At 42.4% G+C, this 144,179-nt stretch overlaps 1 protein-coding gene across 2 annotated transcripts; it reads right to left on the bottom strand.

Annotated features, from left to right (window-relative positions):
• Positions 1-41,491: 41,491 nt before the first annotated feature.
• Epsti1 (epithelial stromal interaction 1) lies at positions 41,492-140,156 on the bottom strand. 2 transcript variants are annotated; one of them, NM_001044257.1, is made up of 12 exons: positions 139,197-139,467; positions 118,213-118,271; positions 116,575-116,658; positions 112,425-112,498; positions 110,813-110,896; positions 102,586-102,659; positions 79,686-79,779; positions 70,289-70,321; positions 68,195-68,275; positions 56,137-56,210; positions 49,243-49,342; positions 41,492-42,014 (listed from the first exon to the last, which is right to left on the bottom strand). In NM_001044257.1, exons 1-12 carry the CDS (start codon positions 139,373-139,375, stop codon positions 42,006-42,008), a joined length of 945 nt encoding a protein of 314 aa, NP_001037722.1. In that variant the 5' UTR covers positions 139,376-139,467; the 3' UTR covers positions 41,492-42,005. The 2 variants fall into 2 exon arrangements, with proteins under 2 accessions (NP_001037722.1, XP_038949522.1); XM_039093594.2 differs by lacking the exons at positions 41,492-42,014; positions 49,243-49,342; positions 56,137-56,210; ... (1 more) ...; positions 70,289-70,321; positions 79,686-79,779 and adding an exon at positions 84,703-85,040 and having other exon boundaries at positions 139,197-140,156.
• Between the last annotated feature and the right edge of the window lie 4,023 nt (positions 140,157-144,179).

Raw genomic sequence — 144,179 nt, 5'->3', positions numbered from 1 at the left:
AATTGCAAAGCTTCTGTAAGGCAAAGGACACTATCATTAGGACATAACTGCAACCAACAGATTGGAAAAAGATCTTTACCAATCCTACAACCCATAGAGGGCTAATATTCAATATATACAAAGAACTCAAGAAGTTAGACTCCAGAGAGTCAAATAACTCTATTTAAAAATGGGGTACAGAGCAAAACAAAGAATTCTCAACTGATAGATATTGAATAGCCGAGAAGCACCTAAAGAAATGTTCAACATCCTTAGTCATCAGGGAAGTGCAAATCAAAACAACCCTGGGATACCACCTCAACCAGTCAGAATGGCTAAGATCAAAAACTCAGGTAACAGCAGATGCTGGTGAGGATGTGGAGAAAGAGGAACACTCCTCCATTGTTAGCGGGATTGCAAGCTGGTACAACTACTCTGGAAGTCAGTCTGGCGGTTCCTCAGAAAATTGGACATTCCACTACCTGAGGACCCAGCTATACCACTCCTGTGCATATACCCAAAAGATGCTCCAACATACAACAGAGACACATGTTCCACTATGTTCATAGCAGCCTTATTTATAATAGCCAGAAGCTGGAAAGAACCCAGATGCCCTTCAACAGAGGAATGGATACAGAAAAGGTCGTATATCTATACAATGAAGTACTACTCAGCTATCAAAAACAATCACTTCATGAAATTCTTAGGCAAATGGATGGAACTAGATAATATCCTGACTGAGGTAACACTCAGGTTAAAAGAACACACATGGTATGCACTCACTGATAAGTGGATATTAGCCCAAAAGCTCGTAATACCCAAGATACAATTCATAGACCACATGAGGCTCAAGAGGAAGGAAGACCAAGGTGTGGATGCTCAAGTCCTTCTTAGAAGGGGGAACAAAATACTCAAGGGAGGAAATATGGAGACAAAGTGTGGAGCAGAGACTGCCCCACCTGGGATGTATCCCATATACAGACACCAAACCCAGGCACTATTATGGATGCCAAGAAGTGCATGCTGACAGGATCCTGATACAGCTGTCTCCTAAGAGGCTCTGCCAGAACCTGACAAATACAGAGAAGGACTCCCAGTCAACCATTGGACTGAGCATAGGCTCCCCAGTGGAGGAATTAGGGAAAAAACTGAAGGAGCTGAAGGGGATTGCAGCCCATAGGAAGAACAACAATATCAAGCAAACCAGAGCCCCCAGATCTCCCAGGTACTAAACCACCACCCAAAGAGTACACATGGAGGGATCCATGGCTCCAGCTGCATATGTAGCAGAGGATGACTTTGTCAGACATCAGTGGGAGGAGACGCCCTTGGTCCTGGGAATGCTCAATGCCCCAGTGTAAGGGAATGCTATAGCACAGAAGCAGGAGTGGGTGGGGGTGGGATAGGGGTTTCTGGAGAGGAAAATGGGAAGGGTGATAACGTTTGAAATGTAAGTAAATAAAATGTCCAATAAAAATATTATTTTATGCTTATCTGTATCATGTATATTCATAGATATGTATGTATGTGTGCGTGTGAGAGCAGTCATGGAGGCCAGTGAAGGTGTCAGAGCTCCTGGAGATGAGTACCTGTTGTGTTGTGAGCTGGCTAAGGCGGGTGCAAGCAACTAACTCAGGCTCTCCAAAGACCAGAGAGTGCTCTCAACTGCCGAGCCAACAGCCCACTGAAAGGAAAGAAAGTAAGAAAGTTACTCTTCGGTAAAATGAGTCAGACAGGGAAAGACAAATGTCACACTGTCTCTCATAAGTAATCTACCTTCTTAAAAATAAAGCATAAAAGTAGAGAAGAGGCCATTGGGAAAGAGAAAGGGAAGCAATGGAAAAGGATTGGAGGACAAGAAATTATAAATGAGAAAGAGAGAGAGAGAGAGAGAGAGAGAGAGAGAGAGAGAGAGACATTACAGCAAAGTCCACACACATATGAAAATATCACTATGAAATCTAATCTTTTATATAATTAATATACACTAATAGAAATGAGTGGGAAGGGTTCGCTCTATTAGACTCTCTTTATTGCTATGCAAAACACCGTGACTTCTTGTGGCTTATGGAGAAATAGTTTAACTTGGCTGGAGGTTCAGGGGGAGAGTGTGGAATGTGGTAGCTGGCATCTAGGGAGAGGAGAGATCACATCTTCAGTTAGAACCACAAAGCAGAGGGAAACCTGGAAGTCAGGGGAGACTGTAAGGCTCCCTTGGTCCCTGAACTTCCTGGAGCAAGGAAGGGTCTTCCTCCTCAAGGCTCTACAACCTCTTTAAACAGTACTAACAACTGGGGCCAAGCGTTCAAGCATGTGAGCCTACGGGGACAACTCTTCATTCAAACTGTGGAGACAGTCACTTACAAGACGAATTGTAAATTAAAAAAATCTATGGATTATTTTAATATATTTATTACAAATTAATGGAAGGCATATACGAAGGAGAATTGTATGGACTTAGACAAATATTTACCCTCTCTGGTGCTTTTTCTTCTCACTTATAATGAGGATAACCTAAATCACAAGAGTTAATTATGTTCAAGCTTCTTGTATTTTCCTCAGTAAGAAGTGAATTAAATTCAATTGAATTAGGCAATGGTTAGTTCCTGCATACAGGGGACTGTGTACTCATCCTAACCACCATGGATGAGGCTCTGTAGCTACAGAGTCATCAGGCGAGGCTTCTTGGGCTTACAGAAGTGCCTGCTGCACACGCACCTCCTCCGGATGGATTCCTTCCACATCAGGCTCAGCCACTGTCCCACAAAGCTGCCTGATAGCAAAGCCACTGGGCATCCTGACCCGACCAGCAAAATGAGCCCTTCCCCCACTGCCCACTGTAAAGGGCCTGAATCCCCACCTGCCACTCTGAGGGCCAGCTCATACCTGGGATCACCTAGAGAGAATGAGAATTCAGCCTAAACATCTTAAGGGATAAAAGCCAACCCACACGGACCATAGAGAAAGGAAAAAAAAAAAAATAGAAAGAAACACATAGGAGCTGCCTTGGGATTTAGCCACCCCCTTGACTAGAAAGTCCTTTCCTGAGTTGAGCGCTTTCTCCCACCGTGAGAAGCAAAAATAAAAATAAAACAGTCTTCAGTCCTGCATATGTTAAGGCAAGGTCAGCCCTCAACGACTAAGAAAGAAAAAGATAAAAGCCAAGAGGTAAAAATTGCATAGCGCCCTTGCCAACTCCTGCTTTTGAAATTCAGGATTGCAAGCTGAGCCATATGGTTCCGTGCACCTTTCTGAGTAATGGCTTTTCTCATGGGAAATGGCTCAATCAGGCATTTATTTGTGTTTCTGGGGGTGGCTGAGTTTGCTAAGAGCCCTCTGCCCTCCCAAGCCCACACACTTTATGTTGAAGGGAAACCTTGGGAGAAACGAACATTCAAGAGTCATTAGCAGTCATTCTCCTAAGCTTTCATACTTAGCCACAGCCCCTCCGAGCAGGCTTCCCCGTGGTTACTAAATTTTTTCACTTGCTGAGATTTCCCAGCATGCTCTAGGACTATCAAGCAAAGCCAAATATTAAGAGGAAAATCTTGAAAATCCTTCAGTGCCTGGGGTGGAATCAAATCAGAGGCGCTCTTCACTCTGGCACCAGCCAGCTGAGCTACAAACACTGACCCAGCCCACGCTGAGAGGATCATCACGAGCAGAAGCCCAGAATGCAGCTTGAATACATCGCAGACTCACGGCGAGGGGAAATGAAGTCTATAAAACAGTGGGAGCATTTGCAGAAATAACAGTTAATATTTATTTCAGGCATTCGTCTGTACACGATGTTGAGATGTTTCTCCCTCAGTGTTTCTTTCTGCCCTCAAGGCTTTCTGTTGGATAGATTCTGAATTCCTTAATCGCAAAGCTTTGCGCCGTCTCTCAATTGGCAACACAGGACAGCTTCTGTCAAAGTGAGCACTGGGCCCAGAAAATAGCTGACATTAAAATGAAGCAAAACTAAAGCCAAAAACCAAAAACATGGGCACCTGTATCCCCGGTCAGATGGATTTTATTAGGCCACATTTTAGTGTCTTCTTTATGGATTCTACTTGGTCGCTCAGATTGTGAAAATTACGAGATAAAAATTAAGTGGCTGTGTAATGTCTGACTTGTCAATTTTTCCACCTGGCGTTTCTTTCTCTTGCAGCTTTACTCGTTCTCTCAAGGAGGAGAGGCATTTGAAATGTGGGGAGCCACCTGTCTGTCCTGTGCAGTGAACGGGAAGGGTAGTGAGCCGGAAATCAGAGGCGCTCAGGATTCTAAACATGATTGAAGTTCTTTATGCTCATCCTGCAACTTTAAGCAAAGCCCCATGCTTCCCTGAACCTTGCTTGTGGTGTGTGTAAGCTTCTACGGGAAACACAATTATCAGTAAGAACGACAGGCCAGGCAATAGCCTAGTTGGTAATACATTGGCCGCACAAGCCTGAGGACCTCAGTTGGATCCCCCGCAACCCCTGTGAAAACTGAGCACAGAGCTGGTACGTGTAATCCTAGTGCGGGGAGGCAGAGCCGGTATGTGTAATCCTAGTGCGGGGAGGCAGCATTAGGTAGATCCCTCATGGTCGCTGGCCAGTGAGAGACTCCATCTCAACAAACAGGGTGGTGGGTCCTGAGGAAAGACACTTGAAGTCTTCCTCTTGCCTCTACATGAACGCGCGCACACGCGTGTACACACACACACACACAGAGAGAGAGAGAGAGAGAGAGAGAGAGAGACAGAGACAGAGACAGAGACAGAGACAGAGAGACAGAGACAGAGACAGACAGACAGAGAGACAGAGAGGTAGAGACAGGCAGAGAGACAGAAACAGAGAGACAGAGACACACAGAGAGAGACAGAGAGACAGAGAGACAAACAGAGAGACAGAGAGGTGGAGACAGGCAGAGAGACAGAGAGATACAGAGAGAGACAGAGAGGCAGAGAGACAGAGAGGCAGAGAATCTCAGGGATGGCTGCTTCTAAGCTTCTGAACACAGAGTTGTATGTTTCCCAAAGCCCCTATTTCTTAGTACTATTCATAACCTGAGTTTGTCTGTCCAGTGTAACTGCTTGTGGGAATCACAGAACTATCATTTTTGCACTTTCATACGTAATGAAAAATGCTTTGCTTATATGTCCCACACCATCACACAGAATATTTTAAAAGATGCGCGTTCCAGCAGCTGCACTCAATCACATTAACCACTGTGCTGCTTCATCCGGGTTACTCTTAAGTGGCATTCCGTTTGCCTTTGCTTTCTGTCAGTGCACAAAGATCTGGACTAAAGCATTTACCAGTGTGGTGCTGTCTGGATTTACTGGTTTGTACTAATGTGTTTAATGATGTCCCTGCAAATGCCAGGATGAAAAGAGAATGCATTTGGCACCACAGGTTCCTGGAAAGGTCCCAAGGACTCCCCAAAGTCCAAAGATAATAATTTGGCAATCACTGTGTTACTGTCTTAATACTATGGATGACATTAGACTCCAGAACAACAGCTATCGAAACAAGGAGAGAACACTGAACTTCAGAAAGGACCCAGCAGGTGCCTGGTAGTCAGCATAAGCTTGTGTTTTTCCAGCTGGTATTGTCATTCATCTGTCTTTAGACCAGACTCGTCACCAAATATATATGCTGTGCGTACTGGTTTCCAGTAGCAACTATACTGCCTCAGTGCCCAACAACAGTAATTTAATCTGTCCCGCTTCTGAAAGACTCCTAAAGAATTCAAAAATCAGCAGTGCCGTGCCACTAAAGGCTCTGGGAAAGGGTCCTCAGTTGCTTCCTCTTAGCTCTGGTGGCTCCCAGCCATCTTTGATATTGCTTGTCCCTCAGCCACATCACTCCAATCTCTGCTTCCATGTATACAAACCTCCCCTCTCTTCATCTCTCCTTCTAACCATTCATTCTCTCTCTCTCTCTCTCTCTCTCTCTCTCTCTCTCTCTCTCTCTCTCTCTCTTTCTCTCCCCAGTAGTATGTAAAGTCTTCATTTCCAAATAATCCCATAGATTCCCATGTTAAGATTTGAGCATATTTTTCTTTTTGGATACAAAAAATTAATAAGGGATAGAAATTGTTGTCGTTGAAATGATATAATATGATAGGTTTAATTGTGTTTCTTGAACCCATTGCACTCTATAATAATGAATTAATGTTAATTCTCCTTTGATCTCCCCATTGTTGGGATTACTGAGTAATGTATTATAACAACTTAGTTGAAGTATAATTGATATTGTATATCTTCACATATTTATAGTTGATAATGTGATGTTGTGATTTATGTGTTTCCTTATTAAGTTATTACTATACTCAAGATAATAAACACACTCAGAAAGTCCAAAAGTGCCCATGCACGATTTGCCATATTTGATTTCACCTTCTGCCACGCCCACCACACATCCCCAAAGCAAGCATCATTCTGCTTGCTATTACCATGTCTTACTGCATTTTACAATTTTATGTAATGGAATCATAGAAACTATATTTTCCCTAGGAAATTCTTTATTCAGCACAATTATTTAATAATCCATCCAGTCCTCATATAAGCACCAATAATTCCTCTTAATTGCTACATAAATTCAATTATATAGCTACACCACAAATGTATTCATTTACCTACCAGTGGAAATTCAGGTTTCTTTGGTAATTGATGATTACAAATAAGACTGAGTGGCCCTAGTAAATCTTTTGAGTAGGAGGAATTTACTCCTACGCTCTGACATATATTGTGATTGTGAACGTAAAAATCCTGAAAGAGCATTGTTTTTGCTAAAAGTCAAACTTTGTACACACTGTTTCTAAGAAGGTTGAGTCTCTCTGGTATAAATTGTGTAAAGACTTTTGTAAAGAAGAATATACCATAAATCAGGAATCAAATTAATAATTTTCTATCCAGAAATCAAATTCTTAAGAGCTTTGCCTCCTAAGTTAATCTTTTAAAAGAGAAACAAAAAGTAAATGGGGGAAAGTATTTTCTACATATGCTTGGCCCAGGGACTGGCACTATTAAAATGTGTGGCCTTGGAGGAAGTGTGTCACTGTGGGATGGACTTGGAGACCCTCCTCCTAACTCCTCCTAGGATGCTGAATCTGTTCCTGGTTTCTTTCTGGTAAGGATGTAGAACTGTCCGGTCCTCCTGCACCATGCCTGCCTGGATGCTGCCATGTTCCCACCTTGATGATGATGGACTGAACCTCTGAACCTGTAGGCCAGCCCCAATTAAATGCTGTCCTTATAAGACTTTCATTGGTCATGGTGTCTGTTCACAGCAATAAAACCCTAACTAAGACAAAATTTGGTACCAGGGACTGGGGTATTGCTGTGATAGGCCTGATCATGCTTTTGTTTGGAAAGCAGTAGAATGCTTTAAATGGGGCTTAATGGACTATCTTATTAGGAATGTGGAAGTCTTTGTTACTGAGAGTGATTTGAATTGTACAGGCCTGAACAAAGGAAGTCTCAGAAACGCCCATCATAGATTTTGTTCTCTGGTTAAGTCTCATGAAGCACATTGTAATGAAAAAAGGGAAGTTGAGGAAGGAAAAATAGAAAGTATATGTTTTGAGCATTAAAGGGACACCCAGAAGTGAAATGGAGCTGAATCCTATGTTCAAGGATATTAAATTGAATTAAGGCAGTAATGACCTTGGGGCAAGATCCCCCCAGCTAAGTTAGCTCCAGGCAACTTAGTACAAACCTTTAATCCCAGGAGATAAGCATACAGATCTCTAAATTCAAGGTCAAGCTACAGAGTAAGATCCAGGACAACCAAGTTTAGGCAGTGAAGGAGTTAGAAAAGAGGAAGCTAGTGATAATGTAATAGAACAGGGGGGCCATGTTCCAGTTCCTGTAAGCAGCAGAACTCAGTGGCTTCAGCCATGTGTCTCTGGCTTTATATTCAAGAGAAGGAGACTCCTGGGACAATTGATGCTGGTTAGCTGGAGCTAAGAAAGAGATCAGCATCACGGAGGTGAAATCTTCTGGGAAGTGTTTTCTGAGAACACAAAGAAGCTTTGTTCCAGAGATAGCCAAGGTTGTAACTCATGCCACAGCTCTACTTGGTCGTGTGTAAGAGTCACTCAGGTGGTACTGGTTTTAAAGTTATGAAGGCATCATGAAGGGCAGCTGAGGCTGAGCACTGTGAGAGGTCATGGAAGGCCATTGGTGAAGGTGCACCCTCAGCTGCAATTGACAATCCAAGACTGAAGGGGTCATGCAAAGGAGTTGAGACTTGGCATCATGAAGAGAGCCTATGAAAGGCTATTGGTGAAGCCTAGTTGCAACGGAAGACCCCAGTGTATTGGAGCTGCCAGTACTGTGAAACCAAAGGAAAATTCCACAAGCTATACCCCTCCCCTAAGAACAATTCCCCTGCTGGGAAATTCCACCAGTTATACCTCCCCCCACCCATTTGTGGTTTTATGACCTAGTTACACCCTGTCCTCATGGTAGTCACATGACCGGCAGGACTGGCAGGGACTTTCCACTGCCCAAAACCACAGCATTGCTCCAGACACCAAGGACAATGTGACCATGGTTCCAACCAATCCTTGTGTGCTTCGATGTACCCATCCTCATTCCTGTGGCTTTTGTGGTTCTTGTGCTTAAAAGTAGCATGTATCTGTTGAACGGGGTTCTTCGCCTTTTTCTCCTACTTGAAGGTTGAGGAACCCCGACGCACCGGAATTAATAAACCTCTTGCTGATTGCATCAAATCTTGGGGCTTTGATGGTCTTTGGAGATGAGTGGTTCTTTGGTGGTGGTCCTTCAAGTCCAACAGTACCATGGGATGATCACCAAGAACAGCTGAGACAGTGGAGTGAATCAACCTGAGTGCTACAGAGGGCAGAGCTGGAGAAGGGAAGCTAGCCCTTCGGAGGATCATGTGTGGATCCAAGACATTGAAACAAGCTGTAACTTGAAGCTGCCTTGAAGACCCAAATATGTTAAAGATGCCAGAGCCATGGACTATCTGCTGAGGAAAGGTGTTAACAGGAAGTAGAACCAGCTCAGGAGAAAGAAGTTTGTTATAGTCAACAAAGATGAAAAAGAAGTTGAAGATCTGAAGAACGCTTTGACATCAGACATGAAGATGGCAGAGTTTGAAGTTTACCCAGCTGATTGCCTGTCTTAATTTTGGGATTACAGTTAAATGATTAGATGGATATCAGAAGAGACTTTGAACTTTTAACATTGTTGATACTGATATAAACTATGGGGACTTTGAAAGTTGGACTAAATGTACCTTTTAAATTATACTATGTTTAGGTATGGCCTCCATAGACTCATGTGTTTAAACAAGCCTATGGAGGCCAGGGAGTAGAATGTGATGGTTTGCATATTCTTGGCCAAGACTGTCACTATTAGAATCTGTGACCTTGTTGGAGGAAGTGTGTCACTGTAAGGTGGCTTGGAGACCCTCCTTCTAGCTCCTCCTAGGATGGTGAATCTGTTCCTGGCTTCCTTCTGGAAAAGATGTAGAACTGTCAGGTCCTCCTGAACCATGTCTGCCTGGATATTGCCATGCTCCCATCTTGATGATAATGGACTGAACCTCTGAACCTGTAGGCCAGCCCCAATTAAATGTTGTCCTTTATAAAACTTTCATTGGTCATGGTGTCTCCTCACAGCAATAAAATCCTAACTATGACACCTGTGTATAATAGTAAAACATTGGGAGCAAGCTAAACTATACATAGGTTTATATACAGTACACATCAGAAAGGAGTATTTAAACAAAATGCAACAGTGTGTCAGATAAAACATTTAACTCAGAAAGAACACATTGTGAAATTGTCTAGACTTTGAAACTCACCCATGTAAATTTTAGACATGCTTCTGGATGAGAAGCCGGTACATGGCTTCTTTATTATCACAGTGGAAAAGTGAATGATATTTCTCTTACACCATCTTTATACTTCTTGCCACAGTATTTATACAATACCCATCCTCTACTGCTATGGTCCCCAGGTGATGCACAAAGCTGACTGCACCCTCTCCATCCATTTCTAGATCCTTCTGAATTGACTGAATGAAGTAAGTCTAAATGCTGTCGAACCCAGCCTACTCTTCCCTCACAAGCCACTACATTTTAAATAGGACTCAAAGGCGGACGCTAAATAGTCGTCTGTTATGGATGATGCTTACAACTACAAAGTACACATGACTTAAAAGGCAGAAGTGATAGGCTCAAGAGCTGTCAAAGATGCATCTTATCCCAAACTCTCACACACCCCTGGAGAAAGTGTGATTTGATACAACCACCCTGGAAAACGACCTGGAGTTACCTAATGAAGAAGACTACATTGTCCATTCTGTGAAAATAAAGCACTCTCCCATGGATATATCCAAGAAAAACACGTCTATGTTCAACAAAGGTGTGTGCTATAGTGGTGATAACTGCCAAAAAATTGTAATAGTCTACATTAGAAACAATTCAATACTCATCAAAAGAAAAGGGGTACATCTATTGTGGTAGAGACACAGGATAGAACACCACACAACAATCAGAATCTAAAGTTATACATATTCATATGGTTAAATGTCACAAATACTGAAAGAAGCCAGATGTCAGAGTACATAGTACATGTCCTGTTATACAAAAGCGGACAAAATTACTCTGTGCTTTTAGGAATCAGGGAATGGTTGGTATTGAAGGCAAAGGGGCAGATACTCACTGAAAGGAACATAAAGAGGTGTCCAGGGTGCCTGTAACGTACTATTTATCAATTCAAGTGCAAATTAAATGAATGTGTTTAGTTTTGAAAAATCCACAAGCTGCGTGTTTACATGTGCTTTTCTGTAATGCCTATAATACTCCAACAAAAGTTTCCTTTCTGTAAAGTCCATAAGCACTATTAAAAGCTGTAAGAGCATTACCGGGAGCCTTCTTTTTTATGTAGATACTAAAAGAGGGACAGTTGGCAGAGTTAGTATAGTGTGGTGGATTTACAATGAGCTAGGAAATCAGGGTTATATAGCAGAGGGCATCTGGGGAACTCTGCCACCAGCCAGGAATGGTTATTGCTAGTTATAGAGCTGAAAGCTCTCAATAAATTTTGTTTCCTCCATCTCACACTGTCCACCGATTGGCAAAGACATAAAATATAGAATCAAGAAGGCCCAGAATGCCCTCCGTGAGAATAAAACGTGCTGCCAATGTGGCATACAGCTGCATCTCCATCCAGAGCTGTGTGGAGCACACAGGAGGTCCAAACTGCAGGAGGACTTGGAGAGCCAGCAGGCTTCCTTTGCCAGATGCACAGCTAGACGAGGCAAAGAGAAAATGTGCTTCCGCTAAAGTCCCCGAGGGAGTAAAAGGAAAACTTTTCTCCAATGGAGAGGGGAAAGGAGAGCTGGATACCATCTCTCAGCTTTTAAACAAGCTCCCCAGGAAGCAAAGGAGAAGCCATCTATGCAGCTAAAGAAGCAGCACCGAGTGCTGGTCCTTACAGCCAATGGGTTGTGGGAATTTCTATTCCAAATTATAGCTCTACACATTAGTCTTCAGTCTTATCCTTTCTTCTGATGAAGCATGGGCCATAGAGAACTTCATGAACAATTTTATCAAATCTCCTGAGTGGCTCTGCAGTTGATAGGATCTGTAAAAACTGGAAGCAAGGTGTATGTGAGTGAAGGGGAAAGCTTATATATTTAATGGTATGTCCTATATAATACAATGGAGCCATGATTTTAGAGCCAAAATTATGTTCTATAAATATCACTTCCACTAAGGGAGACCAATCTTCTTTAGAAAGATGACTCAATCTAGCTGCCATTTAGAATTTACTAGGTAGATCATGGCTACCTTATAGTACCAGAAAGTTAGGAAACCATAACAAACTACCAGAGTCTTACTGCAGAAAACCAAAGGAGTAAATCTGAAAGATTCTGGTCTGCTAAGGAAGGAGATCATTTGAGCATCAAACATATTAACGTTTGAGCATCAAGCACAAAAACACATGTAACAAACAAACAGAAGTGCGAAGACCATATTGAGCATTATTAAAAGTTGTCCGAGCACCGGTGCTCCCACTGTGAAATGGCAGGAAGTGCATAGCACTAAGTGTTCATGTCTCAAGAATGCCAACCCCAGGTGATTCTCCATATTCAACAGAGAACTAAAGGAAGCACAGAGGGAAAGAACATGTTAAATTTCACCACAACCTTGCAGCTGGCCAAATGGGGAAGACAGGAGATTGTAGAAGGAAAATAAATTGAGTCAATTCAACAAATACATTTCAAACAAGAAAAGGAAAAGACTTAAGTGTCAGAGAGACTCACCAGCTGTATGAGTCGGATGCAGTGTCTTGCACTGCAAAGTCACCCACAGGAGCCAGAGACCATTTAGAGGAAATCGAGGCAACTGGAATATATCCTGGGAACTTGACACTTAAAGGTTTACTATGAATTAGACTGTGATATCAGCATCATGCTATAATTTTGGTGATTTTTTTTACAACTATCTACCCACTTGTTAGTGATATATACTAAAGTGTACTATACTAGATAGAGACAATAAAGTTTGGGGTTACTTTCAAGAAGTCTAGAAAAGGGGCTGGGGACTTAGCTCAGTGGTAGAGCGCTTACCTAGGAAGCGCAAGGCCCTGGGTTCAGTCCCCAGCTCCGAAAAAAAAAAAAAAAGAACCAAAAAAAAAAAAAAAAAAGAAGTCTAGAAAAAAAGAATGCGAAGCCAGCTAAGGATAAAATAATATTAGCAAAATACCAATAGATATTGAAACCAGATAGCAAGGAATGGAGAATCTTTAAATATTTTCCCCACCTTTGTATGTGTCTTAAACTTCTCTTTATATATGTAGAAAAATTGAAACTCTACCAACTGATCTAGAGAAACGTCCACAATTTTTTAAACTTTTTATTGATTCTTTGTGAGTTTCACATCATGCACCCCAGTCCCGCTCATCTCCCTGTCTCCTCATATCCCCTTCTGCCCTTGCAACCTCCCTCCACAATAAAAACACACAAAGAAACAAGCAAACAAAAATAAAGCGTAGAAACATTTCCTCATGGGAGCTGTGGTGTTACAGTGTGTCCCCCAGTGCATCCCTCTGTCCACACATCTTCATAAGAGAATGTTCACTGCAGTGAGTCATTGGCCTGGTTCTAGATCCCTGGCTTCTGCGACTCCATCAATGTTGGATCCTCACCAGGCCTCCATCCTGTTATTCTGTTGTTGCCTTGTGTCATGGAGATCCTGTAGCTTTGGATCTAGGGCCCCACACTGCAGCCCTGGCTGGCCTAGACTTTCCAATATAGAGCAAGCTGGCCTTGAATCCACAGAGATGAAGCTCCTAACATAGAACAGGCTTGCCATGAACCCACAGAGATATACCCCCTGAGAAGTGGTCCTGATCCCACAGTTAGTATGTCCAGCCTCATGTGCACAATTTCTTGTTGAGTAAAAAACCAAAATGAAGCAGGCAGTTATGATATGATCTCATTTTCTCATTTTTGTAAGTAAGAATCTAGCTTTATACATATGCATTAAAGATTGTTGGGATATGTATAGACATATATTTGCATATGATGTTATGAGCATAGAGAACCATTTGAAGGTCAGATGCTACGTTAGAAATATGGAAATGGAAGTAATACAGATGGAGAAAGGCTAAGGAGGGGCAAATATAAGCAAAATCTCATATTTAAAAGGCAATATAACGTAACCCAACATATGGATTCATATGCTATGGTACAAATAGAAATTTTTCTATAAAAGATTGTTTTAGATGTTTTTTTGAGACAGGGATTCTTTGTGTAGCCCTGGCTTTCACTATACAGACCAGGCTGGCCTTGAACTATAGAGATCCACCTGCCTCTGCCTCCCAAGTGCTAGGATTAAAGGTGTGCATCACCACCTGGCCTTATTTTAAATTTTTAAAAAATACCCAAATCTGCTCAATGAAAACTTATTGGTTTCTTCATCCTAATGTAGCTGCAGAAAACACCACAACGAAAGAAGTGAGACTAAACTAAGAGCCTTCAGAAGCAGCACACCGTGAGCTAAAGTGAGGCAAATAGAATTGGGTGTGGGCAGGGACTTTGGGATTGGGGGCTGACTGGAAATCAATACTTCTGGATGCACTGAAACAAGCATCTCGGTGGTATGTGAGTGTGGACGGCAAGGAAACAAAATGAAATGTCAGCAGAGCACACCGCAGACAGTGGACATCTCTTTTAGAACTTCTCTTCCAGCAGAAGGCGCACCAGCACCAGGCGTCTGTGGAGCGGAGGACACACACTGGTGAGGGAGTCAAGGTCTAAGGAAGATGGCTGGCTTCTGCTTAGACACCAAGTACAGACTTTGTAAATTAAGCTCGCCTTCAGTCCCCACACATGTAAAACGAGAATGTAAATAGCATTTTACCCATAACAAGCAAATAAGGTCACAGACATCTACTTCAGAAAAGACCAACTGTAAAATGTCAGCATAGAAAAGTATCGGACAAGTCACTGCCCTCTGCCCCTACATATGTGTACGGTACAGAGGCATGCACACCCTAAGCACTCACGTATATACTCACTGCAGAGTTATGCGTTGTTCATCTGTAACTATGCTTGCCTTTATGTAGTTGGCATTCCACATCTGTAAGCCTACCTTTGCAGATTCGACAAACTGCAGATTAGAAGTGCATGAAAAAATAGATACTGTACTGTGTGACTTTTTTCTGCTGTTATCCCCTGAGTGATACAATGCCTTTTATATAGCAATGGCACTGTGTTAGGTAAAAGTAATCTAAAGATGATCTAACATATATGAGAGAATGCTCATAGGTTATATGCAAGCCGTGCACTGTTTTGTAAGAGGAGTTTGAGCATTCATGGGCTTCCCACCAAGGAACAACTTCATTTGCATAAGTTTGCGGGTAATACAGGTTTTCTCAACGTTTAAGGACTTCGGAAGCTAACAGTCACATAGTAGGGCAGTTGGGAAAAATGTTGGAATGGAGCAGCAGCTTCTGCCTTGCGGACAGTCTCATTCACAGCTCTTCAATATCATTTCTCATCTACAGTGAGGCCCTTAACCCAGAGAACTTACCAAGCCAGGTGCTGTGGATTGCATTATGCCCATCAAATTCACACGCCAAAGTTCCAAGCCCTCAATGACAGTTATTTGGATGTATAACCTCTGGAAAACCATCAAGGTTAGGTAAAGACAAGAGTCTGGGACTCTTGTAAACAGGATGGATTAGTGCATTTATTAGAAAAGACACCAGGGAGCTTCTCTCTCACCACAAAGGCAGACAAGAAAATTGGCTGCCTAGAAGCCGGGGGAAAAAAGTCTTACCAGACTTAACCCTGCTGGACCTTGACTTCCAGACTCCAGGGCTGTTAGACAATAAGCATTGGTTGTTAAAGCTGCCTAGTCTATGGGCTTCTGTCAGAGCAGCCTCCATAGGCTAGGACAACAGTGACGATCTCTATGTCATGTTCTCACCGTATCTGAACTTCCTATAGAATGACATCTGCACCATCAGGTCAGCTCCATCTCCTAACCATGAGACCCTGCACCGGACACTTAGCACTTCCTTCAGTCTCTTTCCTTCTACATACAGCAGGGAGAAGAGTGGGGACCTTCCTCACAGATCTTCCCACGCATGTTGTAGATGATCCGGTGCGTCTTGTAGTAAGGATGAAACTGTAGAAGGCAAGCTCACCCCGAGAAGTACCTGGCACATAATGAGCGAAACAAAACGGAAGCAGCCCTCACTGTGGCTTTACTGTCAGCAAACCAGACTAAACTACGGGTTCCACGAAGGCCCGGGGACTTTGAACACAGGCATAGGACACTTAAATAAATACTGGCTCAAAGAACGGCTAAATGATGAGAAAGAAAAGAGTGACTCAGCAGGGCCATTTCCACATACAGCATACAGTATCTATAAATAAAGGAAATAAAGAAAGCTAGTCTCTAAGAGGTTTCAAGCAGAAATTTATAAGTTGCAATTTAATTGATTCAATACCCAGGCAAAAAAAAAAAATCAAGGAAAACCAGTATAGTGGAATATTTCTTGAACAACTGTCCTTTGAATAATAAACTATCCACCAGAGAAATGTCAAGGGTGTGCTCCGTTCTAAAGCCCATTAAAGCTGCTTGAATGACCATTGTTCATGTTTGGGTTTCTCGTTTAATTTCAATACAGTATTTCATTGGAGGAAAGTTTGGGGGGGGGTTTACAGCAGTGAGGTGTATCTACTGCATTGGGTGACATTTCACTTCTGGGTACCTGTGGAGATGAATGTACTAATTCCAAGACTGGGAATCCAGGTTGCTGGTCTTCTACAAATGAAAATGTCATGTACTAAAACGTACTCTTTATTGTTTAATTTCTAACTGCCTACTCGGCAAATCAGAATGACAAAGATCACAGCTATTTCGAGACAGGGTGCCGCGTGAATTATAGAAACGTGTCTCACTTTGGAACTTTAGCCTTCTTCATGACGAAAGATCGATGGAAATGTAAATTTTAAAATATTCCTCATTGCTTCCAGAACACGGGTGATTATGAGACTTTAATTTTGTTTTGACTGAAATCATAACGCAAGGGCATGGATATATTGCATAGTTGCAGCCCCACAGTCTACATAAACAATCTGCATTGCTAGGCAAACCTTTTATCGCCTGAATAAGTCTGGAAGACAGTGAGAGCAGAAAGCAAGCTAGATTTAAAGACAGGACGGTGATATGTGGCTTGAAGAAGCTGCGGCTGACAGGGACCCTGTTCATTCCATTACCAGGACCATAGGTGACCATCTTTCAACCTTATCACATGTCTCAAAACATCAGCGCCTAATTCCCACCTTGGATTAAATCATCTGATGAAATTTAGAAATGCCCCACTCCTCCAAACTATAAATATAAGTTGCCCAATTCTCTCCTCAAAACAAAGAGGGAGATTTCTCTGTCCAGTCCCATGAGCTTTTGGGAATACTAAGAAAATGAACCTTTTTCAGAATTTGGGCATAACTATCCATACTGGACACTACCCACTGGTGATTTGTATCAGAACCCACTCCAACCTCTGTGGGAAAGGAAGAAAGAGTGAATGTTTATGCAATCATTCTTTATGTTTGTGTGGAGTGTAAACGCACTTTTACTTTTATTCACCATATGTAACTGTCATCTCAGAGGCTCACTGCTGAATAAGCTCACCCACTCTAGCTCTTTCTGAACTCTGGCTAGCTGGTTCAATTCAGCTGTTCCAGCTCAAAACTAGTCTCCAAGCAGCCTGATTCAAACTGCCTTCTCTCAGCTTCTCACTGAATTGCTCTGCTTGGCCTCATACCAACTTTGGCAACATGATCTTCTGGTTCTTTCTCATTCTCTGGTTTGTTATGTCTTTATTGATGAATAGATTGTTCTCTCTGTAACCTGTCTCTTTACAACTGTCACAGTCAAACTGCCTCCTTATCTTTCTCTGCACCGTCTCTCAAGCTACCCATCTTTCCTGTCTGTTCTTGTGAGAGTTAGGTGCAACCTACTTAGAGACTCATTTTATCAAATCTTTCTCTGAACCATCACTTTGTCCCTCTATTAGACATCACTGTTAAACATGGCTGCCTCCTTCTATAATATAACTATATAATAATATAACTATAATATAACTCCTTCTATAAATAAACTAACTTTAACTTCTATTTTTGTTGTTTTTTTTTGTAAATTGCTTTGCCTGCATGTATGTCTGTGTGAGGGTATTGTAGCCCCTGGAACTGGAATTACAGACAGTTGTAAGCTGTCACACGGGTGCTGGGAATTGAACCCTGATCCTCTGGAAGAATAACCAGTTCTCTTAACTCCTGAGCCATCTTTCCAACCTCTTTAACTTTAACTTCAATGTTTTAGATTAAAGGTGTACCAAGGATGTGTCTGTATTCCACCTGGAGGAATTAAAAGTGTATCATTCCAGCTGAATGAAACAGACCTAGAAGGTCTTTGGATGTGATCTTTTGCCAGAGCACCCATGTTTCTGGATTAAAATTCCTCTACAGTGGATAGATTAATGTTCTATAGCATTTATTACTGGGTTTCTATGCATCAAAATCTAACTGGCAGGTGTAATAAACTAAGTAACTATCACATGTATAAATAAGTTCTTGATGGTATTACTGATTTCTTTTCTTGGGAAGGCCCTTCCTCTATTGTGAGAATATTTAGGTCTGACTGTCCCACATTGAGGATTGTCTTATGAGATGCATTCCCATCATTTTTTTTTTAACCAATGGCAATCTTCTCCACTTTCCTACATCTTGTCATGTGCCTTTACATAGTACCTGTGTGGGATGACAACCATGCATATATCTCCAACACTGACTGTTGTGTAAGTTCTAGACTTTTATGTCCAACTTCAAACCCTTTTTCCTTATCTATTGGGATGAAGAATAGCAACTGTAAAGCCAAAATATCAAAAATAAAAGCAAAATGTCTACATTTTAAAAGACACTGATTACTTGCAGCCTAGCTCCCAAAGACCCATTGTACTTTATCTCAAACAGCCAATCTCAAGGAAGACAACTTCAGTCGTAAGTTACGCTACTCAACAGGACCATAAGATGCCTGCTCATGAACATATATTACTGATACACACCAAGTAGCTTCCTTTAGATGTTATAAAAAGAACTTCAATTCCTTTTGGAATTCATATACTTACTCTCTGTCTCTATCACTGCCTTAGCATTATTTTCTTTATTATACTGTTTAATGTATTTCATAAAATACTTCCACATGTATGTCATCTCAGAGGCTCACTGCTGAATAAGCTCACCCACTCTAGCTCTTTCTGAACTCTGGCTAGCTGGTTCAATTCAGCTGTTCCAGCTCAAAACTAGTCTCCAAAGCTTGCCATCATCACTACTAGAACATCATTTTGGTGGCCTATGTGGGGAAGCCTCTCCTTGCCTCTCTTGGCCTCTCTCCATTCTCATGATCATGGTGATCAGCTATCACTCTTCTCATACAAACTCCAGAGCTTACTATAAAATATTGGCAAATGTAATCTGCTGCCTTTGCATCAGACCTTTGCCTTGCAGTGTTCTGGTGTGAAGACAATGAACCCTATCTCAGTGCTAAGACCAGAGCCATAATCCATACCACTTTTCCAATCCGAAGTTACATGATTCATGGATGCTAGAGGTTTTGTAGAGGCATTTTTCAAATTCATTTACTTCTGTTTTAGTCCCTACAGTTACCTCACCTTAGGCCCATATACAATAGGCTCAGGATGGCCTCAAAGAGCACATCTCAATCCTTGTTTGTTTGTTTTTTTTAAAAAGAACCCTGCTGCTTTTGTTGACCCTTCACTCCTAATCACTGGTCCCCTCCGGCCAGGTTGGTGTTCTTACTTCAGTAACACAATCTTTTGTACCCATGACATGTTTACATAACATCCCAGAGCAGTAGGGGCCTCAGTCTGAGAGAAGAATGTTTTATTTATGCCAGTTAGTCAGGGGGTAGTCTGAGATGCAGCTAGAAGACTAGCAAAGCAGATATCTGATGTAAAACAGAACATCAGAGAGATCATTCCTATGGTAGGGCACATGGGACCGACACTTCCAATTGCAACATTTTCTTGGTCTGCTCACCAGTATAATTCTCCTCTTTTCAGCCATTATTTGCTTAATTTTATGGTACATTTAGTATCTTCCAGATTATAGGCCATTAAGTTCCAGATGGCATTGTCACAGACATAGTAACCATTACCATCAATATCTGTCCTGATCACTGAGGCTCTCTCAGCCTCCAAGTGATATCACAGTCCAGGCTTCAACCTCTGTGTGTGTGGTGATTTGAATATGCTTGGCCCAAGGAGTGGCACTATTAGGAGGTGTGGCCTTCTTGGAGTAGGTGTGGCCATTTTGGAGAAAGTGTGTCACTGTGGGGCTGGGCATTGAGACCCTTTTCTGAGCTGCCTAGAAGACAGTCTTCTGGTGGGCTTCAAATCAAGATGTAAACCTCCTGGCTTCTCCAGTACCATGCCTGCCGGTACATTACCACGCTCCTGTCTTGATGATAATGAACTGAACCTCTAAACCTGTATGCCATCCTTAATTAAATGTCTTTTATAAAAGTTGCCTTGGTCATGGTGTCTCTTCAAACCAATGGAAACTCTAAGACATCGGGTAACCTCTTTCTAGCCTCTTCAAAATGGCGTTCAAGCCCTTCATGTCCTGTGGTCCTAATAATCCATGACAGAGTAGTAGTGTCCATCAGGGCCTTCTGATACCCCTACTTAGTTCTGAAGAAACTCCATCTGTTGTTAATAACTTTACCTTGTTAATATGCTTGGAACTCAAGCAAGTCAGGAAGCAGGAACTGATACAGTTATTTACTGGCTTGCTTGCTTTACCTGGCTTGCTCAGCTTGCTTTCTTATACAATCCAAGACTACCAGCCCACAGATGGCACCACCCACAATGGCTGGGTCCTCCCATTTGATCACTAGTTGAGAAAATGCCTTACAGCAGTTGTGTCTCAACTGAGGCTCCTTTCTCTGTGATAACATCAGCTTCTGTCAAGTTGACACACAAAACCAGCCAGTACAATGTTCTAGAAGTATAAAGATAACAAGAACAGAAGTAAAAACAGAAATTCCTATGCTTTAACAAACACACTGGCCTAGGTGACTTGTGATGTCTTGATGACACATGGAACCTTACCACAAATGGCCAATCAGTTATCTCAAGAAAGATAACTGATGCTGTAAACGTTCCTCTTAATAAGATAATAGAATTGTTATGAAATACAATGTAGTGGTGGCAGTAGTAAAGGGGTACCTGGTGGGCTCATGCCAAAATGTCCCCCTGAGAAATCACACTATGCAACAGAACCAGTATAAGGAAGGTTTATTGTGAAGAAGGGAGCAGGGACCTAGAGGAGGGGTAGAGGCAGACAGAGCCATGAGGACAAAGAAGGTAGGGTTAGAGAAGGACAGAAAGAGAGAAAGAGGCCCTCTGGGAACATATGGAACAGAGAGAGAAAGAGAGAGAAAATCAGGTAGATAGAGGGAGAGAGAAAGGAAGAGGAGGAAGAGGAGTAGGAGAAGGAGGAAGAGGAGGAGGAGGAGGAGGTAGGGTAGTGAGTTATTCCTGACTTGCACCAGGCAGGCAATGGTGGCAGGTGATGACGCAAGGCACTGCTAGGTTGCACTTGGGAGAAGCCTAGTGGAATTGTCTAGAAGGACACAGGGATTCCAACTTATATATCTAGATATGGACTCTACATAAATGGCACACTCCACTTGGTAACCTGTAGCTTCCCTTAATTTCTATAAAAAGTCTACTGTACCTATGCCCTTTTGTGGTATTTTTTATAACTGTTTTGGTTTTGCCTCCTTAGCTTGTTGCTATTAATCCTAGAATGACAGAAATTTCAATGAAGCATCTTAAATTCAGAAATTAGAATTTTCAGCCTTTATCGCTTTTTTTCACAAGTGTCTACTCATTTGTTGAATCCTCAGGTGTGGATTTCAGCCTTGATCATTTCTTTGTTTCCACTTTTGGAAGCCTGGTCACTCTGGCCCCTCAAATAAACAAGTATAAACACAGATTAATCCCATTCAGGATGGGTTTTGTGCAGACTGTGAAAGAGAAGGTAGCTAGGAAGCCCTTTCAGAAAGGCAATGACTCCATTATCAGGGCTTTGAGGAAGTCATTCAAATATCAAGAGATCTGTCATGTCAGGCAAAAGGAACAGCCTGGAAGAGAATTCTAAGGTAAAGTATGTTGGATTGAAGGAAGGAAACTACTGCGAGTTCTTGCTGAGCTGGGAGCTGAGGTGAACTCATATGGGACAGTTTTGGAGTTTTTATATCAAAGTGCAACAACTAGGCATTGGCAAGTTGACCTTGGGTGGTGATGAACTATTTTGCTTCTTTCAAAGATCACTCGAGACTATTGGCTAAGTGGCATGGATAAGTCTGTAGCCTCCACGCTGATCGCTGCAGTGTTCGGGTGTTGATTGCTTTGAAAACAGTCAGATGTTCTGGGCACGCAAGTAGACTTCTTAGAAAAAGGAAAGAATAGAGAGAAGGAGAGATGGGAAGAGTGTGGGAAGGAGGGAAATCTTCAGAAACTGGGATAAAAACAGTAACCTAAACCAGAGGATCCTGGCAACCCTGAAAACTAATGAGAGGAAGGGCCAAAGAGCACGGGGGGAATACAATCCAGGGTAACCAGGGCTGGGGCTTTACCTTCTAAGACAAGGGAGGCATAGCTCTGAGGCAGGATCAGGTAGAGAGTAGAAAGCAAGACTCCAGCAATTATTGACGTCCCGAAAGATGCCCTACCCTGAAAGGGAAAATGGAAGAACTCCACTAAGAAGTTCTGGAAGAAGTGACTTATCGTTGTGAGCACCATGAATCAAAACCTGACATAATCTTCATGTGCTAGAGCCCCTCACCAGATGCCGTATCAGAAGTTAAGATGCCCACATGGTACAGCTCCAACCAGGACAAATTCACTTCAAAACAAACCAAACAGCCAACACCCACCACCAAGAAAACCACTGCTCCAGGCTACTGAGCTCTGAAAGTCCAACCAGAAATACATGCAAAAGCAATCCACATGAGAGTACAGTGAGTTACACAGGGAAAAAATGACCCCAGGTTAGCCGTTTACAGTAAAAGTATTGCAACCCGGGCAAGGAATCAAACCACTTGATAGGGAGCTGGCAGACGAAAAGAAATCTAACATAGAAAATTCTAGGGTAGTTGACAATACAACATCAAAGAGACCATTAGATAAGCACAAAAATGATTATGAACACATCGGGGATCGTGAAAGAAAGAAGCAAAGTGAAAATAAAACCAACACGCATATTACTTTTAAATATTAAAACAAAGTCATTAAAATTTAAAAATCAGATGAGTAGGTTAAACAGCAGATGAGAAGCAGCCTATGAGAAAATTAGTAAACTACAGAATATATTTGGAGGAATGGCATAAAACACAGTGTGATCATATACAAGTGATTAAGAAACAGAACAGAAGAAAATGGTGAACATTCATCTGGTAAGACATCAAGAAGCGTGGGAGGGCTAACCCTTGGGTTTAACCACAGTACTTTATTCTCTGGCCCATAGGATTGGTACAGATATATCTGAAGTGAGTGTTTCCCTGGGGAGATATATAATGTAGGGTATTTAAGATATTTGCATGGGATTGCTATCCTGGCTTAATGTACGAGGTCAGCAAGAAAGTCTCATGCATGGGGTTGTAGGATTAGACAGAGTGTGCACAGTATGAGATGAAGAACTTTCATAGTTCCTTAGCTTAAGCTCCATGTCCACTTTCTTCATTTCTTGGCAGTGGGAATGTTGGAATGAATTAAACATGTCCACAGCAGAGGCAGAACACCAGAGGAGAGGAGAAGCTGGGAGCAAGGCCTCCTGATGTCTGGTCTACAGCCCTTCCCACGGTATCTCCCTCCTTTTCAATCCTACAGTGCTGTGTACCACGCCTGACAATGATTGAGAGCTAAAGAAAGGGATTTTAACCTTCTCTCAACGCTGGGTGGAGTTCACCACAAAACAAAATGTAACAGCCTCCCTCTGGTGCCTGGAGCCTCTCTGTGTGTCATTTTGGCAGAAACACCTCATTTGGAACAGGGTGGGCTTCCTTCTGGGGCTCTGTAAAGGCTGCTGGGCATGAGGTTTACTGGTTCACAGTTGGTATGAAAAATTCTCTGCTCACACCATGAAGCCAAAGAATCATGCCCAGGGCATGCTGGAACCTGAAAGCCAGCTGACTCAGAGTAACGGTGGGGTATGGCAACAATCAAGGTGGCTCAATGATTAAATAGAAAGGGTGGCTGAAAATGATAATGCACAGAGTCAACCCACAAACAAAAGCACACAGACAAGAGGAATTAGATAATCTGCTTAAACCCCGTTGCATTTTGAGTGAGATCCAAAGGAAGCCAAGTAAATCGGCCCAAAAGATTCCTGGATCTGCCACTCACCTTCCAAGCAACCAGATGGTTCTTTCTCCATAGAAACAATGTCTAAAAGTGCACAGTAGACCAGTGGGCTGCTCCTGTTTTGCTCAGGAGCTGTCTTGGTTACAACAGCATCCAATACAAGTCGGCATCTGTAACTGGGTGACAATAAGCAAAGCATTGTCAGCGGGATTAAGAGCTGCATTTCAGTCAGTCAGGACTGGTCCAGAAGTGACTACAGTGCCTCCAAAAGCACCTTCCAGAACAGGACTATTCGAAACTGCCACATGCACCCCTGGTAGAAGGGCACAGCTGTTAGCCTGTTGTAGTTACAGAACACTATTGCTGTCACAGAACACCATTACCATGGCAACTCATAAAGGAAAGCATTTAATTTGAGGCTCATTGCTCCAGAGGTTGAGTTGACGACCATCATGGCAAATAACATGGCAGCAGGCAGGCAGGCAGGCAGGCAGGCATGGTACTAGGGCAGTATCTGAGAGCTTACATTCAAGACAGCCCCCACTAGGCAGAGAGAGAGAGAGAGAAAGGGAGAGAGAGAGAGAGAGAGAGAGAGAGAGAGAGAGAGAGAGAGAAAGAGAGAGAGAGAGAGAATAGTATGGGCTTTTGAAACCTCAAAGCCCAACCCCAGTGGCAAACTCCTTCCAACAAAACTATCCCTCCCGATCCTTCCCAAAGAGTTCCACCAACTGCAGATCACACATTCAAATATGTGAGCCTATAGAGGCCATGTTTATGTGAGCCTATAGAGGCCATGTTTATGTGAGCCTATAGAGGCCGTGTTCATTCAAACTACCACACTTCTCTCTTCAGAATTGTTTTGAATGACAAATGCCAACTCAATCGTGGCCTCACCTTGTCCCAAGGTACACTTAACCAATGACCAACTTACAAGGAGATGTGAAATTCTCCTATCTTCCCAGGTGACCACGAACTTGGTCTTGCCTGCAATTGAATGGCAGGCCAATTTTTCCTTCTGCCCAATCCTATGACACTTCTCCCCTTCCAGAGGTGCTAATCCCAAGAGCATCCCTCAACAAATCCTCTAGACGTCACCTCCGTCTCAACATCTCTGTGCTGAGCCGACAGCCATGGCAACCATCACTTGATGCTGTTACTTCTTTCATTGGCTTGACTGGTATACGAAAGGCACATGTGATGACCTGAATTATTTTAATGGTAGTTAAATCAGAGGATTTCTATTGATAAACCAGCTCATCTTTGCCTATGTTATGAAAAGATAACACATGAGGCCCAATGATTTATATACAGATACATCTTTAAAGAAAGACTTGATGCCTATCTCTGAGCTGTCTAGTGAGTAAATAGCTTCCTCAGGGTCAGCCTTTCCAGATAGTGGTCCCACTAAAGGGCAGGGACGGGGGAGCTTTTAGGACAGTTCAAAATTGGCAACTGAGTGAGCTGGTGCATAAAAGTCCAATTGTTCCAGCCACATACGGGCACCTCTGACATTCCACATTTTGTTTCTAGTACAAGTTTAGACATGACGTGGTCTAGCCCACATCACAGCTGCACTACTTCCTTAACCTGCTTTCTCTCCTTCTCCTTTCAACCCCAAATTTCCTCTCTGAATTTGTATCTCCATACTTCAACCTCCACCACAATATAAATAACACCTCCTTTCCCAGGACTGCTTGTTGGGTGCCTGCTTAACGAAGTGCACTTGGGCACTGGCAGTCAGGGACAGCTAACTCTTCATCTGGGCTAATGCGGAGAAAAGATTTGGCATTGTCACTCTTACGCATAACAAGCAATTTCATGGTGACCTTAGCCTCAATTAGAGAGACTTCTAAAGCCAAGAGGTCACCATTTAGTGCAGTCGACAGGAAATGTGAGTCGTTTTCATGTAAGTGAATTTAAGTAGGACCTGAGCATCCTACCACATGACATATGAAGAGCCTAATTGCTCTGTTGCAATGACTGTGACATTAATGACACGCTGTATGAGTCTACAGCTATTAGACAGATATTATCTGACAACACATTTGAAATTAGAAATAAATATTTCGGAGTTAATGGAATAAAAGACATGAAATGGAACAGTTAATGAAAAATCAAATGCTTGGCCCATGAGAGAGTTGGTAAAACTACAAATTCCAAACTGTTCACTGCTACTCGTCATGCTACCCCAGGAGACATGACATCATTAACCACATAAGATCCAGGAGATAGGAACCTTCCTAAGTCCCAGTGTCTGCTTCCAGGGACATAGTGCAGGAACATAGTGGAGAGGAGAAAGCATAGTATTTTATTTTGGTCAACTCATAAAGTTGGTCAACTCACTGAAGTTTGGTCAACTCCCAATAGTTCCTCTAAATAATTTTATTTTCTGTTTCTTATGCATGAGGAAGTAAAATTAACAGAATTTAGGACACTACTCCAAAATAATGATAACTTGACATATTGACTATTCTAAGCTGAAGGAACCCGAGGAAAACTTCAGAAGCAGGAAGGCCACTGTCCTCTTGCACCCTCCTTGATGCAGGACTAAGGTCTAGCAGTGGTTGTCTGATCCCTCCCAGAGGCAGGTTGCAAGGCGCTCTGTATAAGGTAGCCTCTGTACGCTTGGAAAATAAAGAGATATTTTTCTCTCTATAGTCACAGAGAATCTAACAAACAGACCTTGCAAAATAAACTGTGGCAAAATATGTGGAACAGAAAGGATCTTAGAATTTGGTGTGGTGCAATAGAATTCATTTCCATAATTGGGTAAGCAGGGATACTCCATGGGTATCCACACAGCAGTTGTGAGAAATATATAATTGTTTGCACACAGTTAAAATAAGCTACATATTTCTTTGTGTGGAAATCTAAATTCAAACACAAGGAAATAGCATGTCTTCATTCTTCACTGTCTACTTGTCATAGAACATTGGAATCAATTGAATTTTTGAATATTTTTTGAAAAAATCTATCTAAATGACCTACCACACTACTGAATATTTTTGAAAATTAGTTTGGGTCATATTTATTCAAGACAGTTAGAAATGTTTTATAAACATTTTCAATGAGTTAAAAGCCAATTTTTTTTCCTTTTGGATGCTCAAATAATTGAAATTATTAGATAACAAGGGTGAAAAGCAGTGAGACACTAAAATGCATCCCTACTGCCAAAAGGCAAATTAAAATAAATTCAGTAATGGGTCTAATTGGTTTTATTTGCAATTTATGAATTACAGTAGTCTCTACAAAGCAGAGCAGCAGCCTCTCTGGGGGCATAGCTGAACAGTGGGCTTTATAATGTGTTAACAAAGAGATAGAGTGCAGGAGATCTGATTGGTTGATTCTGGTTACATTTCAGTACGCAATAAAGCAGAAAGGAGTTCCTTATTTGCAATGACAAGAAAAATCTGTGCTGCAAGCAGGATTGTTCTGGAACCCGCTTCATTAAAGCTCTGGTTTAATTGAGCTACACTTAGCATGAAAGATTCCCTCTTGTTGGAGCTCACCTTTCCCAGTCTTAATGACACGAAACCCAGAAAAGAATTCATTCCCTGTTAAAACTCTGCAATTATCTTTGGAGGATCGCAATTTGTGGGCATATATTTTTTCCCCTTTTATACTAAAGGAGGTACAACCTGACCGCTGATGGCTTAAAAAATTGCATATGTCATTGTCAGAAATGTAGTCAGATCTGGAATTCAAAAAGATTCTTGTTATTCGTTCGGTTTGTTTGCAGAGTAGGTCTAGGTGGGAGGAAGTCAGGATGGGAGGAAGGGAAGTTGCTACAGTGCTCTGGCTCCGGGTTGCAGACAGGCAGAGTCCATTTAGGAGTTAAGTGGGGCAGGTCCACAGCCTGCAAGCTGATCTGGAGTATCTGACAGGCTGGCATATCAGTTCTCCAAATTATCATTTCTTTGTCATGCGTGTCCTCTGAGAATCCTGAATCTAGTCACCCATTGCCTGCATCTCTCTTCTCAGGTAATACAGACAGGCTTTACTGTCCCAGTACCACAGTGAGTGCCACACCCATCGAAGGCCTGGAGTAAAACTCACTGCTGTGATTTCTGACTTTCCCCATGGTGTAGACAGACATTTTTATTAATGCTCTCAAGTTATATGACCTGGGTACAATTGAGAACAACTAAACCTTGCAAAATATAAATTAGGCGAAACAAATGAATAGACAAAATTAATTTGGGTAAGTAAAACAGTGTTTGAAGAAAGATCCTCTGAGTGGAAACTTAAAGTGTTAGTACCCTTGAAAATAAATTATAACGGAGACTGTCATGCACTTACCACGGTTGTGCTAATCTAATTAAGTGTGACAGCAGAAGCACACACTCAGACAAGCTCTGTTCTACAGAGGTCCGACAGAGGTTCGCTTCAAATGTATTAGCCGCAAACTACAACTCTGAAGAGAATTCCGATTTGACACAGCAAGGCCATAACAGGGAAATCACATTCTTAAGGAAGATACAATGATACGATAGTTCACAACAAATACATTTTAAAAAAATTAAAGGCAGTGATAATTCTAAATTTTTTTAATTTTGGTTTTCAGTATAAAGAAGTTTGAAGTTTATCTTGATGAACACAGATATGTTATTTTTTACGGAAAAAAAGTGTTTTTGAGACAGTGTTGGAATATGACTAATTTATTGCTCCATCATTACAACCGAAACTAAGTTGTCACGTCGTAAGTGTTCAAAGATGAGTAGGGCTAGTTTTAACGTCTCCTTCTACCTTCAAAGGCATCCTGGCTTGAAATACAAATACTTTGGTCACCTTAGCTATAGAGTCATCCGACACCCCACACTTGAAAGAAGGTAAGAGCTCTTGGGTTTCCCTTTTTGGGGAAAGTATCACAGAGCATTAATAGTCATAGAAAAACAGTCCTTGTCCTCATGGCAGACTTTCAAATGGGGGCAAAAGATGCCAACTGTTGCCAGACCTTTCTCTTTTCCATCTTTCATCTCTACACACACACACACACACACACACACACACACACACACACACACACCACCGAGAGCAGGCAATGTCCCTACAAACAAGGATTGGGGTTAAGTGGCTCACAAGCAATGTGTGCAGAAAAGCTAAGGATGCCAAGCACAATGGACCCAAGATGAGGTGTTGGGCAAGAGAGTCAGGGAGGAGAAAGGAAAGGGGAGGCAGAGAGAGGGAAAAGAAGGACAAAGAGAAGAAAAATCTACATCTATCAATCACCCAGACTTCCCCAAGGGCTTCGTTGTCATTTACATTCAGTTGCTTCTGCCCCCTAGATTTCTTCCTCCCTCCCTCCTTCCCTCCCTCCCTTCCTTTCTTCCTTCCATTCTTTCTTTTCTTTTTCTTTTTTGCTTATACTAATAACATATTTTTTCTTTTTCATCGTTTTTACTAAGTGTGCAAAGGACTGGCTTTCACTCTGACAATTTCATGGCTATTACATTTTGTTCCTTTCTGTCTTCCCTACCCCTCCTGAGTCTCCTCTTCTCTCCAAACAGTCCTTCATTCTGCCTTATGCCATAGGTATCTCACTGCCACACTTCACCCGTCTCTTAGGCCTCTTCTTCCCTCGCTGATGGCTGCTTTTCTATTTCCATAGCCTCGTCCACAAATGAGGTTAAAGTATACACTGTCTTCCTAACACAAGGACCTCCACTTCCATCCATTTTCCTGCAGATGTCACAACTTCATTTTTCTTCATAGCTTCACAAAGATCCTTTGTGTGTATATAACACATCTTTACCCATTTGCAATGGAGACCATATTGCTTTCTCTGTGTTTGGCATTCATTAAGTGTCTGCAGTGACGATTTGATGAACAAGTGCTTCCTTAGTCTATGCTTGTTTTAAAATGTCCACATTTCTTTGTCAATTTTCAAAACTACAGCAGTCTTGCTGGTATTTACTCTTGGGACTTGAAAGACAAAACACCCAGTGTTTCTTGGCCTTGAGTGTTCTGGTATGTTTGGCTTTGTAGGACATTTGGCATTCGTTTCTTAACAGCCTTCAGTATTTTCAGTTCTTTGTAATCGTATCTATGTGAGGTTCTGAGAGTCCCTTGAAGCTAGATGTCCATGTCTTTCACTCGATTTGGGAGATCCTCTGCTATGATTTCTGAATAGATCCCCTATGCCTTCAAAGTTTTTACTTCAGCCTCTCCTTGCATCCTGCAGATTCTTAGGTTTGCGCTCCTGATTGGGTCCCAGGGTTCATGAATGTTATGACTGTTTGTTTATCTTTCTTCTTTCTTGATGTCATAATCTTGACACTCTCTTATCTTCCATTCTGGACGTCTTTGCTTTTGTTTGATCAGATCTATCAGAGTAGCAATTTCACAACCTTTCTTCTCTCCCAAGATTCATCTCTAACGCCATCCTCTACTGTACTGGAGATGATTTATACCTGTCCTTTGGACATCAGCTGTCCCCAGAAAGCCCAAGTTTCATGTGCTATTTATACCTGCCTTGTTGAACCTATTCTTTCTGAATGCATTATGCGATTTACATAGATATCATTCTAATTGTTAGGTGCCGCTCTTCCAACACTAAAAGTTTCACGAGGGCTGGACTTATGTTTTGTGGAATGCTGTATCCCCAGGACTTGGAAGTGTACCCAGCATGTGCTTGGGTATATCATATAATGGGAAATAAATTTTTCTAGCCCAGAAAAAAAAACATTTCTAGAAGATATAAGAGAATTTAGGTAATGTTGTAGATTAAGATCTTAACCAGAAAAATCTTTAGCAGAAAAATCTGCTAAAAAAAAACATACAAAAATAGAAGAAAAAAATAGGTACATTGGTTGATAGCTAAGAGGATTCAGCCCTCAACCATTGTGTAGGTTTACTGATCTGCGGACAGGACTTCTAGAGCTGTCTTCTGACACGAATTTAAAGTCTGTCTCCCTTAATGATGCATTTCTAAGAGATGGTTCCTGAATCTTGAAGGAAGCACACGTGACCGTGAGACAGGCTGGACCAGTGTTTACAGACATTTGCACACAGAGAGCGACAGTGAGACATGTTTAGACAGATAGAAGGCAGAGAGGGGACCAGTCGCCCGGATTTTAATAAGGAGAATCGTGACTTTCACTTCTACTACTTTGAAGCTGCTTTTACCCTTTCCACGCTTGACGTTTGTCAACTAAACAAATAACTGAATTCAGACGGCAAGCACTCGTGAGCAAAAGCTGCCATGCTTGTTTTCCTGTACAAGACCAGCACAGTGTCTGTGGGAAGGGGAGAGAGGAGCGGATGATTCCAGCAGCCGTAAAGCCATCTCTACATTAAGGACTTAAAGTATTAAAGAAGAGAATAACGTGTGTGGCAGATGAGCTGAGCCTGTCGTGAATTCTTGAATATCCATAAAACATCTTTTAAGCCTACATCAATGAATCAGATAAGGGTTGAAATAGATACCCAGAGCCCTAGCCCATTCTGAATTCTTTAATTCCTGCCTCACAACATTTGTACTTCTTCCTTTCCCACCAGGCAGAGCTGTCTCTGCTTAGCTGGGTAAACCCGTGCTGTGTTTTCTCATATGCCTGATCTACAATTCATTCACAGCCAGAAACTGAGGCTCATTTGCAGGGGACGCATGCTCTTGCATAATCTCTTCACCCATCTTGAGCTTCAATTTTCTCTTAACAATGTTCACACTACCCTATTTGGTCCAGAGATCACTCTCCTTGACAGAGAAGACAGGAGCAAATGGAAGAAAAGGAGTTCTGCTTTTTTGTGTCATCCATCAACATCACACTGTTTGGCCTGGAGCGACTGGCCCTTTCCTTGTTCCTGCTCTGAACTTAAAAGCCCTCCATGAACCTGAACCTGAGTCTTTTCCCTCAAATGCTTCTGATCTCTCTCTCTCTCTCTCTCTCTCTCTCTCTCTCTCTCTCTCTCTCTCTCTCTCTCTCTCCTGCCTGTCTCTGTGTTTCTTTAATGTGTGTGTTTATGTGTGTGTTTGGGGCCCTGGGGGTATACACACTTATGTTTGTGCCCACGAAGTCCAGAGTTGCGTGCTAAATTCCTGTTCTAACACTCTCCTCCACACACCTTTGTGATAGAGTCTCCTACTGAATCTGGGGATCACCATTTTCTGCCTAGGCTGGCTGGTCAGCAAGACCCTGCAGTTCTCTCATCTGCCCCCCATAGCAGTGGGATTACAGATTCACGGGACCACACCCAGTATTTGCATGGGAGCTGTAGATTGAATTTCAGCTCCTGTGCTTACACAGTAGGTGCTCTTACCCAGACTGCCATACCCCCTCCCCCATTCTCTACTTTTCTCTCACATCATCATTGGCAATCTCAAGGAGTCTCTTGGTGGGATGTGAAGGAACCTGGTTCTAAATGTCTTCCCAGCATATGGATGGCCAAGGCAGAAGTATAACTTCAAAGGAAAATGTACTATAAAAATATAATGGAATTTTTGTCATCCCTAATGAAAAACAAAGCTATGTCATGGAAAGAGAATGGATATAACTGGAGAAAGCTATATAAATGAATTAACCGACCTCAGAAATATAAATATTGTTTCCTCATTTATGGTTATTAGATTTTTATGTGGACACTTTTTTAAAGGTGTTTGTGTGTGCATATGCGTGTGAGTGTGCATGCATGTGTGTGTGTGTGTGTGTGTGTGTGTGTGTGTGTGTGTGTGTAATGAAAGTTAAAAAAAATCCTGTAGGGACAGGTGAGGGTCAAGAAAAATGGGGATGAGGGTGTGAGAGAGGATGAGCCCAGCAAACAGTATATTACTTGTAGTAAAGCTTCAAAACATAAAACATAACCTTAAAAGGAATTGCAGATGCCAGGCCCCATCTTGAGAAATAGTATTATCATGATCCATTCCTGAATTCTTTAAAATCTATATTCTCCAAGTATAGATACTGGTTTCAGCAGCCCACGCCCTTTCTTTTCTGATAATCTCAGAGTGATCATTGGCCCCCACCAAATTACAGTCCTTCCTGTTACACCACAGAAGCAGGGGGTGCCAGAGACAAAACCAGAGAGTCCTTTCTGACAGTGGTGGGTGGTTGTGAACCTGGGACAGGGAGCATGTGTGGTGGGCTGTGGGTCATAGGAGTGCAATTCCTGCCAATAGACTGTGCAAGTAAGGGTAGAGGGAGGCTGCCAGGGGCTCCATGTGTACATGGCTGGTGCTCTGTAAAGCTGTGAGCAAAATGGAGAGCAGCAGGCTTAGAAAGGGTAGGATCCCTTCACATAGCACTAACTCAGTGCTTCCCCAGTCTCCCACTTTGCTTTCATGCTGACCTAAGAGCATTTACTGTATTAACTTGTGGGAAGGCTGTCCTGTGTGGTAGACAAGAAAGAGATTTATCAGAGGGTTGAACATTAGTGAACAACAGGACAGGATCCCTGTTAACACCCAGAAGCTCAAGAGACTCTACTTCCTCTTCCAAAGGGTTACTGCTCACCATCCATATCAATGAAAGGCTGGGCCTTGCCAGCATCCTTTACACATACCAATGTGTGAAGCTAGCCCCTTAACTTCTGTCAGTGGTTGCCCATAGAAGGGCCCACAGTTATTCCAACTGTCCAGTGTAGTCTAATCATCTTAGACAGAGAGTTCCTCTATCATTGACTGTCACATAGAGTTGGCATGCCACCTGTAAGAAACTCCAAGAGCATGGAAGCTCTCCTCCAGGGTGTTTCTCCTGTCCTGCAATGTATAATATTCCCAGCTTCAAACTCAGCAACAACTATGTTGGCCCTGGGGTGAGCTAGCGCTCTCTCTCTCTCTCTCTCTCTCTCTCTCTCTCTCTCTCTCTCTCTCTCTCCTCCTTCCTTTGACACACTCCTGCTCCCATATCTGTACACTGTGTGTACCTCTAGTTCCTTGTACCATACCCCTCACCAACCAACACCATACTTACTTCTTTCTGCCAATGGCACCAACCCATTCATTCATCCAATGCTCCCTGCATGGCTAGTATGAGATGGACACCATACATAATAAGCCCAGGAGTAAAGCACTGAGCATGGTACAGTAGCGCTTTTACATATTTTAGCCTTTGAAATTCTTCTTGACTACACCCTCTTCTTGAAATTCCTCTGATTTTCACCTCATGGTCATGTCACCATCAACGAATTCACATATGAAATCTACCTCTGACCTGTCCCTCTCTCTCCACATCTAGCTATTCACAGTGCCCTGTGCTTTGCTACCTTACAGAGTCCACGTGGGCATTCCCCTCTCTCTAAGTATACTCACTGCTCTGGACTAGGGATTCCATCTCTGCTCACCGGGGCTGACGTAGTCCCTTCCAGTTTCCTAACCACATCCCCTGCCTCTGGTCTTGACTTCCACAAATCTGTTTCCAGGGATCAGTCGCTCATGATCTGTTTAAACAAATCCCTAGTTTGCTTCGCCCCCTTCCTGTAGCTTTTGAGAAGGGAAGACTACTTCTTGAGTTACGCCCATGTCCTAGGCTGCACCTGTGCCTTACGCCTCTTGCTTCACCCTTCTACATAGTCCTGGTCTCGTATTTTACATAGGCTATCTGTGCATATGCCCTAACTCAAGGGAGAGCTTTTTGTCTTTTAGTTTTATATGGTGCCAGAGTTCAGGACTTCTCACTCGGTAGCACAGGTGTTCTGCCAACAAGGCACACTCCTAACCCGGAGTTCCTTGTGACCTGTCCACCATTACAGTCCCTGTGCCTAATAGTACCTGGCCTACATTAACCCCTTAACAGATTTTGGACAAAACTAGGTATCTGGTATTATCTCACCTGTACGTGCATCTCTAACTGGAAGTTTTCACGCATGCGTCTTGCACTTTTGCAGTAGTTATTCATCCTAGTTACAAATGTTCTTAATTTCTTCTGAGAACGTTGTAGAATTCTTTTTCCAACTGTCTTTAAAGTAAATGGAGTATGGGAACAAGAAAGTTTAGCTGGAGTAAATGATCATATACATGACGAAATTCATTATTGTGTATAAATAACACATAAAAAGAAGTAGAGGTGGCCACATAATTTGTTCTGACTAATGGAATGTAAGGAACGGGGATATTCTTTTGTGTGGCTCAGTAGGTAAAAGTGCTAGCTTTGTAAGCCCAATTACCTAAACTGAATCCCCTGACTACATATGAACACGCCATATGTGTTGGAACAGGTCTAGAATCTCAGCACTCCTATAAGGAGATGCTGGCATAAGCAGGAGGGTCTCCAAGGCTTCAGCTGGAGTGTTTAGCACAACAGCAGAAACAAGAGACCCCACCTCGGCAAGGTGATCCATGAGAACAGACTCCCAAGAATTGCTCCCTGACTCCCCTCGCCAAGACACACACACACACACACACACACACACACACACACACACACACACACAGTGGCATGTGTCCACTTTCATCCACCCATACACTTATAAAACTATATTAACAGAAATTGCACTTATTAGCTGGACATGATGGTGCATGGTGCACACATGCACACACGCACACACGCACATGCGCGCGCACATACACACATCTCCAGCTACTCTAGGCTGAGGCAGGCACTTCACTGAGTTGGGAGCTAGCATGAATAATGAAGTAAGATGCTGTCTCGACAACAACAGAGTGGATTATGGCCTAAGGAGAGAGTTTCATTGCCCAGTGGGAGACACTGTGAATGTGTTCTGCTGTAGGGTAAGTGCAGGAGGAGAAAGAGCCTTGCTCAGGCCCCGCCCCGAGAGTCTGGGTAAAAATAGCTTTGCTCCTATATGCTTGAAGTGTCACCTGAATAAGAAACCAAGTATTAAGACTGTCAGAGATACGGGATTCTTCTTGTGGCCACGTATAGCTATCTTATCCCAACTGCTCCATATTCTCGATTTGACCCAGACCACTTTCTTAATGCTGAATTCTGAGGGATTTTAACTCGAAGTGGTCAATGGCAAATATTTCTCTCCCATTTCTTCTCTTCATACGAAGCTACATTTCATTCTAGCCTAACACTGGATTCTAACTGGTGTATACTCTGGTGGTCACCCACTTGGCATTTTGTGGAGAACAGAAGTCACTTTTTCAACAGCTCTGCTGCAGCCTGTAATCTTTGGGGACAGATACGAAAGTGACTCTAACACATGGCAAGCATCTGAGCGGCCGGCAAAGCCAAGGGGCTGTGACAAATTAGCTGCCTGGCTGCTGTGTGTGCTGCAGTGCAGGTCTCCCTGTATCTTCTGTCCCAGCAGATGGCACAATATCACGGCGATAAATGTAATGAAAGTGTCTCTCCATTTGCCTTCAAGAAAAAAAATCTTACTTTGGAACCTATAAGTCTGTGAACAGGAAAAAAAAAGAAAGAAAGAAAGAAAACAAGCCCTATGATGCTTTCCAAACCCACTGTAGAACAACAGTATATCTGAAAAAGAAAAGTGCTCTACAACAGAGCACATTCCTTAAAAATAAAACGGTCTGAAGCACAGCTATTCTCTGCAGTCCTTATAGTTAAATGAAAGGTAACCTTTTAGCCTCTTGTAAATGCGCTACATGGCACCCACGATGATTTTATGCACATCAGGACAAGGCTGGTTCCTGCGTGCATAGTCTCAGTTAGAGGCAGGGAGCCTGCAGCCTTCCTACTGTTTTCCTCCATCTCCTAACTGTTCTAACACAATGCTTATTATGCCAGCCAGGCTCCCACAGCACCTTGCTCAGGAATAAATAGGTATATCTAATCACAGCCCATCTGTTTAATGCCTGCAATTTACAGTCAAGTGTAGATGTGGTTTCTGTGGTTATATGCCTCCCGAACTCGATTATTTATTTTATCATGGATTATCATAAAATTTTGACTTTCAACCTGAATTTCTCCTATTTGTAAGTGTCAAGTGTTTTACTGGAGGGAGGGAGAGCTATACTTACTATAATGACAATATAATTTTCCACTGATTCTTTTTGAAAGACAACCGACTTGTAGACTTCACACAGTGTAAAACAAAATCAACCCAAAGGAAAAAATTCTATGTGCCTGCAATCCCAGTGTTCAGTGGAGGAAGCCTCAGTTGCATCATGGGCTCAAGGCCATCCTCGACTACATAACAAGGCCAGCTACAACCACACAATACAATCACACCTCAAGAAATGGAAGCATAGAACAGTGCTTAGAGCGCTTGCCAAGAGCACCCACCACCTTGCCTCAATAAGCAGCATGGGTAAGACAGTCTGGTGCTTTCTTTTCACCTAAACAGAGCATGTGGAGACCATAGGAAATATGTCTCTAGTATAAAAGTGCAAAAGTAAATAAATAAACAAGTAAATAAATAATAAGCACAGAATGCTGTGTCCAATCAGGAATGAGATGATTTACCCCATGTCACTCATAATCTACAAGGAAGGTGGTGACATGTTTTATTTGGGTGACCACCAGGCCAAGTGTTGACATGTACATTTTAAAACTGACCAAGTGGATACCACGAAGAAATAAAAAAAAAGATTAGTAAATTGAAATGCATATAAATTTCAGACATGGATAAAAGATTTACGGCTAAAACCCCCTATAAAAATAGGAAGACTGTTTGTGTTCCACAGAAGATCTTTTGCAAATCAAGTGTGTATACAGACCCACCCTAATTCTACTCTCCACAAAAGTTACTGAGCGATAAGCATGTGGGAAGAAAAGGTCAACCTTTCTGTTGATATTTTTAACTCATCTCATAGGCAAAGATTTAGAAGTCGCTAATTGTACTAGAGAAGGTGTATGTTCCTATGTGCTGACGTGTACTTCTGGGGCTGACAAATACTGGCAGAGAATTTTGGAAGAATGTTTTATCGCATTCTTCTGCCCTCACATGGTGGCTAATCTTAACTGTCAGTGTGACCCAAGTCACCTTGGAAACAAAACTGTGTGTGTCCATGATGGTGTTTCCAGCGAAGTTTAACTAGTGGGAAGACACACACTAAACATGGATGGCAGCATTTCCTGAACGACAGTCCCAGACCTTATCTAAGGACAAATACATGAGCTGAGCAATTGTCTTCACCTCCATCAGCTTCCTCACTTTAGATATAATATGGCCAGATGCCTCAAATTCCTACCACCATGTCCTCCGCACCTTATTGAATGTACCCTCCAACAAAGAGCCAAAATCAATCCTCCCTCCCTCTCCCTTTACCTCCATCCCTTCCTTCCCTGAACTGCTTTTGCCAAGCATTTATCACAGTACTGAGACAAGGAACTAACACACTGCCCCACTGAACACATATGTTCAAATCCTCATCCCCACAGTTAAAGCATCAAGAAATGGAGGCTCCAGGAGATGATCAGGTCCCAGATAGACTCCACATGAATGGGATACTTTTAGTCCAGTAATATGAGGAATAGCTAGGTTGTTCATAGGCAAACCAGGCTAAGGAAGCTCCTTAAATCAGCTCGAATGGATTAAGTCACCTCACCACTGTGCATCCCTTATACCACCAGTTCAAAGTCTAAGTGCTTACTCCCAGCCAGGCAACCATCTACACAGTAGCCTTTGCTCTGATCCTGGAAAGGACTCAGAAGAAAGCATAGCAAAGTGTAATTACAGTTATCTAGGAATGAAACCCCAAATACTGTCCATTTGTTAATTGCTCATCTGTACTAGTCAATACTTAATTTCTATAACACATAAATTATTTTATAATAATTTGCTTCTTTCCCAGAAAAAAAATGTGCCTTCAAAGCATAGAAATACAGGCAGGACTTGAAGATTTCCTATGCGGAGTTACCTTCATATCAAAATGTGTTCCAATTGGCTCAACAAGGCTGGCTAAAACATGTGGCATGATGGTGGGCTCCCTCGGGCAGTGGCTGGAGTTTGTCTCTTGGTAACTGCCCTCTCCGTGTCTCAAAGAGCTCTTTAAGAAAGATGTTTACAATCCATGCATATTCATAATTCCAGCCATGAGGTTGTAATTTTCCATACCTGCACTTTAAAAAAGAAGTAAAACTGGACACAATGAAGAAAATCTTTTGGGAAGTATGAAAAATGTAAGAAGGAGATCCAGGCCAATTTCCCTAAGAATCTCCAAAAGAAGAAAGCATCCTTTCCCCTATCGCTGGGCCCACAGTGACTACCACCACAGTGGGGAAAACCATTTCAGAACGCACACACCAAAACACGTCTGCCAGGGAGTCGGGCTGGCGGGTATAGCTGAAGTGGCCGCTTGCCACAGCGTTAAAATGTCTGCTACCATAGCATATTATCAATTGGTTTGGCAGTATTTCCAACACCAGCTGAAGGATTCGGTTTTCTTCATATAAGGCAACAACAAGGGTTTCAAATGGACCAAACATTTCCTATCAGTATCCACAGCACTCACAGCTTCTATTATCGTAGAATAGGGGGAGAAAAGTGTCTGCATTTGTTTAGTATTCTAGAGAAATTGCCAGAACACCATCTGTCCTTTGTCACCTTCACCTACCTAATAGGAGCTTTCTGCATGGCACCTTGCCCTAGTCATGTGTCATGGCCCAAGATTTCAAATCCCAATGTTCCCTGATATAGAGATTTTAAAAAATTAATCTCGGGGTTGGGGATTTAGCTCAGTCATAGAGCACTTGCCTAGCAAGCACAAGGCCCTGGGTTCGGTCCCCAGCTCCGAAAAAAAGAAAAGAAAAAAAAATTAATCTCAATAGAGCATTTGGTAAAAAAAGATGATCTCTTGATGCTGCAAAGTGTTATTGGTTGCTTAGCAACTCAGAAACTCTATCACCTATTTATGTGTCTATCATCTATCATCTATCATCTATCTATCTATCATCTATCTATCTATCTATCTATCTATCTATCTATCTATCTATCTATCTATCTATCACCTATCTATCATCTGTCTGTCTGTAAACAGACAAACAGAATCACTCCTCCAAGCTTCCTTCTATGACTAAATGCAATGTACTATGGAGGATGGAAAGGAGGCTGTGGGGCTGAACTACACAGTATAGAGACCAATATTCTTTTACTCTAGGAATGATGAACTTGCTCAAGGTCACAGAGACCTTGAACAGGAAAGCCTATTAAGTTAGGTTACACAGGGCACAGAAAAGATGTTTCCCTCATACATACAAGTCAGATAGGGTGCTATAGTTGCAACTAGTTAATTCTTATAAAAGCATCGACTTCCCAATAGACAATGTTTTCCACCTTGAAGATCAGAAAATAATACTAATAAATGTATGAAGAACAGTCGGAACTGCTCATTGGATTTGATGTATACAGACGGTAAGAATGAGTGTTAGGACCAGACTCTTTGAGAGCTTTTCAGTAAACATGAAAATAATAGGCCATTCTGCCCAGAAGAGCCCGCTGGCCAACTGGGCTGCCATCTAGGCTCACTCAGTTCTAGCACCTCCCGCCGGCTGTCCCAATACATCTGGTCCATTCCATCTACGAGCAACTGGACCAGAAAGAGGAGCCGGTGCTGCAGAACCAGGTCCAGGAACACACCATCATCACTGAAGATGAAAACCTGAAACATGGCTGTGACTAAAAAACGTCTCAGCAACGGTCTGGTATTTATGGTGCTTCAGACACCGGAAGCCTTGAGCCAGACCAATGACTCATGGTAATGAATATTTACATGTAGAGCTGTGTAGGCATAAATAAATAAATAAATAAATAAATAAATAAATAAATAAATAAATAAATATCCCACTGAGCTTTCTAGTCAGTGCCACTGGGATGAATGAATTAATGGTGGAGGGGTAGGAAGGATGGAGGAACAGAATGGTGCTTATGCTATGAAGAAAGGCTGAACCACACTGATGTCTGAGGCCTGAGCTGCTGTTGGAGGCCATGCTGATGTTCATGACCTAAGGCTCTCAGGGTCTATGGTAATGCTGTTACCAGTGAAAGCCATGCAGATGCCAGTGGTCTGTGCTGCTGCCTGTAGCCATGTTGATGTCCATGGGCCAGGCTGCCACCAGGAACCAGGTGTTTGTGACCTGCATTGCTACCAGAGACCATGCTCCTGCTGGCCATAAAGGGCAAAGGGCAAGGAAGGTACTGTTACTGCTTCTTATTGTTGTTGTTGTTGCTGCTGCTGCTCTTCTTCTTCTTCTTCTTCTTCTTCTTCTTCTTCTTCTTCTTCTTCTTCTTCTTCCCCTCCCCTTTTCCTCCCCTCCCCTTCCCCCTCCTCTTTCCTCCCCCCCCCCCGCTCCTCCTCCTCCTTCCTTTCCTGCAGTGGTATTGATGGCTATAGACTCACAGTTGGGAAAGAGAGATATAGAAGGCTTCTGTGATAACCTCCCCCACCATATATATTAACAACCTAGACAGGAAGGCATTGAGAACCCTTAGAAATTGTGATAAAGATGCTGAAGTGTAGCTCTCCAAGACAAAAGAGCGCCAATGGTGAGTAGGAGTGTGAAAGGACCCACTTTTCTTTAAGGGGCTAGCCACCGGACTTTGACCATGCTCCAGTGACTATATAGACAACACAATTTGAACTTTGTTTTACTTTTTATATTTTGAGAGGAGGCCACAAGGATAGTGGGGCAGACCTTCAAGGACTGGGAAGTAAGGGTGATTGGGATGTATTATGTGACACTCCCAAATTATCAATAGAAATATGTTAAAAAACGACCCATTTATATAGAAGTAGTAGTTCAGAATTTTATTTATAAATTTGTCTATAAAAGTATAAGAGACCTTCTTTTGGTCACATTGGTACCCTAGATTTTAAAAAGTAGGAATTTTAAACGACCCCAAAGTAACCCTAAACCTGCTGTAAGAATTAGTTAAGAAAAAAATTAGTCAATTAGAGAGACACAAACTTACAGCATCCAAGCTCTTACTACCCTGAACACCACGTGATTCTTTTTTACTATTTTATTAACATTGCTCTACTTATCCATTTAATAAAAGGCAGGGCAAATTAGGAAAAATAAGGTAACATTTTTCTGGCAGTAGAGGTTAAACACAAGTCAGTAATCAAACTCTGAGAGTCTACAATCACTAATAACACATCACTAATTACCACAACAGTTCGGTTGAGTGGGTGGGCAGTTGAAATAAGGAATTAAGGCATGCCAAACAGAACTGCATTAAGGAAATGCATCTTGAGAGGGTTTTCAAAGGTCAGCTGATGAAGGCCAGATGGAAGTGAATGCTTCTCATATACCCTGAAATAAAAAGAATAAAATGAAATAAATTAACACAAACAGCAAAACTAAGACCAAAGAGTATACAACCCAAAATGGAATTCCTACAGACTGTCTCAGTTCAGCAGGGTAAGGAAACCTTACCCTTTTGTTTTTGAGTGACTGAGGTCCCAGTGAGATGAGCTTAATTTTTAAGTCATAGTACATTTAATTCGCTGCATGGTCTTAGCTGAGAATGTAATGTCCAATGACATCTTTAGTGGCTGTGCTCTTAGAATCGGCCCAACATGGGTCATGAATATTAGAGTTCATAAATGCTGGCACCTTCACAAGCACAGCAAGGACAGAATGTGAGGGGAAGAAATTGGAATGGAAATGTTTTAAGTAGAGTCACACTGGATTATTCACCAGGAAGGCGACTTCTCAGGGGTTCTTGGGGTTGATGGACATATGAGTTCCTCTCTCTGAGTAATCAAAGGATCAGCCTTGCATGATCCCAGGCCACACTGAACTTGAGATACAGACAATTGTTGGTCTATTAGCCCTCTAGGAAACTCAAGAGGTCACGTCAAGTCCTTAGCTGTCTGTCCTGGCATTTACAGAAATGTTAGCAGCCATAAAGTCTTGACTGCTATGGTAACTGCTATTGTAACAGCGACTTTCAACACGTTCAACACTTGGTTCAACACTAGTATGGGCTTTTACAAAATAAAAATGTGTTTCAAAAATATATAATTAAAAGTTGAAGAATAACTATATATATGAACAATATCAGACTATTCAAAATAAGAGTGTTTAAGAAATAAAGATTAATCTGGTCTGACATGCCAACATACACTTTGTAGGCTCTTCTTCTCAAGAATCTACATGACATTTTAAGGAACTATTCCTTCTATAGTTTTTATCAAATTTACTATTTTCAGCCTTCTTTTTTCTGCCTTTGGTTTCTTATTGATCCTTAGGTTTCCTCCCAGCCCCATTATTGGGGGTATAGCTCTCCTCTCACATTCCTTAGGGGAACTCAGTTGCCATTCATTCATGTCTAGATAAATGGCCCATTTGTAATATACCCTACATGCTAACTTTAGTCTGTTTAGTATTTAGAAAATACATCCAGGATAAAAGTCTAGTTTCTGGCACTCTCTTCTGACCCTGGATTGGGTTTCTTTGAGAAACAGATATTTTAAATTTTAATGCAACTACAATTGTTTTTTTTTCTTTTTGGTGTATATTTTGGGTCATATAAAATCCTTCCCTAGCTAGATTTTATAAATAACATCTTTAATTTTCCCCTGAAATTAAAAGGGTTCTTTTTCTTTTCCTCTTAACAAGCTTGAGTCCCCTGGAGCTGATATTCATATACGGTGTCCAGTAAGTGTCTACTTTCAGATCGGTGTTCAGTGGTCCCGGATGCATCTGCTACACCGTCCATTTCTTCCTGGGATCTATTCTCCACTTCTCTGCCTCACATTAAAATCCCACAAATGCTTGGCCTGCCCAGACCAACTGTGAGCCATCCTAAATTAAGTCCTCTTACAAATGTCCTTAATCTTCAGTTCTCCTTGGCTCTTTGCTTCGGTCACAATGAGTTGATCCATGGATTGGGGACTTATTCCTATCCATTAACAAGCTATAACTCACCAGTTATTGATTCCCTTTTCTCCTCAGTGTCTTTCGGAAATGTTTTACAATTCTCTAAGAAGTTCTCACATTTTTAATAAGATATTTTTGTTGCTTTTCTGTTGGTTTTTTGTTTTTGTTTTTGTTTTTACTTTTTTGCTTTAAATGAATACAAATGAATTTAGGTTTTATATTCTGATTTTATTACACATCAACATTGGTGAGCCCTTATTTATTCTAATATGAAAACATATCCTTTGGGGTTATGTAAATGGTCATCATCATATACTATGCAACTTATAGATTTGTTTACCTTTTCGATACTTATATATAATTTAATGGAAAAGTTTTGGTGACTTTTTATTATGCAGTTCTGGCATTATTATTAAATAAAGAAACTTCCCCTCTATTCTTTCTTTGATAAAAAGTTTTGACTACAAGTGGGCACTTGAATTTATTAAACCCTTTCTCTATATTTGTATAAATGATCATACAGAACTTATGAGATATATTATTTTGGTTGATTTTTTTTCTCATAGTTTGTTTTGTGACAAGCCAGTGTCAGAGCTGGTTGTCACCTTGACGTACTTAGGAAGGAAGAGATTCAGAGGAGAACTGTGTCATCTCAGTGAGTATGGCTGTGGAGCTCACAATTTTCTTGATTGCTAATTGGTGTCAGGGGCCCAGTTCACTGTGAGTAATACCATCCCCCTAGGCAGGCAGCTGGGCACGGAAAAGAAAATCAGGGGAAGCAAGATCTGCTCTCTGCTTTGGTTCCTGCCTTGGTTTCCTGCCTTAAATTCCTTCATGATAGACTATAACCTATAAGAGGAAATAAACCGTTTCCTTCCTAAGTTGTTTTTGGTCATGACATTGATCACAGCAACAGAACAAACTGGAACATCAGGCTTGGAATTCTGGGAAAGATACAACTTAATGAGGTTATATTTTTAAAGATCTGTAACATTTTAATGATTTTTTTTAAAAAATGCATGTTTATGAATGAAAAGTTCTTTTGTATATTTTTGAGAATTGCATGCATTTCACCATTGGTGATATTTTCACCATATCTACTACTCTCCAACCCTTCCCCATGTCCCCCAACACAGCCATTCTCAAATTCGTGTCTTCCCACTCTATAATTATGGCCACACACACACACACACACACACACACACACACACACACTATGGAGTTCAATTAGTATTGCTTGTGGGTACTTGGGTTGACCTGTCAAGGGGGCTGTCTTGGAGGAAGGCTGACTTTCTGTTCCTCAGAAGCCACCAACTCTCTGTAGCTCTTCAACTAGGGTTAGCACTGAATGCGCCCTTCGCACCCCTGTGCTGGAATGTTGGATGACGTGGTCTCATGGAGGTCTTGTGTAGGTGATCATAATGTTGGGAATTCTTGGGTGTAACATCCCTATCATGTCCAGAAGAAACTGTTCCAGGGCAGCCTTCCTGGGCCTTTGGCTATTACAGTCTTTCCATCCCTGACCTTTAGATGCAGGTGTCCCATTTGGAGATGAGCACTCCATACTCACTTATGCTTTGTGTACTTTGGGGAAACCCAGCTGTTTTCTTTCCTTTCCTTTTCTCTTCTTTTCTTTTCTTTTTTATGGGTACCAAGAACTGGCTCTCATGATCACACAGCAAGCAGACTTAAGGGAGCCCTCTCTGAAGCCCCTTGGCTATCTTTAATTGTGTCTTAGTTTTGCTCATTCTTCCAAGTCTCATTCTTATTTTGGCAAATGCTTCCTACACAGCTAATTTAAATTCAATGCCTGTTCATTTTCCTATATCAAAGTGTTTGCCTAAATCTTTTGTTGTGCTCATAATGTAATATCTCAGCGCCGTGCTCTACTGTGTGTGCAGGAGGTTCTAGTCATAGTTTCTTGTTTGGGGAAGAGCAGCAGACAAAACAATCTAAGAGACCCATCCTGTGTTCAGAGGGGTTGAACGCAGTCAGCCAAATGTATACGTAGACGTGTGAGAAAAGCATAGTAGAACAGGAAGAGTGTTGTGGGAAAACAAAATGGGCTGTGGGAAGGACTAAAGGAGAACAGCCAAGGTAATCCTATTAAGATGTTGAAATTCAGGAAAGCTCTTTGAGGAAAATAAATGACGCAGCTGCCTGAAAGACATATATAAAGGGAGAAGATGTATAAAGGCCCTAAGATGAAGCAACCGCAAGGATGCTGACGCAGAGAGAGCCATGAGAGGGCAAAGCCAGGAGGCGAAACAGGGTCCACCTCAGTAGCACCCCGTGAGACCATGCTAAGGATCCTAGCCCACCTCATGTATGGCCCTGTGAGGCCATGCAAAGGATCTTAGTTCTTACTCCAAGAGACAGAGGGAATTCTAGGAGCCCTTAGAGGGTTTTAAAGAGAAAATTGACAAGAAATAGCCTCTGTTGCTCTCCTACTGAGAACAGATTCCAGACATGCTACTGTAAACATAAGAAAACAATGCAGGTGATGACTGTCGGGATGTAGAAACACAAGAGGAGAAGCTAGACTGAGGAGGACTGCAGGGAAGGTATTGGGAATGATTGGGCTCCTGATAGTTAAAGTTAAGCTGTTGCACTGGCTGGTTTTGTGTGTCAACTTGACAGAAGCTGAAGTTATCACAGAGAAAGGAAACTCAGTTGAGGAAATGCCTCCATGAGACCCAGGCATTTTCTCAATTAGTGATCAAGGTGGGAGGGCCTAACCCATTGTGGGTGGTGCCATCTCTGGGCTGGTAGTCCTGGGGTTCTTTGATAAAGCAAACTGAGCAAGCCAGGGAAAGCAAGCCAGTAAGCTGCACCCCTCCATGGCCTCTGCATCAGCCCCTGCCTTCAAGTTCTTGCCCTGTGTGAGTTCCAGTCCTGACTTCCTTTGGTGATGAACAGCAGTGTTTCAGCATAAGCTGAATAAACCCTTTCCTTCCCAACCTTCTTCTTTGTCTTGATGTTTTGTACAGGAATACAAACCCCGACTAAACAGTTGTAGATGTGAAGGTTGAAATGACCACCCTATATCCTAGGAGACACAACTAGATGTGCAAATTTGAAAGAAAAGGATTAGACTGAGAATAGAAATGTAGAAAGCACATAGAAGGTACTTAACTTCTTCAGACAGAACAAGGCCACTGAGGAAGGAATGAAATAAAGGCAGGGATATGTCTTCCCTGTAGTACAGAGAGATCTGAGAAAGGATAATGAAAAGAAATGACTACTGAGATACCCAGAATTCCAGGGTGGTTGAGTGTCCAAGCAGCCTGCTAAGAAACTATTTCAAATGGGGAAAAGATTTACCTTGACAAGTTCTAAGAGGCCAGAGATAAAAATTGGAAAGTACTCGTGGATTGTTCACACTGCGGACATTGTCAATGACAAGATCTTGAAAGACAAACAAACATAACCACACTGGTATGGACTTATAGAAAAAAATAGGCAGACATGATGGTCTACACTTGTGACCCTAAACACTAAGACAACACAAAATGATTGAGAATTCTATCCCAGACTGAGGTAAGAAGAGATGGCCTTTCAAAAAAAAAAAGAAAGAAAGAAATTAAGTCAGAGACAGCAAATTATCAGTAGACTCTGTTCATGTTTCACTGGTGCAATTTTCTACTTTGATGAACTGGTTGGTAATTCAGGTATTAGCAGAACCAAGAGTCTCATCAGTGAAAGAGGGAATGGTCCATAATTCAGCGAGGCAGATGCTGTAGGTTGAGTAGGGATCAAGGTAGGAGTCTGAGGAAATCCTTACCACTGGTTCTTTCAAATGAGAGAAGAGTCAATAACCACCTTGGATATTGATGTGCCTATCCTATAAAAATGCTGACCCAATTATTGTCACCAGATATCATAAGAACATGGTGGTCTTCTCTTTGATCTTTTAAGTCTCGGAAACAATTTGTGACCCCCTCACCAAGGTTCACCAATAGTCACTGGGGAGCTGGCTTGTCAAGAGTCAGTCCTTTAGCTCAATCCCGTTTGCTATGCACTCACACATTCCCCTGTTTTCCCCTGGATCCTGGACACTTTTCCAGGAGCTTCCTAGGTGTTAGAAGCTGTTAAGTATTGGAGAAATGGAAAGTCAATAATGAATTTAGTCTTGAACACAATTTGATTTCCAAGAATGTTTTCTTATGACTCCTACTCACACATTCTCACCAATCAATCGGCACTGTGTGTATCACCTCACAGAATGCAGATGCTAAGTGTCAAAATGCCAATCTTTCATGTTGTCCAGATTCTAACTGTCATAGCAGAGTGAATTAATATACATTGTGAATAAAATAGAAACATCTAAGATACACTCTTTATGAATGTGCTTATGGTCAATTATCTTCAACATGTATATTTTAATAATATCTATCAAGTCTAACTTCTACCTGCATTCTGGGGAGTCATGCCCAAAAGATTGCTAATATGTTGATTTATCCACAATGAGCTTCTGTTCTTCCATTATTTATTTTGTAGTTTCCAGATTAAAAGGCACTTGATTTTCTGTGTGCGTGTTCTATTATATATATTTATTCGGAGGTAGGGCACACCACAGCATGTGTGCAGAGGTCAGCTAATGGCTTGTAGAACACTCTTTCCTTCCCCTATGTGCGCTCCAGGGGTAAAACTCAGGTTATCAGGGTCGCTGACAAATCCCTTTATCCACTGAGCCACACCTCACAAGCCCAGCACTTGCTTATTTTGTTGGAATTTGATGATTTAAGAATATCTATTGGATCTCATCACTCCAAATATACATACATAAATGTCTACACACACACACACACACACACACATACACACACACACACACACACACACACACACACACACACACACAATACTTTTAAGTTCTCATTCACTTGAGACTTAAACTGTAAACCACACTGTGATTAGTTCTGACTCGGCACACACTGTAGTCATAAACATTTTGAGGTTTGGTTGTTGGTTCAAGAATATATTGCACACGAAAACACATTAAACACAGAGTTGCATGGGCTTTTCTTCCCCCAAAATATGTAAGAACATTTCATCTTCCAAAAGTACCTTTGGCTATAGTTTTTTTTTTTTAAATCATATTGTAGTGAAAAGTTAAGTCCTAGTTTCTTTGATGTGTTGGTTTCACAGGGAGGACCCATTACTAGAGAAGAATACTTAGTGTTTTTATAAGCACATTTCACTTCAAATTTCCTTGGGAGGGAAACATTCATTTGTTTTTGTTTCAGGTCTGGGCAAATGGTGATCAAAAGCTTTTGGGGTCAGGCTCAGCTAAGAACAAAAGGCAACTGTCTTTATTTTCTTTTTTAAATTTGTCCAAACTGAAATTCTTCTTCCCCTTCTTCTCTTCCCTCCCCTGTTTCTTGCCTTCTCCTTCCCTCCCCTTCCCTTACTTCCACTCTCTCCCCTGTTGAATTTATATTAATTCCTGTGGCTGCCCATCACAGCACACAATAACGATTGTGATGATGATGATGATGATGATGATGATGATGATGATGATGATGGTAGGGGAAATTCACAATATACTTTTAAATGCACACTTAACTTTATTTGTTTATTTTTTGACTTGGAAATATTGGGGGTTTTTTGTTTTGTTTTGTTTTGTTTCTTTAAGAGAAAAGAAAAAACTCACCCAGCCGTCAGTACTATTCATATTCCAACAGCCTCCAGACTGCTCAACGCCACCTGGTTGACTTTTGCCTTGGAGTCGGTCCAGAAAAGCATTATTTACCCTTTAGAACAATGGAAAGGAATGCATTAAGTAGCAAGTCTGCAGCCGGGCTAACAGAGTTTTGAGATCGAATGTGCTGTACAAACTAGTGTGGGGATTGCTCCTTCCCTTCAGCTTAGAGGAATTCTATAGAAATCTGTCTGGTGACATATGGGCTCTGGTAACAGTCCCTTACTGAGGCTGGCACAGGCGTGGCTCGAGCCAAAAGGGCATCCGTTTTCAACATGAGAGTTTCACTTGCTAAAATCTCCTTCATCTTGGCAAGTGCTCTGGTCACCTGAGCAATGGGACAGAGGCTAAGGAGAACCAGAGAGAACTAAGTGGGGTTGTGGGAGTGGAACGCCCTGTGGCAGTGCTATTACAAGACAGAAGGTGACCCGCTGAAGTTCTACTGTATTGTCAGTCATCTGGAAGAGAATCACACAGGAGGAAGACAGAAGGAGAAAGAGCAGGCTGCCGGGAGAGAAAAGAAGTTCAAGTTTCAAAAGACAGAATAAGTACACCGTTCTCTGATGTTCTGTCCTGCTTGCAGCCACCAAGTTCAAAAATTAAATCTGAATTAATAAGACAATTATTTTCACAGAGGTCAGGATAAGGGCTGCCAGCCCAGGGATGCTCTAACAAGTTCTCGCTCGGTATCCATGAGTGGTTGACTTCAGGACTGCCCGTGGGTACCAAAGGACATTGACGCTCACATCTCTTCCGTAAGATGACCTAGCCCTACCACACTTCACAGGTCTTCCTGCGTGCATTAGATGGTCTATGGGTTACTTATAATATTTAATACAGTGTCAGTGCTGCGTAAAGAGTAAAAGACTTAATGGGCTGTAGTCTTTAAGGAACGATGTGGGAAAATTGCCACAGCACATTAGCTATATAGACAAGGCGTCTGTATTTTTCCAGAGTATTTTCAATTCGGTCTGTTAAAGCCATAAAATAGACTCACAGTCATGACTGTTGATTATTTCTACAGGTGGCTACCTGGATAATAACTTATTGTTACTCTAAATAGTTGTCCTATGGGCATTTCAAAGTCATCCTCTGTGTCACCTGTGCATGGCTGACTGAGGTGGGGACTCGGAAACTGGATAAAGAGTAATGAGTGACATAGAAGACTAGAATGTTCTTGGGGCAGAAACCATGCCTAGCATAAGGAGCTATTCAGCCCACACTGTGGGAGGAAGGCAACTGTGGGAACTGAGTGCATTAGCCTCCTTTTCAGCCGTGGAAGGCAAAATGGGGTCCTGGTGGATGATCACAAGTCACAAGTCTCTGAGACAGGGGATTATTGAGAACAATGGGTGGGTAGCCAGACATGTAGGTTGTCTGCGCTCACTGGGTGCTAGCCAAGATGTCGTCTTCAGTATTGCCTGGCTGCCTCTCTACAAGTCTGTTCCCCCTCGGCAGTGGCTGTATCTCAGCTCCACACTCTGACCCTAGAAACCTATCTATGCAAAGGCCACAGCCTGGCTCGCTGTAGAGACACAGCTCTCGGTCTCTCTCAGCCCCGCCTGCTGAGAAGAATCTTAGTAAATTTCAGCCTTGACTGCTAATCAGTGGAAACTACCCTGTGAGCAACGCATCCAGGGGCATCCTGGACTGAGGACACACTGGTGCTCTGTGTGTGTGTGTGTGTGTGTGTGTGTGTGTGTGTGTGTGTGTACATGTTTGTATGCATACATGTGTGTGGAGGCCAGAGGTCAGCACTAGGTGCTTGCCTTCAATTTCTCTATTATTTTTTAGGACAGTGTCTTTTATGGAACTTTGGGCTGCACAATTAGCCAGCCAGCATGCCCCTGTGGTCCCTCTGTTTCTGCCCCCTTCACACCAAATCACTGGGGCCAAACATGGACCTACCATTTGACCCAGGTACTGAGAATCCAAACTTAGGTTGTCATGATTGCACAGGGAGCACGTTAGGGCTGACCCACCTCCCCAACCCCTTTATCTAGGCTTTTTGTCAGTCATAAGAGCCCTCCCATCCCATACAAGCCATTAGAAGTCTTAACGCTCTTACTGCTCAACACATCCCGAGTTCACTCATGCCCATGGCCACCATTCCAGTTCCATCAGTACCAGTTCTCTGGGCTACTGTCTCCACCCCCAGCCCCCACCCTGTCATTCATTCTTCATATCATATCACAACCCTCCTTCTCCGGAGTTAGAGAAGTTACCTTGCCTTCGATGGCAGTTTAAATGAGAATGGCCCCCGTGGGCTCATTGAATGCTTAGTCACACAGAGATTGGCACTGTTTGAAAGGATTAGGAGGTGTGACCTAGCTGGAGGAAGTGTGTTACTGGGGGTGGGCTTTGAGGGTTTAAAAGCCCATGCCAAGCCCAGTGTCCCCCTCTCTGCTTTCATATCAGGATGTAGCTCTTTGATTCTCCTCCAGACCCACGTCTGCTTGCAGGCCATCCTTCTTCCTGGTATGATGATAACAGAGCGATCCTCTGAACAGGTAAGCCAGTCCCAATTAAATGTTTTCCTTTATAAAAGTTGCCATGGTCATGGTGTCTCTTCATGGCAATAGAACAGTGACCGAGACACCTTTCTTGTGCTGAAAGCTCTCCCATGGTTTGCTTCTCACTGGCCTGAGAAGAGTCACTATCTTCACAATCCCATATTTCATCCTTCCCACCTCCCCTGCTGGTTTGCATACTCTAATCTTCATCCAGCATAATTTAAACTTTGGGATTCAAAGTCCACCCTCATTTCTACAACAGAGCCTTTGCACTTGCGTCTTGATGACAACCTGGGGCCATTCTAGTACTGTCTCTGCCTCTGAGTCCCATGTGCCTGGTTCCTCACACAGAGCAGTTGGCACTGAGCGCTCTCTCTCTCTCTCTCTCTCTCTCTCTCTCTCTCTCTCTGTGTGTGTGTGTGTGTGCACGTGCACACACATACATGTTAGGCCTTTGGTCACCTTTGCCTCCAGCTTCTTCCTTATATCATCCTAGGGTGTTCACCACAGTTCGGAAGACACTCGCTGTCTAGCTGTTGATTTCTCTTTCTGTCTTCCAGGAGGAGATTTGCATGTGGCAGGGGCTGTTTTTTGCTTGCTGGTTCACCCCATTGCCTAGGACAGTGACCTTATTGAAGGAATTGTGCCTTGGCGGAGTGTGGTAATGTGCTCATTGAGTGAATGAGACTTCACATGTTCCCTGTATCCACTGCTGGTGGATAACAGAAAGCCCACTGTCTGGTGTACAAAATACACACAGCTCAGGGCCAGCCGCTTTAACTGGCTTTTCATAAGGCAAGGTAACAACAGGTTTACTCACAAACTCATCTAAGAGGAAAGGAGACTGAGCTCTCCAGGGTGCTTTAGGAAGATCCTCAGCTAGCTTGTCCACTGCAAAATGGGACAAGGCAACGCACAGCTGGTTTCTCTCCAACTCCAACATGAATCCAAATAGGGAGGAGGAATGGTTCCTGTTACTTTTTTTTTTTTTTTTTTTTTTTTTTGGACTGGTTCGAAGCTATATGCATTTTCTTACTACTGAACTTGTACTCTGGGTTTTTTTCCCTGAGGGTTAATTTGGATTAAGAACTATCACTTAGAGGTGGTTTGAGTTTTTCTAAATCAGTAGGGTTCATGCTGTCATTCACCTTACAGTCCAGATTCATCCGAGCCTTTGAACCACTGCGTTGTCCAATTTCTGTGGGGTTCTTAAGTGCTTCTTTTGTTCAAATGGATATGCAGGGACAGGGGCAGAGGCAGAGGCAGAGGCAGGGGCAGGGCAGGGGCAGGGGCAGGGGCAGGGGCAGGGGCAGGGGCAGGGGCAGGGGCAGGGGCAGGGGCAGGGGCAGGGGCAGGTGTGTGTTCATTTGCAGGACTCATTGAAAAATTTGCATTGAATCCCACAAGTTTCCCATCATAAATTCCAGGTTGAGCGCTCTTGTAGGTAACTTCTAACCAGGAGAAAACTTGTTGCCTTTTGAACTCTGTTGAACTTGTGCTAACTGATCTATCCTATGCACACGCTGCATAACTGATCTGTCCCATGCACACACTGAATAACTGGTCTATCCTATGCACACACTGAATAACTGGTCTATCCTATGCACACACTGAATAACTGGTCTATCCTATGCACACACTGCATAACTGATCTATCCTATGCACACACTGCATAACTGGTCTATCCCATGCACACACTGCATTACTGGTCTATCTATGCACACACTGCAGACCTTGTGTTGGTGCTCCGAGAAGAGACACCATTATTTCTGTTCATTAAGAGGCTATTGGATGTGTATCTCAGGATACCATGGGAATACACTCTACAAACTTTAAAGGCAATACAAATGCAAGCTCTTTTCAAAAATTGATCAAGACCATAAAATATGTGTCTAAAGGCTTGATTAGTTGTTTCAATGTTGATTACCGGAGTTTATTATCCAGAGAGATTTCCTGGTGGGTTTAATTTGGATCTATGTGTCGCCAAAATCAATAAGAGAGAAAATAAGTACTGAAAATAAACAGCCCCACCAATATTTATGTATTTTGCAGTATAAACAACAAATTTAAAGAATGATGGCCAAAATTCCTGTAACAAATAAAGCAACCCTTTCTACCTCTGACCAAATAGCATGCACTTTTACTTGGCACCCACCAAATTTAATTTATTAGCAATGGGACTATCAATGTGACACTTTGCTATCTCTAAGGTACTTAAAGCTTTGAAATATAATTAATGTAGAGAAACAATTGGCTACTAGAAGTGACTCCTGTATCTATAAAAACAATATTAGTACTTTTCTAACCAAAAGTCTTTTAAAGAGAAAGTGGGCAAAACCAATAAAAATAGCTAGATCATTCCTGGCCTGGTTTGTAAGTGGGCGACAATGAGGTCCCTTCCTCCCCTCAGCTAATCTAACAAAATGATCTAAACAGTGTCATAAGATTTTGATGTTTTCCTCAATCAGAGTAAAACATATAAACTCACATTCCCCACTTTAAAAGCACGTTGTGAGAACCATGAAGCAACACAGGCTCCTCAGAGGCCACCAGAAGCCACCAACAATTAGCAGAATCCTCACCCACTGCACATCCTTCAGAGTTTCCCGTTTACAAAATGGAATCATTACATTTCACAAATGTACTTCAGTGGGGCTGGAGAGATGGCCCAGCAGTCAAGAGTCTTGGCTGTTTTTTCAGAGGACCCAGGTTTGAGTTCTATCATCCACATGGTGCCTCAACCATCTGCAACTCCAGGCCCAGGGGATCCGATGCCCTTTTGATCTCTACTGGTCCTGAACATCTACATGATGCACAGATGTACATGCAGGGAAAAATATCCTTAAACACATAAATAATCATATAAAAATAAATAAAACCCACACTTCAGTGATGGGGGAAGTTGAATACACAAGTCATCCACTTCCAAAAAGAATATGCTCCCTTAAATCAGGAAAGCCCTCACATCTGTGCCTTAGAAGAGACTCCACCCAGGTGCCTCCTAGGAAGAATGTGTCATACTAGAGATAGTCTATCTAGTGTTGTTAGCAACATTCCAACATTTATGTCACATCTCAAAACACACCTGACATCAATGTATTTGCTGTGGGCTTGTGTAGGCTACCAGTGTCAGAAGCTGCACCCATAAAGTCTCACCAACATGACTGTCCAAGCGTGAGCTGAATAAGGGAGATTCCAATAGGTATGCCAAAGTGCATGGAGAAAAGTCCAAGTGGCCTCTACCCTACACAAAGAACTTCAAGCAACCAAGGGATCCTGAGAAGGGGAGAAACCGTCTTCTCAGGAAAGAGTGTGCCAAATGGTGAGCCCCAAAAACATACACACAAGTAACATAATACAACTGGGCAGGTTATATTTAGGAAGATATGTGTGTGTGTGTGTGTGTGTGTGTGTGTGTGTGTGTGTGTGTGTATCTCCTGTATTATATATACTATGCACATACACATATGTATATATATATATATATGTATAATAACAGTTAATGAAAAAGAAAACATGAATTTGAAAGAGAACAAGGAGTATGGGGAGAGTCTGGAGGGAGGGAAGGGAAGAGGGAACCTTGTAATTATATTATAATCTATAAAATAAAGAGTACTCAATCTATTAAAAACTACTTACTGCTTCTATCTTGAGTTTTCCTCCATCCTAATGTATTAGTCAATGTAAAATAACTTTAATGAGTTTTCTTCACCCCTCCCCGGAGTGTTTGCACCCATGAACTGGGGGATCAATCCACTAACTCCAAAGTCACTTACAAACAGTAGCATGCAGCCTCAGAGGGATGTGATGCTCTATGGCATGGAAGGGGACAAAATAATAGCTTAAATAAACAGAAAGTGGGGTTTAGTCTCCTTCCTTTAAGCCAGTGCATGCATGCTCCCAGGAGTACCGGTGCCCATGGAAGCCAGGGAGGGGTCAGTCCCTGGAAGAGGTGTTACAGGAAATGGCGAGTTGCTGGGTATGGGCAATGAGAATTCAACTTGGGTCCTCTGTAAGAGTAGGAAGTGCTCTTAACCAGTGAGCCATCTTTCCAACCCCATGACTCAGTCTTCTCATATGAGTCTGAATGTTCTTAATCCAGGAAGTGTGGATATTAGTATGCATGTACATATGTACATATACAGGTGAATATATGTATGGATATGCAGCAGTTGGCATAACACACAAACACTGTATTGCAGTAACAAAGATTTAGGGGTGATTTGGAGCCCAGAACATTATTTAATGTTGCTCTAATGTTTTCCCAAAATGCTGCACAACTTTATAAGTAATTGATTTTACCAAGGATGCTCATTTTATTAGCCAGTTATACCTCCAGTGCTCAGCTTGATGGATTTGGGCTCTTTCTTCCTCCTGGTGCTGTCCTTTAGTTTCCAGTAATTTATTCTAGGAACAATAAAAGTTTTAAGATATGGTTTTCAATTAACACGGTTGTACAGAAGGCACCCAAATCAATTACACATTTAACCTTAGCTGGTGCAACATTTCACTTTTGAAACTTCTATTTAAATCTATTTGGACATGAAATTATTTTCCTTCAATAAGTAGGTAGCAAAAATAATTGCAGCTTAGTCTAACAGAATAGCTCCGTGAGTGTAAAATTGTCAGATTAAAAAGCCAATGTACACGGTCAAGAAATCAGACCAAGATACACAAAATGCAGAGAAGAAAACACAATGTGACTCAAACTCATCGGTGTCTTACAAAGAAAAACAAATCGAATTAGTTCCTTCAAGAAAATCAGACAATACCATTTCTTAGTATTTTTGTAACCTTTCTTTCCTAGTAAAAATCCATTGCAATGTAAAAGTAAATATTGAACTCAGTTTTGCAGTGTAATTCTGTTGGTAAAGACTTCTTGGCCTTTGCCAGAGAATAAGTTCTCCCCCAGTATTGAGCAGTTACATCTATTAATTTTTTAAAGTCATTTCTCCTGCTACCAGAACTTTAGGTTCCGTAGGGGTTTTTGGTTTCAACGACATCACATAACCGTGAGTCTCTGGTTTCTAACATTCCACTGTCTTCTTGCAAGTGCTAACTTATTACAGACACGGGCACTCCATTATAGTTTTATACCACAGGGAGAGCTAATCCAGGCTTTCCTGGATACCGTCCTTCCTCTACCTTCAGGCAGACCAAGTTTTAATCTTATTCTCAGAGACAGACAAAAGCAGAGGAAAGAAAACTGCTAGGCCCAAGTATAAGCCAGCCCTTGAGCTAAAGAGATTTTTGCTGGTAGGTACTCTATTGTTGTGTCCTGTTAAATGCATACCAATGAATGGTTATGCTCGTGGCTGGGGCTTTAGAACCACATTTCCTGGTCTAAAATCAACTGAAAATTCATACTGACTTTTTCTTTTAAATTTCATTTGAAGGTCATCTCAAAAACAAACAAACAAAAACCAACAACAAAAACAAACAAACAAACAAACAAAAAAAAAAAACAAAAAAACACCACCACCGGGGAAAAAAAGCCAGAACACTTGTTTCTTCTACATTGTACTCTAAATTTATCAGTTCCCAGACTCTACAGCACATTGGTTCGTCCCCAGTCTTAACACAATGCTAGTAAGTGAAAATTGAGGTTTTAATTTTACAAAGTTATGCATACCATTTACCCATTCAAACTTCCCAAGAACCTAGACTCCAACCCCAGTGTTGGAGTTCTCACTTTACAATGACATAAGGTCTCTATTTCTTTTAATTGCATTTTTCTCCTGGGGAACCAAAGTCAGGGCCATGGATATGCTATGTGGGTGTTCTGTCCCCGAACATTCTCCCTCCCCTTCTCCTTTATGACCTTGATACACAGAGAGAGAGAGAGAGAGAGAGAGAGAGAGAGAGAGAGAGAGAGAGAGAGAGAGAGAGGTGAGGAGGGGGAGGAGAGGGGGAAGGGGGGGAAGGGGGAGTTTTAATACTCTGTCAATTAGCTAGGCATAGTGGCACAGGGCTGTGCCCTTAGCCCTCAGTAGGTTGTGGCCTGAGACTAAGTTTGAAGTTAACATAGGCTACCTATTAAGACCTGTTTCAAAAATCAAGTCAAAGCATCAGAAGTATGTACTAGCACTTCCTAAGCTTATTCTAAAACCCACTGACTGTTGCCCCTTCCTTTGTCTCTGTACCCATTTCAACTCTTGTGTCTGTGTTTACTGTTTGAATTATCTCTGCAATAAGCATTCATATTCTACTCATGAATGTTGCTTATATTCACTTTGGTTCCTATTATGGAATGAGATTTATGTATTTATTACTATCCTCATGCTGATCCCCATCCCCCTCCTCACTTGCGTCCCTAAACCCTTCTCTCCACATCCAGTATAATAGCAGGACGAGTCCCTGCAGCTCCTCATTAAGGTTTCCATTCATCCTCTTGTTTTAGTTTTGTTTACAATTTCAAATTTTAATTATAATCCAATCACATCACTTCTCCCTCCATTCCTCACCCCACGCCCCCACCCATGTCCCTTTCCTTGCTTCCTTGCCCCCCTTCTCAAGTCCCTTGATTGTCACTGTTGTATACATATATATATATACACACACCCTGCCGAGTCTGTCTAGTGTCACTGTGTCTCGGATCTCAGGGGTGACCGCTTGGCCTTGTATAACTAGGTGTTTTTTAACTCCAGCCTCTGGAGGCACCCTGTGCTCCCATGTCCTGTGCTTTAATTAGTTCCGGTCCTGCCTCTTCTCGGGTATGAGTTCTGCCACCTTCTATGTGGGTTGGTCAGTTATCAGTTGCCATCTACTCACCAGCTACAACACTTTTGCTTAGAATCTCAAAGAGTGACTCTCACAGGTCTGAGATTCTGGGTTGAACCTTACCTTTAAAAAAAGTAAATAAATAAATGTGATGCCTTTTTCCCCCTTATGGGCTGTAATCCCCTTATCTGTTTTTGCTGCTGCTGTTGCTGATGTTATTGTTGTTGTAAAAGAATAGTATATTAAAAAAGATTATGTATTATCTGTTTATGCTGGAGGTGAGAAGGAGACCAGATATAAGCAAAATTGTTGCAGAACTTTTTAGGGGAAGACCCAAGGCTGTAATAATCATAGCTACAAAAAAAATGAGAAAGGCCTAAATCTACTAGACATTAGAATGTATCCTGAAACTTGGCGATTTAAAGAATTCACATCTGGCAAGAGAGCCGATGCGTGTGGAAATGCGGTCATGTTAGACTTGGCTGGCTATGCCTATCCATGCACAGTTGAATGAAAGGTGATAGACTAAACAGCTACTAAGAGAGCAACCAGAACTAGGTCTGTCACTTAATAAATACAAATAAATGTGTAGAAGTCTAAGATTTGAGCCCCAAACACGACATCACAAACAGTTTCAAAGGAGGTCTGGGTAAGTTTATAAACACAGCAAAGAAAGAAAGCCATACAAGGAGAACATTGATAAATTCAGCTGACCGGAGAGCCACAGCTCCTATTTAGATGAAATACCATAAGCTATGTTTAAAATAAGTAAAAAAAAAATAGACAAATAAATATTTATGAGCTAATTTGATGTGTTCTGTTCATCCATCAAACAAACCATTTGAGGGCCCTGAGGCAAGCTGGGCTCCGACGGATTTGACGGTTCTGCAGTGACACATGCGTCAGAGGAGTTCCTTGCTCTATCACAGTTCCTTTCCTAGAGGAAGCTTGTGGCCAAGTGAGAAGAACATGGGGCCCAATTGTAGGCAAAGGGTATTAAAAGTGATCTGAGGCACGGTGGCTCGATGACTGTTTTAGGCAGAGGCTTGAGAAAAGGACTGAAGAGCTGCATCGACTAGCAAGGCAGTGGGAACACAGCGAGAAGGCCAGGGCTGAGAACAGTCGGTACAGAAAGGCGGGGCTGTCTGTTAGCTCAAGGCTACTCTCATCTTTGCTCAGAGAAACGGGAATCAAAACAATGACATAGGATGTTTCTACCATAGTGACAAAACCCAGGAAAGCCTGACAGGGAACCAGGGACATTCACTTTGGTAGACCAAAATTTATTTTTTGGAGCACAATATAGCAGTAATCACCAAGAAATAAAATATACCTATCCTCTGTAGAGGGTTTGAGGATGAATAGGACGTGGACACAGATGTTTCCAGCTGTGTCCAGAACTGGGAATGTTAAGGCGCAAATCTTAATGCCTATCAAGGAAGAGCAATAAGTAAGGTGGGTTGTCCACATAATGAAGTTCTATGACACAGTTTCAGAGAATAAGATAAAGTTGGGGGGTGGGGGAGGCTGTAAGATACATTAATTAATTAAAAAAAAAAAAACAGACCAGAGACTGGGGTAGATAAAGCCCTTACCACGCAAGTATGGGAATCCATATGAAAGCTTTTGCAAACATAGTAATCCCAGCATCTAAAAGCCCAGGCAGTGGTGGCTCCTGAGTTCAGTGAGAGACCCTCCTTCAAGTAATTAAAATATTAAAGTGATCAGGGAAGATGCTCACCGTCAACCTCTGGCTCTCATACTCACATACATACAAACTGCATGTATGTGTGTGAATACACATGTGAATGTCTATGCACATAGACACACATACTACACATTTACCCATTCATATACATATACATATATAAAATGCAAGAAATAAAAATAAAAGCCTAGAGCAGCTTCCTTAATATCCATACATAAAAATAGAAACTATACACAAGTAAACATTTTAATGTTTAGATTTTTAAATTTTATTTGCATGAGCATCTGCATGCATTATGTGTATATATACTCATACACACACACACACACACACACACACACACACACACACACACACACTATGTGTGTATGGTGTCTGTGGTAGTCAGAAAAATGTTCTGGAATCCTTGGAACTGGAGTTACAGAAAGCCGTGAGCTACCATGCGAATGGTGGGAATCAAACCCACATCCTCTACAAGGGCTCTAAACGACTGAGCCATCTCTCTAGTGTCCCCATTTTCAACTTTTAAATGCTTGCATATATCACACTTAAAATATCTTATAGAAAAATGCAAGAAAATGTCCATCACTATTGGTAGAAGACTTGGACGGTAGATAAAGAAAGCTTTAACATCTGATACAATTTGGGTTTTATGATCTTTCTATGCACAATTTACTTCCTTATACCAACTATGGGAATTTGCAAGAAAGCAGGCCACTTCTGCTTCCTTAGTTTTTTTTCTTTGTTTAAAAGCGTAATTCCGCTTTAATTAAAATAAGCAAGTTAAGTAAAAAAGATTCCAACAGGTACAGTTTCTAACCTTTAGAGGTAACGAAACAGGAAGTGAGTATACTAGAAAGCTTAGAACTGAAAGGGAGAAGGGAGGAAGCAGGGAAGTCAGTGACCTGTCTATCTTCTTGCAGAGGCAAAGATGGGGAGAGGAAGGAACTTGTGGGAAGCAGGGACAGGGAGCTGATGAGCCATCACCATGTAAGAACATAGCTCCAGATGGCGGGAGGGGGAGGGGCGGCTGGTACCGCTGCTGTCAGGATTATTTTCTGATCATCAGCACAGTGTATCCCAAAGAGAGGCCGGTTTTTCTTTGGTACCGAGAACGATAATTTCAACTAATTAATTTGTTCTGCTGAACTGACAGCCGCTGAGGACATGTCTGCATGTAAGCATATCTGTAGCTCCTTTCCTGGGGTTCTCTCATGAAAGAGCGACAGCTAGTTGGGTAGGTACAAAATAAGTTGTTCTGATTCCAGCGACTAAGACTGTAAGACAATGAAAAACAAGACGCTACAATGCACAACACACCAGACACTGGACCCTTATTGCACTCGGCACACATACGTGTTAGGTGCCAGCCTCTCCCGGGACACCTGGATTTGTGCAAATTCAATGCAGCTCTTCCCGGAAGGAAATGGCCTTAAAATGGAAACAGACCTAGAAAGAACCGTGAAACAAAGCAAAAAGAAATGCACTGCTGAACATAAGTCCCAACAATAACCCAGAAAGACAAAGCAAGGAAGGCAAGCATAAGAAATAAATATCTAAGGCTTTTAAGTATAACCATAAAAGCTCTCCAAAGAGAGGAGGTAGATCTTCTCCAGGCAAGGAAAACTGGGCACTTCCAGCAAATTGGAAGATAACACCTTGAGAAGTCAAGAATGGAACGTGTAAACACCGGTCTGCTAGCCTGTTACCTGTGAGGAATCCATTGCAAACAAAGGACCACCAGGCAAAGTCAGGAGATAGGAAGCATGGTGTGCTGGGGAAATACCTTCAGGGACTAATACTGGGAGCCCAGTCTACCCAGAGACTTAGAGCAGTGGTCATTTCCCGACAGAGATAAGATCAGCTGTGTGACGCTCTTTTCCAGCATCCTGCATATCAAAGGAGCCCTGGTACCACAGTCGGGTGTGTGCAAAGCTGCAGAAGCATTGAGAAGGGATGAGGCTAGAGCAAAAGACCAGCTCCAAAGCAACTCCTGAGTGCACCAATTGAAAATGAAGATGGGGCGGTTTTGAAATCATGTCCGATTCCGACTGTGGCGTGTACAGACACGGTTCAGCCTGACTGCTTCGTGTAAACATTCAAGTGCCATCGGCTGGTGGGATGAATTTCTCCCAGGAGAGGATGTTCTCTCAGCTCAACTGGAGGTGAAGCATAGTGGAAGCAGAAGGGCTGAGGCTAGAACAGGAAAAGAAGTGCTGCCATTGAATGCTTGCTGCAAAAGACTTTGAGGGGATGGGGGAGCCTAAAGGGACCTGGTTCCGAGGCTCCCAGTCAGAAGGGGGTACCTCAGCTGAAGGACAGAGATGACCTTGGCCAGCAAGAATGATGAGAAAAGATTGAAAGGATACTGGGAAAGACAGAGATGTCCAACCAAGTAGAAGGAAATAGGCATTGAGGGGTGAAATGGGAGAGTCAAGTAAATGACAACAGTGGGACGGACGCTTACGGAAAACGATACACAGTATGACTAAGCTCCCATTAACTAGTGCCTGCGAGTGCTATCATTTAGTGTCAATATTAACAGAGTCCAGCTCCACCATCTTTAATTTCACTATCTTCTATCTTTCACTTAGAAACATTTCACATCAACTATCAACTCTCTTTGAGAGAGAGAGAGAGAGAAAGAGAGAGAGAGAGAGAGAACAAAGCTAAACCTTTTGCTAAAGGTTTGATTACTACAGAAAATGTAGGAACTACAAAACGGATAGAGGAACACAATTATTCAGAAGACTCCCCCCCCCCCAGAGGTACGTCCCTGTATTTTCTTCCTGATTAAACACACAACAGATTACCACTTGTCACCTTGAGTCACATGATCAGATCAGCATGTGCCAGACATTAGGACCAACTCTTGACATGCTTCCTCTCATTTGATCCTAACAAAATGTCACGAGGCAAATACCAGCCCCAACAAACACAGCACACAAGGTTGGGGCAAGGAAGCCATCTACACAAGGCGCAGTAACAGGAGATGTGTTTTAAAAAAAAATCCGTCTGTGCTCTATTTTTAATCTATGTTTTCATTTTCACAAATGTGAACATATCCCTGCCATTAAAATATGCTGGCAACTACCATATGGACTTCCAGAATCTTCCAGTCTTCTACCAGGGAACAAATCATTTCAAAATTTCATTAACCATCTGTAATGGTTTGTATTTGTGGCCCCGTTGGAGTAGGTGTGTCACTGTGGGGGTGGGCTTTAAGACGCTCAGCCTAGCTGCCTGGGAGTCCGTATTCTGCTGGCAGCCTTCAGATGAAGATGTAGAGCTCTCAGCTTCTCCTACACCATGCCTGCCATGTTCCTACCTTGTTGATAATAGACTGAACCTCTGAACCTATAAGCCAGCCCCAAATATATGTTGTCCTTTATAAGACTTGCTTTGGTCACGGTATCTGTTCACAGAAGTATGACCCTAACTAAGAGACCATCTCTGGTTATTTCTCATAGCAAATGCATATCTTTGCCAGGTATGATGTTCTTACGTGTTCATCTTCCCAGTGCTCAGTAGACTAGGCTGAGCTATTTATTTCCTAGTATGGCACTCTGTTAAAAAAAATATAGGTAGACAGATAGATAGATAGATAGATAGATAGATAGATAGATAGATAGATAGATAGATAGATAGACAGACAGACAGACAGACAGATAGATAGATAGATAGATAGATAGATAGATAGATAGATAGATGGTTGATAGATATAAACAAAAACCATTTACATTTCGACACTCGATAGTGCCCAAGAGCCTCTCACTTTCCCCTGGCTGCAGCAATAGCATTAAGTTTGTATACATCGTATTGAAAACACTTCTGTAAGTTCCTGCCCCAGCAAACACAGAAATCAGTAGTATTGGTTTTATAAAGTTTCTCACTTAATTTCTCCATTATTCTCACAGTTGAGATTTAGAAAGGAATTTTCAAAGTATTTTAAATTTCACTGGAACTAAACTCACAAATTATTTCGGATGCGACAGTAGTCGCTACAATGTTGGGTTTTTCCACCTGGAGACACTTTGTTTATTCAGATGGACTTTTATGGATAAAGGAAAGTTATGTTTTGGTTTGTTTGTTTAACACAGTGAAGTCTGCGGACTCCTTTTTACCTTACTCCATTTTCTAATCAGTCTTCACTGGCATTTGAAAGAGTGATAAATCTTGATAAATCTCTTGTAGCCCACTCTCATGGGACTTCAGTCTGACTAATCATGCTTCACCAGACTCTTTTGGGTCGTGTAGGCAAATTGCTGCCATCCACAAATATTAGCTTATGTCCAACAATTAGACGAGCTCCTTTTAAATTTTCCTTTCTTGCCTTCTCAAGGTGGCTAAAATAATCCTCAAAGCTTGTCCCATGCAATGTTAACAGTTTTCTATCAAATAGCCCCGAGGAACCCTGCGTCAGAGCTCCAGAGTGAGCTTGGTTTATGTGGTCGGGTCTCAAGCATCTTTGTCTTGTCCATTTCTGCTATTTTGGCCCTAATAATGCACACACTGGGTTTGGGGGTTGGAAAGTGATATGTATGCTTAAAATATCTTTTTATTATAGTTTACTAAAATTCTGTTTAATTGACAGAACTTAAAAATCTGTCATTTTCCCCTGCACCTTAAAAGATGGTCAAATATATTTTCTTGGTAGTTTTTCTAATTGCAAAAATGAAATATAAAAAAAAATCCATTTTGGTTGGTTATCTTTGCATTCTTAGAATAAACTCTTTTGTCTTGGTAAATTATTATTTAAGAGAAAATTATACTTTGATTTCCTTTTCAATATTAAATCTTAATCTTTTGAAACATGTCTAAAAGATCTGTACTTGTGTGTGTGTGTGTGTGTGTGTGTGTGTGTGTGTATACTTACATGCACATGGATTTAAACAATAGCTAAAAGAAAGCCAAAAAAAAGTTTAATCCTTTTCCTTGATCTGAAACAGTTTTTAAGCTCAAGGAAAAAAAAATATTAATCCACCCTGTCAAAATTCCAAAGAACTTACCTCTAAAATTAAGCTTAGTCTGTTGGAAGGCAAGGAACTCCCAGAATACTTTCCAAATCAAGGTATTTTCATTTGTCTTTGTGAGTTTCTAACTCTGTCTTTTTACATTCTCCTAGAAAGTCAGCCCCTTCCTGTAGATTTCCAATTTACCAGCACTGCCTACCTGCAGCAGCTGGAGCTTAATCCTCCCACAACTACATTTCTGGCCTCTCAGCTCTAATGTTGTATGTTTGTATTGGTGTGTTTAATCTCCCCGATCCAGCTTACTGCAGATGCCCTCATCCCTTGACTTTATCTCAGAATGCGTGGCTGGAGTATCAAAAGAGCAGCTTTGCAAAGTTTCTAATTATTAAGTTATTAATTTCTGTTTTTAATCTTAATTACTTCCTTTAGTTTCACTTATGTTGCTGCTGTAAATTCCTTGGTGCAGAATTCATCTCTCTCTCTCTCTCTCTCTCTCTCTCTCTCTCTCTCTCTCCCTCCCTCCCTCCCTCCCTCCCTCTCTCTCTCTCCCCACCTCTCTCTCTCCCTCCCTCCCTCTCTCTCCCCTCCTCTCCCCCCCCTCTCTCTTTCTCTCTCTCCCTCTCTTTTTATTAAATGGATTTAAAAGTTATAATTTCCTTTCTCTAAGCAGAGCTCTGCATGCATTTCCCATAAGGTGCCAGTGTACTACTACTTTTTTTATGGCCTCCGTAAACCATTTTGCCTCCTAACTGCTTTAATGTTTTCCTGGTTTTCTTTGTTATCTTTCTACTTTTTAAATTAAACCAATAACCATGCAAAACTCAGGAAGTACAGTCAGGCTATAAGGGACTATAGAAAAGGCCAGAAACGGGAAGAGAACAGGGTCCATTACACAGAAGCCCCTATGGGGAGGATACACTAGAACTGGGTGAACCATGCCTCCAAGGGAGAAGGAGCTTCGTACAGGAATATTGCAGTCTCTGCCGAGAGCACCAGCTGGGGAAAAAAGAGCCAGAGCACTGTGGTGTGGGTTCTTCCCTCAGGCACTAGACCTGAACAAAGGAGGAGAGAATGAGCTCAGAGAAAACAGGGCAGTATGCTAGGTACCTGTGACCATGGAACAAGACACCCCACATAAGGACAGTGGCTGCTTATCTTGGGTGTCAGCATGTCCGGACAAACATAAGCAAGGATCACCATATTAAGGAACAAATGCATAGGAGATCAAATTGGGGAAATGCAGTTGGTATAATAGTCTTTAATAACTGGACAGTCGCCGCCATCATCAGAGAGATGAGAATGTTAGACTCATAAAGCAAAACGCTGCTACGATAAGGCAAATAGGCAGTTTGGGTAAGCAAATGAATTCAGTCAATGTGTCGGGAGAGCAGAGTGGAGTGTGCTAAGAGAATGTCGTTGGTGGGAAGATCCAGGACCTTCTTCAGAACGAGATGCAAAGGGAGGAAGCAAAGGAAACAATGAAGACGTGTGGAGTTGTGACCCTGGGGGTCTGGAACCCAGTTGACAGATGTCCTGGGAATGGCAAACCGCGATAGAACAGGGGGATAAACATGGAGAGAAAGCCAGGGAGATAGATGCATGCATCCTCAGATCCGAAGAGACAAGCGAAGGCGGCACAGAAGATTAAAAACAGAAATAGAAGCGCTGTAAATCTTCTCATAATTCTGGAGGGGAGGGGAAGGAAATGATTAATAACCACAACAGAGGAAATGCAGCCAGAGATCATAAAAATAAAGAGAATACTGTGAATGGAATGTCAGTTACGTGGCGAGAGTACAAATATGTGCAAATGAACTGCCAACCACAGGAAATGAGGACGTACCAGTCCACAAATGAAAAGAGACCGTGAAACGGGGCAAGAGGGAAGCCAGCTCCTTTTACCACGATGGATATATTTTAAACCAGGGACACAGAACAGTAAAAACTAAGCCAAAAGACAGAGAAAGCGCCACACAAACACAAGAACAATGGGGTACAGGAAATATTAGGTAAAATGCAGAGAGACAAGAAGGAAACCACCTGAAAGGTAATTAATGAGAAGAACAGACTATTTCAAAGCAATAAACAATCTACACTGAACGGCAAACTCTGCTTTAGCATCACTGACCAAATCTACGGCCTATGTTCATGGTGAATACCAGTCTAGGGGGAGCGGAAGTCCCCTGCACACTGTGATGTGTTAAGATTACACCCTTGGCCTGGCATGGTCTCTCCATCTTCTGGCACAAGGCCCTTGCAAAATGGACTGAAATCCTGGAGAGGAGCTGAGGATGTAGAAGAAAAGTAGGTACTCGGCACAGAGAGGGACCACACTGCAGGCCTCATTGCTTTGCATCCGTTTCCCTACAGCACCAATTACTACGCTGTCCTGAGTGTCTCTACAATTAAAAGCACAATGCTCTGCTTCTATATGCTCCACTGTCTGAGCCTGCTTACCAAAAGCAGTTTGACCATCAGATCGCAACCCCAAATTGTTTTAGTTGCCAGACTCCAAATTTTAAATCGTGAAATCCCATTAGTAAGTTAGGAGGTTCTGCACTACACCCACTGGTTCCTATCGCTCGAAGTGTGTGAGGAATGTGTCACACGTACGTACAGACTTTTAGACTGGTTTCATAAAGCCTGCTTCATCCAAGGCATTGGAATCTTCTCTGGATGCCATCAGTGACTTCATAGATCCTTGGTTACTACGTGAGGTTGGTTGTGTTTTATGTTCCTGTGTGTGTTAGCATCTTCTCTGTGAACTGTCATCACTAACTGTGGGCCATTGTTGGGCTACATCCCATAAAAGTTGTAGCTGGAAGGAGCCACTTCCATAGAGCAAACCTAGAATTCACCCTTTGTTTGTAAAGCGCAGTCGGTTTTTCCAACTTTTAGTTTTCAGAATCGAAGCACTTCTGTTCACCAAGCCTTCAAAAGCTCATGATACTTGAAGCAATTTGCAATAACAAGGAAGGCCTCGTAAATACCTTCTGATGTCCGTCCCTCGTCTTTTGCAGTTTTTGGTTGTCTTCCTTCTGTGGAGAATCCTTGTGTGCTTGGCTACCAGCCTGTAAAGGGACAAGTGGAGAAGCATCACCCTCAGTGTATTAATCTTCCTACCAAGGGACTGCTGCTAATAACTCAGCCGCCGCGTGAAGCATTCACAAAGCTTTCTATGCACACTTGCTTACTGAGTGATTTATGCACACATCTGAAGACATCCCTTGGGATATATAAAAAGAAGGCTAGTGTAAGCACAATCATCCAGCACATTTTAAAGGATGATTTAAATGTTTGTTTAATTAAGCTATAAAAAAATTTTTTCCCTTGGAGATAACCAACATAATTCATCCCTTTGGAAAGCTGAAGATGTTTTCAAGATCATTCCATCCGACTGATTGCTCCCTCTCACAGACAAGTGGTGATGGTACTGGCTTTAGAATCACTGCTGTGGCCACTGCTCGTTAGTGGTACCCTACTAAACTCTGTCAACGGGTGATTGATACAACTGTAATCCAAAGATGTACTTCTTTCTAAGCTTTTATCTGTACCCAAAACACAGTCCCATTGCCAAGAAGAGATGATGAAAAGCCCGTTCTGGAGCACAGGAGCCTTGGAAGAGCCAGCTCCTTCAACAGAATGCCTTGCGGTCTTTCTGACTCACCATTGTGGACCTGGCCTAGTAGCCAACTCTTGTGGAATGTATGAGATTTCAAGTAGTAATGGTCCCTGACTTATAGTTCACTTGTGAGGGTTCTCCCCACCCCCGACTTTATGGTTGTACAGAAATGATGTGCATGCAGTAGAATTGAGTTCTGATCCTCTCACTGGCTGGTGATATGTAGTAGCACATTACCTCTGGATGCTTGGCAGTGGGAGCAAGCCGCAGATCCCATCAGCCACGCACTCAGGAAGATAAACAACTGACACTCCACGGCCTGTGATGTTGCTAAGCTAGGACGTTCACTGAGTTACATATATTAAATACATTCTGATTTGTAATATTTTCAAATTGGGACAAGGTTTGCCTGGGTGAAGCCCCATCGTGAGCCTAGACTATCTATTTCCTTCATGTGTCATGTGATTTTTCTACTTCACACTGACCTTGAAAGCCCAGCCACCTAAAGGCAAGAAGTACAATCTGGTAACCTAATGCTCCAGAAACTCCACTCCTGGGAGCAGTGTGTGAGGAAGTCACATATTTCAGACCCCATTCTCCGGACTAATAATCCAGAGAGTCCACGGAGGCTGCCTCCCCCTGTTCCTTTACTATAATTTTTCTCAAGTACTTCTTAGATCATCCCCCGATTCTAATAACTATAAAAATCCATCTACCACCAAGCAGTAAGAACCTCTCTTCAGGGAGGGAGAGAAGCTTTCAGAATCGCATCTGGAAGAAGTACCAGTGAGACTAGCAGAGCGCCATGTGTTCAGAAATCCTTCACATGCCCAAAGCCTATTTTATCACATAAGCAACCTACACACCACGACTTTCTCTTATCTATACCTCCAAACAACGGAGCTGTGATAAGCCACGGCAGGTGGGTAGCAGCTCTCTTGTTCCCCTTCCATTTACTTTAGAGAAAGCCAGTCTTAGTCACAAATAGTCCACATCGGATTCAGGAGCAAAGAAGAACGTAGGTAAATATTATGGTTGGAACAAGGAACAAGAATTCTACTCAAGTACATTTTTATATGTATATCCTTTATCATTATGCTATACATAGGTATATGTATATACTTTATATATTATTACTTTATCATTACACTCTATATATGTATACACATACTTTATATATTATATATACTTTATCATTATACTATATATGTATATGTATATACTTTATATATTACTACTTTATCATTACACTATATATGTGTATGCATATATACTTTATATATTACATACTTTATCATTACTCTGAATTGGGATATGACTCTTATTTTTCAGTTGCAACATACGTTGCAATATGAGATACAACATAGGAGATGCCCTAGAAAAGGCTACAAGAACCTAGGAGTCATGTTGTCCCTTAGCCGAGGAAAGCCCAGAGTTACCTGCAACCCTAATGCATGCTTACCCTGCTGGGGTCTCTAAGCAGGACTGGAAGTTTCTGTTTAAGAAAAAAATAGAGAAGAAAATATATTTTATTTTCTACTTTTTCCTTAGTTCTTAATACTAGCCAAATTCGATCCTAAATTCTAATACTATATAAATTCTGTATAAATTCTAATGCTAAATCATGGCATTCACATAATTTTGTGGTATAAAATATTCACTTGATATGATAATAGACTAAAGTTTTGTCATCAAAGCAAAACACAACTTCAACCATTATAAGCTATACTTACAATACATTTATTGGTAAAAAATACCCAAGCCTCCTGTGTGAAGTATTATGTCATACGAGATGTCAGATTTTAGTAACTGTTGCAGTGACCTTCCTTCACACTGTGGGAAGGGGTGCCTCTGTATTGTCAATTGTTAATACTGTACCGGTCAAACCAGTAGCTGGCAAAGGGCAGAAGATGAGCAGGGCAGACCAGTTACCTTTCTCTCTGCTCTGCAAAGTATCTGACAAGATGCACTTTAAAGGAGGAGGGTGTATTCTCGCTCGGTTTACAGACCCACTCCTCCACGGCAGGAAGAGCACAGTGACCTGAGCGGGAAGCTTGCTGTCACATGCAGCCACGGTCAGGAAGAAGAGAATGAACAGAGAGTGGGGCTACAAAACCTCAAGGCCCAGCCCAGTTATCCACTTCCTTTTGCAAAGCTCCACCTTCTAAAGCAGTGATTTTCAACCTTCCTAATGCTGTGAACTTTTAATACAATTTGTTATGTTGCGGTGAACCCCAGCCATAAAAATAATTTCATTGCTGTAATGTTGCTACTGTTATGGATTGTAAATTAAATATCTAATATACAGGATATCTGATAGGCGACCCCTGTGAAAGGGTTGGTCCACCCCCAAAGGGGGTCCTGACTCACAGGTTAAGAACTGCTGTTCTAAAGTTCCCATGACCTTTCCAAACACCATCAGCAACTGGGGAACAAGCGCTCAAATACATGAGCCTATGGGAGACACTTCACATTCAACACACACACACACACACACACACACACACACACACACACACAACAAGCATTTTATTTTCCTTTCTTCAGAGCTGCATGGGGGCAGAAGAAATGAATGCACCAGTTACTTGGGAAGCCGGATGGGTCATAGGAAGATGAAGGACAGGAATTATTAAAGTGGAAGCAGATGCCGTTTCCCTCATGCCCTGGCACTTGCTAATTCTCTCAGTGCTACCGGGAAATTCAAGGTGTATTCTCTGGGGGTGAGGGGATGAGAGCAGGCGTAGCACGTACAGAGGCTGCAATGGTGAACTGCATGGCTGAAACAGCTGTATAAAACCCTGCACCCTGGTGCCTTCCGTGGAGTTCACCCCTTTCTCCTGCACTGTTGCTGCCCAGAGGAAAGAGCAGCTGTATTCTTTCAAAGCATCAAAGACAGATTCCTAGAAAACGGAGATTCCCCTCCTCCGTGAAAATTATTGAGTCAGTAAAGCGCTTAGTGCTTGGAGTCAGGAAAACGTGTCAGCAGGCAGGGGTTAAAAGTACCTGACAATAAATTCAAGGAGGAGGAAAAAAATGTTCAAAAGAAAGGGTAAGAAAATAAATCCAGGTGGCCTGGGATTAGAGGAATAGGAATTCTATAAGGAGAAAATGAAGGGGAATGAATGGAAAAAGATAACACTAGAAAGTCATCTAGAACTAGAAATGAGTTTCCAAATTGAAAATGAATAGTAAAAAGCCCTCGTACTCAGTCACACCATTACAGAATATCAGGAGAGGAAAGGAGGATGTTAAATTATTCCCAGGGAAAGCAGGTTTCAAAAGCTCCTGTAAGAACTGAAATCCAGACGCCCTGGGAGCCCCAGGAGTGGAAACGCAAGACCATCAAAGTTCAGAAGTATCTCCTTCTGGTTTGGAACAGTCTCCAGTTAAGCTGCAGGCGCAGTAGGAGGGACTAATAAAGACTAACTTGGTCACAGGAGGACACGAACACGCTTGCCTTCTGTGCATCTTCTTTGCTATTAGATGAGATGTTACCTTAAAACAAGCAAGGCGGGAAAGCACAGCGAAGGAGATCCAGAGACCAGAGGATTAAAAAGCAATAAAGGAAGGCAATTCCCAAGACATCCTCAGAGCATCCTCAACCTCCGTGGCATTTCACAGCTACCTCGGGTGCTTTAAAAACCCTCAGGTCCGGGTCACACTGTGGCTGCATCCCTCGGGGGTGTGACCTAGACATGAACAAGTTTTAAAGCTCCCCAGATTGGTTCACTGGGCAGAAGAGGCTCTGACCTGTCGTGCTAAAGGAAAGTTCCAGAAGAACCCCTGTGCTGAGGACCAGGAACAGGCTACATTCAGAGCTGCAGTGAAATGAAATCTGAACAGGGTCAAGATAGCACTGGCAAGCTAGCCGACGGTCACAAAACGGAAAATGTGTGGAAACCTTCATCAAGAAGCAGCGGGCAGGACTGCCAAGAACAGTTTCTTTTAAACATTTGATTAAGAATGCAAAAATAAAATAGAATCTTTTCAAATGTTTACAAGTTGTAAGAGACAGAAAATGTGACCAGAATATACTATCTGGCCAAGAAAACAAACAAACAACAAACAAACAAAAAACCCCACTCAGGTAGGCCATAATACTGGAAAACCTGAGACACTGGTGTTATTGAGAAAAATGACAAGAAATGAGTTAGCAAGGACTGAAAGTCGTCAAGAGATAGCAATATGTACATGTCAACGGATGTTGCCAAAATCCAAAAGGGTACAAAATGGCTTCCCAGAGGCCACCCCAATTTCTAGACTATGTTAATATCACTACCTATGACAAAAGGCACAGCCAAAATGAAGGATCCTGAGATGGGAGACTAGTTTATATTGATTAAATAGACCCAGTGTAATTCCAAGGGTCTACAGAACAATGGGGCAAGTTGGTCAGAGCAGAGAGAAGGAAGAATAAGATGTCAGGTTGATGAAGCATGGGACAGGCAACCAGTGAATTCCTACACTCACGAGAGGTCACAAAAGGCAAGACGCAGATGCCCATAGTCTCCACAAAATGAACCAGTCCCACAGATTTCCAGCGCTTTTAGAATCATTTTAAATTTTTGACTCCCAGGTGTGTAAAAGAATAACTGGATTTGCTTACGTGGAGACATCCTCAGTGCAGCCCTTCTCAGCCTTGGCTGCTCTTCATAGCTACCCACTGTTAGTCTACAGGCTTGTTACAGCAGCAACAGAAAATACAAGGACTTCGTAATGTTTAGGTACAAACAGGATGAAACAGAATGGAGAGGGCATAGCTATATGAGCATCATGTGACATTTTAAAGGGAGGAACATGCGCCCCATGGATTTAAACATACAAACACATCCTATAGAGTGTGTAGAGTTTGCAGAGGGAGTAGATAACCACACGGCAGCTTCCCTCCAGCCTAAGCATGCACATGGATCACCCGAATTAAACAGCAAGTTCACCCTCAGGTCTGTGTTAGGACTTGAAATGTATCTGCATCTCGGTAAGTTCCCAGATGACCAACGCTGCAGGGCAAGGCTAAAGCTTGAAGTAGCAAAAGTCTAGACTGGTTCTCTGGACCTTAGAGGCTGGTGAGGGGGGGCATCAAAAGAGACAGGAGCAAGGAGTCAGGGTGAGGAAGGGAGAGAGAAAGGCAGAGGTGTGGAGAGAAGAAAGAGCATTTCACCTAGCTATGCCATTTTGACTTTTTCAAGATACTGGGAGCCACTAAAAGACTTTGAGGCACATAAGATAGGGCTGTAATTTTAGTGGCACAGGTATCATGGGAGCAAACAACCACTTTTTAAATCGGATGTAGGCCCCTTTGTACAAAATGAAGCCCATGTGAGTCACCATTATTGGACCAAAAACCTATAGCTAACTGGTTCATAGGCCCAGAGGTGAAACTACTATTAGTATGTTGCTAAACTGACATGGTATTAAACTGGTCCCCAGTGACTCACTATACCCATAGATCAGTGCATCTCTCCAATCCCATCCGAGAAGCTTCTATCAGCAATACTGATCAACACAGAGACCCACAACTGGCAATGGCGCAGAAGATGAGAGATAATGGAATGCTCAGCTCTAAATGAAATCTCTACACACAACCTTCCTCCCAGTGCTCAGGGGTCTTTGTGGAAGAGAGAGTGGAAAGACGCGAGAGACAGAGCAGTAGCTGACGATCAGGAAACTGTCTTCTGGATCAAGCCGGGGCACAGGGACTCACAAGACCTATGCAAGCTCAAGTCAGACCAAAGCCTTAACGGAGATAATTGGCAGTAAGCCCCACACCTGAGAGGCTATTAGCACCTCACTGTTGCAGGATATTTGATCACACTGTAAACCCGAGAAGGAGCATCAGCCCCCGAGTCTTTATTGGTAAAATCGGTTTGAGATTTTGTTTAAAACAAAAGTTAATAGTTACTGGGAGAGGAAGAGCTAGCTTTCTCTAATAAGAATGGAGCCCCTAGTAAGTTGACCATGACCTATAGTAGGAGGGCAAACATCCAAGAATAATTGAGCTGCACAAATAGGAATAGATAAAAAAAAGAAAAGACACAATGATGGGAGGGAAAGGATAAACATGGATCATAGTAAATATGAGCAAAATGCACTGTGTTGAAATTCTCAAAGAAATATATATATTCACATATATATACTTTGTGTACATTATATATATATATATATATATATACTTTGTGTTACATATACATATATACATATATACAAAAGTTTTAAATGTATCTGAAAATATCCATTGCTAATTGCTGGGAAGGAAGGATTTCTGTCCCCACCTAAACCCCAACTCATACTTACTAGAGAGTGTGACACCATCTATGTGTAAGTGGATTCTGTAAATTCCTTTTTGTCTTGAGTCCTAAAGCTCAGGAGGCTTTATTCTGACACACAAAGGAATTTTCTGGCAGCCTCTTTTATCTATACTATTTATAAAATCCCTTATCGTCCAATGGTGGATAGATGTTCAAATTAGAAAAGTGTCTAAGAACTCATGGGAAAATAACCCATACCTGGTACTGAAAATTTCCTTTATTAATCCAGGAATTTGATGGAGAAAACAGCTTCATCCATTTATGTAGGGTTCCTCTGTTCAAACCATATATATGTATATGCGAGTGTACATATAAGCTTACACACACATACACATATACATATATGCTTATGGAGGGTTATAGTGCTTACACACACACACACACCACACACGCACACACACGCACACACGCACGCTTATGGAGAGTTATAGTGCTTACATACACACACGCGCGCGCACGCACGCACACACATGCACACACACATGCACGCACGCACACACGCACACACGCACACACGCACGAACACACACACACGCGCGCACACACACGCTTATGGAGAGTTATAGTGCTTACACGCACACGCGCGCGCGTGCACACATGCACACGCACGCATAAACACACACATGCACGCACACACACGCACACGCTTATGGATAGTTATAGTGCTTGCACACACACGCACGCACAAACACACACACAGGCACGCATGCACACACACGCACGCACGCACACACATGCACACGCGTGCACACACACACACGCTTATAGAGAGTTATAGTGCTTACACATGCACACGCACGCACGCACAAACACACACACACGCTTATGGAGAGTTATAGTGCTTACACACACACGCGCGCGCGCACGCACGCACACACATGCACACACACATGCACGCACGCACACACACGCACGAACACACACACACGCACACACACACACGCTTATGGAGAGTTATAGTGCTTGCACACGCACGCATAAACACACACACGCACGCACGCACACGCACACGCTTATGGATAGTTATAGTGCTTGCACACGCACGCACGCACAAACACACACACACGCACACGCTTATGGAGAGTTATAGTACACCATCCCTAGCTGAGGAGCTACTGGCGGTTGATACCTGGCTGTGGAGGAAGAGTTCTGTTTCCTAGGGAGTGGGATCTCTGGTAGGTGGCCCATGCCCAAAAGTATGAGTAGCACTCATAAACCCAACTGGGCAGTCTGCAGAGAGTGAGAGGTTTTGGAGCACTCTGTCCTAAATGGGATGTCTTCATTAAAGTCCTCCCCTCCGTGTGGATCTATGTGGAAGAGGATACGGAATGTTTCAAGAGCCAGAGGTGGTGGATGACTCTGAGGAAACGGTGTCCAACAGAGACAGTAGGACTGACGTGTGCATGAACTCACAGAGACTGGGACAGGAAGGCACAGGACCTACAAAGCTCTCTCCCAGCCCAGAGAAGGGGAGAGGACACGGAGTCCCAGCCAGAACTAAGATGCTATTTGCAGTTAATTAACATCTGGGGGCAGAGAGCCACACTCCAGACTCCTTCCCAGAAGCAGTTAGAAATGATTCCACCATTTCTGGTTTGTCTTTTGTCTTCTTTAGTTTTGTTATTTTTTTGTCTCACTAGTTTTGCTTTGTTTTGTTTTTAGTTTGTTTTGATTTTTTTCTTGTTTTGGGAGAGAGAAAGAACATGAAATTAGGTGTGGGAAGGAAGTGTGGAGAATATGGGAAGGGTTAGGGAAGGGGAAAGAATAGAAAAGAATAGAAAAATATATGAAAACTTTAGTAAAAAAATCAATTAAAAAGAAAACAGAAACAGAGGACATGGAGTTGGGAAAGAGTTGTGCTGGTAGAGCCAGAGCAATGAGATAGGAAAGCTGAAGATACATTGAACATAAGTATAAAATATTATTTTGCAAATGTAGGAAGAAAATGTTCACAAAAATTGAAGAACATACTAAAATTAGGAAAGGGTGAAAACAGTCATTGAAGTCCTTACAGCTCCTATGCATGGAAGGGACATGTCAGCCACTTTCTGGGCATTGACGAGGTGTCCTTTCTACAAGGAACAGATGCTTCTCACGGAAGAGCAGTGTGCACACTTGACCTCCCTGAAGCCCTGGGAATGGCTTCACAAAGCCTTCTCGGAATTCTGTGCATACGGATTAGATGGATGGAGAGGCATACACTGCGGGTAAGAGCTCAGTTAAGTACATTGAAAGCTGACAGCTTATTAATAGCTTCGCGTCAAATGGAGTATCTCGAGTCTGAGGCTCCCGAGGAACCATCCTGAGGCTGACCTGCTCCATATTTCCTATTGGCAGCTGGAGGATGATATGATGTGTGCACTAATCAATCCACCAAAGACGCGGCTCTGGGAGACAAGGCTGATGACTTCTAGATGACAATATTAAGAATTCAGGATGGTCTTGTGAAATCAAGGAAATGAGCTGAAATCAACGGAGCCAGCAGACACAGTCCTGATGCATGTTTCAACTTACAGGATTCAGAAGCTCCCAACTAGAAAGCAAGACTCACCGGCAAGCAGAACCCTAAATGCTCCAATTCCCATCTGTCCTCTGGTTCCCACACAGCCACAGGGACATCCAGACTTGCTTAGGACTTGCCTTCTACACATAATTTAAGTCTGTGACATGCACTTTCTCAATTCTCCCCCTCAGGGTCCTGCAGCGATGGGGGTGAGATGATGGATCTGGGGTGACACAAATTATAGAGCTCACACTGGCAAGTTTAGAGTATGCAGCACCACATCAGAAACGGGGGGAAAAATCAAACAGAATGCTTACAGGATCGGAGGCAAGAGTGATCCTTTCATTTAAGAGGGGCATCGTGTCTCTCCCAGTTAGCAAGCAATAACCAAATCTGGCCATCTTTATCTTGTAAACATTTTTCAAATCCCACAACCCCACCATCACATCTAGTCTCTCTTGTTGAATTCTTCATCACTCGGTGCCTGGGCCAGGGTCTTAAGGATTCTTCACTCTCAATTCTTTGGGATCTTCATACCAATGTCCATGTGGTCCCAGGAAAATACAAGAGATCTCGAATCCCCCTGTCGTAGCATTTTAGGCCCAGTAGCCCCCACAGTTTGCAAATTTGACACACAAATGTTCTTAGTGGCTCCTCCACCAGAAGTGCCACCAGCTTCCTGTTGGGGACATTTCTATGTGTCCCATTGTCTAGGTCAGCAGTTTAAACCTAAGAGTCATGACCTTTTGATGGGTTGAATGACCCTTTAACAGGGTCCCCCAAGACCTTCAGAAAACACAGATATTTAATTGTCATCCATAACAGTAGAAAAATTACAGTTATGAAAAGGCAATAATAATTTTATAGTTGAGGCCCGTCACAACAAGAGGAACTGCGTTAAAGGGTTGCAGCATTGGGAAGGTTGAGAACCACTGATCTAGGTGATGCAACTAGAGATGCTATATAAACTGAACAATAATTGGCCCTGCCCAGTTTGCCACTGATGCTCCAGCTGACAAAAGCGCCTCATGGCTCCTGCTTAGTTCTTGAGCCTTCTGGCTTACTTCTCCTTTGAATCTGTGGAAGCCATTTTCTCCCATTCTGACCTTGCTTTTTCTTTGCCTTTATACCATGTGGCAATGAATTCTAACACCTGGAGTGACTCTCACCATTTTACTAACTGGTTTTGTCACCTGCAGCCCTGAAGTCCTCTACTGGGAAAAGCTGCCCGCAGCCTGGCTTACACACTTCTTTCTTAAAGAGCAGCAGCCCTTGCTAGTGCTGCTGAGCTCTGTGCTTAGCACCTAGGTTTCTAAGTGATGGTTTCTCTCTTATCTGGAGTCACTCAGGGTAGAAAGGGAACTAGACCTTATGTGAAAATAAGCATTTTGTTGAGGTAAAGGAATCAACGTCCACATAACAAAAAACCCAACTGCCCAAGTGTACCCAGCCTCGTTTACCATTGCCAAACCATGGAATCAACCCAAGCACCGGTGAGTGGATGAAGGCTAGAGAAAATACGGTAGGAACACTATGACAAGGTATCTTTCACCACAGAGAACAAAACTGTGTGGTTTTCAGGACAATGAATTGAATGAAAAGTCTGCAGTACTAAGCAAAATAAGCTAGACTCAGCTAACCAAATAGCAAATGTTTACTCTCACATGAAGAATCAAGATTAAAGAAATAAAAACATGAAGATGGAAGGACTATTTGGGAAAAGGAAAAGGACCAGGAAGACTAGACAGAGAGGGCTTGGTGCTAACAACAGGGGGAGTTAAATAACCAAAGTGTATTATATCGTCACATAAAATATTAGAAGGAAACACATTATTCTGCACAAGATAAGAGATTTGGGGGAGGTGTAGGTGGATGGTTGGGTAAGATAACAGCCTTTTCAGATGGGAACAAATACAAGCATTATTTCACACCTCGAGGAGCAGTTGCTGGGGATGGGGCAGAGTTTTGGATTATTCTGTGCTGTATCTGTCACTTCATGTACTTAATATCCCATCCCAAACATCTCTTCTACTGCGAGAGCTTCCACTCACCCATCTTGAGGACTGGGCAGCCGGAGGAGCAATGTTACAAGCACTTCTGTTTGTCCGGTCTGTGTCCAGTCTGCTCAAGAGCTCAGCAGTTTTGCTACCAGGAAAACAAATAGGGGTTAGTGCTCAAAAAGTAAATAAATAAAACAAAATATTAGAAACAGTGCTGTTTGTTGTGCCTTTGGACACCAGCCTGAACTTTCATGGCATGATGACTAAAAATATCTTAGGGAGAACGAAGGGTTAAAGACTGAGGTGTAGTAGCAAAATCAAAACTAAGTGGTTTTGCAGGACTACATCTTGAAGAGCATGTGTTTTAAAAATATAAAACTGGCTTTGTGAAACATGAGCCCTTTAGTTCATATTTTGCACTTTGTCTTATCAACAGAGACGAATCCTCCCTGTGACTCCACGGGATGCTGCTTAATTTCCTCTGTGCATATCTCAAGTTCGACATCAGACTCGTACAGACCTGAGGAACACTAATCCCTGACAACATCTCCCTTTGCTTCAGATTTACATTGGGCCCCGAGTCCTCCATGAGTCTTCCTTTAGTCATCTCATCTCCCTCACAGCTGTCATAGGACACGCAGAGCCCATCGGCTGGCAGTTCTCTCCTATTTAGGGACCGGAACCCTTCATGATTCTGAAATCCTTTATCCAGATACAGAATTAAACCTACAACCCCTCCTTCCCCATCCCACACATGTATCTTTGCATCCGATTCCAGCAAAGAGATGAAACTTTCTCAGAGGTTAAAAAAATGCTGCTTGGCCCAAGGAACTGGCTCAGGCAACAAAGTGTTTGCTAAACAAGCATGAGGGCTTGAGGTCTGAACCCCACGACTCACATAAGGAGTTGGGCATAGCCACACACACCTATAGTCCCAGTGCCAGCAATACAGAGACAGGAGACGTCCTGGGGCTTGTTGAACAGCCAGTCCAGAAGATCAGTGAGCTCCAGATCCATTAAGACATCCTAGCTCAAAACACATGATGCTAGCTGGGCTTGATGGCCCACACCTCTAATCCCAGCACCCTGGAGGTGAAGACAGGAGAATCTCTCTGTGAGTTGGAGGTCAGCCTGGTCTACTCAGCAAGTTCCAGGCAACCTAGGGCTACATAGTGAGAACTTGTATTATTAAATTAATTGACTAATTAAGGTAAAGAAGCACTAGAATAAAACACCCAAAAGTGACTTCTGACCTCCACACGCATGTATACAGGCCTACATAGATACATGTTAGCATTCAAGTGTGTACAGCACACACCCAAATATACACAGTACTACTGACTCAGGCACACACTTCTGGTATTCCCCATTTAGCCTTGACACGTGCTGTACAGGTAATAGGGCCTTTGTGTTTTCCTTAATCCAAATCACACTCAGTTTTTCCTCTCACCTATGTCAAGTACTGAGCACTGGACTTACATCCTCCTCCTCACTTCAAGTTCTGCTTCATTCTGCCAACTTTGATGAACCCCTTTCCTTTTGTAACATCTGGAATTTTTACGTCTTAGTCCACATTTACAGAAGCCTGGCTCATATTGCTCCAGTCTCCTGTGGTCTGCTTCTATCTTCCTTCTACCCTCCCACCTGCTGTAACTGTAGGTCTGATGCTAAGATTAGATCATCCAGACGTGGGCATCAAAGGAAACACGGGGGTCTGAAAAGAGCCAGTGGCATCCAGTTGTGTGTGCAGGGGAAGACAATTCAAGGAATTTGAAATGGAACAAAGATGCCAAAGCAAGATCGTGGTGAAGCTTCTTAGGTAGAGCACAGCGTTTAAGCAAAGTTAGATGCTCAAGCTAAGAAAGGAATGTGTTAATAATGAAGCAACGCTCACAACCCCAAGAAGCTCGGACCTCAGCAATCACGCAGCACACGACATGTCCACTGGTCTACAAGGATTATTACCTTGCTCAGGACAGACAGAGACTAATGACGTCACACAATCTGACGTTTGTGAAGTCAATAATGTAAACTAGGAGACAGTCCTACCACCTAGGTACACTGCACTTACCATTCCTCCTGGTGGAGATTTACGCTACTCTAGTGACCACCCAGGCATGAATACGAATGTTCCACTGCCAGTTTTAAGTAGTCACATGTATGAAGCTATCCTCATTGAAATCGGTAAATGACGACTAAACTTCCCGGTGGTGTTTGTGCTGTTGACCGTTTTATCTCATCTTACTTTCTTTTAGCTAATACACAGACTCAGTTAGCCACAGGGTCCAGACAGCACATGCATATGCGTAAAGTAACAGATTAAGCTTAGCAATAAATGACATCTTCCAATCAGATCCAAGACTAGGGGAACACCAACCATGTTGGGGCTTCTGACAAACTCAAACATTATCTCCCACGCAAGGGGGTCAGCTGCTTCTTAGCTACAGACCAGCACTGCCAATGGGTAATAAGCCAGCAAAGCCAGATGGCCCAGGGTTTATTATCGTAACCAGAGTGCTGACATTTTTAATGTGAGATAATTTGACAATTAATTTAAAAACTTTTAAAACTTTGTAGTCTTTACATCACCATCACTGGCCCCAAGCAAACTCTGAAATAAACAAAGCAAAGTCCTCTGCAAGCCAGATGTGGTCCCAAGGGCTCTTTGTCATGATGAAATCATTATTTCTGCCTGACCATATTTGTGTTACCGACAAAACATTTATTTTATAACTATAGGTTCTTTTTCTTTAGGTTAAAAATAGGAGTCAAAACAGCCAAGAAATGGCTTCTCTACTGCCTCATATCTGCCAGCTAAAAGACATCACACCATATTTCATTTTTATGCCAAATACTAAGACATATCATTTTTATTTATACTTACAGCTCTGTGTATTTGTGTTAATACACGGAAAGCAAATACTACATATAAAATGAAAAGGAAAACCACAGAAAATATTTATAACCAAAGAAACATAATAAAAGAGCTACTGTGCAAAATTCATGAGGAACACTGATAAATCAAATTCAAGAAGACAAAGAACTCAACCTACAAGTGGGCAAGAGATAGAAATACACACTTTGCTGAATAGAGACACAATTAATAACGTGGCTCAAGTTTATATAACAGCACAGTGTCAAGGCCTGCAGGGGGATCCTTACATCCACAAACTTCCTGACAAACTGGCAAAGATGCCAACATCTTCAATTCATAGAGGCAACCAGCTCAAGGCCATACAACTGGCAACTATCAGAACCAGGACTCAGACTCAGACAGTCCAGCTGAAGAGGCCACACTTTCAGCTTGGACCCTCAACTGCTCCTGAGGAGAAGAACCCATGTGCAGAGAGGCTCCATCTCAGTACCAAGTGAAAATGGGAAAATTAAAACAACACACTACACATGAGCCAGAAAAGACCTTTTAAGTATGGGGAATTGCCCCATGCTAAGGAGAATACTTGGCAGAATTTCTCTTATGAATTGCTGATGGGAAAGCAAATTGGTCACCTGGGAGAGAAAAATTTGACAGCACCTGGTGGAGCTGAATACATGGGCACTGTCTAGATGTTTGTAATAACGGGACTCTTGACCCCTAAGGAGAACTGGGAAAGGACGTGGAATCTAGCACCATTTGTAAATGTCCCAGACAAGGAAGAGACAGGAAGGGAGACAAACAGGAGGGAGGGGCAATGGGAGGGGGAAAGGAACTGAGTTAATTGACATCATGAATCCATACGAGTAGGTCTCATATCTGAGAATGAGCTGATGTTCTCACCCAGACCTAAGGGTTATTGGGGAGTCATCCAGTCCTATGAAGGCTTGTTCTGCTGTCAAACCGCTGCATCTGACTCTTGCAAAGTCACCTACACATACCCTCACTACCCCCTCACGCAGTGAATGACTCCTATTCTTTAGCAGTGACAGCTTCTTCCTCATGTTGGAATGTCACTCCTACCCTGAAGATTTACCAAGACTTCCAGTTATAAAATGCCCCTGGCAAATTATGCCACCTTCTGTCTATTTAGACTCTTCCCCAAATCACCTAACCAGAGTTCCAACCCTATACTAGGCTCTGTCGAACGCCCACCCCCATTCCCCACTGTTCTCTACAGCATTCATTTGCTTCAACGTTAAACACAACTGGCTCACCTATAGGTGTGTCTCTAGTGGTTAGAGGGAAAGGACACTAACAAATGTGACCCATCAGGACAGGATTTCCACAGGGAAGAATTAGAGCATGGTAGCATTGTAGCAGTCTCTACGGTGTTTTGTTTCCTTTTAAAATTAACACAGCATAAGCAGTTTATCAAACAGAGAACAGTCACAAGCACCTTGGTTACACTGAGGTGGAAAACTCCAAGCAAGCCCCATTGTAGCTTCCTTAGGACAAAATCTTTCCAGATGCCCACAGTAAATGCCCCATGTGAGGAACTGCGAAACTGAGACTCACCAGTCAGCGGAGTGACTTGGAAATCAACAGGCCTAGGCCTTTGGCTTTCCAGCGTGTCTGGAATGGAATCCAGAAATCTGTTTCTTAAAAGCACCCATGGTGATCTTAAGAGCTACCACATTACTATAGATGGGTATTTAATACACATAATTATCTTAGATCCATATGATTCTGACTTATGAATAATTCATGTTTTAGAATACAGTTGGAAATAAAGTTTCAGTGTGTCTCAGAAACTGTCTGCGCCAAGAGCTAACCGGACAGACACCCTGTCTCTTCCTGCCAATCACTTGGCAAACCCAGCTTTGGTTCTGGGAAGTCTGGGTGAGTGAACAATCATTTTTTCACTCACGTGGACGACGTATGCACCCCGAGCCTCAGCTATGCACTTTGGAGGCACTATTTTGCGCAATCCTATTTCCTAGAACTGGTATAAACAAAAGACAGTCACACATCTATTGGCACTAACTGGGCCTGTGTAACAAGAATCTACGAGAAACTGGCCTATAATAGACATATAAGTCACCCTTTACAAGATCGGCAGGAAATGATCTAGTAATGTCAGGAGAGATAAGTTTTCCTAAATTAATCAGTATTTAAAATAATGATTTCCATGCATTTAACAGTTTTTAATACTTTAATTTTCATCACAGAAGTAATACATGAATATAATGAGCCATTAAAAAGGAACAGAAATGAAAAGGTTTATGCAATAAAATAATGATGTCCTAGGTGATACGCCTCTCCATCTGAATTGTTTCATATGCATCTTCCTGGGCAATTTCCTATTATTGGTAAACATTCGTTTAGGAAGATACTCAACTGAGGTGTGGTCTGCTTCAGGGGATGGTAATTAGGAGGAAGCAGAAAGGTAAGATCTTCATAAGTGAGTTTCTCTGTGCCTTGGCATAGAGGAGATTAACATTTCCTTGGTCCCATGCAGCTGTATCTGAGCTCTGGATTGAAAAATAAAAACAAGACCAGATGGCTCGGCCAGGCCTGAAGTGGCTCCTTTATTGTTACCCACATGGTTCCTAGTACTCTTTCCTCTTATTTGACGATGGCACTCAAAGTAGGCTTGGAAGATGCTTGCCAAGCAGTGTAGAGGCTCCATTTGCCTGAGTTTTCCACTGCCGCAGCACAAAAATTAATCCTGGGCATCATGCACCAGGCCTTATCACTTTACCAGGAAGACAGGCTTGATTATGAGTTTCTTCTTCACCATGGCTTTTTTCCCCTCTAAACAGAGATATTTCCCCCCTAAGTGGAATACTGTGATCTTCTGTTTTACTCTGACTTTTCTTAAGACCATCCTTCAAATTCCATTCATATTAATTCTTACATATCTAACTTAATCCTTTACCAGCTAAATTCAGTTTTACCACATTCTTAATAATGAATGCTTCAGTTATTCTAGTGAGCATCAGACTAGATACATCTATGTACATATAATACTATACTAAAATATGTAACTAGAAATTATTGCCTAGTATATGTTCATATGGATAACCACATTTAAATCATGTATAATGATATCAAGATGTTATATACAAGTAAATATTGCTCCTAAAACTGTGTATTGAAACTAGCAATTTGAAACCACAACCTCCTTCAATTGAGTATCAATCCTACTGTCTTGTACATTCTTTTGATTTCAGGCACCTTCAAATATCCTAGACTTACCCATTGATAAAACGGAGACCATAAACGTTCCCCAGAGGCCTATGTGTTAGAAGTTGTTCTCCGGGTAATATTACTGACAGGTAGTGGAACCTTTAGAGGCGGTATCTAAAGGGGGCATTTTTTTTAATTTATTTTTTTATTAACTTGAGTATTTCTTATTTACATTTCGATGGTTATTCCCTTTCCCGGTTTCCAGGTCAACATCCCCCTAACCCCTCCCCCACCTACTATATGGCTGTTCCCCTCCCCATCCTCCCCCCATTACCGCCCTCCCCCCAACAATCACGTTCACTGGGGGTTAAGTCTTGGCAGGACCCAGGGCTTCCCCTTCCACTGGTGCTCTTACTAGGATATTCATTGCTACCTATGGGGTCAGAGTCCAGGGTCAGTCCATGTATAGTCTTTAGGTAGTGGCTTAGTCCCTGGAAGCTCTGGTTGCTTGGCATTGTTGTACATATGGGGTCTCGAGCCCCTTCAAGCTCTTCCAGTCCTTTCTCTGATTCTAAAGGGGGCATTTTTAGGCCTTTGTTGTACCCTTGAAGGGGATCATGGGACCAAAGTCTTTTCTTCTTCCTTCTCTTGCTTGGCCAGAGGTTAATAGTTTTGCTCCACAATGTACTTCTATCAGAATGTGGTACATTGGCACGAGCCCAGAACAACAGAACCAACTGATTATAGATTGTACCCTTCAAAACTGTGAGGCAAAATGATTTAGTATCTCAATTATTTTATTATGATAATTGAAAACTAATAGACCCCATACTCTCTGTCTTTGAATCCTATACTGCTCTGGATATCTACTCCTTCTCCGAGCAGCCTTCTAGAACTTTCTGCCATGAAAATTAAGATCTTCATCAACTAAAATTCATCAACTTTATAGCCGTAACACTGTATCAAAAGCTCTCCCTCAAGAGTAATAGCACCTTCGTTAGGCCTCCACACATACACATGGACAGACACCACACACAGGTCATATGGAAAATATTAAAAATTTTTCTCAAATATAAAATCACTACTAGGTAAATACCAAAATAAGAAATCAAGTTTTCCTTACATGCTATACATGTGGATGTTAATAAACTCAATGAGCAAAAGTTGGGGATCAACAGGATATTTATATAATATTACAATATCGCAGTGAAGAGACATATCAGTTACAAATGGCAACAGCAGCACCTTCACAGTGCAGACCAACTAAACAGCCAAAGTAACATCCCAAGTGGAGGGGACGTAAGTGTCGTATACCTTCTGATAGGATGCACCAAGAGGGTGCGATATCGTTCTATAGTACTGCTTATTAAAATGCATATCTTTAGTCTAATAGTGAGAAGTGTCAGACAGAGCCAACAAGAAGGCTGCTCAAATAATAGAACATCATGGATGGGAGGAACCTAAGGGGTTGCGGTGAATAGCTGTTTTTATGCTATTAAATCAGACCCTGAAATAGAAAAGAGACTTGGAAGAAAGATTGCAAATTTCTAACACTGTGTTTTACATATATGGTACTATAGCAGTGCTAATTGCCTGCTGTTGATAATTATACTACAGTTACCTAAGCTATTATGTTCTCTTAGATGAAGGTGTCAATGGCAATTATACTATTTTTATATATTGTCTTTAAGGTGAAAATGATTTCAAAATAAAAAGGGAGGAAGGTCTTCTTTTAATGTATTACTTGAAAATTTAACTGTACTTGCTTCCCCTGCACTTCTGAATTAGTTACTGTCTTTGTCACTGTTCCATTCCTGGGAAGAGACACCATGACCAAGACAGCTCTTGTAAAAGAAAGCATCGGAGGTACTCGCATTCAATTTCAGGAAGTCAGTCCATTATTATAATCCGGGGAACATGGTGGCATAGATGCTGGAACATTATCTCAGAGCTATATCCTGATCCATTGGCCAGGGGCTGGGGTGGTGGGGGTGGGGTTGTTCCAGAGAGACAGAGTCAGAGAGATGGAGAGATGGAGAGACAGAGAAGGAGAGAGACAGAGAGGTGGGGGCTGAAATGGGCTTTTGAAGCCTCAAAGTCCACCCCTCAGTGCAATACTTTCTCCAACAAGGCAACGACTTCTAATCCTTTAATCCTAGCAGAGAGTTCCACTCCTTGGTATGTAAGGAGTCAAACCTCTGAGTGTACAGGGGCCATCCTTATTCAAACCACCACATTGCAGTCCTGGCTCCCATAGACCTGTGTCCATATATTAACGCAAAAATACATTCAACCCAACTTCAAAAGTCCCTACAATCTACAGTCTCAACATTGTCTAACTGTCCAAAGTAAAGTCTCTTCTGAGACTGAAGGCAGCCCCTTTGACTGTAAACCTATAAAAAACAAGAAAACAAGAAACAAAAAAAACAGACTTCACATTTCCAACATACGAAAGCACAGAATATGCATTACCATTGCAAAAGGGAGGAAGGGAGCATAGTGAGGAAATACTGGACCAAAGCAAGACCAAAACCAGCTGAGCAAACTCGGAACTCTGCATCTCCATGACTGATGTCAGTGTTCTTCAGATCTCCAACTCCTTTCAGCCTTGTTAACTACAACATACTGCGTCTCTCCTTGGAATGTATTCCATGGCTCTGGCATCTCCAGCATTTTGGGATCTCCAGACTTCACCTTCTTAGCGTCACAAAATGGCCTCTCTAGGACTCCATGCAGAGGCACCTCAGACATGCACCTGGCCTCCGAGGCTTTCCTTAGCCAGAGAGGGAGATTCCACAACCCCTTTCTTGTATCTTTGACTCTAAAGCCAGAGCCGTGTGGCCAAGCTGCCAGGTTCTGTTGCTTGTTGATGCTGGAAATGGCCCATGTTTCAACTACATTTGCGTCAACCTTCTGTGGTTGATGGCTTCCTTCACATATTTAAGGTTCTTTAAAATTCCTTTTCAGAAGCTAGAAGCTTAGCTGGGTGTGGTCTTGCCCTGAGTTCACCACTCCCTTTATTCTATTTAGCATCAAGATTTTCTTTAAATGTTTTATTTCCTTGAGAGACTGGACTTAGCTCCATCAGACTACCTTTTCTCCTCTAACTGTACATTTTGTATTTCTCCTTGTCCAGCTTGACCCTTTTGTTATAGATCTGCATAAGAGTGATCAATAATAACTATGGGACACAGTCAATCTTCGACTATCTTGAAATCTCTGAAACACCATTAATCCAAAACTCTCCAGTTTAGCCTAAGACAATCTTTTTAAAATAACAGCAAAACACATCCAAATTCTTTGCCAAAATATCACAGGAATTGCCCAACTGCTCTCCTAATCCAAAGTACCAAGTACGCAATCTGCCAACAAGCAACACGATCAGTCCTGTCACAGCAGTACACTGTTCCCTAGTACCAACTTCTGTCTTAATCACTCTCGTATTGCTGTGAAGAGACACCATGATCAAGGCAACTCTTATAAAAGAATGTGTGTAACTGGGGTTGACTTACAGTTTATAAGTTTAGTCCATTGTCATTGTTGTGACAACAAAAGCAACTGAAGCAAGGAAGGCTGTATCTTGGCTCACAGTTTGAGGTACCATCCATCACAGCTGGGAAGTCATGGTGGCAGGACCTTGACACAGCTGGTGACTAACACTGCGTCCATGCTCAGTAGATAGAAAAGAAGAAATGATGTTTTTCTTCTCTTTATGAAGCACTCAGGACTCCCAGCCCATGCAATGGTACTACTCACATCAACTAACCTAGTCTAGATGATCCCTTAGCCATATGCCTAGAGGCTTCTCTTTATTAAGTCTAGATTCTATCAAGTTGACAAGATTAATCACTGTACACCTTTTGTACTGTTTCTCATGTGCATGCCCCTCAGTGCCTGAAAGTGGGCCAGCATCTTCTTTGCCCCCACCCTGTTGGTAGGCCATTGCTTCTACCTATTTAGAAAAACATTCACTTCTGAATACTTGTAGCAATTAGAATATGGCATCCTCTTTGCCAGTCGGCTTTCTTGTCCACCATTTCTCATTTCATCCTTTCTCCCTGCGATGGCTAATCTCAATAGTCAATTTAAGGAGATCTAGGATCACCTAGGAGACAAGCCACTGGGCATTCCTGTGAAACATTATCTTGACCTACCTACTGTAAACAGTACCATTACCTGGGCTGAGATACTAGACTATATAAAGAGGAGAAAAGGAGTTGAGTGTAAGCATTTTTTCTGCTCTGTTCCTTGAGTTTGAATGCAAGGTGACCAGCTGCCATTAGCTTCTGTTGCTGTACCTCTGCCGCCATGGCAAACAAGAATATCATCCTTTAGCCAAATTACTACAGCAACAAAAAAATTAACCAAGATACTCCCTAAGTCAACTGCTGCAATCAACAGAGATAACCTACTTTTCCTCTATAAGGGCCCTTTACTTACAAATCTCGGGCCCAGACTGAGGCAAACCAATATTCTGCTAACCACATCTCTACTTCTTCTCAGCTTTCCCACCTCTAATAGCTTCTCTCTACCTTGTGTAAGCCACAGACCCCTAAAGTATGCTGGTCACCTTTCTGTTGCTATGACAAATACCTGAGAAAAATCCATGTTCAGAACAAAAGATTTCTGCTGGCTAATGCGTTAGAAGTTTTTATTCATGGTCACTTTGTCCCATCGCAATCAAGATAAAACATCTGCTAGGAAGGGCAGGGCAGAACAGAGTTGCTTATCTGATGACAGTTGACAGTCATGAGGGAGAGGAAAGAAAACAAGAGATGATATAGTCCCCAAGGGGCCACCCCATTGGTCCATTCCCCTCACCTAAGTGTCAGTCACAATTCTACTCCATTCCTCTGATGAGTCCCTCTCCTTTAAAACCCACTTTAGTACGTGTTCAAACTTACACCTCTCGGCTGCAATCTCATTATACTTTGAGAGTAGAGAAAAACAAAAATTATATCATTACCAATCTGAAACTCCAAGTCTCATTCTCTCTGTGTCCCTCATCCAGCATCTCAGCAGCAATGGAGGCTTGACAAATCCCTCCTCTCAGCACTGTCTCCCTCCTGACTCCCATGACTCCGTACTACATACTCTGCCTCTCAGATGCTCTACATCCACCTGAAATCTAAATGAGTTTAGCTCCTGTGTAGTTGGCCCTGGGATTCTGCTCAAATCCAGTCTGTCATAAGTGATTTTATGCATGTCAGGGCTTAGATTTGTAATACATGCCAGTAATTTCTAGACTTATCCATCTTGTATATTTACTCGCAAATTTATATGTGCAACTTCTCATTGCACACCTCCTACACATTTCAAGCTCAGAGCATTTAAATATTAAACTTTGGTATTTTTTTTCTGAACTCTTGGTCCATTCCTAATCATCCCCATCTCTGTGTTTGACACGGCCATACATCCAGATACAGCACATCATTGGTTCTCTCTTCTCCCTGCTCTATCCCACTGATGCTCTATGCAGATTCTCCATACGATAGGTGTTTGCTCCATTCTCTGCCTAGACATCACCCTAAGTGAAGCTGCCATAAACTCCCACCAGACCCCTATTATATGCCATCAATAGTTTGTCTATTTTACTCTCATCTCCTCAGATATAGTCTCAAAATGGCTGAGTAGTTAATTCTTTAAAATGCAAAGGAGAAGAATAGAGAGGAGGGGGAAGGAATGATGAGGATGGTGATGATGATAATGGTGGTGGTTTCCCCATAAGAATAAAATTGGGTTTCTTTATGGCCCACCTACTCTATGTAGCTACTGCCTATCTCATCAAATTCAAATTCTTCTCCCATTTTCACTTCAACTCTAATATACAACCTCTTTTTGGTTGATTGAACCACTGTGTGATGATCTAAGAACCACTGTCTTATTTTCAGGCATGGCTAGACCTGACTTCTCCTCTCAGCAGTAATGGAGAACTAAAAGTTCTCTCCTTTTGGGGATGTGTCTCTCTTGATTTCCATGACCCTGTTACTCTTCTTAGATCAATCAAAATTCTAAATAGAGCTCTTCTACCCTGGGTCTTCTCTCAGATCTACAGTCTTTCCTAAGTGATGTTCATCAATTTCCATGGCTTATAGTAGCATAGCCATTTCTAAATCCGCATGTCCTACACAATTGCTCAAAGTTTACATATGCCCTCAGTTCAAATGTCATCTTCTCTGGGAATCAGGCCTTCCCTATTAAACTAAGGAGATTTACCCACTTGGGTTCCACTTTTCTTGGTCATTGTATATCTCTCCACCCCTGTGCTCCTTTAAGGAATGACCACCACCTGTGTATGTCTTTGGCAGCTTGCCTATCATCTGAATTTTCATATTTAGTCATGGGATAACATTCACTTGCTCACAGAACATACACAGAACCTAGGACATGCTGGACACATACTAGGTAGCCATTATTAATCAATGAAAGCATGTTTCCTGACACTTTTATCAACACATTGATACTTTTCATTTCACTTATAAAATTCATATTTATGCTTTTCTAAATATTTTCCTCTTAATTTAAGAACTTAGTCTTCATAAAGTTGGCTTTTTCATATCATGGAAGAGTTTCTTGTGAATTAGGTCTTTATCCCACTCTATCTTAGGCAATATTTGCTCTTAGATCACCTATTTACATGTAGTTTTGTTCACTATGCCTTCTACCATAAAGTTAAAAGTGTTATGTTCTTAAGTCTTTTTTTCTTCACTGTTCTGGGATTTATATAATGTTTATAAAGAAATAAGCCATAAGATTATAAAACATCATTACATTCTACCTGTGTTGGTTCAATACAGTTTGTCAGATCACCCATCTGTTTGATCCTGATTTTAAGACACACTTACTTCCATAGATAGCTAAAGTCTTAAACAGTGAATCCTCATATGACTGTGGATATCCTTGTGGGTTTTCTATAGCACTTAATGTATGTATTGATCTTAATGCATGTGATAGGTATTTGGTTATACCTATCAGTGTTTGAAAATTCGTATTTTTTCACAAAATAATTTCAGGTTTGACTTCTAGTTTCCCACATCAGTCATTTAAAAGGATATTTGAGTTCTTTGTAGTGGCTGATACCCATAATCCCAACACTCTAGAGTCTAAAACAGAAAGATTGTGAGTTCTAGGCCAGCCTAGGTTATAAGACTTTGCTCAAAACTAGGATAAAAGGCAAAAGGTGCATTTAAATTCTTATAACTTTAAAGAGTCTTAGTGCACAATTTCTAGTTTTACTAATGTTTTTAAGAGTTGAGGATCTCCAGGATTTGGAGAGACATTAGGAATACGCTGACAGTGTCTGAGGTTTCGGCCGTGGTTGGTGCTATAGAAGTTAACACAGCGTTCACAGAAAATGTGTTCTCATATGCCAGGTGTAGGGCTTCATCAGCATGTGATGTAATTGTTATTCCATTCCTTTACCCCTATGTCAGTCTTCTGATTGATTCATTTCCATGGAGAATTATTAAATAAATGAAGAATTCAGCAAAGCCATACTTGGTATTAGAGATCATAATAGTATTTTGTCTACTGTTTTGTGTCCCACATACATTTCAAATCATTGTTACTAAAGATTTATGTTTCATTTTCTTTAAGATTATGTATTTTATCGTCATAAAATATTGAACACTTTTCACCTAGAATTCAATTTGTCTCACATTAATATTGCTATATCTGCTCTCTTTTGTTGGCATTTATGAATATATTTCCCATGCTTTTGATTCTTAACTCTTTTATTGATGTTCCTCATAATAGCACAGTGAGAAACTTATTTTTATGCTGCCCAGGAGGATTTTTAGAAATATATAAACATGATTTATATAGGTTTTATAAACATTAGCTTGTTAGATTTAATATTTTCCCCTCTTGTGTTTTATTGTAAAAATTCAACATTCTCTACATTTTGTTACAGTGGTCACATTGTTGTTGCTCCACTTTCTCACGGTTTTCTAACCCAGTTTGTACAAAGGGTTAACGAGCACAACTAAACACAAGCACAGCAAGTTTTCAGCCAGCATCTGGAGCTCACAGGTCTCCTCTGCTCATACACCAAAGGGAGCCATGCTCAGCACGGCCCAGCCCCATCTCTCCCATTTGTGTCTCTTCTAGGGAAAGAATTCCCCAGGCTCTGAGCTTCATCCTGTTCTTGCTTAGGGAAGAACATGAGGGAGGGGAACGAAGCAGAGGAAGAGGAGGAAAAGGGAAACCGGGTTACATGTTTGAACTACAAATCTTCTCATTGTCTTTGACCTTTTCCCGCCAAGTCCTCCTCCTTTGTTTAGCTATGTTTTTGTCTAGAGTTCCTTTTCGTGGTTTTTGCTGTTGCTTTGTTTTATTTTGCTTTTTGTTTTACTTCAGAAAGGCTTTTAGAACCCACATGGGAATGATAATGTCCAGGGACCTTGTCTCCAGGATGGACATACTTTCTCCCAGGTGTGGTGTGTTCACCAGGGATACTTATGAATTAAAAAAAGTAGTTCCCAGGTAGAGGCTGCCAAGTCTCTGCTGGGAAAGGTGCGTGAGTGTAATGCATACTCCACTCCTTGCAAGGCCTGAGAAATTGGGTCCCAAAAGACAAGGACTTCTGAGGATGTTCGTGCAGAATCTCCTGGCCTTTCCAAAGACAATGCTTGGTTCACTTTTGCCTTGCCTTTGCGTTCTTGGCTTTGCTATTGGGAATCTTTCCTTTCACTCTATCTGTGACACACATCTCCCCAGAACCAGAGAAAGGAAGATCAGACTATGATTCTTTTTTGTCTGTCTCTGAGGATTGTGGAAGTTTTGTGAATAATGGTGATGTGGTCAAGTCAACACAAGGCCCTGGTTTGGGTACATCAGCTAACCTCTGGATGTTCTTTTCTAATGAGAACTAAGCTTAGACAACAATTTGTCCACCAATCTCTTCCAAACAACAATTAGTTGATTATCAAATGGTTAGAAAGGCCTTGCCGAATCATTGGGAACATTCAGAGGTGAGCCAAGCAAGGAACACAAACTGACTTGGTTACTAAACTGCTCAGATTACTGGGCATTAGAAGAATTAGATCTCCCGATTAGATGCAGTGTGATGCTAAGTATCAATAGTTATTATCAGAATTCCCTGGGTATGAAATCTATCACCTCTCTCTACTGTAACCGCAATTGCTATCAACCATGGTCATACAGTTATGTGCCTATGTGCTGGGTTAGATATTAACTGCTTGCTGGAGCTGATTCCTCTTTCTTGACAGAGTTCATGGGTTAGCAGGAGACTGCAGATATTGAGGAGGAGAAGGAAGGGAGAAAGCAAGTGTGCACATTATTGTTAGATGTAGAAGTTCTTTAAAGAGACTGCACGTGAGATAATGAGAAAATGAATGTAAAACCTTTCAGCTGTGAAAAACTAGGTGTATAAATAAAGGCGACCTGACTATCTCAGTGTTAGAGTGCATGAGCTGCACTTCTTGGTCCACATCGTCTTTCTCCTATTCCACACATCCTCCTTCGGGTTCTGAACCCCATCCAGGCTGGACTTCAGCCAGGGTTCCTCTGTGCTAGGCTTGTTGGGACTTACTCAGTCCAGCACATTCCGCTGGATACTATGCTGGTTTCTCCAGTGGACCATATCCGTTCATCTCCCTATGAGTGGCAGCTACACTCCACTGTAATTTGAGGAAATGGAGACCCAAAGAGGTTCAAAACCATTCTACAGCTAGAGGAAAGAAGTTAGAGTTCGAACTAAGAAAGTCAAGGCCCAAATATTTCCCTCCCAGGAGGGAAATACTAATGCTGGGTGTTCCAGCAATGAGAAAATCAAGTTAGAGTCTTTTACAATAAAGCCCTGGCTAAGGTTTATCTCTTATCAGCTACAGAGGGAAATGCAAATGAACCTAGCATTAATGTCTAGGCTTTGGTGCTCAAGAAGCTCTGTGCAAGAGTAACACTAGAGAGGCTGCAATGTAAGTGAGGCATATTAAAACAAGTGTAAAGCCACTCTGTAACATGTCCGAACATAGAAAAGCACATAACCTTCTGCAAACCTTAACAATGACTGGACACCTCCAAACTCCGGCTATAAGGAAGAACTGCCACTGCCTTGTTGGTGACCGTATGACCCTCCTCTGATCTTTTCCCATTTTTTTGTTTTTCCCATTGTTATATCAAACAGTCATATAACAACCTTTGCTTCCTGATAGCATGGGACTTAAGGAAAAGTTTCCTCTAACCTTTCACCTGTCATAGGCCCCAAACCTGTAAGGAATTCCTTCTGCAATCTTACTAAGGCACCTCATGGTACCCCACAGTTCAACTATGGAGACCGGACTTCATTTTTAAGGCAATGGGAATAGGAAATAACCAAGAACTTTGGAATAGGGCATGGTATGACCCAAACTATGTTTTTAAAAACTAAATTAGGGGATTGTAATATGCTCAGTGGGTAAGGGTACCAGGTCTTACTACCTGAGCTTAATCTCTGGAATGCAAATGGAGGAGAGAGCCAACTCTCTCCAATAAATGTAACTCACAAATTTAAAACCTAAACATGACAAAATTTGAGATGCTGCAGGAGTCCCCTACAGTCACCAAGGAACACAAAAGGAACAATCATGTTATAAATTGTGGGGGATGGGGAGGTCAACCTTGTGAAGGAAAAAGTGGGATGGAGAGCGAGGAGCCACAGGCTCGAAGAGGCCCGATCTACCGTACATGCATTAGATCTAAGATGGCTCCTAGAACATCAGTAATACAGCAAAAAGAGGCCAGAGCGATGGCTGCTTCTCCTGTCCTCAACAGAAGTCCTCACAGGTGAGGGTACTCCCCGCACTCCTTCTGAGTTACCTCATTAAGCAGGGCTTTCATTGGAGCATGGTGTGGCAAGATGAGATTGGCCAATGATTTGTGGGCTTGGGATTGGCTCAGAAACTTTATGTAAGTACAATAAACTCAGATCTGTACCCTGATGCTGGCCTCCAGAGTCGGATTTCCTGGGATTCATCACGTGACCCATCAATTCTTACCCCCACCTCCATCCTCCATCCTGTCCTCCACAATAAGTACCAAGAGAGCAGTGTTCGTAGGAACCAAGGAAGACGCTATGTGCTAGGCTAACTACTGGGTAAATTCTGATGCACCCCACCAACAGCACGATTTAACACTCACCCTCAAGGAATTCCCTCAGACCGAATCTCTCATAAGCTGCTCACTTCCACTCTGAACAAAACAGACATGGGGATTTTATATCTCTAAGTTTGCTTCATTAGCATAAGCTAGGAAGCTATGAATAGGATGACTTTCCAGTCACCTTACCTAAATTATAAAACTCAAGATTGGATTAAAGCCCACCACATGGATAAGGGAGCACCGAAGCCCTTAAGTGTCTTTCAGAAGTTCCCAGGAAGGGCATCAGAAGGTTTGCGAGCAGATCAGAAGGCAAACTTGGGGCTGAAGTGTGCATATTCAGCAGTCCTGTCTGGATCCTCAGCTCCAGGAAAACTAAAATAGATGCAGATGTGCCTCTGAGGAACTTAGCACACATAACCATTCAAGTGTGAGGCAAAGAGACTCATGGCTCCGACAGTGGAGACGGGGGAGGGAGGAGCGACGGGGACAGGGGACAGGACGGACTGGACTTTCCTGCTATTACAGTCATGGGGCAGAGCTGGGGAGGGATGGGCCAGTCCTTCTCGGGGATTGGCTTGATTTCAAAAGGCTTTCCAACCAAATTTATGTATTCATTTATCCTCTTTACATCCTGATCACAGTCTCTCCCTTGCTGCTCCCCCACCCCAACCAAAGTTTTAAAAATTGAGATCTTTTGGCCAGCAAGATAGCTTATTGGCTAACCTTGACAACTTGAGCTGGCTTTCAGAGTCCCAGAGTAAAAGAAAGCTGATGTTGAAAGTTGTTCTGTGACCTCCACATGTATACTGTATATGTGTGCAGACGCACACACACACACACACACACACACACACACACACACACACATACACACACACACACCACATCACATACACTACTACATTAATTTTAAATAATTAAATCTCTTGGTCTTGTAAAACTGTTTCAGGAATTGCTTCCTGAGAGAAGAGCTCACCTCACATAGATCACAAACATGTATCATCTCCATCCTGAGATCGACTATAGGATTAACAGGATTGAAACTGGAGAGTGGGGTGTTGCTCTTATTTGATGACTGGAGAAAACACTAGACTTATTTCTTCTAGCCTTTTTTTTTTTGCCCACCCTAGACCAAATTTAGCACATAATAGAAATAACTAGAAGGCAAATTTGATCAAGTTTGGCAAGGACTGCCCGCCCTCTCCAATAGTCTTGTCTCAAGTAGCTACGTAGTCCCATCAACCCACCTACCCTGTATTCCCAACCCTTGTAGCACCCTGTGCCCTCAAATTATCTATGTCTCAAAATTTCCCCAAACTTGGGGACCTCAATTTGGCTAAATTACTTACTATCTCAATGACTTTGGGGAATTTCAACTACCCAAGGCTAGGTATATCTGTAAAAGAGAAAAAAAAATGCATCTCTAGTAAATTTAACCCGGAGATTAAAGATTTTTTAAAGGCTCAGCGTCCACTGCAGAGGCTGACATTCCACTTCTCAGCTATATGGCAGCTTCTTATTACTTTGATTTGAAAGGGCTGAGCATTTAGTACTTTTCAGATAAATGCATGATCATTTATAGAGAATAATCACTAGAAAGGAATTACAAGTTTTAAATATTAAAAGATATTATTTAATATTTAAAAGCCTGTTCGTATGCTTCCAGAAAAATGTTAAAAGAATGCTACCTTTTCCTAACACCAGCATACAAATTGCCTTGCCCTATCCTACCCTTGCTATCCTTGATAGATAGACTCAAAACCCAAATATGGCTGGGTATGGCTGCACACACCTTTAATCCCAGTACTCAAGGAGGCAGAGGGCAGGCAGTTTTGGGTGAGTCCAAGACCAGCCTGATCTACATAGCAAGTTCCAGGAGAACCAGGGCTATATAGTGAGACCCTGTCACAAAAAACAGACACCAAAAACAAAAAAAAAAAAAAAAAAAAAACCCACACAATTAGAAAAATCAAAAAAACCCACATAATTATAAAAGTGACAACACACCCAGAATGAATTGTCAATAAAACTGGAGTCGGTATATTATTAGATTAAAAAAACAAGGACACAATGTTGGGATCTGAAATGGAGGCAGACTGGGTAAAATTTAAGCAGAGGAGTTAGAATGAATATGACCAAAATACATTATATGAAATTCTCAAAAAAATGAATAAAAATATTTTTAAAAAGAAAGAAAAAATTAAAATATTGAGATTTGTGTTATGCGATGTTCTAAAAAAGCTAAATCACAAGTTATCTATTAAAAATTAAAATTAAAAGAAAAGGCTCACTCACTAGTCCTTCTGAGCCAGGCATTCTTTTGTGCCATCAGCTAATACAGTAGTGCTCCCCCCCACACACATAACACACACACAAAAATCACATTTGAATTTTTATAGGCAGTAAATAAAGACTAAAAGTAATGGTGAAAAGTATTATGTCAGGGTTAAAGGCCCATTTCTACCCTCTGCTTTCAGGTTCGAGAATTCTAGAACTAATTCAGAGTTGTGAGATTGGAGTCTGTCCCCAGCCAGAGTGGCAAACTTAATGCATCATTAATCTGGTCTGCTCTCAGCCACCAATCGAAATAGTCACAGCCGTGCGATTTTTAAGGGAGAGACGGTGCTGCAGGAGTGCATTGTAGAGGTCTTTTCATAAAAACCATCCTGTGTGCTCCATCTGCATGTGCAATCTGCTTGTGTGTTTTCAGCCAGCTTGCATGGGCAGATTAATGCATACAATTAGAAAGCAACCTCACAGGCATTCAATAAACTGCCTTCATTATTACACTCAGGAGAGTGCCTTTGGTTGTCAATAAAAGCCTAGTTTTCTGCCTGTTAGCTAAATAATTGACAACACTCAAAATAATCAGAGGCAAATGAACAGAGTCAGGAACACGGTGATGCACGAGGGCACCTAGGGTGGCCACCACACGCCTTTTCTCCATTTCTCCGGCAGCTGGATTTTACAGTCCACTCAAATTCATGGCTGCCCTCTTCAACAACAAACCACGTTGTTCCTGGTCTGCTGTTTGCACCACACCATCACAGCGCGCTCAAACTGGCAAGGTATTGACTCCTTTGAAAGAGCTGCTTATTTGGTTTCTATTCTGTGTTCCTTTGCCTGACAGCTTCAAGAGAATCTCATCTGGGTGTGGGAGGTGGACAGTCCCTGTGGTTTGGTGAGATCCAAATCTGGTTGATTTGTACTGTTAGAATTCTAACAGCTTTGCTAGATTTTTTTTTAAACCTACTATAAACTGGTTCCAAGAAAGTGCAATAAAGACCTTTCAATAGAGGATCCATCTTTCCTAAGAAATTCCTCTAATATTTTCAGCTATATAATGTTGGTTTCAACAGCTATTAGTCCCTTAATTTCGAAAGTAATTCAAAACACAATACTCTTAAAAGAAACTCACACACACACCCTTACATATATCTATACATCTTGTGTTCCTCAATAGGCTTCAAAAATCAATTTGAGATACTTCTCATTTTTTAGCCGACGTCCCTTTTTTTCCTGGCTAACCGGGACTTTCGTGATAAGCAGGAGAAGGAGCAGGAGTAAAATGTGCATGTAATTGAATTCAGCTCCGCGGCTCGTGTGAGGTGGCTGACAGCTCAGCCTTCTTTTCTTCTCTACAGAATAAGGGTGATTGATCTTTAGCATTTAGTGAAACACAAACTCAAGAATCCGGGTTACTTTGAAAAGACAGGAGGCTGGGTAGACCAGCCTCCAACCTTTGAAAACTCCCAAAATCTCTCCTCCCTCACCTTGCCCTGCCCCAATACCGCCAAAGGAAGACTCCTTCAGCTTCCCAGCCCTGATCTTAACTTGCCTGACCTTAACCTGGTAAGGAGCAATACACAGGGTGGAGAACTTCCTTTCTATTCCCGCTGCTGAGTTTCAACATGCCTTGATAGAGGCAGCCTGAGCCCAGTGCTCTGAGAACACTAGAGGGTGCTAGACTTGGGGAGGAAGCACCCTCTAAAATGGCAGCCGGTGAGCAGCTCCACACCTGAGCTAGAGGGATGAATGTGGGGCCAGCGTGGGCCGAGGGAACAACAAGCACTCAGTGAATGCTACGTATGAAGGCACGAGTCTAGTTGAGGTTCTTGTGGGGACAGAATTCACCTTATATCAGACAAATGCTCCCCGACCTCCCCAGAAGATCCAGGGATGTTTAAGCCTTTTGGGACTTTTCTTTAATCCCCTTCTTTTGGTTCATTGGACAGATGTGATCGCCCTTATTCTGAACCAACACAGTTCAGAAGGGTTCCAGAGCGGGGCAATGGCGCTGAGATTTGGAACCAGGTAGCTTGGTTCTAAATGACATTTAGAATTACTTTGTAAAAATAAAGAATATTTTGTTTTTGTCTTCTGAATGTAATCAAGGCTCATATAACCTAACAAAGGTTAGGTTCGGACAGGGGTTTCCCTTTGAACTGGTGGTTCTCAACCTTCCCAACACTGTGACCTTTTGACAGTTTCTCATGTTGTGGTGACCCTCAACCATAAAATTATCTTCATTGTTACTTCATAACTGCAATTTGGCTACTATTGTGAATTGTAACGTAATATCTGATATGCGACCCTCACCAACGGGTCATGGCCCACAAGTTGAGAACTACTACTTTGTTTTTGTTTTGTTTTGTTTTGTTTTGTTTTTTTGTTTTTTTGTTTTTTTTCTTTTTCTTTTTTTCGGAGCTGAGGACCGAACCCAGGGCCTTGCGCTTGCTAGGCAAGCGCTCTACCACTGAGCTAAATCCCCAACCCCGAGAACCACTACTTTGAAGTGCGGCATAACAGAGTAGACTTTTCTGTATTATCAAAGTATAGTATCAGCATGTTAAGTTTTATCACTCAGGAATCATGCTAGAAAAAAATACCTTGGTTTATAATCATTGATTTAGAGTGTCAAAAACAATAATAAATAATATCTCCATTCTCAACTAGAAAAACATGATGGTAAACAGACCTTGGCCCACTAGATAAATACTACTTAAACGCTGCTTGGATATTTCACTTCAAACACCATCCTCCTTACAGCAGTATCCTGGAGACCAGCACAATCAGCAGCACCCTAGAATCCAACTTATTTATAGGGGCGAATTCCTCAAATTTAGTCAAAAGATTGCTCATCTGTTGACCACTGGAAAATACTTTGATGAGTGTTAAGTGTCCTGATCTCAGATTCCCAGAGACGGTAGAGCTCAATTACATGATTAATACAGTGCCAACCATCCAACAGCCAATGTTTTAAAAGTTGCCATTCGTTTTCATATAATATAAATTCATAAACGGGACCCCTGTTGAAGGAATCACAGAAAGCACTGAAAGAGCTTGAAGGGGCTTAAGACCCCAGAACAACAATGGCAACCAACCAGAGCTTTCAGAGAGTAAGCCACTACCTAAAAACTATACATGGACTGACCCTGGACTCTGACCTCATAGGTAGCAATGAATATCCTAGTAAGAGCACCAGTGGAAGGGGAAGCCCTTGGTCCTGCCAAGACTGAACCCCCAGTGAACGAGTTTGTTGGGGGAAGGGTGGTAATGGGGGGAGGATGGGGAGAGGAACACCCATAAAGAAGGGGGAGGGGCAGGGGTTAGGGGGACGTTGACCTGGAAACTGGGAAAGATAATAAAATTTGAAATGTAAATAAGAAATACCCAATTTAATAAAGATGGGAAAAAAAGTTAAAAAAAAAAAGTTGCCATTCCCTAGAGCCCAAAATCTGAACCATAAACCTATAAAGGAACAAAGTAATGATGTCATAAACTCACGACTGATGGTGCTCTCGAAGAGTGGCTCTTCTGATGTCTTCCTGAAGTTGCTTTTTCTTTTCTAGTTTATTACTCTGAAATTGAAAGTACCAAAATGTGATCTGTTCTGGAAGCTTTAGGTAGAATCGTGACTTTTAAGTTGTTCCAACCCCCAAACCCTATGTTCTAGTGGCCCAGAGATCCCATGGTAATCCTGTTTCTCATTACACAGAAGGCCCCAAGATCCTCCTGAAGCGCCCTTCTCACAACCTGACTGACTAAATAACAGAATCAAAATTTCACATTTTTTATTTCATCTCAAATGATAGCAAGATCTATTTTGAAGGAAGTGAAGTTTGTGAAATGTTCCAATGGAAATAATAAATATTGATAACAAGCATGTTAAATTAAAAAACAAAACGCATGGTTAAACAGTTCACACAAAATGTGTGTGCAAGTGTGTGTGTGTGTGTGTGTGTGTGTGTGTGTGTGTGTGACAATTCTACCAAAATATTAAGGAAAAGATTTTCAATAACCCAGCCCGACTCCCTTCTGACTTAGATACTTAAAGCTGTTGAGAAATGAGCAGTGTTATGTCTCAAAAAGCCATCCACTTGAGTAGAAAGAGTTCTTTTCTTAATTAGCTGTCTACAGAGCCTTCCGAGACGTGACTTCATATTTGATATCACTGTCACCATGGCTTTGGCACATTTTAACCTGATTTAAACAACCCAAACCACTTGCTTTTTGCTTGCTCTGACACTAGTATCATTTTTTAAAATGTGCCTACGAAAAATAGATGACACTCTTAGACAAAAACAAAACGCAATAAGGAATAGAAACAAGTCCTGTAATACAGGAGGAAGGAGGCAGGTGACACTTTAGCTTAGTTCAAAAGGAGTCAGACGTCAGCCGGACCTAAATAAACAAACACACAATCAGATTTACTCAAGGAAGATCTGTGAAAGAGAAAAATAGGAAGCATCCATTTTAAACTCTGATATGAGTCTGGCTCTGTTATTCAAGATGGGAAGCTTTCACATTTTGATGGGCAAAATAGATGTCTTCCATGAAAAAAAAAAAAACAATAGAAAAAAAAACCTATTGTAAGTACCCTAGAGTCCAGGGAATCAATTATGCAGCGAGCAATTCGGCTGCTAATAAAACAGGATTCTAGGAAGAAAATGGAAGGGGAACTTAACGTCAAATAACTGTTGTAATCTAGATAATGTCCTCAATAGTGAGCCCAGACCTGCTGCCTTGTGAGGATCTCTCCACATTCCCGGGGTGGAGGCAGCAAAATGGCTGAGGACTGCAAGCAAGCAGACCGTAAACAGAACGTATTGATTAAATCAATTGATAAAATGGATTTTTATATCAGCCCAAATTGTTAGATTTCATCAGATCAGCCAAACATATTTGCATAAATACAAATGTGGAAGGAAACTCAGGAAGGATACTACTACTGGCTGAGATATAATATCTCTAAATCCCATGCACTCAATATTTATTCAATGCCCTATTATATGGATGTCCTATACTGTATATAGTATATAGTAAAATGTATATATTCATGATATGAACATAGAAGTGCCTCTCCTATAAACAATATAGACAAGAGAGAAATGGAGAAATGTTAAATATGCCAAAGGAGAGACATACACAAGGAAAATAATAACAATTTCAGAAGGAGACCCATAGGAATCTAGGAAGGTGCCATTTGAAAATTTTTGCCATTTGTTGACTCGATTTAGTTTGTTGCTGCTTTGAGGTTTCAGCTTTTTATTTCACTCACTGTAGAATCCTGAGCCCCACACTCCACTTGCAACAACCGTGGGTATCAGCAAATGCATGAAAGCAGATAGAAACTAAATGGTAATGTGGGCGAGTAAGAGTTGACTCAGGAGGGCTCGTCCACACATTGGTAGACTTAAAAATAGCCCAGAAGTCAGGTGTTCCAGTCCAACCTCATTCGTCAGCATCTTTTGACGCTGCCTTTCTCTTGGCCATTTAGACCCATAGCTGACCCTTCTGCTTCCGGCTCACTTGCACTCCTAACACCCTTGCTTCGGAGAGGCTGGGGTTCGGACTTGACCTCCGAGGGATACCTGGTATCACCTTTTCTGAAGTGTGTAAGACTTAGAGGTGTGCTCCTGAGTGTTTATCAGGAATGTTGTTAAGTCCATAACTTAGACAAGCTGTGGTTTACACTAGCACAAGACTGTGCGGTTAACAAGGAGGTGCTGGCTAGTTTAAAACCCAACCATGGAAAAACAACACTGTTATCATTCTTTTGTCCCATGTGCCCAAGTTGGCTTCAAATTTCCTGATCTTCCTCCTTTTACTTCCCAAGCACATGCCACCATGCTCTCCTTAGAAGAATTTATTAAACTATTTAAAATTTTAAAAACATTTAAGGATCAAGGTAGGCAGCATGCTTCTCTAATATGGAATCTACCACAGACTCTAAGACACCTTGCTCACTGGGGTATAAGGACCTGCTCTCTGTGTGCACACTTAATGCAACTTAAAAATACTGTATGATCTAACACTTTTGTAATTTGAATAATTGACCATATTCTTTCACATTGGAAAAGAAAACTCCTTTGAAAGTCTCTTAAAGTTTGGAGAGAAAAAGTGACTTTGTCTTTTTCCCTCAAAATTAATTATAAGGGAGACTTCAACATTCCAGGTCTCATGAAGTCATCAACATGCGTGGCATTTTTAATGATTAATAAGCTAGGAATTATTACATTATATATTTTTTCTGTTGAGAACAACATTGTCCATCTTGGCTACATCTATACCAGAAAAGTACTAGAGAAAGAAACCAAGCTTAGTGTACAAAGAAGCAAGAAAGGATCTAGAGTTCTTCATTCTCTAGGTCTGAAGGGCACAGCATTCATGCTTTTTAAAGCAAAAACACTATCTTGTTCAAGTGATTATTAAACTCAGTCCATGAACTCATATTTCAAATCAAAGACTAAGGAGAAAGACTGTGAATCTTGGGATAGAAGAGTCGAAAGTAGACGAGAGTACAGCAATGTGAGGTGTTAGGATAAGAATATTAGGTAAAAGTCTGTGATGAGCAAAGGAGACAAAAATGCAAGGAGATGGGGGAGGGGGGAGGCTTAACCAATGAAAGAACAGGATTTCTGAGGGGTTAGAGAGAGCAGAAGATAGTGAATGTAGATGGGAGAGTCCAGCATACCAGCAAGGAGACACTTTCCATCCCTCTTAAGACAGGCTTGGAGATAGATGTAGCAAATACACAGGCATGGTAATGTATGCCCATAGCTGAGCAACCAAGAGAAAATCAACAGTTCAAAGCTAGCCTGTGTTATGTAGTAAGCCTCTTCCCAAGAACAAAAGGGCAAAAGGGGGAGAGAGAGAGAGAGAGAGAGAGAGAGAGAGAGAGAGAGAGAGAGAGAGAGAAGAAGAAGAAGAAGAAGAAGAAGAAGAAGAAGAAGAAGAAGAAGGAGGAGGAGGAGGAGGAGGAGGAGGAAGAGGAGGAGGAGGAGGAAGAGGAGGAGGAGAGGAAAGGGAGAGGAGAGGAGAGGAGGGGAGGGGAGAGGGAGAGGAGAGGAGAGGAGAAGAGAGGGAGAGGAGTAGAGGAGAGAAGAGGAGAGGAGGGGAGGGGAGAGGAGGGGAGGGGAGAGGAGAGGGAGAAGAGAGGAGAGGAGAGGAGGAGAGGAGAGGAGAGGAGAAGGAGAGGAGAGGAGGAGAGGAGGGGAGGGGAGAGGAGGAGAGGAGAGGAGAGGAGAAGGAGAGGAGAGGAGGAGAGGAGAGGAGGAGAGGAGGGGAGGGGAGGAGAGGAGAGGAGGGGAGGGGAGGAGAGGAGAGGAGAGGAGGAGAGGAGAGAAGAGGAGGGGAGAGGAGAGGAGAGGAGGAGAGGAGGAGAGAGGAGAGGAGAGGAAAGGGAGAGGAGAGGGAGAGGAGGAGAGGAGAGGAGGAGAGGAGAGGAGAGGGAGAGGAGGAGAGGGGAGAGGGGAGAGGAAAGGGCATGGCAAGGCAGGGCAGGAGGAGAGGAGAGGAGGGGAGAAAGAGGAGAAGGAGGCAAAGAAGACAGAAAAGTAACAGAGAGAAGGTAACAAAAATAAAGATATTCACAGCCTAATGGCCATTGCTTCTATGAAAAAGTAGGAGAAGTTCTATTGTGAAAATGAAAGAAAAGAGAAGAAAGTAAGGCAAGATCTTGGTGACTGGGGCCCAGAGTACAAAGGAAAGTCCAGGACACTGGTCAATGCTCACATTTCAGCCAAATGGGAAGCCTGGAAGTTAAGTGCCCCGGAGTGCGTCTTCTCACCAGCAACCTCACGGGTGTGAGTTTAACAGAAGTGAAATCACCAAACCTTTTGAATTTGTGGTAAATAACAAGAGCCTCTAAAGAAGCTAATAGACTAAAATCAAATGGGAGAATATTAGAGAGTTTCTTTATTCTTAGAATTAGGGTAGGGCACCTTTCCTAAAAGCCGGGAGTGCCGGGACTGGGTATGGCGGTGCAGGTCTCTCATCCTAGGACTTGGAAGGCAGAGGCAGCGTGGTCTATGTAGTGAATTCCAGGTCAGTTAGGGCAGTGGAGTAAAACCCTGTGTCAGGATAAGCTAAGAGCAAGCCACCATGCTCAGGACTCTGCACATTTATCTGTTAGTTCTACTACCCTTCTTATTGTACCCATTTCCTAGTTAAGGCAAATGGATCCCAGGGTAACTAACAGTCTATGCTCTAAATGCCTGTGGCCCAGAGATACCATTCTCATTCCAATACATCATGGTATTAATTAATGACTGCCCAGTGCAACATCCAAAGACTTAATACCTGTATCAATGCCACCTCAGAGCAGTGCTGAAGTGTGCAAGAAACATATTTCCTGGAAACCTGATGTGTCTTGAGAGTTTACAGATTTTGAAAATATTTTCCGGTTCATATAATGCTTAAATAATTTCATGAATGTTGAGTTTTGGCCTTAAAGCCATTAGTCCTTGCTACTCACTACTTGCCTTTCAAAACTAGGAGGCAATAGGTACCATGCCCTAAAAATATGTACATGAATGCATTTACTTCTAATATGCATAATTTATGTTCTGCTGCTTTGTTCCTACAACACTGAGCAGCATTCAAATGAGCCATGTTTCTCGGGGTCTACAAAAAAAAAAAAAAAAAAAAACCCACAATGGCTTCACTTGCTGCAAGCAACTTTGGTAGCCACGACTTAAACAAATAAAGGCTTTAGATGCCACTCGAATCTCTCTAGCTGTTTTTGACACTTTCCAAAGTTATAATGATAGAGGGAGATTGGGAAAATTAATACGGAAGTGTGTGGCGAGGACATCGTGTTGGAAACTAGCTCAGAAATAAACAGATAGCAGAGTAAGGGGAACTCAGGGGGTGGGGAAGCTCCTGGACATGGAGGCAGAAGGCTTTCATCTTTCAGGTTTGTGACTACTGCAGAAGTATGGAAAATCAAATGATTATTTCATCAATATAATTATGAGCAGAATATAACAGATATTCATTCACAGAACATCCCGTTCATCTGACAAGATGGTTGTGGTGACCTATGAGAGCGTATTACTGTAGTTTATATATATCAGTCTTTGAAGACTGATCTGTGGAATGCTTGGTCACCGTGGTAAGCGGCGGTCACTGTTGGGATTTTGAGGAAGCTACTGGCCTGGGAGGGCTCTTATTTAATGCATACATCAGTCCACCAGTGTATTAATAAGAAAGATACCTTGAGGGTACCTCAGGGATTTGCCAGAGTCCTGGGTGGCACGAGTTGCTTGGCTCTGCATTGGCTCAGACTTCCTGGGGGCAGTATCCATGTGCTGGGGGAGGAGGGCAGAGCTGGTGTCCGTGCATGTGTTTGCTGTGCATTTTAAAGACTAAGTGCTCCATAAGCACAGTCATTATCACTTCTCCCCGCCATTATCACACTGGCAATGTAGAATATGTCACTACTAGATAGCTAATATCCACTCTTTCTGTCTGACACAAGCTACTAAACGGGCACACATAGCCATGATTCATAGCCACAGATTCATATGCAACAGAAAGGTCTGGGCCTGGTAGGAGTGAGGGCCAGTCAGCCAGATAAACCAAGTCCCACTTAATTAATGCGCCACAATTTTTCACGGACATGGGAATCAGCTTAAAGAGCTTGGCAGGATACGGTTTGCAGTAGGTCCAAGGTAGGCTCTCTTGACCTGCACATCAGCAAGTCCCAGGGAACGACAAGTCGGCTTATTGCTTTGAAAGGCTAGTGAGCAGATCCTTCTCCATCACGTGCAAATTTATATCATTGTTATCAATTTAGGAAAGCTAATCCAATCAATGTTTCAGTGTCTAAAGATTGCTATGACTCTATAGCTGTGGTGTGACCTGGAAGGAGGAATCATCGCTTTCGCCTGAGTGGTAAAGAACAGCCTTTCACCTGCCCATCAAGAAAGTGTGTTGCTGAGCATGAAGAAAGGAACTGTAGACAACCACAAGCCAGCCAGTTACAGGGACTAAATGACACCAAACATGACTTAGGTAAGAGTCGCTAACAACCAGAATTCTCCAGCTTCTCTTAGCCTTGAATCCAGCTTCTGGTGGCGTTTTCCTTGGCTCCACCGGACAGTCAGGTAGACTACAGGAGATGTGTTCTTCCTGCTACGATCTCAGACCAAAGCTCCGGCTTTTCAGGTAGGAGACGGGAAGAGAAAGAGAGGAAGAACTGAACCATAGAGAAGAGAGGTGTATAAGAGAAAGAGATGGAGGAAAGGTGGTTTCACTGAAACTCTTCAGTAATAGCCAACTGGTGGATTGCTGGATCAAAAATTGTAAATAAATTACCTGTGGGTTTTTTTTTTATATTCTTCCAGCATTTTATTACAGTTTGTATGCGCAAATTCAAGCTGGATGCCACCTGTACCACTATGGCAACAAGTTGCTCTTGGAGTTGGGAGGCAGAACTTGCAGGAACTTGATTTTACAGGAAGAGCTCTGAGAAAGTCGGGAGCCTGCCCAAGGTCAGACAACAATGGCAGATACTTTCCAAGAGAGTAGAGAATTCCATCAGGGAGGAGCAAACCTGAACCGAATTCCCTCTCAGTGTCCCAGAAGCCATCAGATTCCAGCTTCCTTAACTCAAACTGCTAACACATCTATTGTGGCTAGGTGTGGCAGCTCATGCCTTTAATTCTAGCACTCAAGAGGCAGAGGCAGCTAATTTCTGTGTGTTCTAGGCTAGGCAAGGCTGCAAAGTGAGACTCTGGCTTCAAATAGATAATAGGTAGGTAGGTAGGTAGGTAGGTAGGTAGGTAGGTAGGTAGGTAGGTAGGTAGGTAGACAGACAGACAGACAGATCCATTGCTTAAAATGAGGTTTGAATTTTAAACAATACTTAATCTTTAAAATAAACAAGAGGAGAAAAGGAGAAAGAGGAGAAAAGAAAATAGAAAGGGAGAAAGAAAATGAGAGATGTGGGAGGAAAAGGGAGAGAGATAGGAGAGGGAGATAGGGAAAAAGAGAGAAAGAAAGAAAAAGCAGGCCATGGGACAGGAGTTTTGTTTCTAAGAAGCAGTGGCAATAGGTGTCCCACATGTTACTCAGAACCATGTGTCAATTCCCTGATCTCAAACCTCCAACACTGAGCCTCACTCCCTGTTAGGTCTTTGATGAAGGGGGACTGAGGGGCTAAACCATTGACATATTGTTTCTTGGTTTCTAGCAAATGAACATTTTAAGAGATTTTCCCCAAGTTCTGGATGCTACTAAAAACTTGGCCTAAAAGTATGGCCGTTGGTCAGGTTGAAAAAGTCTGACATCACTGAAGCTAAAAGGCCAATGCACAATGCTCTTTCTCTCAGTGGCAAGAAGGCTGTGTTTACCTTCAACGCACTCTCCCTGGAAGACTCCGTTTGGATACAAATGTGACCATGGCTGCTGACTGATTGATAGTGTTGCTTGTTGCTTTCCCTTTAGGCCAACCACACTACTTAGAGGTGAGGTGGTGGGTGTGGTGACGCAGCCGCCCAGCTCTGAGACTAGTGTGTTGGAAAATGAAACCCAGTTATTCTAATTATGTCTGTGGGTCGTCAGGCATCTTATCTTTCCTCTGTCTGTCATTTCATCATTTGCACAAGTAGGTAACCCGCCACCTTCTCAGATTACAGAGGGGGTTAAATGAGTAGAGCTCAGCCTGTGTCTGGAGAACCTGAGGGCTAGCCCTCAGTATCAACCAACCTCCCTGCCACCCACTCACCTTCTCCCTCTGGATTGCCTTCATTCTTTGGAGCTCAGCTTCCTCAGCATCCTTCCTGATTCGAATAGCTTCATCTCTCTTTAGCTGAATTGTATTGAGATTACAGAGGACCAAAAAAAAAAAAAAAGAACACCAGTTACCATTTTTCAGTCTGAACTTCTGGAACACAAAATTATGATGAAAGGCAAATTACAGTATTGTTTGTATTATACCTCGCCATGATTATAGGTTGTTACTTTAAGCCACTTAGATCTCAGAAAATGGCCGGGCTGCATCTCCTGTCTGAGAAATCTCATAGGTATGCTTCTTCATAGGTATCTACCTACCTATCTATCTATCTATCTATCTATCTATCTATCTATCTATCTTTCTATCTTTCTGCAAATATACCTATTATCTATCTGTCTACCTACCTACTTATCTTGCTCTCTCTCTCTCCTTCTCTCTCTCTTTCTCTTTGTGTGTGTGTGTATATGTGTGTATATATGTGTGTGTGTATGTGTGTATGTGTGTCTATGTGTATGTGAGTATGTGTGTATATGTATGTGTGTATGTGTGTCTATGTGTGTATGTGTGTGTGTATGTGAGTATGTGTGTATGTGTGTATGTATGTGCATGTATGTGTGTATGTGTGTCTATGTGTATGTGAGTATGTGTGTATATGTATGTGTGTATGTGTGTCTATGTGTGAATGTGTGTGTATGTGAGTATGTGTGTATGTGTATGTGTGTATGTATGTGCATGTATGTGTGTATGTGTGTCTATGTATGTGTGTATGTGTGCATGTGTGTATGTATGTGTGTATGCATGTGTGTATGTGTGTATGTGTATGTGACTATGTGTGTGTATGTGTATGTGACTATGTGTGTGTATGTGTATGTGACTATGTGTGTGTATGTGTGCATGTGTGTGTATGTATGTATGTGTATGTATGTGTGTACGTGCATGTGTATGTGTGCATTGTGTGCATGTGTGCATGTGTGTGCATGTGTGTATGTGTATGTGTGTATATGTGTGTATGTGTATATGTGTGTATGTGTGTGTTTGTATGTGTCTATGTGTATGTGTGTATGTATATATGTGTATATGTGTGCATGTGTGAGTGTGTGTGTGTGTATATGTGTGCATGTGTGAGTGTGTGTGTGTATGTGTGAGTGTGTGTGTGTGTGTGTGTGTGTGTGTGTATTTATCCATGTACATGGGACAAAAAAGTAAACAATTATTCCTTACTATAAAACTCATAGTATTTATTGTAAAAATCACTGGTTATCTTAAATAAATTATTTTCGTACTGCTATTTATGTCAAGAGCTTGGAATAAACAAAACCATATTCTGGGAATGAAAATATAGTAATCTTAAACAATAATTAATAATGTAATTAATTTCAAGGGCTGCCTTTAATCAAAGGTCACTCATAGCACACGTGGCTTGGGTAAGAATTCTAGATATTCTCCTCTTCTCAGTACCTGGCAATTTTTTATTTTGAGAACTACATTTTGCAATTGATTTGAAGGTTTTATATTTTGAGCCACAGTGTTATTTCATGGTTCCTCAGAAATGTTGGTGCTGAAACTTGTTGACGAAATTAGACTAGAAGAAATGGATTCTGACCTTTTGCTGGTATTTAGATCGCATCTGTTGGAGCTGTTGTTTCTGCCTGACTTCAGCCTCAGACTGGCTTCCACCTAATGAAAATAAATAATAAATAAATAAGCCATGAAGGTAAAGCAGGAGCATTAAGCTGCAAGGCCAGCTGTTGAGTCCTAGTTAATGCAAGAAAAGCCAGCAGCATGACTTGACGTTTCCCCTACCCCTGGACATCAGAGGACAACCAGTCATCTTCAAACACTCTCTAAGAGCGGCAGTCACTTTAAAAGCTAACTGATGAGTGGGAAGATGAGACTTTATTCTTTAAGGAAGAAAACACTGGGGTTTTCCACCGTAAATATTAAAGTCTTACCCTCGCCTGAAACCATGCCTGAAGGCCCACACTAGACATAAGCAATTCTGCCTTTGCTAAGAATTCTAGAAGGTTCCTCCTGCATAAGAACCCTCAGGATTCTTGGCACTACAGATGTATGTGCTGTTTATTACCCACTCCTTTCCCCCAATATTTCTATTAGTTCTTTGAGCATTTTGTACAGTGTGTTTTGAGTATATTCATCTCCCCTCCCCCCAATTCTTCTCAGACCACCCCTCTTCCCTACCCGCCCAACTGTGCATCCTAGTTTTTAATTCCTTCAAGACCCATTGTGCTGCCCAAATGTTCTTGTTTGTGTGGTCTCCCCTTGCAGAACAGTCAACTTACCAATGACTGCATGCTTAGAGAAAACTAACTCACTCTCTCTCTCTCTCTCTCTCTCTCTCTCTCTCTCTCTCTCTCTCCCCTTCTCCCTCCTTCTCTCTCCCTCCCTCCCTCTCCATCCCCAGCAAGTAATGGTTGGGGTAGAATTGTGTTCCCATCTCCCAGCTCCATGCTGAGATTTGACTTGAGCTCACACAAGTTTTTGTGCATGCTGTCCTGACCAGTTTGAGTTATTTGTGCAGCCTCCTCCTGTGTCCAGTAATAATGTTTCCCTGTAGATATCCAGAGCCTTCACTTCCAATACCCTTTCAACATCCTCTTCTGCCGTGACCCCTAAGCCATGGGAGAGGGGCAATAGGTACTCCCTTCATGGCTAAGTACTCTGAAAGCTTTTGTTCCAGTCTTTTAGAGTATAATGAAAATATAATAGTAACTGTTAATCCAGGCCATTCACTGTCTTTTGGGAAATGGTATTCAAGATAAAAACAAGGACTTACAATGATTTATTTGCTCCAATTCTTAAAATTATCTGGGGCCAGAAAGCTTCACAGCCCGAAAACCAGCCCAAGGGCAGCCACTTAGAGATTTCTCAGTGTTTAGACGAGCTTGGTAATTACATTTGAAGGACTCCTTTCATGGGCCGGAGGAATGGCTGTCCCTGCAGAGGATGTGGGTTCTGTTCCGAGCACCCTACATCACAGCTAACAACTATCTGTAACTCCAGTTCCAGGAGATCTGACACTCTCTTCTGACCTCCACCGGCACAGCATGCACATGGTGGTGCAAATCACACATGCAGACAAAACACCGGTACACAAAAAATAAGTACACTTTCCCTTTAAAAAGAAAGACTTCTTTGTGATAATTCTCTGGTGCTTTAGTTACTAAAAATGGCAGCTCTCCTTCAGAATCACTGTCATGGAAGTTACATGAAAACAATTTATATGTACTGAGATGTTTATAATTGATTTGATAAAGACACTAAAGGTGGTTTTCTTCTGACGGACACAAGGCCAGTTTGGTTTGTACCCTTCTGTTACTGTCAGGGATGATGGGAAAGAAGCAGGAAGAATTACAGCTACTCTCACTCATTCCAAAGTTTTAAGTGATAGAGACACAGGTGAGGAATTAATAGTTTAAAAGTGAAGGAAGCCAAATGATTTTTTTTAATTTTTCAAAACTCACTTTAAGATCTATTACATTTTATAATTGCTTTTTCAGACCACCTGTTCCCCAACAAAGACACATGCCTAGCTATTTCTAAATACTTCATGTAACAGACAGGAAAAAATCTGAACTGTTGCTTGTTTTTTCTGAGAAGGCTACAAATCAATAGGTACCAGCTTCTCCAGATTCCAAAGTAAAATGGCATCTGGCCCACATAGAAAGATCCAGAGGAAAAACTGAAAAACAGGTTTGCAGAGTCTGCTTTGGAAACTCTCGCCAGCTTATCAAAAAGGTTTCGTGAGGGAGGCTGAATGCTGACGCAGGATTGTCTTTCTAAGTTCCAACTCCTCTGTGATTGTGTAGGCTGTCATACAGGTGAGGGCAGGTACAAGACAGAATGAGGCCTGTCATTGGATGAGAAGGAAGGGTGGGCGGGAGAAAAGTTTGAAGGAAGAGGAGGAGACTGAAATGAAGAGGAGGAAGCCACAGAGAGAACGTGAAGGCTGATGTTAAGATTCCACTCTGTGTATTACAGGTTGTTATGAACATTCTTAAGGGACGGATGTGTACAGGGCTTTGTATATTTAGGTGGGCAATTCTATCTTATCAATTGGATTGGAGGTTATTGTGTTGTGTATTCTTTCATGTAGTGATTTAAATTTAAGAGAGTGTATGGCTGCTAGAGACACTGGGCCACCACGAAGTAGGGATGTGTGTTTCTGGCATGGTGAAGCCTGCCTTGGGAATTAGATGGGTACAGAGATTGCTGCCAGGCTCAGAGAGAAGCCAGTGTGATATGGGATGGAGCAGAGTGAGTGAGAGGCTTTGCTGACTGAGAAGAAGATGTCTACCAGATATCTTGGGGCACCGAGGTGTCAGACCTAGTGGGAGATAAAAGACAGTGGGGTTTTTTTTGTTGTTGTTTGTTTGTTTTGTTTTTTGTTTTTTTGTTTTTTTGTTTGTTTTTTTATGATTTTACAGCAACATGATTGTGTTTGGGAAAGAAAGACTTCTCACTGGAATGATAGAAAACTTCAGTGAAAATCACCCTCAACACACATTCCTAGGAGCACAGGAGAACCTGAGGATATCTGAGCCTAAAGGCGCACCAGTCTGTGGCCGATGGGTCCTCAGGACCCGTGCTTGAGGCTGTCATAGAGCTGGGTTAAGGACAGCAAGACCTCATCCCTGAAAAGGAAGTGGCTGCCTCATGGACGGCCTGTCTTCCTGAGTTGGAAGAGAACTGTTGTCTGCAGTTCTAACGAGGATGTCATAAAAGAATACAGATCTAAAGTCATCCTGGAGTCTGGCCTGTACCTAGGACTGAGCGCTAATTACTGGAATGAAACTGTCTCAAATAACAAAGGAGGAAAACATAATCCTGCAATTTCTTACTCCACCTCAAGAGCATGGGAGAGCACTTGAGAGGACCTGTTAAGGAGGACAGGTTTGGATTGTTATCCTCAAGTCTGGTTCACTCGGCTAAAGGTGAAATGTGTGGAGTTACGTTTATAGTTCTATATCTTTCATTCATTAAGAGATTTCCACATTCACCCCCCTCCTTATATCTCTAAGGCTTTTGTGGCAGTAGGTGGCTTCTACCTCAAGGTATCTTTGTAGTACCTGGAACTGTGCCACGCCTCTATGCACTAAGCTGCGGCTGGCTGTGAAGAGAAGGCAAGGCAGAGTAAATGACTCCCATTGGGGGCTGGGGCCCCTCTAAAGGCCTGAAACCCCACACAGGAGACCTAAACAGCCCATCACCATGGGAGTGTCTGCTCTGCCAACTCAAATGTAACCCCCCCCCCCAGCCCTAGCATGAAAACCCAAGAGGCATCATCTTTATACTCACACCTGGGTCCCCAGCTCGCTCTCATTCTGCGTTCTGAATCGACTCACCCTTCAGTTTCATCACATTAGCATCTAACTGCCAGGATGGATGTGCTGTGATGGCTTTTCCCTTGCATCCTGACTAGTGCTGTGACTGGGCATATGCAGCGCCCCAGGTAAGCTCTCTTCAGAGCTGATCATCTAAGAGGCTCTAAATTATTTGCCAATTAAGCCATCACTCTATTCCCACGCAACTGTGCAGATGCATTTGCTCCTTACATGAAGCCAGAGACAGCAATCTACCTGCACATTTGAATGTTTCCTGTCAGATGAATTCCATCTCCAGCAGAACTACCATAAACCAAGCCTTCCTGTGTGAAGGAAGGCAGACCCAGCCGGTCTTGGCAGGATCTGCCAAGGTCCCTGCCTACCCACTCTGGCTTTCCGTTTGCTACTCACCCAGCCTTTGCGGAACCAAGTGGACTGGTTTTGCCTTGTTCTGTTGCTTCCACCTCTCCAAGTCCGCCAGTTCTTGCTCAGCAACTAGCCAGGTGAGAAATAGCAAGTCATCGATTGTTAGCATTTGAAAAGAAACCTGGTCATTCCACACCTTAAAACACCCAGCAGACAGCACTTAATGAGTTTTCCAGAACAAGACTGGGGAAACAATGACCATGAAAAGCTGATACCTCCCAGCCCTCCCACCTCCCCCAGTAATGTGGAACCCACCCCTCACAGCTCTTAAGTGTCCTCACAGAAGGTACAAATTTAAACAACAGCTAAATTCCTACTAACACACACAAAAAAAAATATACTCCTCCCTCCCCCTGCCAACAGGGACATTCTTAAAATCTCATGAATTATTTCGAAAGCTTTTCTATAGCAAATGTGTACAAAAACTAGAATATTCATATGTCAATAAGATCTGGGCAAACATACATCTTCAAAGAATTCTAATGGCTAGATTTGTTTTACTTTTAATGTTACTCAAGCTGGCTGAAGCTCTGAGGAGGGAGGCTCTGCCCTGGGTCTTGGTGTTCTTCATTCCCAAATATTCAGTGCTTGAGACAGCAGGGGGCGCCTGGGAGACTTAGTTCTGTTGCTCTGGAACATAACCTAATCTCCCAGTTTAGTCCCTGTTAGACATTTGAACTTGAAGCCTGCAAGAGGCTGGAACCTTGGGGTTCTGTTGGGTAAATGTCTGCAGTTCCCACAGTCACTGAAGACCACTGTCACTTGCTAGACTGAGTCACTGGAACACCCAGGTTGCTGCTTGTCCAGTGTGGTCCCTTTGGACAACTACTTTCCTGGCTATGCCATGATGGCCTCATGAGCCACTGAATTCCCTACCAATAACCTAAGAAGAGAGAGCCCAGAATCCCAGAGTTGGAAACATGGCCGACGTGGACAGTTACACAAGGTCCTGGTGACCCGTGTGAACGTTATCTCCCCTTGCAACTAAAAATTATGCTACACTGTCAGAAAGAAGCATTTGTTATTGCTCAATTAAACCTGCTACTCATGCCCTAAGTACAGGGAGTATGGCTAAAGTTTAAGGTGTGCTCTCCGCCCTCCGGGTAAGGATCTAGAAGAAAAGTGCTTATACAGATTGTATAAGGTAAGACGGTAGAGGGTAGATTGACATAATCGGAAGGATAAGAATACAGAGGCCAAAATAAGTCCATTAAAGAGGGATGGAACACACTCTTAAAAGGTACAAATTCCCTCATAATCTTTCTGGTAGGTAGCTAGTCTGTTTCAGAGCTATTCACAGCACCATTAAAATATCACCGCCAACTTACTTGGCATATGAGGGACAAGATCCAAACAATAACAACAGGTGTGAAGTTGTTTAAACCCAAGACAAATCCAAAACTTAACAGTCAACTCATACCACGAGCTCTGTTTCGAACGTAAAGAAACAAATTTAGAAGTGCTAGCAATAGAATAATTTTTATGAGCGTAATTTTAAAAGTTTTTTAAAAAGACCTCAGTAAGATCCCATGAGTCTCTATAAATAAGGAAATGAAAATACTTTTAAAAAACCCATTATAAAGAGGAGAAGCATTCTGAGTGTCGGGTGAAGCTTGTGCATACTTCTCTGTATCTTCTGCCTCCGGGTCTCGTTCGGTGCTATCAGGGTGTATGTGCCTGTGCTGGAACAAAGGGAAAACAGTGGTTATCGTCATGACAGTTCCCTAAGGAATCAAAGGCACCAGACCATCTCCCTTCTGATACCATTAGACAGGTATTGAAGGCAGCCTTTCTTAGGAGCTTGTTCTGTTCTCTGCTACCTTTCAATCTAGTTGAAAGACGCAAAGCAGTGGGCCAGGTGACTGGTTCCTGCTGATCTCCACCAGCACAGGTTTTGGGGAGACTGTCCTTGTAGGGCAACTCTACTCTAGGTGGCACTTGCCAATCAACCCCAAGTCTCTTGTTTGCCCACCTTGGGGAAAAAGAGAAACACTGTAGCATCTGGGTGTTCTTCGTTCATACAAACAAGAGTCCAAGTTGTTTGCCAGGCAGCCACGTCTTCTTTGTGACCCATGTGACCAGCCTACTAGTCTCACAAGCCTTGATCCCCCAGCCTCCTTGCTTTCCTGAGGACACAGGCTGAACATAAATAATCAGGAGCCCAGGGAAGTATGGACACTTTGAACATGGGAATCAAGAAAGAATTTCTTTTTTTCGCTTTTATCTTTGTTCTTTCTTTTAGCAGGTGCAGTCCAAACGTGTGTATATATAATACTTGTGTGCACTTCTCTGTGCATGGGTGTGTAAGGAGCTGAGGCCAACACTGAGTACCTTCTGTCTCTCAAAACCTTACTTACTTACTTATTTATTTATTTATTTTTCTTTTTTCGGAGCTGGGGACCGAACCCAGGGCCTTGCGGTTGCTAGGCAAGCGCTCTACCACTGAGCTAAATCCCCAACCCCTATTTATTTTTGAGATGGGATGTCTCTCCGAGGCTGGAGTCCTATTTTGACTAGAATGGCTGACCAGAGGGCCCCCATCCCTCCCTTGCATCTCTGAGGTTAGACGCACACCAGTTCATGCTGGACTTTCCCCCTGGCTGCTGGGAATCCAAAGTCAGGTTTTCATGTGTGCACAGCAAGCACTTTGCTCACTGAGCCATCTCCCCGGACCCTTTTGTTGTAAGCAGAAATATTCCACACTCCCAGGAATACTGAGATATCCAAAACACAGTGAACCTTTAAGGGCAGAGGTGGACTGCACTGGTATGTCTTCCAGATCTATGGTGTGGTGCTTGGCACACGGTGGCTGCCTGATTCAGTGCGGTGTCATAGATCCCGGCTGTGAGCCGGTGCCAGAGTGGCTCTTTTTGAGCCAATGCGTGTGGTCCTAGCAGAGCACGGATACTTCGCAAAGCAAAATTATAGCACAGCAGTAGACCGCAGCATACATTTGGGTACAGTTTGGGAGAAAACACTGTGGATAAATGAAACCAGCTTGTAAATATATGTTTAAAACAAAAGCCCTAGATACTCTTAGAAGGCTGTCCTCCACCTGGGATGTACCATTTCTACAGGCAAATTAGCAAAGACAGAACAATAGAGGCCAAAAGTGCTGATTAACCGAAGTCATTTTTTTCTTATCTCATTCTTTTTTCCCCCGTGCCGTGAGCCTTCAGCCAGCTTCATCCTGGACTTTAATTTTAGACTTGTAATGTGAGGTGTGTAACCACCTTTGCATGCAAATGGGGCTGCTGGGTGCCCAATTACCTAACGTACATCAGCAGATGGTGCATGGGTAGCCTAGCTCTCATCCAACGTTATGAATGCAGAATTAGGAGACTGCCACTGGAAATTAATCCCTTATCTATTGCGTAGTCTTTGATCACCCCGAGAAAGACTTTCTCACTCCTCAATTGTCACTGCTTTATAGGCCCTGGGGGTGCTGCAATCCTGTGAGTAGTATCTGCGAACTTCAGCAGGATGCAATGGTGAGCCAGACTACGGAGCCTTAGAGCTGAAACGCAAGGCATTGGCTTTAAAGGCCAACTGTGAAATTGCTGTGCCATTCTCAGTGCTGGGGCTGTGATGCAGAGTCTAGGCCGGGGATTTACCTATGCTTCACATCAGCAACTTTTAACCTTTACCATACATCAGAATCACCTGGAGGGCTTGTTGGCAGGCTTGTTAAAGGGCAGAGTTTCTGATTCAGTGGCTCTTGGGTGAGGCTCAATAACAGGCATTTTAAAAAAGAGGTTCTGGGGTTGATGTTTGCAGTGGCTAATCTTCATTGTCATCTTTACTGGATTTAAAATCTCCTAGGCCAAGCGCCTCAGGACCAGTCTGCAGGGGCATTCCCCAGAGGGTGGACTAAAGAGGGATCACCCACCCAGAAACGTGGATGGACTAAAACGGGGAATGAAGAAAGTATTCAGAGAGCCAATGTTCATCTCTCTGCTTCCCAACTGCAGACTCGGTGTGACCGTCTGCCTCCCACCAACCCTTCCTCTTTTAGTTTCGTCTCGACAGCAACAGGAAAAGTGATGAACAGAGTGCTGCCACACTTAAAGAACCACTCCCATAGAAGAGCCACGGCTTCTGTGCTTCCGACATGGTTCGTCCACACCGAGACCCATGCTGGAGCTTAATCCCCATTGTATTGGTGTTTAGAGTGGGTAGGGCCTTTAAGAGATGTTATTGGCCATGGGGACATTGCTCTTGCAATGGATTGATGCCATCCTTACAGAAGTGGGTTGGGCATCATAGGACTGGCTTGGGTAAGTATTAAGTACTGCTGTGACTCTAAGCTACCTTCGGATCTTCTGCACATACCCGCTTCCTCCTTCTACCTTCCTCAGTCAAGGGTGTGTAGGTGCCGACACCATCCTCTTGAGACTTTCGGGCCACCAAATTTGTGAACCGAATGAGTCTCTCTTTTTAAAATGCATTCCCCTCCTTAGGTATCTTGTTATAGCAACACACAAGCACCGAGAAACTGTCTTGGAGTATTTTGATGAAAAGACAACCAAGGTCACGTGTGGTGGTGCACACCATTAATCCCAGCACTGGAGACATAGAGGCAGCTGATCTCTGTGAATCTGAGTCCAGTCCGGTCTCTATAACAAGTTCCAGATGAGCAGGGCTACATAGAGAAATGCTATCTCAAAAACAGAAAATAAAAACAAAACAAATCCACACGCACGCAAACAACAAAAACTGTTTAGAGATTGATAAATTTTTTGATAAACGAACAGAGGTTAAGCTATATGCTAAAGACCACTGGATTAACAACGGGGCTGACTCAGAGGTCATGGCTTTTAACCCATACCAACTAACTGTAGCTGATTTTTTCAATTTAACACAGAAAGCTTAAATTATACCCCCACTTTTTTTTACTTCCACCCCACCCCCTTTATTCATTAGTTAATTCAGCATACTAAGTCATAGTACTTTCATGCAAACGTGTCACTGTAGTTTGTTACAACCCATTGTCCTCCTCCACTGGCTTCTCTCTCCCTTTTCCCAGTCACTCACTCTTCTTGCTTCTACATGCATTCCATTTCCCTATTTCCCACTTCCCTTAAAATTTCTTCACTTCTCATGACCTCCTTTCTAGTTTTACGACCTAAACAGACAGACATACACATGCACTTGTGCTCATGCACACACACACACACACACACACACACACACACACACACGTGTGCATACAACTTAAAAACATGTGGCATTTGTCCTTCTGGGCCTGGCGGATTTCATTTGCTGATATGATTTCTCGCCCTGCAAATGCCTTGAGTTTTCATTATGTCTTCATAGATTCCGTTGTGTGTATGGTTTTATTTTTCTTTCATGTGTTGATGAATAAGAGCTGGTTCTACTTCCTGTAACTTGAAATACTTCCAAACAATATGAACACGTAGCCAAAACCTTACAGAATCTCTATGCTGGAGACTTACAGGGTGGGGGAGAGGGGTCAAACACGTGTAACGACCATCCCCACCCATCTTATACTTCAGCTGGGAACAATTCAAGAAGCCAGCATAGCTCAACAGCAGGGAGATCGGAACGGGTGCTAGAGCGAAATGACAAAGTAGAGGGGGATGACGTAAGTCTTCAGGGATGCAAGCAGAGGAGGCCCACAAAGAACCCCCAACATCAGTAAACTTGCGGGACGAAGAACGCCATGGCCCACAAAGAACCCCCAACATCAGTAAACTTGCGGGACGAAGAACGCCACGCGGAAGACATGGCAAATGAGTTTGCTAAGAATATTTCACAGGGAATTTTCCAAACCCATCATTCTGCTTATATAAATTATAGACGAGCTTTGGATGGGGGAATCTGTTTATTAAAGACTGTATATTATAGTCTCTGACCTGATTAAGACTGATGACAGAACAGCAGCATCTGTCAATCACAGAAGGCATGAGACTCCTGGGTCAGAAACAAAACACTTACTATTCATCGCACGGAAAACAACGTAACCTGGTAGGACTATTTACATCTTTCTCCCTCTCCCGCTCCACATCTGAGGAACTGTCCTGGAACAGGGCTGCACAGTACCCATACACCTTGTAAATGGGAAAAGAGAGAAGAGATAGCTAGCCAACCCTGAAAGTAAAGGATTTTAATCAAAAGTATTTTAGCCTAACACTAACAGTGGTCCTAGTGATACGTATTTTATGTGAGAGAATGCCTTAGCAATATTTTATTGGCTGGAAATGCCAAACCGAAACCATCCTATTATACGAAAGCACAGCCAAGTGGTTTAGTTTTTATCTCTGCTTTTTGCAGGAGGAAGAGGCACGCAAGCCTAAAGAACATGTTTTTTATTCTTAATATTGTGTGGCAGAGTGCAAGGCCCTGAGAGATCAAAAGTATTCATCTCCTCCCTCTGAACTCTTTTTTTTTTTTTGACGCGAATAGCAAGTATAATTTATTCATGTTCTCAACCAATTAGTTCCCACCCACAGCAGACCTTTGCCACTTAGCTCCATGGCAGCTCCTTGACCAAGCAGACTCAGGAGCTGGAGATCCAGCAAGCTCAAGTAACCTTGGCTTAGCATTCTGGTCATTTCCTAATGAAGCAACATGCAAACTGCCGAAACAAATATATATTTTTGAAAATGAGTTTCCTTAATTATCTCATTGAAATTTAATGAAATATCTGTTGGTAAAATTGTTTCCAATTTCCAACCACGCACTTCCATGAGGTAGAGAGACAGGCCTGGGAAACAAGTCTAAGGCAAAGATAAAGATCTTTTCTAGGCCATTTTTAAAGAAGGAGGGAGGGAGGCTAGCATCAGGATGTGAGTTCAGATCCCCAGAACCTGTGTAAAAAGCCCAGAGAGGTAACCCCAATGCGCAAGGAAGTGGAGACAGACAGATCCTTAGGTTTGCTGGGCAGCCAGCCTAGCCAATCAGTGAGACCCAGACTCAGCTACAGGCCCTTTCTCAAAACTCCAACTGGAGAAGCAATTGAAGAATATATGTCTACCCTTGGCCTCCACAGGCATACGAATGCGTGGGGCACACACACACACACACACACACACACACACACACACACAAACACACACACAACACACACTTAAGAAAATGTTTTGAGGAAAAAGATGGGCTAGCCATGTTTCCTTTGTGGGACTAGGCCAGTTACCCGGGGCTTCTCCCGTGTACACTTCCGGGCCATTTTCATGGCATCTCGTCAATAAGCAGTCTATGGAAACCTGCTGTGTGCAAGCTGTGAAAACTATATTGGCTGGCAAAGATGTTACACACATATATCCCCTGGAGTGTGCAGACTGTACCCAGTGTAATTTAAATTTCTAATTAAGACCAGCATTGGGTTGATTGGAAAAACGAAATGTACCGGATAGCAGAAATTCAGGAAGGGATAGATGAGTGACTTATAGACAGCTTCGAACTGAATAATAGATGCGGGGAGTTTACTCTCCTAGCAAAGCCTGCCTAGGTGCTTTAATGGAGAGTAGGAATTAAAATGGCCGACTCAAGATGAGCATGCCAAGACGCTCCTCTTCAGAGCAAGACTGGAGGCTCTTCTTCCCCATGGCAGCGGCCAGTGAACAGAAACTGTGTGAAGGAAAGCCCTGAATGAACAAGCAGGCAAGAGGGAAGGATCTAAAACATCATTCACCCCATGCCAGGATGCTCTTTCTCAGCTCACTAACTCGCGTCCAGTCTCCAGAGAGCTTTGTTCTGTTTTAATAAAGTTTTATTTCTAGCCCATGCCTCAGCTGATGAGCATTTGCCTCCGTCTCTGGCAGCTGTCGTGATTATCATCTAACCCATACCATGTTTTTCTCTTAAACTCTAAAAACCTTGCCTTCGAGCTTCCTTTTGAGTCCTTTTCTAATTTCGTTTATTAACGAGACTAAGGAGCACAAAAGTGAACCTCAGTTTCCCCAGCGATTGCTTTTTTTATAGTTCAAGGAAACTTTCATCTGAGACACAATTAGCAACGGGGAGAACATCTGGGGGAAGAAAGGCACCCAGTAGTTACATGGGACTCCATGTTGGTTCTGTTTTAAGGTCTTCAGTGTGGAGATGCTAAGCTACTTATTTTCACTGTCTGCATTTTGTGTACAGGTGTTTTGTTTGCATGTATGCTTGTAGACTGTGTATGTGCAGTTCCCGAAAAGACCAGAAGGGGGAGTCAGATGAGCGGCCACTTAGGTACAGGTTCCTGGGGAAGAGCACCAGTGCCCTTAACCACTGCGGCATCTCTCCAGACCATGAGGCCTATCATCTTTAACCAATATAACTCAAGGTTTTCAAGGCACTTTAAGTTGTTAGAGTTCCTTTTCAGTCTAAGTTCTCAAGCCAAAAACCAAACAAGATAGTGCTGGCTTGATCACCCTTGACCCCCGTGGCGTTCAATGAGCCCTGATCCAGCATCCATACTCTGGTGTGGATGGGCTCACAGAAATTATTTCAACAGTATCCCCACCCCCACCCCCATCCTGGCTTCTGTTGGAAAGGAGAAGGAGAATGTGCTAGATAAAGAAAAGCAAGAGCCCAGGACTTTCTGTGAATAGAAAGCCTCTGTGCACATTAGAAAAATACACATACGCAGGCACATAAATTCACGGCCTAGGCATCTGTGTCTTGATAAGATATGGCCAGTTTACACAGACTAGAAAAGCACACCCTACCAGAGATTCATGGTTTGATACATAGTTTATGCCCATATTACTAATTTAACTGAGGCAAGATAGGCAGCTGGAATGCACAGTTACACAGTGTGGAAAAGAAATGTTACGTGGCTTCACTTAAAAGCATATGCAACAAACACTATACATATAGAAAAATGGAAAGCTATCGAGAACAATTAACACTAAAGATACGAAGAATATCCATAAAAAAAAAAAAAAAAACTACAGAGAACCGCCCTTTTTGAGATTGGGACCAGGTGATGGGTAAATTTATAAAATGTATAAAATTGCTTCCTCAGGAAAAATTAGAAGAAATTTGTGTTTTCAGACTTTGCGTCAGGTGTGAGATGTTGATGTGACTGTTACAAGCTAATAAACTAGCCTGTGGCTACTTCCTGGACACTGGCAGAAGCCTGGAGGCTCCGGGTCAGAGACAGAAGGCTTCGCTCCTCTGAACACAGCCCACAGCATGGCCAGCAGCTATTGAATTCGCACCACCTCGGACGCCAGGTTCCGATGAGGGCAGGCAGTGCGCCGGCTGCGGAGCACCCGGCATGTTTGCTTGAAACTAAGAAATTTAATAGTTAGGTTTTTCTTTGTTGTATGAATCAGGGTCTCAGGATGCAGCTCAGCCTGACCCTGGCCTCTCCACTCTGCGGCTACAGCTTCTGCAGAGCTCAGGTGTCAGGTATATGACATCATGCCCAACTAACCGTACCATTATTACCGTGGGTGGTAAGCAGTCTGGTCGCCATCTTGGAAAGAGTATGCACATGTCCCAAGGTTCCAGTTAGGCATCCCTAGAAGCCGCTAGCTTAGCTGACCAAAGGAGCGTATGAGTAAACTCTCAGGTCCTCGGGATGCTGGTGAACACTTCAGCCTCGGACTTCAACACTAGCTAAGAAAGATAGTAAGATTTCCCCCTCAAAACAATGACAGAAATACAGAAAATAAGAATCTAAAGTAAAAGTTTAAAGAGAGCAAGCTGCTGGGCAAAGGCTGCCTTCTAAAGATTAAGTCAGCAGAGCAGACCAGCAGCTGCCCCCAGCTGCCTACAGCTTTTACCCGTCAAATAGGCCATGCCATTTCTCCGTTTGATTTTCACCCAACTAAACTAAGACTCCTTACATGTTACCTCTAGCACATAAAACCAGAATCCTCACAGCTAGTGACATATATCTCAGTCCATGCAAAGGGTACCTGAGTGAAATTCTTACTTTTAGTTTTTAAAGTCATATACAAGGCAATGTAGAAAGTAGCATTTAAAAGTTACTCAAACCCCACTTCTCAGAGATTACAGTTACGTTTTATTTGGCTGAAATTCTATTCAGTCTATGCTCTCTCCTTTTTGTTCCTTTCATGTGAGGCAAAAATCTCATTGTGTCCCAGCCCAGCTTCATACTTACCTAGCCATTCAGGCTGGTCTCAAACCCACCACCCTCTTCCTGCCTCAAATTCCCAAGTACTAGGATTACAGGTGTGTATCAGCACACCCAGATGTGCTCTCTACACAGCTGGAAATCATATTTAAAGTACAATTTTGATCTTATTTTCCATTTTAAATGGCCTCTCTGTTAAGCAGAGAACATTTATAAACATTTCATGCTTAATACTCAAATGGCTCCATAGCATGTCCTAATACCCTCAGGCTATTTCATTTCTCTCAAACATTCCCTCTTATCAAAAGTCCTGTAGTTTGTACCAAACGAAGGTTTGCACAGAGCAGTGTCTAGCAGACCCTAACCGACCTCTACAATAATCACTCGGGCTCAAGAACTTGACCCCATTTAGAGTTCCTTCCATGGATCGGCTCCCTCACTCAAATTTCCAAAGAGCCACAGACGCGTCGCGCTAGATCATATGATCAGTCTTCATCCTTCCACCTCATTCTCCCGTTTTCAAACTACAAGAGATGCTGGCCCCTCCCCTGGTGGCATCTTCACTTCCTCCTATCAGAGTGCCTGCCTAAAGGCTATAAGCTTATAGCTAATTGCTGCCGCATGGCTGACTGGGGCGTTGACATATTGGTACTGAGAAGACTTTAACTGGAGATGGGATGGTTAAGCTTTGGATTGCATTTCCCTTCCTGAAAGGGTTGGGGTTACAGCTGATGCTCGAATGGATCAACAGTCCGCTTGCCCTCTAACTACAAAGCTACCACATTACTGTTGACGTAGAACCAATCCTCCTGGGTCCAGCCTCAAACCACTACTCCCTAACTAACAACTTTGAGCAAACTACTTCGTTGCTCCATTTTTTTTTCCATTTTAAAAATGGGAACGATTATCCACTTCATAGGTAGAAAATGCTTCAGATAATTTCAGGGTCCAAAAAAGATGGCCGAGCAGGTAAAAACATGTTTGCCACATAAGACTACCTGCGTTTGGTTCCTATAATCCAAGTGGAAAAAGAAAACTACCAAAAGTATTCCTGACCTCCGAACACACGCCACGGTACAACAATAGTAAATTTAATTTAAGAAAAATAATATTGGAAAGTAACAGAAGCTGGAGACAGACTAGGTTGTTACTAGGTTGTGGCTAGGTTGTTACAACTGTTCTCTCCTCTTGCTAAGGATCTGAGTTCGGTTCTCAGCACCCACATGCCATGGCTCCCAACTGCCTGTAACTGCAGCTCCGGGAGATCTGGTGTCCTCTTCTGTCTTTCACGGGTGCCCACACACATGTGGTATACATACATGCACACATACACATATATAAAAATTTTAAAGTTAAAAAAGAGCAGCACTGTTCTACCATAATTGCGAAGTTTTTGTACCAGCCTCAGTTTGCTGCCTTCAGGCATATCTTGTAGGAAAAACCTAAACAAAACTTTTTTAGAATGCCCATGTGAAGGGTCTGTTTTGCAGACAGAATCATTGATATATATGATAAATACGATGGCTGTTTTCAGTACTAGACCTTCACCCATCACTAGTCCATCTCCTTCTCATGCTGTGAATTAATCCCTTTCTGTATCTTTTTTTCATAGACATGGTTTATCTAAATTCTTTTCATTCCCCTGCTTCTGGTTCTTCACTCTAATATCTATGCCACAGTTTCTCGGTTCTTTTCCATGTGTCCCAGAAGGACTAAGACCCGTTGCATGATACAAAATGGTGTATGAGGAAAATACCTTTAAAGATTAGTAAATGGTGTTACCGTGCAAGCGGCAACATGGTCCTGAGCCCAGGCTCCGCTCCTTAATTTATTGAAATAAAATAGACCTATAATAAACTGCAAAGCCGTGAGTACATAGCTCTGTGAAAAATCTTCCTTTAAGTCCTCTGGGTTCCAAAGAGAAAAGGGAAAAAGCAGCAGAGAAACAAAACAAGCTTTAGGATGTGCTCTTCCTCAATTTTTTATTTGGAAATCCTAATAAGCCTTGAGCTGGGGTGGGTACTCAATTCAGGGGTAAAATGTTTGTCCAGGATATACTGGGCCCGGGTTCCATCCCCACAGTGCACATAAACAGATAAGGCCACGTCAATAAGACAGCGACCATCACTCTCTGCTTGTAGTCATCAGTTCTGAATGCCTTACACAGTTACTTCTCTCTCCAAACCACGTGGTATAGAATCCCTAAACACTCTAGCATGTGCCTCCGGGGAGTGGGGGAGACATTATCCTACTCAAATGTAAAAGCATCACCATACCCAAGGAATTCACCTAATTATGTTCACATTTCAATTCTTTTCATTAATTCCTGTTTTCACCTTATCCTGGAGTCAGTCACAAACAGTTTGCAGACTGTTAATCTAGGACAATTTCCTTGAAGTCTGAGCATATTGCCTTATAGAATGTCTCATGGTCTAGAGGAAGTGGTGATTATTATGAAAAGGATTAATACCAGTGCTTGAGAGGCAGAGGCGGGAGGATTCTGAGTTCAAAGACAGCCTGAACTATATAAAACCGTATTTCAAAAAAAAGGCAAAAAAATTAAAAAGAAAAAGGATTCATCACCATCACTTAACAGTGGAACTAAAGGGCACAATTGGTCTGCCTTCCTTCCTTCCTTCCTTCCTTCCTTCCTTCCTTCCTTCCTTTCTTTTCAAGATGTCTTCCTACTGATGTTGTCCAAACTGAACTTTAACTAATGATCCCCCTGCCTCAGTGTTTTAAATGCTAAGATATGTGCCACGACACCTTGCCCTACCCCTTGGATTTTAATGATGGAAAATATCTTGAATTTTTCTACATTACTTTAATAGATTGTTTTTTAATCTTCACATCTGGAGGGAAAACTACAAACATTACAGAACACAGGGGCTGTCATGGCTGATTTTCTGATAAAGAACAAACCTTCTGAAGCAGTCTGTTCCTTTGGATTACTTTTTTCTCCCAAGCTTTTGTCTCAGATTCAAATACATTCTGAATAGACGCAATTAACCTTAACAATATCCATAACCTCACGGCACTCTCCTGACTGAAGTGAGTCACCTTACTGTGTAATTGAGCTAAGTTTCATTTTTTTCTCATTTCTGTAACACTTCTACTGATTATTATAGGTATTATGCGTTCTTTGGGCTCTCATCATCCTGTTGATTTATTGTTTCACTGTTGCAGCTGTCAAAGGCTTTTTGAAAAATGTCCATACATTTTTGATGATACTGTATTCGAACAAAAAAATCGCTCCCCGAGACTTGGCAGATCACAAATGCATACCACATCAAGGAACAGGGGCTAGCACAAAAAAAACAAAGTTTAAAATTCATTCTAACAGGACTGTAATTTATACCCTCCTCTATACACAGGAAGGTAAATTTGATCTTGTCAAACTAAAAACTAAAATGTCTTTCTTTCCATCCACTCTAACAAACTCCTGTGCACTGAGCTGAGATTCTCAGACTGCAGGTGGTAACCCACTAATGCTTTACGAAATCATGCAATGATTTTATTTTTAATGGACTAGAATAGAAAATGGAGACTGGAGTGATTACTTAATGGGTAAGAGCAGTTACTCTGCCATCATGAGGACAGACCTTTGTTCAAATCCCCAACACATATGTAAAAAGCTAGGCATAGCTGCCCTGTATGTTTGTGATCCTAGTACTGAGGAGACAGAGATGGGCAAGTCCAGAGAGCTCATTGGCTACCTTGCCTAGGCAAAAAAATAATAAGAATAAGAATAAGAATAAAATTAATTTTAAAAATGTGAACTTGTAATTCAGTGAGAGACCCTACCTCAGATAGGAGTGATAGAGAAACACACCCAATGTCCTCTACTCTGGCTACCTCATGTATATACATGCACGTGCAAACTCACATGTATGTATCACACACACACACAAAAGAATAGAAAATGTCAGTGCATCACACGTAGTGAGAATTATTTTGTGAAATTTCTTTTCTGTTGTATATATCTTCATACATGCTGATGAAGTGGAAGTGTGGTTTCTTTAAAAACTTGGTTGGGTCCAGTGATATTTCCCTGGAAGCTATCTTGTAAGAGGCCATGAGATGTACTACTGAAACAGACACTTGAAAGTGCACATGATGTTTAGAAAGAACATAAATAGAACCCCACAGACAGAGAAAGGTCGCTCTTGCATTGCAACACCATGAAACACTTTTCTGTCCTTCACTGGTGTTTCCTGGTCTTCATTTGTCTTGAGTTTGTAGAGAGCAACAAGCCAAAGAATTTGTGGTATTATGGCTGGTTCTGGCCACTTCCACTGCCTTGTGCTGATTTGGTGGAGCCTTGCAGTTTCTGTTGGATTGTGCCAATTGAAGTTTAGTGTTTGCTATTGGACTGGATGCTGGTATCCTCACAATGAAGAGTAGAATTGCCCTGAAGAATTACTTCTAAGCAGTCTACAACCCCCTTGTCCTATAAATCTTCTTCCTCCTCTACCTCTGCTCAGTGGGCTGGAAGGGAGGTTGAAGCATTTAAGAACCCTAAATAAAGTGGGTTGGGAAAAATCTAAGCTTGCATACATGATCTAGGTCATAGCATCAAACAAATCGTTCAATGTAGGCTTCGATCAAAAATCACCATGTACTTGAGGTTGCTTAGAGACAATGACAATAAGCTACTCTAACAGGAGGTGACAAATCTGTATAGCATCTGTAGAAAACACCACAGAAAAGGAGATTCTCTCTCTCTCTCTCTCTCTCTCTCTCTCTCTCTCTCTCACACACACACACACACACACACACACACACACACACACACACACACTTATCTAAGTCATTTAAAAAGTAACTTAGAAATGGTGATAGGATTCAGGGCACATTTTTCCAAAGTATTGGCACCTTGGCATTTCTTTCCCCACCCCTAAAAACAGACCACGATGGACTTCTGTAACATGAAGAAGCTAAGTGAAAAGGCCTCTTTTGTTTAGTGGATTATTAGTTCCTAACCTTTTCCAACCAATCACATAGCTGCAAACTCTTCATCCTTTCTCAAATGTATGGATAAAAAATAAGGTGTGTGATTATCTACAAAATGTCTTTTACAGGGACATGCTTTGGGCACTTGGTGTCCAGCTTGTGGCAGTATTTTAATTTTTATTTTAGATGTTTAATTTTCATTTTATGGGCATGTTGCCTTTATATAAGTATGTGCACCACATGAATGTCTGATGCCCTTGGAGGTCAGAAGAGGATATGAGATCCCTTGGAACTGTTGTAACTGATGGTTATAAGCCATGATGTAGATACTGATGATAACTGAAGCCAGGTCCTCTCCAAGGGGAACAAGTGCCCTAGACTGCTGTGCCATCTCTCTACCCACTTGTGACACTGTTTTTAAAGTGTGTAAAGTCTTTAAGAGATGAGGCCTGACTGGTAGCAATAGGGTTCTTGTGGCAAACCTTTGAAAATTATGGATACTTCTGTTCTGATTCCAGTTTTGCTGTTGTTTTTTGTTTGTTTGTTTTTTTGTTTTGGTTTTTGTCCTCTCTGCAGTCACATTGTCACAAGCCTTCATCATAAACTCCACCTACCATGAAATTGTCCCACCATGAGGAACTGTACCTTTTGAAACTAGGAGCCAAGGTTAATCCTTCCTCCCTTAAGTTGCTTTGGTCAAGCAATTTTCATGATAAGGAGAAAAGTTACACACACACACACACACACACACACACACACACACATATACATATATATATATATATATATATATTTCCCTTTATCTTTGTGTTATCATTTCTAAAGGCTCCTGTGTCAAACATAACTTACTAAATACTTTTTTCTCTTGTTAATCTGACTTTTGTAGAGATGTCTCTACCATGAACCAAGGCTGAGGTGGCTAAAGAAATTGTTTCTCCCTGAAAAGCTGTGAGCACCACATTACTGCTTCTTTGACCTACTGAATTTTCCTTAATGTGGACACAAAACAATAAATAAACAGGTAGTTTTGAGGTTACTTCCTCCCCTGGCCCCTTAGTAGCTTCTACCTTGGTAGAAACTCCTAGGTTTGAGTTCTAGCTACTGAGTAAGAAGAGCAATGGAAACTTGGGAAATTCATTTATTCTTCCAAGACTTACTTTCCTCATCTGTCAGGTGGTAAAGTATTTATTTTGAGGATAAAATTCAATAATGTTCATGTCTCTAAATGCATAGTTTGTCATGTGAAGTACTTTTTTTCCAATTTGTTTTGTTTTCCTGGTGATATTGGCTTGGCCTTAGGGCTTCACATATACTAGAAGAGTCCCACTGACTTGTAGGGGTAGAGGACTTTTCTAGTACACATGGACAACCCAGCTGATTGCTCTCTTGGTGCTTCTCTTTTCTGTTTTTGCAATTATTTTGAGGGGTACTCCACTTATTTGAGGCTATAGCTAATCCGCATTGTGCTACTATAATATTACAATGCTCGAGCACATTTATCATTCCAAGGGTAAGCTGTGTAAGCAGAGCTCAACTAATTAGTTTGCTATTAGACTCTGGTAGTAGTTGAGGTATCTACCAGCTCGTTGAACTGCATTGTTGTCATTAAGAGTTAAATACTATTATGTTACAAACTTTCTAACTGCTTATGGGCCTTGTCTAGGAGTTGAGTTAAATAATCCCCTAAAGAATAACCATCCATACTGAGCCATTGGGAAGATTGCTCATTAAGACAATCGTTGAGCTCTTCCAGGGTAGTATTATTTCATAACGTTAATAGAAACTTCTGCACTATCCAGTTCTCCATCTCCAGGAAGAATAAGCCCAATGCTTTCATGCCATTTAGTATTTACTGGCAAAAAAACTTATTCTCTTTTAATCATAGGGAGACAGGAAATTGAAATCTGGAGCACTGTAGTGGAGAGGAAATAGTAAATTGGTTTTTATAGGCTCTAATAACTACCAATGTGTTGCTTGAAAGCTGGGGGCAGTGGAGCATGCCTGTAATCTAGCTGAGGCAAAGTGATCACATGTTCAAAGCCAGTGTGGGCTACATAATGAGTTCAGGGTATTGTAGGCTACCTGGAAAGATTCTGTCTCTAAAAGCCAGAACAAGCAAGCAAACAAGGAAAAAATAAGAAAAGAAACATGAGAGAGAGAGAGAGAGAGAGAGAGAGAGAGAGAGAAAACTTCAAATTTTGTTGTTTATTTTCTGCCACTGTGACAGGATAACATGACAAAAATAACTCAAGAAAGAAAGTATTAGTGTTAGTTACATTTCTATTGTCATGACAAAACACCACAACCAAGGCAATATATAAAAGCAAACATTTGAGAATCTCAGGGCAGAGATGAGTAAAGTCCCAGACCTCCATGGCAGGGCAGGGAGCGTGGCAGCAGGCAGGCAGGTGCAGCACTGAAGCAGTAGCTGAGAGCTACTATGAGGTAGCAACCATGAGGCAAGGCAGAGGCTAACTGAAATAGTATGGAACTTTTATACCACAAAGCCCACCCATAGTGATACACCTCCTCCAATAAGGCCACACCTCCCTATCCTTTCCAAACAGTTCCATAGACTGGAAATAAGCATTCAAACATAGGAATCTATGAGGGCCATTTTCATTCAAACCACCACAGTTTTATTTCAGCTCCCAGTTCAAGAGTGAAGTCCATTACAGCAGGGAATTCAAGGCAGTGAGGACAGTGGATATCATTGCATTCAGTCAGGAAGAAAAGGTAGTGAATACTGACTGGACTCAACTACCTTCCTCCTCTTTATGCAACCCTCTACCCAAGGCCAGAGTATGATGCTGCCCTCCTTTAGGGTGAGTCTTCACTCCTCAATTAACCTAATCAAAATAATTATCCACAGGCATGCCCAGAGGCTAATCTAATCTGAATAATCCTCCCCAGGTCTAACTGCAGGCTTGTCTCTTAAATAATTTCAAGTCCTGTCAAGTTGGCAATCTCATCATCACAACCTACAAAGCAAACACATACACACACACAGCTCATTCTCCTGTAGGTCTCAGTGTGTGTAAATATCCTATCTTAGGAAATACTTTCCTGCCCTGGAAACCAGTTCAGACACTGGCTTTCCTTTATAGCACACATAAAGATTTATTTGTGTAATTATTACAGAAGTATCTGTCCCATCAAATAGATTTAAAAAATCTTATGAAGTTTGCTAAGTAGATAATTGTTCCAGTATTTTAAAAATATCCAGGGCTAGAGACCCTGCGTGACTGTCGGGTTGTTAGTATGTGTGATTTTACTGTGTTAACACAGTAAGTGCTTCATAAGTATCTGCTGTTACTGCTACTCAACCTTCAAATCTCTTTAGTACTCCATATACAGCAGGCCACAAATGTGTTGTGGTAAGCCAAATTTGGGTATAAATTATATTAAAGTTAACTGCTGTAGGGTAAAATTCTACGTGATAGGTCCATTTTCAGAATGTCTTTTTACTTTTCCTTAAACAGCATCAGGTTTTTATCACGAACACAGACAAGAGCCTACGGCCCACAATTGGATATCATTAGGCTGGAAACTTGTACCTCTCAGATCCATATAGATATGGGTAAAATTTGCTTAGAAGCAGGCAGAATAATAAAAGAGAGGACAAAAGATTGCTTTGGATTACAAGTTTATACACGCCTTTGGTTTCTCTTTAAATCTGTGTGAATAGTTTATAATAGTTGGGGACAAGGTACATAGCATCACGTAAAAATAACTATCAAAACCAATATGAAAATGCTTGCAATAACTGAAATCCAAATGCAGTTGGGAAAAAAAAGTCACCCTACCTGGCAGTCTGTCACAGAGTAAGAATCACTGATTTTAAAGAATTTCATAGATTTTTTTTTTTACTTGTTGTCTTAGTTACTTTTCTATTGCTCTAATAAAGACCATGACCAAAAGGAATGTGAGGAGTGTGGGGAACAGCAGCTATTTTAATGATATTTCCTTGTCATAGTCCATCATCAAAGGACATGGTGGGCAGGAGTTCTAGGAAGGAACATGGAGTCGGGAAACTGAAGCAAAAGGCCCCATGGCTTGCCCAGCCTCTTCTCTTATAGCATGCAAAACCACCAGCCCAGGGGTGACAGCACCCACAGTGGCCTGGTCCTTCCCACATTGAACATCAATCAAGAAATTGTGCCACAGGCTTGCCCACAGGCCAACCTGTTAGGGGCATTTTCTCATTTGAGGTTGCTCTTCCCAAATGACTCTATTTTCTGTCAGGTTGACACAGAACTCCCCACACATTGACTTCCTGTCAACTTTATATGCAAACACATCAATGTTACGCCAAAGCCTTTCTTCTTATCCCCAAGATGCCATTAATATCAATATCACAACATAAAACATATTCTAAACTTTAAAAGTCCCACAAGCATTACAAATTCAAGCACTTTAGACTCTAAAATGCCCAGTCTCTCTAAAATATCTAAAGTCTCTCTGAAACACCAAAGTCTCTCTACAATCCCAGTCTTTGTAAAACTCAAATGTCTCTTTAAAATTCCAAAATCTCTATAAAAGTCCAAAGTCTGTTAGATGTAGATTCCTGCGAAATAAAAGAAAAAAGAAAAATTATACAATTTCTTAGATCTAAGAAGGAAGAATCAGGGCCCAGTCACAATCAAATCAAAGCAAACCCAAAGTCCAATGGCTTCTGAGGCCCCACTCACAACCCTCCAGACTCCAAGGGTCTGGCCAGTTAGCTCCACTCTTGGACTCATCCTTCACAGCTGCTGCTGTCCTTGGCAGTCATCCTATGACACTGGCTTCTCCAAAATGCTTGGGGACCCATTGAAACTGGGCTGCACCTTCCCCAACAGCCTCTGCTGGGCTCTCTTCAGGGACCCTAACCCTGCCACCTACTACTGTGCCTTAGCCTCTCTCAACGGCCCCTTCATGACTCCAAAGTACCATATTGCCAGGTCTGGCTGCAAGTACAAGGAACAGCCTTGGCCACCTCTGGACCACAGCTTCTAGGTTGACTCTGCCAAGATGTTTCCCAGAGGATTTCACCTGTGGGATGCTGGTCTCTTTCATCACGGATGATTCTTCAGTCCCAGCAAAGCAAAGGTTTCATTTTGGTAGTTTATAATTCAAAATTTCAAATGGTCTTGCTAATGTCTTTAAAGGACTCTTAAGCTTCCCTCTGATACCTCAGAGTCAGGCTTCCTTCATCTGTGCTGCTCTCAGCATTACCTCCTAAGTGCCCACAACTATTCACTAAGCTCTGGATTCCAAAGTCCTTCCACAATCCTCCCAAAAACAGAGGGTCAGGTCTCCCATGGCAAAACTCCACGGCCTGGTACCAATTTCTGCCTTAGCTTTCTAGTGCTGTGATAAAACACCGTAACCAAAAGCAGCTCAGGAAGGAAAGGGCACATTTCATCTTACAACTCTCAAGTCATACTCTATCACCAAAGGAAGTCAGGGCAGGGGCTCAAGGCTAGAACCCAGAAGCAGAAGCTGATCAGGAACCATGAAGGAGTGCTGCTTACTTGCTTCTTCTCCTGGCTTGCTTTGCCATAGCATGCAGGACTAGGAGTGACACAACTCACAGTGAGCTGTGCCTCCCATGTTAGTCTCCAGTCAAGAAAATGCACCACAGGCTTGCCCTGGGCCAATCAGGTGGGAGTGTTTTATCAATTAAGGTTCCCTCTTTTAAAAGGACTCTAGCTTATGTCAAATTGTGTATTTTATTTGGTAAAAAGGTATTTTAAGTCCCTATGTTTTCTCGATCTGAGGGTGATAGCATCATCATCAATAGAGGGTTGTTAAATGAAGTCATGGCTGTCAGCTTCCAACATTTCCTGAATACTGGCTTAAAGGATGTGATTACGTCACTTTTAGTAATGAGAAAATGGAGGCATGTCGTAGCTAAACGTGTTATTCAGAAAGCAAGTACCCATAGAGTCAGAACTTAAACTCATCCACTAGGCACATGACTGTAATCCCCACATTAGATCCGTTGCCCAAATGAACTAAAGGAAGAAGTTTGCCCACAAATGAGGTTAAAGTGACCTTTACCACACAAATGAACTATTAAGATACTTAGCATCCTTTCTTATTTTCCATCACAAACACACACACACACACACACACACACACACACACACACACACATGCAGACGCACACAAAGCCTCTAAATTCTCTCCCCCAGGTAAGTAAGACACCTTCCTAATTTTTCGTTGTTGCTTTTACTGAGATGCTTTTTCTCTCTCCCACAAGCCCCCTTGCCTACCAGTTTAATTAAGGAAGCCACTGAGAAAGTTGGCATAATGGATAAAGATACAAGCTGAATCCAGAGTGGTCCAAACACCCAGATGTTAAACAGCCAAAAGGGAGAGCACTCTCTAATCCTGCTGACTACTACGAACTCACGTGAAGCAACTGAATTCTTTCAGGAAGTTCTCTAATGGTCTAGCAGCAAACAGTTCCTTTCTGTGGGGTTTGGTCCAGCAAGATGCTGGAGAAATGAGCATCAAATCAGAGGACAGAAAGAGACAGTGGCTTAGTGCTTACCAATGATAGAGTATACAGAGAAGTGCTTAATGTCTACATAGATTCTTCCTAATGAAAGGAGTTTTCATCATTAATTACTCATAAGTGTGAGACCAGCTTGTACACATGTGACTTGGAGTTAATGAACTTCTATTACGGCAAGATGCCAGTTCTTCCGGGAGAAATTCCACAGTCTCTGATCGATTCCCAGACCACCTGCCCCATCTAAGGGTAACTACACTGCCCTGTATTATAACCTTGGTACCTTCAGAAACTGCATGGGGGATGGAAGAAACAATAGTGCTAGTGTGTATTGGTTAGAAGGTTACATAACTTCTCCTGGGCAACCAGCATTCCTCTTTCCTGCAACAAGGAAGTCGCTGCAAAGCGGGAAACTAAAAATAAAACCGTTTGTACAGCTCTAACTCACAGGGGCAGCACTTCAAACCATGGTGCCGAGTGAAAAAAAAGAGAGCCCATTCCACCCGGTGCAAGGAGAGGGTCGCCGACACTACATAACATGCTTTCGGGAGGCCATCGTCAGTCCCTAAACTACAGCTCAGGAATGAACGACTCCTATGTGTTCCTGCTTAACCCGCCTTCCGGTCTTGAGCGTGTGCGGGCCTCACTCCTAGCTGTACGGATGGAAACTTTAAGTTAGACCATTAGAGAACTTCCAGGTAGCTTGAAGGCTATCTGGACGCTCTGCATAACGTTCCTTCTTGCTTCTGCTCTGGCATGGTGGTCCCATTTAGAGTCTCCCCCCTTTTCCCAATTAAGAAAAGCTTTCATAAAGAATAAAAAGGCCAGGTTGCATACATCTGTCTTTTAATCCTGGAGCCAGTCATAAGAATCGGTGGAGTGGGGGTGAGAACAGGCTATAAAGGGCTGCAAACTGGCAGGTGTGAGGCATAATAAATCAACTCCTAGTGATTTTAAAGAGGCAAATGATATATAACTCTTTCAAAATCCCTGTTATTAAGCCTCTGTGATTTCAAACTCCAAAGCCCAGAAAAGTACCCGGCCCCTGATTATGTTTGGAGCCAGGACTTCCTGTTTCCAAAGCAACTTGCAAATACGTACCTCCTCTGGTCACCATGCCCCTGCCTCTCCAACTTAGGGCCCTTGGGCTCTGCCACCTCCAAATTCTGTCTCTGGTTTTGCTGCAGGTCCAGCTCCCCATGCTGCCCTGCTCCAGCGTGGTCCCGAGAGCTGGAGGAAGTGCCCAAGCCTGGGCCCACCACCCTACTGCGGGGGTACATGGTCCACAGTCCGTGGGGTCCTGGCCGCAGCCTTTGAGGGATGAATGCTGGTAAGGGCTTCTAGGAGGCTCGAGGAAAGGGTTCTGAAGAACAAGGAGAGCGGTTTTAACAGCTGAGTTTCGATTTCTCTTTAACCACCGGCTGGGTTCAGGGCCCACAGAGAACTTCCTCATTCATTCTCTACCCAGGCGCCCTCTGACTTTCTAGCCTGAGCCTGCCTTCAGCAAAGCTGAAGAACTGAGCTCCCTGCGAATGAGTGGGCTCAGGGCTTCATAGCCACCGCAGAGAGCACCAAGGATCATTAAGATGAGCCTTGGGGCGGCTTCTGAGCTGGTGCAAAATAACCAGAATCCCGGAAATACTTTAGGAGCTGCTTAACGGGTGGTGTGTCCCTGATTTGAGGTCACTGTCCGAAGCTGGAGACTGGGGACATATTACCTTGAGTCCCCATAGATTAGGACAAAAACGAAAATCTGTGGAACTGAAGAAGAATCGTTCTGTTTGTTAGCTGTGACTGCTGTTTGGCTGTTAGAGGAAGTGGAAGGTGAAATCAGAAGAAAACAAAAAACCCAACAGAACTGGAGAAGCAAGCTGAGGGCAAAGCAGAGCCGATAGCCTGCTAGCCTTGCTAAGTGACTGACTAAACATTCAAAACATGACGGATTAAATGCCTGCCCTAAGCACAGCTTCCAGTGATCCAGCTACGTCGAAATGTTAAAAACAAGCAAACACCAGACTTACAAGACTAATTCTGTATGTAGGTCTTGAAATATGTTCTGGCATCCTCGGCTTGTTTAGTTTTGTTTTTAAGGTTCCAGAAAAATTCTGATGTGAGTGTGTGGCGGGGCTGGTGGTGGTGATCGGGGCGTTATGATAGGACTTCTGCTGTAAAATTATGTGGTGTGTACCCATCCAGATGATGTCCTACAGCAGACCCCTTCTGCTTGGCAACTGGCCACCCAGAAGCGTCACTGTCTTGCTTTATTATTGGTGCTTAGAGCAGAAAGACAAATGTATGTTTGATAGCTAATGAGAGAATAGAACTGAAAGGTTGTTAAGTGCAAGTGATAAAATAGGAAGGGAGAAGGCAGTGGCCATTGGAATGGGAGTCCAATGCACCCTCAGTGAGGTATCAGAGCTTGGTTAAGTGGGCCAGAGTCTCAAAGCTCAGAGAGCATTAAAACCACATGATGGATGTGTTAGAATGGTATGTAGGTGCTCACCCGGTCTGGAGTGGACCTAAGGGATTGCCTTTCCAACAGTTCTCAGTGTGGCTGATCCAACACCATTCTGTGAACCAGCACTCAAGGCCATGTAGACAGCAACGAGGCGGGGGGCTTCTCCACAGAGCAAATAGCTAACAATATGCTTGAGGAAGTCAAGGTGAAGGTGAGATGGAAAGATGAACAGGTTCACATCACAGAGAAAAACTGAGGATCCGGTTCATAAGTCTAGGCAAGAGATGCATATTAGCAGTAAGGCCATTGGGTGGGAAATACAAAGTAGATATTAAAACCCAAACCAAACTAGAGGTAGCATAGGTTAAAGAAAACAAACGAACAAAAACAAATGGAACAACAACTAGACAGGGAGAACTGATCACCAGGGGCAGCAGAGGGAAGGGAGGCCTTTACCCCACTGTGAGATTAAGGACACACATGCTGGCCCCATGACAGAGGTAAGTCTGCATTCTTTCTTGGTCTTAAATTCCTCATTGGCACAGTGTGGCATGAAGTTCCAATCTCCACCTTGTGAGGTGTGGTGAGAACTAAGGAGATACCTCACGTGGATGTTTGTCAGAGTTGATTTCGCCTCCAGTAGACATTAGGCAAAGCCTGGAGGCAGTTGTCATGGTGAAATCTGGAGGAGGGGGGATGTCTGGCATCTGGTAGGGAGAAGCCAAGAATACTGCTAAGCATAAAATACTGTTTAGAGAGCAACCCCACAGGAAAGAGTCACCCAGCCCCAAAAGCCCATGGCCCAGAAGCTGCAAAGGCCTCACAATAGGCCCTTTCCACAAGCTCCAGGATTGTCACAGCCGCCATGATGACCTTAGAAGGGGGCCAGCATGAGCTGCCTGGAGGCTGGACCTCTCCTGGTCATGTGTGCTTGGGGGAATGTCACAGGAACCCTTGCTTCAAAGAGAAGATCCATATTTTGGCAGTTGTATTGGATTTAACATTTAAGAAAGGGAAAGTTAGGAGAAACCTAGCCCTGAACTCCAAACAGTTAGCAATAGTGGTACCAATTTCAAAGCTGCATTTGTTTGACCCTATTACCATACAATCCAAACACACTCTACACTCAAGTTCTAGATGTGAAACAATATCAGAGGCCCACAAGCAAAATAGAAAGTCTTAGCCTGCTCACGGTTCTACCCTGTTCCCTGTTTAAACTCATATTTGTGACTCACTCTGCCAGGAGGACCTACATGCTTCGTTAGGATACTCCAGGATGGGTTATCCACATGTATGTCTTATTTTCTCACCATCCACATATGTGTTTGTGTGTGTGTGTGTGTGTGTGTGTGTGTGTGTGTGTGTGTGATCTTGGCTTTTTACCAGGGTGTTGGGGTGTATACCTCTGAAGAAATGGCTGATGAAAAGAAGCAGGGCTTGGGAACTTTCAGAAAACTTGGTGTCCCCACCCCCCTGTTCCAACCAAGTACTTTAATGCCTTCTCTCCTTCATACTGAGATGTTGCCTCATTTTTTTCATGTGTACAAGAATTCTATGGCTTTTACTGTTTTAAAAACCACCATTCCACATAATGGTGAAGGAGTATATTTTAGGGGACAGGAGACTGACCCAAAAATCTAATGAAACTGTTATATTGCTTGAAAATTTAGCAGTTAGATATTCATTTAGGAAATGGCTCTTTTTTTTTTTTAAGATATGGCTCTCCTCGGGAAGCACTCATTTACTCATTCCTTTGGGTAAGTGAGTTTAATATGAGCAAAAGATTTTTGGGCTTGGGAAGAGGAAAGAAAAGTGGAAAGAGAGAATTCACAAAATCATGCAAAGAAAAATGCTCTAAAATGATGGAAAATTCAGGAGTAAAGTGAGCAGTTTTAGCTGGCCCACTGAGCTTTGAGACAGGATCAAACACAAAAGAATTTTTCTCAGTCTGGCTTGCATAGGTAACAGATCCGCATAGGGTGTTCTCTTTCAAGAAAACCATCGGATTCGATTTTTTTTTCTTTTTTCTATTTTTAGGAGCTGGGGACCGAACCCGGGGCCTTGCGTTTGCTAGGCAAGCGCTCTACCGCTGAGCTAAATCCCCAACCCCAGATTCGATTTTTAAAGTTACCTTAGATTATCCTTTCATTGGTGTGTGTGAGGTTGTAAGACGCTTAAGCTCTAAACCGTCTTCTGGTATGTAATGTCTTAATGAAATGTCTAAAGCAGGAGGGAAGGAAAAGGAAATAAGAAAGCTTTCTTAATATTTTTTACTTGTATTCATTTATTTTATTTGTTGATGTGTGTGTGCATATGCTACTACACTACAAAGCTTCTGTGGAAGACTGAGGACAACTTCTGGGAATCTCTTCTTTCCACCATCTTTGTTCTGAAAGAATTGAGCCCAGATGATCCAGCTTGGCAGAAAGCATCCCGATATGACAAGACCCTGGGATACTGAGATTCCTAGCAGTGGGGGGTGTAGATCCTGAAGTGACCACTTCCTCTAGCCAGGTAGGACTCCCAGGGAAGGATAAGGACAGCAATCCACCCACAAGGCCTTCAACCCTGCCTATACAGTGTGTAGGGACAGAGAAGAGTCTGAGGGAATGGCCAACCAATGACTGCCCCAGATTGAGACCCACTCCATGGACAAGAACCATTCTCCAACACTATTAATGATATCCCACTGTGCTTACAGACAGGAACCTAGCGTAACTGTCCTCTGAGAGCTCCGCCTCACAGCCAATGGAAGGAGATGCAGAGATTCAGACTAAACAGTAGGTAGTGCCCAGGGAGTTTTGTAGAAGAGTTAGGAGAAAGATTGAGGGGCCAGAAGAGGACAGGACTCCACAGACTGGACCTAGGCTCCCTGCGCATATGTAGCAAATGTGCAACTTGCTCTTCATGTGGGTCCCTCAAACCACTGGAGCAGGGGCTGTCCCTGAGCCTGTTGTCTATTTGCCTGCCTGTGGATCCTACACCCCTAAATGGACAGCTTTGTCTGGCCTTAGCGGGAGAGGACAGGCTTAGTCTCATAGCAACTTGATGTGGAGAGTAGGGGAGTAGGGGGTGAGATGGGGGTGAGAAATGAATATGGGGAGGTTGGTACCCAGGGGGAGTGTCTTAGTCAGGGTTTCTATTCCTGAACAAACATCGTGACCAAGAAGCAAGTTGGGGAGGAAAGGGTTTATTCAGCTTACACTTCCACATTGCTGTTCATCACCAAAGGAAGTCAGGACTGGAACTCAGGCAGGTCAGGAAGCAGGAGCTGATGCAGAGGACATGGAGGGATGTTTCTTACTGGGTTGCTTCCCCTGGCTTGCTCAGCTTGCTCTCTTATAGAACCCAAGACCACCAGTCCAGGGACCGCACCACCACACAATGGGCTGGGTCGCCGCCCCATCACTAATTGAGAAAATGCCTTACAGCTGGATCTCATGGAGGCATTTCCTCAAGGGAGGCTCCTTTGACTGTGATAACTCCAGTTTGTGTCAAGTTGACACACAAAACCAGCCAGCACAGGGGGCTTCCCCTTCTAAGGAGAATGGGGGAGGACTTTCATGAGGAGGTACTGGGAGGAGAGGAAAGGCTGATATTGGGTTGTAAAGTGAATAAATAAATTT

The sequence above is a fragment of the Rattus norvegicus genome, chromosome 15 (assembly GCF_036323735.1).
Source record: "Rattus norvegicus strain BN/NHsdMcwi chromosome 15, GRCr8, whole genome shotgun sequence".
Lineage (NCBI taxonomy): Eukaryota > Metazoa > Chordata > Mammalia > Rodentia > Muridae > Rattus > Rattus norvegicus.
This window is presented reverse-complemented; position numbering and strand designations above follow the sequence as displayed.

Excerpts from the sequence above, each read along its gene's own strand:
- Epsti1 (NM_001044257.1), bottom strand. The coding sequence starts at position 139,375 with ATGTACCCCCGCAGTAGGGTGGTGGGCCCAGGCTTGGGCACTTCCTCC. Across the intron at positions 112,499-116,574 it reads CTTGGTTCCGCAAAGGCTGG|GTGGAAGCCAGTCTGAGGCT; the intron begins GTGAGTAGCAAA and ends TATTTTCATTAG. Across the intron at positions 102,660-110,812 it reads AGGCAATCCAGAGGGAGAAG|AGTAATAAACTAGAAAAGAA; the intron begins GTGAGTGGGTGG and ends TTTCAATTTCAG.